The 124,225-nt window shown below is 48.5% G+C and overlaps 1 protein-coding gene across 13 annotated transcripts; it reads right to left on the bottom strand.

Moving 5' to 3' along the window:
- Window positions 1–3,862: 3,862 nt before the first annotated feature.
- On the bottom strand, window positions 3,863–121,372 carry SPECC1L (sperm antigen with calponin homology and coiled-coil domains 1 like). 13 transcript variants are annotated; one of them, XM_057744039.1, is made up of 17 exons: window positions 112,481–112,498; window positions 91,883–92,072; window positions 82,628–82,781; window positions 79,269–79,304; window positions 77,671–79,187; window positions 75,965–76,172; window positions 66,482–66,555; window positions 65,180–65,355; window positions 61,731–61,894; window positions 60,410–60,501; window positions 55,913–56,003; window positions 44,694–44,777; window positions 39,636–39,792; window positions 37,083–37,185; window positions 7,731–7,847; window positions 7,137–7,196; window positions 3,863–5,731 (listed from the first exon to the last, which is right to left on the bottom strand). In XM_057744039.1, exons 2-17 carry the CDS (start codon window positions 92,033–92,035, stop codon window positions 5,642–5,644), a joined length of 3,276 nt encoding a protein of 1,091 aa, XP_057600022.1. In that variant the 5' UTR covers window positions 92,036–92,072; window positions 112,481–112,498; the 3' UTR covers window positions 3,863–5,641. The 13 variants fall into 13 exon arrangements, 12 of the variants coding, with proteins under 12 accessions (XP_057600022.1, XP_057600027.1, XP_057600025.1 ...); XM_057744044.1 differs by lacking the exon at window positions 112,481–112,498 and adding an exon at window positions 121,237–121,372 and having other exon boundaries at window positions 77,671–79,304; XM_057744042.1 differs by lacking the exon at window positions 112,481–112,498 and adding an exon at window positions 120,367–120,386 and having other exon boundaries at window positions 77,671–79,304.
- Between the last annotated feature and the right edge of the window lie 2,853 nt (window positions 121,373–124,225).

A 124,225-nucleotide genomic window follows, 5' to 3' on the forward strand; every position in this document is an offset into this window, starting at 1 on the left:
GGTGGAGGTTCCAAATTGGAAACAACCTCACACTCATCCGGCCCAGCCCAGCCACACAAGGGGACCCGCTTCGAACCCTCAAATCCGGACAGACAGACGTGGAGTAGCCCCCGTTCTCTGCACAGCAGGACGAGCCGCTCGGAGGGCAGGGCGGTGGGGCGTGGGAGCCTGCACAGGCGCTCCGCCAGCGCCTGTCCCAGGAGCAGAGCCCGAGGTGCCAGCCTCCATCGCCTGGCAGCCTCTGCAGCTGGTTCCCGCCCCGTTCAGCCGTTTTAGGTCACCTGCTCCCCATTTCCCCTGATGTCCAGTGGGCCCCCCTTGCCAGGCACAGGGAGGCAGAGGAGGGCGGGCTGGGAGGGGCCAGGGGCCAGGACACGAGGAAAACCTGAGACCTCATGGGAAGAGGCACGTGAGAATTTCACATTGGGAACGTCCCCCTGTCCTGATGCCTTTCCAATCTCCCACCTGGCGTCCGCCCCCTCGCCCCCTGCCCCAGTCCTGGCTGTGGTCCAGCCCCAGCTGGCTCTGCCGCCCTCCCCCGCACTCACCTCCACTGACGGGGTTGCCCTGGTTGCCTCACTTGTAAACTGGGACTGTGGTCTTCCTGCCCTGCCTCCTCCTGAGCTGTGCCAGTCAGACCATGAGGGACCTGGGGAGGTGCTGCCCTGACAGGTGCGGCCCTGACAGGTGCTCCCCTGAGGCCCTTGGCTTCCCTGTGCTTCTGGCCATTACATGGGACGAACTCCTGCTCACCCCTGCAGGGCCCGTATTCACTCACATCCTCACGCGACAGACTTGCAGGGAACAGCTCGGGAGTCACCGGGGGCCCAGACGGGACTATGGGGGTTCAGAGGGCAGAGACCAACACGCAGCCAATCCCAGGGTCACTCTTGTCCCCTCGTCCCCAGCATGGGTCCCCATGAAGCTCTCCCCTGCCATGCCCATTCTGGGGCCCAGTGGCCTTCCTGCCCAGACCTCCACAGGTGTGGCCTGGCCATGCGCACACCTGCCCCGTCCTGGCCACACCCAGCGCCCAGGGGCTGAAGGCTTCACTTGTGCAGCCGGCCCTCAGGGCCAGAGTGCCAAAGCCCTCAGAGTCGCCCGTGGGGCCCCGTGGGAAGCACCTCTTGGTGTGGGTGCCCCAAGCCTGGGTAGCTGTGTCCTCAGGCCAGGGGTGGCCAGCAGGGGCTGGCTCCGCTCCAGCCCTAGGGCTGGCTTCCTAGACCCTGGAACTCACCTGGCCTCGAAGCAGGTCTTCAGCTTCGCCTAAGCAGCCCTTTAGAGGTGGCAGGGGTGGGGGGTTTGCTCCAATGGTCGCATGTCATTTGCCAGGTGCCTTTGTCCAGGTCCCCAGTGAAACCACTGCCCACAGAGCACATGACAGGAAGCAGGCACGTGGGAGGGCTGCTCAAGAACGGTGCCTCCCCCAGCAGCGAAGGGGACCCTCTGCTGTCCCGCCCAGCCAGCCAGGTGCCCTTGGCCTTGAGCGCTCTCCTCCGCTGGGGGCCCTGCAGGCCTGAGGCAGCAACGAGGCCCTGGCCGGCCCCATCGTCTACCCCCGGCCCGTGGTTTCCCTGCCCAGCCCCACGCCAGGCTGTGAGGGCTGCGGGCACCGACCCTTCCTCCATCCAGGCCTGGGCTCCAGACAGGGGGCCAGCTGCGCTCTCCTGCTCCAGAACTCCGTTCTCAGATCCCCAGCCCCGGCCGACTCCCACGGGCTCTCTGTTCCTGCCCAGGATGCACCTGGGTGGCCTCCCGCTGGGCCACGTCAGGGAGAGAGGCGGCCAGACCCTGGATGAAGCGCCCAGTGGGGTGCCGGGGCCAGCGTCCCCGGGAACCGCCAGGCCACCCCAACCGTACTCACCAACCTCTCCTCTGAAGGGGAAGGCCCTGCACGCTTCCTGGGGCTCTGGGTTGAGGAAGCGGGGGGGCCTCACAGGACTCCAGCTGATGCTCAGACTAAGGCCCCCAAAGCAGAGTCACACAAGGAAGCCAGGCAGCTGCAGAAGCACCCCATCCTCCAGCCCAGCCCCAGCAAGATGCTTCAGCCCAGGACGGCCTCTGCTGTCACGCGGCAGCCCTGCTGGGGACCCTGTGCCTCTGGGCCGATCTGGGAGCATCCCTGTGGATGCGGAAGCTGACGTCCAGGTGGGAGCAGGGCCTTGTCCTGGGCAACGGAGGCAGGGACAGCCCCTGGCAGGCGAGTCTTGTCACTCACCAGCCTAAGAATGGCCCTAAGCCGGGGCCACAGGCAGCCCCGCGGCAGCAGCCGCCACAACATGAAAGCTGCCCCTCCCCCCTCCCCCCAAACCCAGCCCCCGCCAGGCACCTCGCTGCCCCTCATCACAGACAGCAGGATGCCTGGGAGCAGGGGCCCAGGGAGACCCTTCCTGGGGTGACCATACTGAAGAGGTGAGAAGAGCCCCAGGCCCTCGGAGGTGTTGCTGGCAAACCTGGGGGCGGCCCGGGTGTCCCTGCTTCCTGCCTGATGGGTGCTGGTGACGGCCCACCCCAGTCTCCTCCTCAGCCCTTCTGGTTTTGCCACCTAAGACCCGCACCTCGCGGTGTCTCCCTCCTTGGAACCTGGACCCACCGCCCACCCCTGCCCTGATAACGCGGGCATCACCGTCTGTCCGTCCGGGGGGCCTGCCCCTGCCCCAGGCCTGGCACAGACCACAGGCCACGCCCAGTCACCCCACCCTCCCCACAAGCCCCCCAGCTCCTGGCCCTCCACACCCAGCCTGCTCCCCCAAGCGCTCCCAGCCAAGGGGCCAGGTCGAGCCCAGGGAGCGTGGAGCCCTGTGCTCCGTGTGCCCGCCCCGCCTCCTGCGGCGATGACCAGGGCGGCCCGGCCCAGTCCCAGCCTGCTGGGGCCGGCACTCCAGCCAGCGCTCTCCCAGCAACCTGGGGCCTGACAAGCAGCCACCCCTCACCCCTGACACAGCACGGGGCCCACAGGCACAAGAGCCCCGATGTCTGTCCCCGTCCCCCACTAAGGGACCCCCTCATACAGAACGCGGCCAACCCCCGGCGGCGGGAGTGCCATGCGCTGGGAGGGGAGCCAGGCCTCCCTGAGTCCGAGAGGACGTGCCCCAGTCTGTCCAGCTGCGCGGAGGAGGCTGTGCAGGTGAGGAGTCCGTGTGCCCCCAGGGCAGCTGGCACAGCAGGCAGGAGGGGTGTTCTGGGGAGGGACCCCACCCTGAGGAACCGTGGCTAAGACAGCAGTGCTGCCCCCACTGCCCGGGGTCCCCCCCCACCGCCACACGCAGGGCCCGCAGGCCCGTCTGGACAGCCTCCCTGCAGCAGCACAGCTGCTGAGCGGGGAGCGGCCGGAGCCACGCCCGGGCCTCGACCTCCCTGAAACCCCTGACCCTGGGGAGGGCGCCCGGGCCGCCCGGCGTGAACAGGAGGGGACGCCGCGGCCTCTGCATGCGACCTGTGACCTGTGTCGTGCAACGTGACGGGCCGCCCTGTGGAGTCACCATCGCTCCACACGAGATGCACAGGAAGGAAAGCCTCACTCGCTGGGTGCCTGTGAGTGGTATAATTATTGATTTTTTTTGTTTGTTTCTCTGTAATTTTATACATTCTCAAAATTATCTCCAAGAACACACCTCTAAAAAAAACCCCAGAAAACCTCCAGGCACCCTCCCCCACCCAGAGCCGCACATGTCTGGGCCACAGGTGGGGAAGCGGGGGCCCTGGCGCCCGACAGAACCTCGCGGTCCCAGGGCTGCGCAGGCCGCGTGGCCACCCGGCCCATCTCCACCCAGACGCAGGCAGGTGGCCCCGGCCTCCCCCGCCCCAGCCCGCGCGGGCCCCCCCACGCCGCCTCCTGGCCCGTGGGCTCCGGTCAGGCGCCCTCCCGGCCACAGCCAGTCCCCGAAGGCGGCGAGGGTCCTGTTCTCAGTGACCCAGAAAAGCCCAAGCCTGATGTGTTACAACAACTTTAATACATTCAAGAATATTTAATAGAGCAACATTGAAAAGTATCATCAGTCAGCAGAAGCCCGTGGCGGAGAGAAAACCAACACTGGTCCTTTCGCAGTAATGCCTGTGCTGGAAGGGGAGGCGGGTGTCTTCCTGGAGGCTTCGCACCAAGTGCCGCTGGACCCAAGCACCTCAGAGCATCACTTCTAGGAACACAGGACTGTCCAGAACCACCCCTTAGAGTCAACAGTGCCACAAGGGTCCTACCGGAAAGAGAAAGTCGTGCTTCTGGAACCTTCTCAGCTGTGGATCCTGTGCAAACCATGGGCAGCCTGGCCACACGGCCCGTTGTCAGAGGCGCCCCCTGCAGCCCTGGTGCCCCGTCACTGACCCTGGGGCCCGAGGCTGGGCAACGCCGGCCCGTCAGCAGTGCCCATCCTCCTCCAGAGGACGCCAGCGACCCCCCACCCCCAGGCCCCACAGCAGGACAGTGGTGTGAACCACAGACCCAGGAAAGTCTTCACTGGACAAAACAGCCCCCCAGCATAATAAATAAACAAAAACACGGCCACAGATCAGGCACACAGGCCACCACGAGGGCAGGCGCGAGAGAAACCAAGTGGAGAGGGACCGAAAAGCAATGACTCTCCCCGACAGTCACGCAGCTGACGGCACAGGTGCCCCGCAGGGCAGCGGGTGCAAGGACAGCACCGTCAGGGAGGAGGGCTCTCCCCGCCCCGGGGCCGCCGCACAGCCCGTCTCACAGCGTCCTCTGGTCCGACCCCTGGCCTAGAACCTCCCGCTCATGCGCGGAGCCGCTGCCTCGGGCCGGCGGGCAGCCTCCCCGAGCCCCCTCTTCGCATCCAGGGGGCGACGGCCGCTGCTCCTCCTCCTGCGGATGTGTGTTCTGGAAGCAACAGGTCGCCACGCCGTTCGAACCAGCAGCAGCTCCCTGCACCGAAGAAGGGCTAAGGGTCGTCCAGGGGACGGCCGCGGCCTCGCCCGCAGAGCTAAGGCACTTTCTTCCAGCCCCACCAGGAGGGTCACGTCCGAGCGACTCAGAGACTGAAATCACACCATCTGGGCCCCTCAACCTGTTCCGCTTTTCCTCCTGTTTCTCCCGACGTCGGTCCTGGCTTTCACCGCCTCACGCCAAGATTTTATCGCTACGCTTACTAAAACAATTTAACTTTGGTACTAAGAGAATAGGAGCCACTTCCCCTAAATATTGCTCATAAGAAACAAGACTTTTTAAACTAGAGAACTCTTTATGAAGATTCCTTTGCCGGAACCCTGAGGCTGGCCCTGGGTTTCCGAGACCCTGGAGCTGGAGGTCAGCAGAGCCTGAGGGCGGGGGCGGGAGGCGCGGGTCCGCATCGCTGGCGAGGACACCCCGACACGCGGGAGGCCAGCAGGGGCCTGTCAGGTACGCGCCCCCCCCGGTTCTCGGGGGCAAGCACAATTCCCCTTCCCCAGGTGGGGCCGTGCGCGAGCCTCTCCTCCCGCCACAGCGCTCACGGCTCCTGTTCTCTCAGGCAGGTCAGCATGTGCGCGGGGCCCTGGACGCACAGGCCTCCTGGAGGAGCCCGGCCCCCGAGGCCCCCACCCGCCAGGGGCGGGGCTCACACGCCGCAGGGCGGCCGGGGGCGCGGAACGCTGGCCGGGCACGGAGCGAAGGGCGCTGGGTCCTGGGTGACCACGGGCTCAGCGCTCAGGTCTCGAAGTACTTGTAGATGGCCGTCACGTAGAGCATCACGTTCTGCCAGTCCGGCCGCTCCGTCCGCACCATCTCGTTAATGTCCTGACAGAGGAGGAGAGGCTGGTGAGAGCCCTGGGTCGCCTCCCGGCCACAGCAGCGCGGGCTCTGGGGTGGGGGCCTCCCTCGGGACTTCTGTTCGAGTCTCAGTGCACAGGCCGGGGGCTAGGTCAGAGGCCAAGTGCCTGGGAAGCTCCTTGCCCTGGGCGTCGGCACCGCCGGAGCCGCGCGCGCCCCGCCCAGGGCCACCCCTTGGGCTGGAAGGGGCTCACCTCCTGGGGGGGCTGGTCCTCCCCACCTCCTCTCCTTGCTAACCCCACCTGTGTCACCTCTGAGCGCCCTTCCCACCAGGCAGCCCCTGCCCCACGGCAGGCAACCCCCTGCAGCCCCAGGAGCCCCGGTTCTCTGCGCCCCGCGCAGCTCCTGTGGTCCAGAGAATGTCTGCTGATGCTGCCGGGCGCACGGGCGGGGGACCCTGGGCTCTGAGATGCGCCTGGGAGGCCCCCACGAGACCCGCTGGCCTTGCAGGGCACGGCTCCCGGGGCCCCGCGGGTGCGGGACAGGAACGAGCACCAGAGCCGGAGGGACGGGGACAAAGAACGTGTGTGTCAGTGTGAGAACCTCAACAGAAAGGTCTCACGGTGGGGACATCACCCGCTTTTCATATATCAGAGTTTTGCATGTGGTGTGAAACAGCCAGGTATTGGGAAAGAGTTCAGTGACTGTAAGTAACTGCTCTCCCTACACACACAACGGAACAGAAGCCACTCAAGAACGTGCACTCTGAATTCAGAGGCGGTGTCGGACCCCTGCATGAACGCCCCTGCCGGGCGAGGTGAGCGCACACGGCCTCCCAGCGCGGGCCGCCACGGGCGGGGTGACACGCACCCTCGGGCGGGACGTGGCACTAGGGGCTCCCGACCTGGCCCGTGGGGTCCTTCAGTCTGGGGACCCCCGAGCTGGGCAACACCCCCTAATGTTTATTTCATCCGCGTCCCCAGGTGTGGCAAGGCTGGCTCTGCACTTGGATGGACGTCAGCCCTGGCGACGAGGCGGCAGCCACACAGACACACGCCTGTCCTGAGCCACGGCAGCCCCAGGCGCGGCCCCGACCCCGGGGCTCCTCCGCCTCCCCGACCGCAGGCCTCCCGGGCGGCGCCCTCAAGAAGCACTCCGGGGCCCTGCCTGCCCTCCCCGGGCGCTACGTGGACACTGCAGGTAAATCTGCTGGACTGCGCCTTTGACAGTGAAACCTGACCCCCACCCACTCAGGGCGCTTCCTTGGGATGCCTGACGCGAGGCGTGAAGAGCGCCGGCGAGGGCCCATCTGCGCCCCACCTGTGGGACATCCTCATGGCTGGCGCCGGCCCGCGTGACTGCCGGTCCCCACCCAGCAGCCTCCGGGTCACCAGGCCTCCCCGGGGTCTCCCCTTGGGGGACGGGAGCTCACCAGTGTGGACTTGATGCCAACGCTCTCGGCAGCCTGGAAGGCCAGCGTGAAGTTCCTCCGCTGGAAAAGAAACCGCGGGGCGGGTGCATGAGCAGGGCTGCGGGGGTGGGGGTGGGGGGCCCAACCAGCCCCGTCCACACGTGCCCGCCGCCCCGCACGTGGCCCCTCGGGTGACCAGACGCGGAGTGACCCCTACACACTTGTTCTGTCCTCCCCGCAGAGAAGGGCCACTTCTCACACATCAGCCCTGAACCGCCCGGACACCCCCAAAGCTGGTAAGAAACACCGAGAGACCGTTTCCTCCCCGTGGGGGTCTTCAAAGGTCTGAAGGGCAGAAGGGGCTCGTGGGGCGGCGGGGCACACCCAGGGCGTGGGCCTGGGTCCTCTCCCACGGCCCGTCTGCGCAGGGCTGCGCCGTGAGCCGGTCATGGCCGGGTGTGGGGGAGGCTGACCTCGCGTGGGCGGCGCTGCCCACACCACCCTCCTTGCAGGGCCCTGACCTACGGGAGCCACCAGGGTGTGCGAGGCCGGCCGCGCGGCCCCACCCAGTGGAGGGCGCTCTCCTCCGCACCTGCCCGCCCCCCACAGCCTCACCTTATCCTGGCTGTTGAGCTCCTGGTAGGGAATGTGGGCGGGCAGGTACGTGTGCAGGAGGGCACAGAAGGCCAGCCCATCGTTCCAGCTGCTGCTAAAGTTGGTGATGTCGATATTCTGCAGGGAAAGAAGGAAAACACATGAGTGACACCTACCACAGGCTTCTCGGGAGAAGGCCAAGGGGGGCGGAGGTCCCCAGGCCCGGGCCGGCCAAGCCTCCGCAGGAAGCACGGTGGGCTGGGGGCCGGGCCCAGGACCAGCTGGTGTCTCTGACGGGCCCCCACCCTGCCCACCAGATCGCTGCCACCACAGCAGCAGCAACTCGAGCCACCGAAACCCTGGCCTGGGAGGACGCGGCCCCGCGAGCTGGGGCTCCGCCTCTGAGCCTGCGGGAGCAGCAGCTCTGTGTCAGGAAGGCCGTGGTCCAGCCTCCTCCCATCCTTTACGGGCATCACAGCCCTGCACGGAGGACCTGCTGCCAGAAAGCCCAACAGGGGACCCGCGGTGCTGATGCTCTGGGGCGGGGGCTCCCGGAGCGCATCCCCGAGAACCACCTCGACCCTGTGAAGGGGCAGCCACTCCGCATTCAAATTAAACCGTTCACAGCGACAGAAGCAACAGGTCACTCAGAGGGTTTCATGACACGATGCAGCTAGAAAGTAGCCTTTACCTTTATTTGAAAGAATCTTTTTGAAACTAAAACTCCACAATTAAATTTGGAAATCCACACGCTTCATGAAAATGCCACAAACTGGAAAAAAGAGCACCCCACCCCCAGCACCTCCTGTCTCACAGCTGCCATTTCACGCAGCCCCCAGTGCAGGAGTCCGCCTCCTGGGGGACTGCGCTCCGGCCGCCAGTCCTCTCTCCCTGGGAGCAGCGGTCACAGGGCAATGCCACTCACGTCCGTAGGGGGTTCTACCCAGTCTGCCCGCCCAACCCCATTACAAACTATTAGGTCCTGACACCAAGTAGGACCCAGTGCCCAGGGACGAAGGGTGGGCGTCTCCTGACAAAAGCAGCAGGTGGTGTGGACACAGGCTCTGTCACCAAAAGGAAGCATCTGGCCCTGCCTGCAGGCGCCCTGGGTGCTGCGCTCTGGGCACTGGTCAAGCACGAGCCTCCGAAGCACAGCAGCTCTGGAGGCAGTGACCCCAGAGGTCACACCCTCAGTGGCCGCCAATCCGGTCTGGAGACCTCGTCCATAAACTGTGGTGAGAAAAGTGACCCGATGAAGGCGCAAGGGGTGCAAACCTGCCGCGCGCCCCAGGGAAAGGCCATGGTAAGACGCAGTGCCACGGCCGTCTGCCACGGCCCTAAGGGCAGCGCCACCTGCTCGGTGACACTGTCACCCCCCTAGAACGAGGCCCGGGCAGCCCCTGCCTCACTGGTCCCCGCACGTATGACCATGAAGACACAGTCTTGACAGGCCGGCCGCCCTCGCGGGGCCTCTGCTCTGGCAGTGACAGGTAACGGCCCCGGCAAACCCGTCCCTGTGATCGAATCGGAATCTCAGGAAGCCAGCAGGGGCGTGTCAGGAAGCTAGGACCAGGGAAGGAAGTCACCTGTCCAAGGTGTGGGGCGGAGGCTGGGAGGACAGACCAGGAACCCCGGTTCCTGGCATCCTCCGGGCCGTGTCTCACTTTAATTCTCACAAACACCAGTCGCATTTTTCCACGAGGAGGCTCAGGTCACACACGATTCCTGTGGGATTATTCCTCCCAGTCCTCGGGGCCAAACACCCTGACGAGAGAGCCAGGACCCCGGTCACCATCGCAGAGGCAGCCCCCAGGAGCCGAGGCCCCGTCCCCGCCCCCGGGGTCACATGCACGCCTGGAGGAAAACGCATCTCCACTTCCCACCGCCCAGCTCCTCTGGCAGAGCTGCCTACGTGCCCAGCCTCACCGGCCCGAGGCAGAGGCTCCCGCACCAGGTGAAGCGCTGTGACCCGGCTCCCGGCCGTGGGAACCCGGCGCCCAGCCTCCCCCAGACAGACCCCTGGCCTGGACCCCGCAGTCGGAGCGGCACCTCGTGGACGGAACACATGCCAGAGCATTTAAACCCCGAGGAGACAGCGGGCCTGGGGCCCCAGGGCACTGACGACCAACTTCCAAACCAAAACCACCAAAGCCCAGACCACCGACCCGCCCCCTGCGAACTGGAGAGCCCGGCGGGTGCGCCTAGCAGAGGACAGCGCGGCCCCGGCCTATTCAGAGACGCTGGGGAAGCAGCCAGGCCCCTACACGGGGCGGGGAGGCCGCGGCGTCTGCTCCCATCTCACCGTCTACTTAGTGTTTTTCACGTTCGGGGCTGAAAAGTCAAACTGTTGATACTATGAAACGACACGGACAGAGCACAGAAAAGCATGGGGACGACAACGCTGTCTCCAGGGCTGAAAAGCACAGCGACAGCAGGAAGCTCTGGCCTCCCGTCTGCGATCTGGGCCCCACAGCTGTCACAGCCCATTCATAAAAGGACAGGATTCACAGAAAGACACACGTGCACAGAAAGGTACAAAAACTGTATGGAATTGGCAGAGACGTGGCCGTTCCCTCGGGAGCCACCCCTCCCCCACTGGCTGTGCCCTAACCAGGACTGCAGGGGGCTCCAGGCCCCGGGGGAGCAGCTGTGGGGGGGGAGGGGGGGCGGTCCCCACCTGGTCTCCTGGAGAGGAGCTCAAATAACAGCCTCCCTCAAAATCATTCAAGACCGAAGGTGCAGCCTGAATGCCACGGGGATGTGCATGGACCATCTCCGCAGGCCTGTGAGGACACCAGGGCCACAGCCCTCCAGGGCAGCGCAGGAGACCGTGGCCTTGGAGGGAGCCAGGGTGCTGACCCCCAGTGAGACACCCTCAGGCCTGCAGCCGAGGCCTGGGAACGGGCTGTCTGGGGCTGAGCCGGGAGCAGGGGGTGTCAGGGGGTGGCGGGTGGGGAGGGGAAGTGAGGGCTACAGAGACGCTGGCAAAAAGCAAAGTGGACGTGGGGACCCACTGGCCGTGAGGCGGGAGAGAGCCCGCGGTCTCCGCCAGCAGACTTGGACTGCAGGGCCCTCCGGCGATGCAGAGCTCACTGTGGGGGTGCGGCACGCCCGACGATTACGTCCCTGGAGCCCAGGGAGCTGCCTGGCGCTGTCACGAGGGTCTGCAGCTGGGGACGGGGTGCAGGGGGTCGCTGGGGCAGCCAGCGTGGACACGGCGCAGGAGGGAGGCCTCAGACCAAGCCCCTCGGTGGGAGGGCCACGCAGGGGAGAGCCACCTTCAGCGGGACAACCAGAAGCCGGAGAAGAGGCGTCAGCACAGGGAGGGCCGACAGCACCCGTGCTGCCGGAAAAGGCCCTGGACGAGGCAGTGTTTGGGGCCACCGGCCACAGCGAGCAGGTGGCCAGGGGACAAGCTCCACGGACACGTCCGCGGGCGCGTCACCTGCACGGCCTCACAACTCCCACAGGGGCGCTTCTTCACACATTCCCTTCACAAGCCTGTCTGGAGATGCAATTTCTATTTTCAGAAAGCGGCACTTCAGTGCAGAGGGGATCCCTGGCTGTAAGACCCGTCTCCCAGCGCGCCCTCTCTGAGGCGGCTGCGGGCGGAGGGCCTCCCGCGCGACGGGCCCTGACACCGCAGCTCCGCGGGCGGCCGGCCGGGCCCCAACGGGAGGACTTGCCTCTGCTGTCTGCGCACAGGCCAGGCCAAGCTCCCCAAGAAGGAAACGGTTTTCTTTTAAAATAGATACACAGTCATTATAATACAAGTTGCTAATGAATGGACTCAGATTTCACATTCAGCTCTCATGTCTCTTCAAGGCTTTCCTACCGACAAGATGAGTCTAAGTTTGGACAAACGCAAAGGGTTACGGGATGAGCCGGAGGAAAGGTTCAGGAGAGCCTTGAGCACGGCTCAGAGGAGGCGCTGCGCCCCGTCTTCCTTCCACCCAGGAAGCGCCCGCGGTGGTCTGTGGGCAGACGGCCGGGGCCTGCGCCCAGGGCCCTCAGCGGCCCCCTCGTCTCACCGACGCTCAGCCTGCCCTCGGCGGGGGTGCCCTCCCCGCTCCTGCGCCCTTAGACGCGGCCTGTCCCCGCCTGTGGCAGCAGGTGGGTCCCACCCTGTGCACTGAGGGTTGAGGGCTGGAGTCTGAGAGCCACGAAGTGACACAAACCTCCACAAAAAAGGATTAAACATATGTCATAAAACATCTTAAAATGTTTTAATTTGTCTGAAGTTTCATGAAGGCCATAAAACGCACCCCCAAGTACCACATACTTATCAAGGTTCTGGTCTATTTCAGGAAATGCCACTTTTTTGGGCATGAGGCAAAGGGCCAGCACCCATGACTCATCTCTGTAACACGCACGGCACCGCTTCCTCCCGCCGTCCCAGCCGCTGCGGCGGGTCCCTCTGTGACCGTGACCAAGCACACCACCCGCCTTTCGGAGGCAGGACGGAGCCCCAGACAAATCCCTGCCTGCAGGGCCTGGAGGGCTCAGCCCCGGGCAGAGGGGCAGGGTTTGCAGGGTGTTAGGGAACCTGGGTGAGGAGGGTGGGGGGGTGCAATGCCTAGAAGAGAAGGAAAAACCACCAGGAGGCAGGTTCTAGTGCCCGCGGGGTGGCTGCCAGCGGAAGGCCCAGAGGCCCCGGAAGGCGCCCGCGCATCTGAGGGCCTGCCCTGGGCCTCCGCGCTGCCTCCCTCTCAGGTGGAGCCATGCTCTGCTCCAGGTCAGGGGAGGGGAGGGGAGGGGAGGGGTGGCGGCGGGCGTCCGGGGAGAGTCTGAGCCCGCTCCTCGTCACGTCCACGCGGGACTTGTGTGTAAAGCGGGAAGAAGGAAGGACGCCAGGGCAGGCAGCCCGGGGTGGGGGTGGGGGGGCAGCGACCCTGGAGACAGGCCTGCATCGTGTGCCCTGTGGGCAGGGGTTCCAGTAAGGACCCTCGACCCTCCCTGGGCCTCAGAATCACCTGCAAAGCCTTTTCAAGGCGCCACCTGCTCAGCCCTCCCCCGGAGCGGCTGATCTGGCCGGTCTGGGCACCATTCTCTGCAAAGGTCCCCAGACGCCCTGAGGGTGCAGCCAGGAGGCAGGGCCACCGACCTGAAGACCAAAGGCAGCTGGACGCGTGATGGACGGGACATCCCAGCACGAGGCCCAGGCAGCCCAGCTGGACCTCACTCTGGACCCCGCGTGTGGGGAACCGGGCCAGGATCGAGCACCGGACGCAACCTTCCCGACCAGACTGGACGTCAAGGCAACCAAACAGCTGACGGAGGAGCCAGTCTGAAAAGAGGAATTCCTGGACGGATGGACGGACGGACACAACTCCACAGCTGAGGGGCATCTGCCGGAAACCTGAGCCGGAATCGGAGCCACCCTCAAACCTACTACCAGTTTACACCAGGAACAGCACGGCAGGGCTGTCATCACCAAACCTAAAATGCAGACGCCCTGCAGGGCACAGGCCAGTTCCTTCCAAAGACAAATTGAAAGGAAAAAAAGGAGGGAGGGGAGTTTCAAGATGAAAACAGATGTAAAAGAGGCACGTTATCCACATGCAATGTGTGACTCTTACTTGGATCTTAATTCAAGCAAATCAACTGTAGAACTGACCGTGATTCAATTGGGACGTCTGAACTCTGTCCAAACACGTGGTGACATCACATGACTGGCACCCACTTCGGAATCACCAGGCGAGGTGGGAGGGCGAGGACCACCCGGGCCTGGGGTGTGTCCTTTTACTAGTCTCACTGCTTTAGTGTGTATTTGAAAACGTCTACAAAAAACAAACCAACCTACAACCCAACGGCCCAAGGGTGAAAACAGGCAGGGGACCCGAACAGACATTTCTCCAGCGTCGACGGACAATGGCCTGCAGCACGGGAGACGATGCGCGACGCCGCCGGCCACCAGAGGATCACGAACCAGAGCCAGGCTGAGCCACTGCCGCAGCCGCCAGCAGGCACAGTGCTCGGGACACTGGGACCAGCAGACGCTGGTGAGCGTGTGGAGACACCAGAGACCCCGTGCTTGCTCTGCGGATCAAGACGGCTCAGCTGCTGTGGGGCACTGTGACCAATCCTGCTCACTCACGTGCCCTGCGAGGCCACTCCTCGGGGACACGCCAAGAAGACCTGAAGACGGCGTGGACACAAACCTCCCACACGAGTGTCCGCAGCAGCACAGGAGCCCGAAGGTGGAAGCAACACAAACAGCCACGAACCGGAAAATGGATAAACAAACCGGGGAGTGTCCACACAACGGCGTGTTTCTGAGGCACAGAAAGGAACGACGCACGCTCCAACGTGGGTGTCTGGAAACATCACGCTGAGGCAAAGTGAGACACAGAGCCCACGTTATATGAAATACCCAAAACAGTGAAATCCAGAGACAGAAAGCAGAGGCGTGGTTGTCAGGAGCTGGGGCACAGCTCCAGATGGACGCACGACAATGCACACGTGCCTAACGCCACTCAATTGCAGACGTAACGATGGCTAAAATGGTACGTTTTATATTATGGCTATTTTACCACAATTCAGAAAACTGGCTGATGTTCGGAAGGAGCTTATGCTCAGCAAGTCTGCCCACCAGTCCTCACAAGCAGCTAGCTTACTTGTGAGCGTTTACTGAAGAAGTTACACGGCTCACACGCAATGACTCACGAGTGCATTTTACGGGAATTTACTACGGCCCTGCTTGAAAATTTTCTTTTATTTCTTAAAAACAAACCGTTAAAGGTAGAAGCAGGGTATCAATCTGCTTCCTTTACCACCCGGACACACCGAGCACTCTGCCCACTCAAAAGGGACCTGACCCACTGCCCGTCCTGCGGTCAGCCGTCCAGCGTCCCCAGAGGGGAACAGCGACACTGGCCTGCAGGGACGCTGCCTGACGCTCAGGGGGTGAACACCTGTCCAGGAAGCAGCTCCAACTACACTGAAGCTCCACAGAAACGGGCCACGGCAGCACCACGCAGCGCAGGCTTACTGTGCGGAGAGAGCGCTTTTTAATCAGATGAGCCGATCTTGAGGGGACCGTTCACGTTACCCTAAGGGAGCAGACTGATGTCCCCACATTTCCCATAAACCCCTCCCAAAGGAGACTTTTTGTGGAGGAGCACGCAGGACCCACGAGGCCCGCTTTCTGAAAATTCAGGCAACGGCCACCAGGCAGGGACGGCCGGCGAGAGCCCCTGGCGAGGTCCGTCGCGTCCCGAGCCCTGGGCCGTCTGAGCCGCTTCATGAGCCGCTCAGGAACCCGCTCTGCCTCTTCCAGATGGTGTCGCGCTCTGGCGGGGCTGCTGCTCCCTAGAACGCAGCGGCGGCCGAGGGGGACGCAGCGCTGCCAGCACGGGCGGCGGGGCAGAGGGCTGGCTGGCCTGCGCCGCTGCCTGCAGGAGAGGCGTCTGAGGAGGCCGGGGGCACGCCTGAGCCTCCCGGGACGGCCTCCTGCAGGGCGTTCTCGGGACGAAGGTCGCCCCTCTTGTATCAGGCTCTGGCACAGGGACACGGGGCACTCCAGGTGCCGCGGGAGCCGCTGTCCACACGCCTTCTCCGAGGAAGGGCCCTCAGTCCGGCTGGAGCCCCTGGGGCGGCTCTCAAGGCTCACTCTAGCCTGCCTTACGTCTCAATTCCTTCCTTCTACCGAGTCGAGGCCCCCTCTCTGCAGAGTGGGAGGCACCGTGGCTTCAGGGTCCCAGAGACCTGGGGCCACTCCTCACAAGCTGCGGGGCTGTGGGCACACCGTTTAACTTGGAGGAGTCTCACCTTTCTCATACAGAAAATGGTAAAAAGACCCAGCCCGTCGTCCCCCAGCACGCACCACCTCCCGCGACACAGACAGCGCGGGACGGGGAGGCCCCGCTGCACCCGAGCCCCTCCCCTCCAGTCAACCCCAGCCCCCCAGGACCCTCCCCTTGGGCTAGATGTGAAAACGGACGGCTCTGCGAGCAGCCCGTCTCTGCCGTGGGACCACCATGCCCACGGCCCAGAACAGCACCGAGGGACCGCTTCTCTGCTCCAGCTGCGGCTCCGCAGGTGGCTGTCCTCCACCAAGTGCCGACAGGAGTCCAGGCTGCACCGAGGCCCTCCGCGGAGGCTGCTCCAGAGGTGGCCTAAGAGCACCCTGAGGGAAGGCGAGAAAACCCAGGAGAGAAGGCCAGAGGACCCAAAAGCTTCAGTACAGCAACGGGCTTTTAAAAAAGTTTCAGCTTCTAGGGACTTGCCTGGTGGTCCAGTGGCTAAGACTGCGCTCCCAATGTCGGGGACCCAGGTTCCATCCCTGGTCAGGGAACTAGATCCCACATGCCCAGCTAACACCCGGTGAAGCCAAATAAATTTAAAAAAAGAAAGAAAGGAAGGAAAAAGTCTCAGCTTCTAAAGATGAGGGCTGCTGAAAATAAGACAACACATCATAAAGCATAAAGGACAGACACAGAGGATACCTGGACTCGTTCAAACACCTTACATTTGAAAAACATGCTTTACACAGAAAAGGACATTACCACACAGAGACCGCAGCACAGGATTACTCCATCAGAGCCGAGACGTGGACACAACACTGGTGGGACCCTGGCAGGGAGGGTGCCCGCAGGGACACACCGCCACCCTCCTGGCGCTCAGAACACCTTCGGAGGCACCGAGACAGAAGGGGAGCCTGGAAGAGCCACGGGTCTTTCCGTTTCTGAAACTGCAGGGAACACATCTGTCTGACCCCGGACGTGGGGGCCAGGCCGCCTGCACGCAAAGGGGCCACGAAGGGAGGAAGTGATCCCAGGACAGAGTGCTCAGCACAGCACGCGCACCGCGAGGCGAACGCGCTTCACGGCCTCCAGCACCAGCTCCTGCTCTTTCACATCTGTCAGTGGACTCACTTCTAACCTACCAGGTACTGTTCTGGCAGAGGGAAGATGGCAAAACATCTAAAACAGGGAACACAGCTGCGGCACCACCCTCTCGGCCATCTCTCCAGCGCTCAGCTGCCCTGAGGACAACACGCAGAGGGCAGCGGGGCAAAGCCTGTCCCTGGACCCCGCAGGGAGGCGCGTGACGTGCCCTGTCCGTCCCACGGGGGCCTTCTGTGTGGCGCTGGGCTGCTGAGCCCCGGCTCCTTACTCATCTGCTTTTACTTTGCATACAGGTTGGTTTCTTGGTGTAAAACAAGTCAGGATGCAGCCAGGGCCACGAGGAGGGATACGGTGCCGCGTGTGAAGGCTGCTCACGCCTGGGACCTTCAAGGCGTAGTAGTGAGCGCTTGTGATCACAAGTCTGGGTGACCGCAAAGGTGGTCTCATGCTCAGGAAAAGGCATAATTTTACAAGGCCTGGAAATATTATGTTTCAAAAATGATCTTGGAAGTTCCCTGAGGGCAAAGGTCACGCTCTAGATGGCGTTACATCCCTGCTCGTACTCAGCGACCTTGTGACAGACACTTCACCAAGAAGGTACAGGAATGTATCACAAATCACACGGAAAGACGCCTGCAAAACCAAAACCAAAACCAAAACCTTACACACCTACAAGAAGGCAGCGGCTGACCGCGCCCAGTCCTGGCCAGGACAGCAAGGAATGGGGACCCCCGCACGCCGCTGGGGGATGGGGGAGGGTGCGGCCACTTGGGAGACAGTCTGGCAGCTGCTGCTGCTTCTTTTTTTTTTTTTAATAAATTTATTTATTTATTTCATTGGCTGTGTTGGGTCTTTTTTGCTGCACACGGGCTTTCTTTAGTTGCGGTGAGCGGGGGCTACTCTTCGTTGTGGTGTGCGGGCTCCTCATTGCCGTGGCTTCTCTTGTTGCAGAGCACGGGCTCTAGGCACGTGGGCTTCAGTCGTTGCAGCACATGGGCTCAATAGTTGTGGCTCACGGGCTCTAAAGCACAGGCTCAATAGTTGTGGTGCATGGGCTTCGTTGCTCTGCGGGATGTGGGATCTTCCTGGGGCAGGGATCGAACCCGTGTCCCCTGCATTGGCAGACGGATCCTCAACCACTGGCAGCTTCTTAAGAGTTAAACCTACACTCACCACAGGAGCCAGCCAGCCCACTTTCAGACGCCCCTACCAACATCTGCAACGAACGTTCCCGGCAGCTTTTCTCACAACAAGCAGCAACTGGAACAGCCACAGGTCCACCAACAGCCAGACGGATAACAAACTGTGACACAGCCACAAAGGGGACTGCTCCTCAGCGTCCTGAGGAGATGAATTTTGATACACACAACAATATAAATGCATCTCAAAATAACTATGTTCAGTGAGAGAAGTCAGACCCCTCCCCAAACGACACACACTATGATTCCGTTTACACAAAATTATAAAAAATGCAAAGTGTGCAGTGACAGTAGACCGTTGCTGCCTAGGGACAGTGGCGGGGGTGGGGGGGACAGGACGAAGGGAGTGCAAAGGGGCATGCGGACGCTTTTGAGATCGAGAGGTTCATCTCACGTGGGGACAGTTCACAGGTGTGCATAGATATCGAAAGTCATCAAAGTGTAAAACTGAAATATGTGCAGCAGTAGTGATCACTGTGTATTGTACAGAAATGCCAAACCACTATGTTACACATCACAGCGTGTGGATCGACTATACGTCAAAAACAAACAAACAAACGCACGCACAGAAACAGAGATCAGATCTGTGGCCACCAGAGGTAGGGATGGGGGAGGGGAAGCGGAGGGTACAAACGTCCAGTTTCAAGATACATAAACACTGGGAACGGAACAGAAACATAGTAAACATGGCACACACTGCCGCATGACACACAGGAAGGGCGTGACGAGAGTAAACCCTGAGAGTTCTTGTCACAAGACCTTTCTCTTCTGTGGCCCCTATTTCCTGACGCATGCAAGTCCCGTCACCACGCTCTGTACACAGTGCCGATGTCAACTGTCTCACTAAAACTGGAAGAAAAAATACGTGTAGTAATAACATATGTCAATTCTACCTCAATACATTTGGTTTGTTTTGTTTTGTTTTGTTTTGTTTTTCAAAAAAAGGGCATCCCAGAGACACAAACACATTTTGATTTAGGTACTACACAGGCTCTCTGTTTTCAACCTTTTCCACTTATTCCTGGTGTTTCGGAGTTTTGGAACGGAACGCAGGCCGGGTTAAACACCAGCACCTCCCGCCCCAGGCCAGCCCAGCCCGGTGAGCGACGGCAGGCGCGCTCTGCTGGACCCCCCGGGGGGGCTCCGGCTCCCGCGAAGCCCCGGGCGCCTCTGCTTGCCCAGCGGGACTCCCCTCCGCTTCACTGACCGCCACCGCTCCGCCCAGCTCCCTCTCACCTGTGAGCCAGCGTGGTTTAAAGTTGTTCCCAGGTTCTGTCAGGTTCGCGTCGCAGCATTAGCTTTCTACTTCCTTACCTAACAGACAGCCCGGCGGCACTTCTGCCCACACCCTCCTCAGAGCCTCGCTGCCCATCAGGAGTGGGGTCGGCTGCCCTCCCCTGGAGCCGGGCAGGCCTCTGCCCCCAGGCCATGACAGGCGAGGGGCCGTCACCTGTCCCTCTCTCGGGACGCTTGCCCTTGGATCTCCGCCAGCACGCTGTGAGGAAGCCCTGACCACAGGGAGACGCTGCACGACGTCTCCGGTCACAGCCCCAGTCAACGTCTCCACCACCAGACGTGTGAGGCGGGCCCCTGCGACGGAGCAGGGGTGACTGAGCCCATCGTGCCCTGCCCGCCGCCCGTGTGTGAGCCAAGTCAAGGCCGTGGTTCCTTACGTCCCGCACTCCTGAGGTGGTGCTTGTCACGCAGCAGGAGACAACAGGCCAGCCTCCCTTCTCCTGGGTCTGAAGAGCCCCATCAGAAAGGAAACCAGGTTCTCCTTCCTCCTCCCTACAGAGTCTCACGGTTGACTACCCTTTCCAGAGTTATACGTGTGCCCTGAGGCAGCAATGCAGCATCTTTACAAATAACCTGCTTCTACAAATGTGGAGGTCACCCTAAATTTCCCAAGTGGCCTCAGGCTAAAAAACTCTTTTGTGAAAAGCCAGCGCATCATGTATGTAATGAAATTAACCCGTCAAATCCCAGCTCCTCCGTGGACTTTACATCCTAATGCTGGCACCCCACCCAAAGTCGATGACGCACAAGAAGAAAACACAGGCTTCTCACGACGTGAGGCGGTGAGGACCATGGTGCTGCCGGAGACGACAGCAGGGATCATGTGGCCCCAACAACGTAATGATTCTGCTTTTAGCAAAATAATCAAGCAGCTCTTGAAAACGTTATCTGATTTCTCTTCTATTTCTCAGCATCACTCATGTAACGCAAGGACCTACTTACTGGAAACTCACTGGAGCCTGGGCACTGCTGGGGACGCAGGACAGCTCGGCAGGAAGAGCCTGGGGCTGGGCGTCGGGAGACCCTACAGCAAGAGCTCAGGCCGCACGCACCCCGCTGGCTCGGAGTGGAAGCCCTATCCTCGCGATCTCTAGGGGCCGTCTCGTCTGACTTTCTCCAACTTCTGAGAATGGAATTTGGATGCTGATTCCAGTGAAGCGCTTTGAACTTTACCTAAACAAATGCACTCCTAAGACACGTATCTTAACGCTAACTAAGACTGCCGATGACCAAACCATCGCTCACACCCATCAGGCTCCTCTCTGTCCTGTGGGAGTAGCACGGGAAAGAAGGAAGGAGGAGAGCAGGACCCCGAGTCACAGAGCCTGTGACTCCGCAGAAACTGGGAACTCCGCAGACCCCTCCAGCTTCTGCAGGTGCACAAGCCCATCCTGCTGGTGAGGTCACAGCAGGCCTATCTGAGAGGCTGCTGTGTACAGACCACGGCTCTGCCCGGCAGCTGGAAGGTCACCTCTACTGAACATCTTCCCGAATGTACTGTCCCCGAACGCAGCTCTGAAAGACACTCCCAATCAGGAAGGCGAGAATCAGTGTTTAAGAACCAGCGCCATGTGTGACTCCACCCCGCTCTCACCTGCGTAGGAAAATCTAATTGGTGTCACAGCGGGAAACCTAACTGAGTAGTGCCACCTACCTCACACTAAAACAACGATCAAACTAATTTATCGCAGTGTTACTAAGCAATTAATTTAAAAATTATAGCCCTGACATTTCTGGAAACAGATGTTAACAGTTGCTGTCAAATCATGTTTAAACAGAACACAAGAAGTACATCACGAGTCTGGGAAAACTCTGTTTCCCAGCTGCTATGTTTGGCACTAAGAGGAATCCCTGAAAACAGGAAGCAGTCCTCTCACTCCACTGTGACCGCCGCGCGGAGCAGAGCCCGGGCCGCGCACACTGCTCCTGGTGGCGCCTGGTGGACACGTGAACTTCTTCCTGGCCCCTGTGAGCTCAGCTTGCTGGACGGAGACGGCGTCATCAGGTCAGAGGATTAGAGCAGCAGCTTTAATGGCTTCGCTGGAGAGAACTCGTGAGTGTGTGCAAGTCCACATAAAGACTGGATGGGACTGCAGATCTGGCCGCTCTTTCCCCTTTGTTCGAGTATTTTAAACCCCCGGAACACAGTGATATTTACAAACAATAAGACCTTTCGGTATGGGAACTTAGTTTCCAGGCAAATTGACAATGTAAAATAAAAAAATTTAGACTTCCAACCTAGATTTGATTCAGATCAAAACCCTTATCTACTGCCTGCACCTTTTTTATTTTTAAATCCTATGACTTGAGACTCCAGATACAGAAGAGGAAATTGAACCAACTCTAAGCTTTGCTCTGAGTTTCAGGAATCCTGAATGCATTCTTTCAACTGCACCCTATCTATGGGCAGACCTTTCCGTTCCAGCCCCCTGCACCCCCCAGCCCTAAGTGAGCCACAAGAGAGGCTGCTAGGAGGGTGGAAGGGGAGAAAGAAGGGAGAACGCGAGAAGCGGTGCCCTTGGGCAGACCGGGGGGGGGGGGGGGGGGGGGGGCAGGGGGTGGAGGAGGGGTCGGTGTGCAGACCAGCTTCTCTCTTCCCCACCCCCCCAGCGTGCACAACTGAGAAGCATCACAAGGAACCGGGGGCCCTGGGGCCCACCGCTCCCGGGGAGGAGGGCTGCCTTCACAGCTTCCAGGTGCGGGGAACGCGCGGCAGCCCCGGGAAGGCTGGCCAGCGCCAGCACCCGGGTCGTGCAGGCAACACCAGTAGGCTCCCCGTGGACACGACACACTGCCCATGAAGGGAAACTCCCTGCTCCTGCTTGTCTACAGACCGTCTACTATTTCAAAGGAAGCTGGGAAGGACCAAGCTATTTTTATCTGACCATTCATTCTCACTCTACCGACTCTCTTCAATCCACGGGGACACATGATTCTGGGAGAATTTCTTCTGCTTAGTGAAAAAGGGTTGGGAAATAAAGAAGAATCCCCAAAGGAAGCACGCTAGGAGGCTTCCGGCTGTGGGAGCAGAGGTCGGCAAATCCTCTCCTAAGCAACGTGAACCTGGACAAATAGGTCAAAAATAATCATTTCAGGACTCTGGAAATCAAAGGAAATAAATTACGAAGCATTATTCATGAAGAGGGTCAGAACAGAAAGTCTGTGGCTCTCTCACCAGAAGCTGCCTTCATTACTTTTCTTCTTTTAGGTTTTTTACAAAATAGCATTATATAAAAGAAATAATTATAACACTGTACTACTGGGTTTATAACACAAATCTAGTATATATGACAATCACAGCACAAAGGAAGAGGGCAGAAATGGGGCTACACTGCAGCAAATCTGCTATCTTTTACCAAATTAAGTTAGAAAAACCTTAAGTAAACGGTGGCAAGACGTATACTGTAATCCCTAGAGTAACTGTTAGGAAAATAACTTTAAAAAATAGTAATATGGTAATATTGAGCTATATGCTACCTACTAGAAACACAGTAGAAAAATATACACCATGCTAAGTGTCATCAAAAGAAAGCTGGGTTGGGGGGTATCAAGACAAAGCAGACTTCAGAGCAAAGAATGTCATTGGGGATAAAGAAGGTCATTGCATAATGACAGAAGTAAATTTCTCACCCTTAATATTTAGGTACCTAATAACAACAGCTTCAAAATACACAAAGCAAAAACTATTAGCACTGCAAGAAGATACAGAAACTCCACAACCTCAAGTCAAGAGATTCCAGTATCCCTCACTCAACAGCGGACAGAGCAAGGAGACGGAAAGCAGCGGAAGACACAGAAGGTGCTGACGGCACCCTCCATCGTGGGCTCTCACCAACATTCACACAACACTTCTTCCAACAAAAGCAGAACAGCATTTTAAAAAACTATATACCATGTTCCGGCCGCAAAATGAGTCTCAATAAATTTAAAAGAGAGTCAGGTTACAGAGAGTACGTTCTCTGACCACAATGGAGTTAAGTTAGAAATCCATAACAGGAAGGTCTCTGGAAAATTCTTCAGTGTTTGGAAACTGAAGAACACACTTCTATACAATCTATGGGTCAAAGAAGAAATCAAAAGGGAAATTAAATTAGTATTTTGAACTGAATGAAAATGAATAACAATGTATCGAGCTCTGTGGGGAGCCACTTAAAGCAGTCCTTTGGGGGAAATTTCTAGCAATAAGCATCTACAGCAGGAAAAAGCTTCAAATCAAGACAACGTCTACCTTACGAAACTAAGGAAGAGCAAATAAAACTCAACGTAAGCAAAAGAAAGAAAATAAAAAGACCAGAGTACAGATCAATGAAACAGAAAAACAAAAATAAAGAAAATAGATAAAATTAAAAACTGGTTCACTGAGAAGATAAATTTGATAAACTTTTAGCCAGATTAATCAGGAAAAAAGAGAATACACAAATTGCAATATCAAGGATCAGAGCAAACACTTCAGATTTTACAAATATCTAAAAGATAATGAACAACCTTATGGCAATAAACTCAACAACTCAGATGAAACGGACAGATTCCCTGAAAGACTCAGAGCACCAAAGCTCACTCAAGAAGAAACAGATAACCTGAATAGCCCTATAGATACCAAAGAAATTGGATTTGTAGTTAAGGACTTTCCCACAAAGAAAACCCCAGACCCAGGTGGCTTTACTGGAGAAATGTACCAAACATTTAAGTAAGAAATAATACCAACTGCACATAAACTTTTCCAGGAAAGTGAAGAAGAGAGTATTCTCACCCATTCCTTCTATGAGGTCAACCTTACCCTGATACCAAATCCTGCTAAAGACATAAAGAAAACTGCAGACCTGTATCTTCATAAACAAGATGCAAAAATTCTAAACAAAATTTTAGCAAATCAAAGTAACAATACAGAAAATGGATAAGACATCATAACCGAGGGCAGTCTGTCCCAGGATAACAAGGTTCGTTTACTACTAAAAAATAAATCACCTTAACTGTAAGATCAAAGAAGAAATCACAAGGAAAATCAGATAACTGAAAATTAAAACACAACATACTAAAACTAAAACTTAATGGGACATAGCAAAAGCAGTGCTGGGGGAAACTTTATAGCTATAAACTCTCAAACGTTCAGAAATAAGAAAGAACTCAAGTCAACAAACTAATTATGACCCACAGAGTCTAAAATATTCACTGTTAGGCCTTTTAAGCAAAACTCTACTGACCCCTGCCCTAAGACCAGTACCAAGACAGGGATGTGTGTGTCCATCGTTTCTATTCAATATTGTACTGTAGTTTCTAGCCAGTACAGTAAGGAAAGAAAAAGGAATAAAAGGTATCTAGATTATAAAGGAAGAATTAAAACTGTCTTTAGTCGCAGATGGCAAAATTGCCTATGTAGAAAATCTGATGGCATTCATATTTTTTCCATTTTTCATAAGTACTAGCTACCTAGTACTTAAAACCCAGAAAGCCTCCTGTGACCTCCATGAAGGCAACCGTTACTCTGGCACATATTAGACTAATGCTGCCAACCTCTGGGGCGTCCCCCTCACTGAACCACACAACCTGTGCTCCTTCCTATCCGGCTGCTTTTGCTCAGCACTGCATGCATGAGATTCAACCATGCTGCAGTAGCTCACTCTTCTTTGTTTCCATACCATATAGAACTACACCCCACAATTCATCCACTCGCTTCTTGATGAATGTGGGTTGCCTCATGTCCTGACTCTTAGCAAGACTGTGAACCACCGCACACAGGTCTTTCGCGGAACACGTGCACGCACTTCTGTTGAGATACCCCGGGGAGTGAAGCTGCTTGCTCACATGATATGCAAATATTCAGCTTCAGCAGACACTTCCAAACAGTTCTCCAAAACGGCTGGAACATTTTCCAGCCCCATCAGCAATGTCTGTGTCTTCCTGTTCTGCTTCCTGCCCGACACGAGGCATCGTCAGCCTTTTGAAACAGGCATTCTGTGTCTAATCTGCTGTCGTATCACCTCATTGTGGTTTTAATCTGTATTTCCCTGATGATTAACGACGTTGAGCACGTTCTCAGCTGTTTCTTGGCCATCGAGTATCCTTTTTATGAAGTGTGTGTGAAGTCCTCCTACTGGGTAGTGTAAGTCCTCCAGCTTTGTTTTCCAAGACAGCCCAGGCTATCCATCCAAGTGGATTTCCATATAAATATTAATCAGCTTGTCAATTTCCATTAAAAAATAAAGAAAACCCTGCTGATATTCTGATTGGGAGTACATTTACTTACAGGTTATCTGCTCTTCCAATCAATGAACTAATTATTAGCACATCATGCTGTTTGTGTAGGTCTTCTTTAATTTCTTACGTTTTATATTTTTCTGCTCTATACATCTTTCATCAGATTCATTCCCATGTACTTGATTTTTAAAATGCTAATAAAAATGAAATCTTAAAAAAATGTTTTGTTGGATGCTAATGTTTATATCTGCATCTGTGTTAAGTTTTCTACATCATAATCATGTCTGTGAACAAAGAGCCTTGTACTTTTCTTTCTAATCATTACACACTGTTCATTTCTTGTTCCGCCTTCCTGCCCTAGCTAGGACTTTCAATACAACGCTGAAGAGAAGTGAGAACAGTCTTGTCACTTTCCTCATTTCTGGAAGAAAGCTCTTGATGTCACAATTAAGACTGATGTCTACTATAGATTTTTTTTTCTAGATACCTTTTATCAGAGTAAGGAAAGCAGCTTCTATTCCTAATTTGTTAGAAATTTGTTTCTTTAAAAAAAAATTAAGCAGTGAAATGGTTGCCGCATTTTATCAAATGCTCTTTCTGCATCTATTGATCATATCTAGCCTTTCATTTTGAGAACTCCTCTGAAGGATTTTAATTCTTTGAGATTTTTTGAGACTTGCTACACAAGGCTCAGCACACGGCCCATTCTGATCAACGTTCTACGGCCAGCTGGAAGGAGTGGGCAATCTGAAGTGGTCTGTGCAGCATTTTACAGCTGTCAGCAGGACAAACTGCTTGACAGTGTCACTCACATCTTCCACAGCTTTACTAAATTTCTGTTTGCTTTTTCTACTAGTTACTGAGAGGTGTGTTAAAACCTCCAAATATGACTGAGGGGCTGTCTGTTCCTCCCTTCAGTCCTGTCAGCTTGGCTTTATGCTCTTTGGGGCGCTGTCATCAGGCGTGTTTGAGGTTTAGGGTACGTGGTAAGTGCTTGTGAAGTCTCCTTCCTGGGCAACGTAGCCTCCCGACGCTGTTTCCCAAGGCTGCCTTGACGGCTGCAGGTGTCGCTACTGTTGTTTTGATCCTTTTATCAATGAAGTGCCATCTTTAGTAACACTTCTTTCTGTGACAGGTACGTTGTCCGACAGTATAGCTCTCCCAACGTTTTCTTTCCTTTTCTTTTTTTTTTTTTTGGGTGGTGGGCTCCCAGCTTTTGATTAGTGCTTGCACAGTATCTTTTCCCAGTCTTTTACCTTCAGTCTTCCCAGTTAAAGCATGGTTCCTGTATGCAAAACAGCGCTGGGCTTGTTGTTTGTAACCTGAAAGTCTTGGTCTTCTGACTGTAACACTCGGTCCATGTATACACAATGCCACGCTAACATACCTGGGCTGAAGTCCACTTCTGAGCCCCTCGTGCCTTGCTCCTTTTCTCTCCTTTCCTGCCCTCTTTCAGATTAATCAGGTATTTATCGTTACTCCATTTCCCCATCTATTAGCCTCTTAATTTTCCATATTTTATTACTGTTTTAGTTGTTACCAATATATAATTAACTTCCAGCAGCCACATTAAAAAAGGAAAAAGACATATAATAATATATTTTATCCAATCTGATTTATTAAAATATGATGACTTCAATATGTATCGATATTTTTAAAGGGGGTGTTTTACATCCTTTTTCCCCATACTAAGTCTTTAAAATCTAATGTGTTTTCTTTTTTCTTTTTTTCTTTTTTTAAATTAAAACATGCTTTTTATTTTTATTTTTTTTAATTAATTTATTTTATTTATTTATTGGCTGCATTGGGTCTTCGTTGCTGCACACGGGCTTTCTCTGGCTGCTCTGAACGGGGACTACTCTTCATTGTGGTACACAGGCTCCTCATTTTAGTGGCTTCTCTTGTTGTGAAGCATGGGCCCTAGGCGCGTGGGCTTCAATAGTTGTGGCACATGGGCTCAGTAGTTGTGGCTCACGGGCTCTAGAGCACAGGCTCAATAGTTGTGGTGCATGGGCTTAGTTGCTCCGTGGCATGTGGAATCTTCCCAGGGCAGGGCTCGAACCCGTGTCCCCTGCATTGGCAGGAGGATTCTTCACCACTGCACCACCTAGGAAGTCCTGATGTGTGTTTTATAATCACAGCACATCTCTATTTGGACTGGCCACATTTTAAGTGCTCGATAATCACATGCAGCCAATGGCCATTGTATCAGACAGTGGCAGCCCTAGAGACTTACACAGTGTGTGACCCTTAACTCATTAATAGCTACCATAAATGAAGAACTTCACAACTTTCTGGACAACACAAGGACCTTATAACATGTTAATACATCTCCTGCTCTACCAACCTCTTGTGCCATTTTTGTTTTATATTTTAAGCCTAAATATATCGTTAAATAAGACATTTTTATTACACTGCAGAGACAACACCCATCTATCCTCACCCGCGTGCTCACTCCTCCCACTGCTCTTCACCCTTTCCTATGATTCTGTTTGCCTCTGGGGCTGTTTTCTTTCTGCTGAAAGCATTTCCCTTTCTTCTTTCAGAGGGGGCCTGTTGGTGACAAATTCTGTTTTTGTTGATCTATGGAGAAGTTGCCAGTCTTATCAGTGCTCTTCTGAAGCTAATACCTTTTTTCTCTATTTTATAATGTTTCTCACTGACTTTCATTTTTGGCAGTTTTACTAGGACAGTCCACTTCTGTCCTTCCCTCTCCTCCTAGGACTCCAATTACACACATGTTAAATTTTCTACACTGTCCCACGTCTATGACACCCTCTTACATATTTTTCAAACTTTCATCTCTCAGTGCTTCATTGTGGATATTTTTAACTGATCACTCCTACAATTCACAAATCTTTATTGTATCTAGCCTACTGTTAAATGCATACATTGGAGTTCCTAATTTCAGCTACTATAATTTTTAGTTCTAAAATTTCCACCTGATTCTATTTCACAGATTCCAATTCTCTGGTAAAATTTTCTCTGTCTTCATCATTTTCTTGAACACAATGACTGGTTACTTTAAAGGCCTATCTAAGTATCTGGATCCCCTGAAGGTTTTTCCTATTACTCATTATTTCCCTTGGTTTTCAGTCATGTGGTCACGTTCACCGGCATGACTGGTATTTCCGATGGACTGCCAGACACTAGGTATCAGAGGGTAAGGGGCAGGATGGTGCCACCCGCTGCAGAGAGGTTTTACGTTTCTTCTGGCAGCTGATCACCTCGATGCAGCAGGTGACGGTCCTGATGCTGAATTTCAAGCTGGCCTCTTCCAGTCAACCTTCACCTGTAAGGCACTGCTCTCCTGAGGGCTCTACTAACCCCCGGGGTGTTTGCCAGGGTCATTCCTCCTTGGCTGGCCCTGAACTCTTGACTGTGTCTTCCTGGCACCAGGAGAACAAAAGCTGTGCTGACGCTTCTGCGCTCTCGGCAGCAGCTCTCTGCTCAGTTTCTCCAGGTCCTCCTCTACGCACGTGACAGGTGCCGCGAGGACAAGAGCGAGGTCAAATGCTGAGCTCACTACTCTGAGCCTGTCTTCACCCAGGGATTTAGGACTCTCAGATCTCTGCTGCCTCAGTGGCTCCAAATTCAGACTTTAGTTTCCCGCCTCAGTGATCTGAAACAAGCTCTGGACCACTGCTTTCTGTTTGGTCTCCGCCCCAGGCCAGGAGCTGGCAAATGCCCCAAGGGTGGAAAAAGGCAGGGTAGGCAGGGGCTCAACTTAGTGTGATTTCTTTCTCCCTGCAATCTCAGCTCCTCTCAAATTTGTCCTAGCTGTCTTCATTAGTCCCCAGTGCTCCAAAGACATATACATCTATTTGTATTTTAAACAAAGTAGAAGTTCTCAGCAGAATTTGATCTAATAACCTATCATGACCATACAACAGAGGTCCATATTGAGTTGTAATTAGTGATTCGTATTTCACTGTCAAGTCCACAAGCTTCTAGAGATACGAACTACCTTTCTGTTTCCTGCTGTCTGCTTTAATGCCTAGCACATGACCTGGCACAGAGCTTAGTATGTGTTTGATAAGTGAATTTTTATATTAGGAAATATTGCTAGATAGGAAGTAAAGCATAGCACATAAAAACATCACTTTTAAACCACTCAAGTCCATCAATTCTTCTGATTCCACTAACCTCTACTAAGATATGTACAATCTTTCTTTCTTCAACCCAAGCACTAATGAGCAAATCCCTCAATAAAACTGTGCATTCTTAATGTTTATTTGAGATTACATTACCTCAGGCAGTACTAAAAGCTTTTGCCCATTTATTAAAACTGTTTTGTACTAGATTAAGTGATTTCATTATCCTTTGGATTAACTAATCCATCTCTAGCCCTGGCATTTTATCAGAAAACAATGAGATTTCAAAGTAAAGCTCTCTTAAATTAACCTTTAGAGGCTCCTTGATTGCATTCAATTAGGTTTTCCCAGAACTAGAAAACAACAGTACAACAGAAGCTGTTAAATACAAAATTTAGAACCAAAGAAAAGTATACGGAAAGGATGAGTTATTTTCCTTATTCCCTGGTTAGTCTCATACTATCACTCTTGTATGGCCAGTCCCTAAAGAAACAGTCAAAGGCCTGGAGCAGCTGCCTCTGGGAAGTGGAATTCACAGAGGTGACAGTTCAGGGCCACGGAGCATCGCTTCTCTTCATGAGACTAAGAATTATTAGAGTTAATTGTATATTTAAATTAACTTAAAAACACAACTGTATACAAGCTGAGGCACTGATCAAAAAAGAAAAATGACTCAGTCCTTAAAGCAATAGTTGTGTCATGCCACAGACTCACGGCACAGCCCTGAGGGAGTCACTGATCCTGGCGGGGGCTTCAGGCCCACGTTTGTAAACCTGACAGTAATTCAGAGCATCAGGTCCCCTTCAATGGTAAAATTTTAGTATTCTAAAACTTCAGTGAATAGTTGGTGGCAGGGCGCAATTTAAAAGAGAAAAATGTACTTGTTAGATAAAAGGCAAACTCACAAGGGCTTGTTTTGTAATGGATGGTTAATGAAATTACAGTGATTAGTACAATTATTTTAGGATGACTCTTAAGAGAGTTAGCGGAAGATGATATGAGTATTAGGGAATCTATCTCTGTTATTAGACAGCCCCTACGACATAAAGCATGCGTGGTCCCAGCACTAACGACGCACTTGGGCCCGAGAGTGCAGAATGTGCTAAGTGTCACGTAACAGCTCCCGCTTCAGCGAGCCAATGTCACGGCCTGCCCTCTCCTGCTGACTGCGGGAAGTCGGAGACCAAAGCCTGGTCCCACACTGCTGGCTTCACGGAGGGGTACGCGCATCTGTACTTCCAGCTAGATAAGAAAAGGGCTCTGGCACTTCTTACGTGGCTCTTGACAAATTAAGGGCTCTATCAGATATATCTTTGAGCTTAAAAAGATTATGCGTATAAAATTATGTCCAATTTTAACTCACAGACCTTGAAATAAAAGGACCAGCATCCTATTTACTTTTAAACAGCAAAACAGATATCAGTCTCACAGGAAACAAAAGCCAGACAAACAAAAAAGCCATATGTAGACATCATCACAGAAATGTCCACAGGAAGTAAGGCAGGGGGGAAACGGGCTTGCAGCACAAGACTGCACAACGTATAAGGTCTTCCTTTTTCCGCTTGTGTTTTAACTACCCAGTAAATGAAAAAAACTTAAAATTATTGAGAACCTTATTAATTGAGGATCTTAAGGAATTGATTTGGTTTTTGTTTTTTTTACCTAATACAATGTACTTTAGAATCACAGAATCAGAGAATTTAAGTGGGAAGGGACCTAGAGACATTAGTTAAATCATTGATTTAATGCTTGAATTATCTCAATCAACTTGGTTACTTAACTTTTTAATCAACTGACATGGCAAAGTTCCATAATCAAGGGGGAGGTACTTTCTAATTATCTAAAATTACTCAATTTAAGTGATGGTCTAGGAAAATTTAAAGCTTATGTTAAGGGCTTCCTAGGTGGCGCAGTGGTTAAGAATCTGCCTGCCAATGCAGGGGACATGGGTTCGATCCCTGCCCCAGGAAGATCCCACACGCCGCAGAGCAACTAAGCCCGTGCGCCACAACTACTGAGCCTGTGCTTTAGAGCCCGTGAGCCACAACTATTGAGCCCATGTGCTGCAACTACTGAAGCCCATGCGCCTAGAGCCTGTGCTCTGCAACAAGAGAAGCCACGGCAATGAGGAGCCCACGCACCACAACAAGGAGTAACCCTCACTCACCACAACTAAAAGAAAGCCTGTGCACAGCCAAAAAGACCCAACACAGCCAATTAAATAAATAAATAAATTTATTTAAAAAATAAAGCTTATGAAATCTATTAAATGCATAGCATATGCTAGAAATGTGCACGACTGCCTCACTTAAACCTCCACTTTACAGAGGAGGAAACTGAGGCCCAGAGTGGTGAAGTAATTTGCAAAAGGTCACACAGTAAGAGGCAGAGCTGACATTCAAATCTTACCTGACACTCAAGTCCAAGGTCTTAATCACCACTCTGTGATTCTCACAGCATGGCGTATGGATCAAGTGCAATGCCTGTAAAAATGCAGATTCCAGAGTCTCCCGACATCTCTCAAATTACACACCTTGAAGGGTTGGTTCTCAGGAATCTGCACTTTCCCCACAATCTTCACAGGCTTTTATACCAGCTTGAGAACCACTTTTCTAAAAATGACCCTCCAATGTATCCCACGACATTCAACAGAGAGGTTCAGACAGTCACGCAGCTCTGCCTTGTGCAGGGCCTTCTGCTGGAGGCTGGGAGGCAAAGACAGGCCCCTCTAAGGAGCTCGCGGTCTAGAAAGGCAGACAGGCACACAAACTGACAACGTCAGTACCCCTGGGATACATCCTGTGCGGTTCTGTAACACAGGGAAAATGAATTACAGATACAAAAACCTTCTCCCTCCAAGAAAACATGCCCTGAAATACAGAAAGCACTCTGTCCTGGACTGGGTTCAAGTCAAGGAAGAACCAGGCTCCTGGGGCTCTGGGAGGAGGGGTGCGCATGACGGATGAAGCCTTGTGGGAGGGGAGCAGGGCAAGGGCGACATTACACAGATGCCGACTTTGAAGCTGAAGGAGCAGACACTCCCCAGATGGAGGAGGGGTGCGTAGTGAGAGGACGGGGGCACATGGGGCTAAAGTGAGGTTGTGGAGGAGCCGGTAGGACTACACAGGAGCCAGATCAACTGTAAAGGGGCTTGTTTTCCACACCAAGGATTTGGGGCTTTAACCAAATGGCAAAGGAGAAGCAGCTTAAAGAGAAATACCCAGATCACAACTTTAAACCATTGTGGCAGCCAAGTGGAAGACGGACAGGATGCAAAGCCTCGCAAGCAGCGCCCACAGCAGCATCACACGTAACAGCCACAACAACCAGACGCTGTCAGCAGACGACGGGACGACGACAGGTGGTCCATACAGTGGACGACTGTTCCGTCATAAAAGGAGTGATGCGTGGAGAGCACGCTACAACACGGGCGAACCGTGAAAACATGACGCTCAATGGAAGAAGCGGCCGCAGAGGACCACATGCTACATAACTCCAGTGCCAGGAAACGTCCAGAACAGGCACGTCTGTGAAGATGGGAAGAAGATCCGTGGCTGCCTACAGCAAACGGGGAGTGACGGCTAACGGGTACAAGATCTCTTTTCAGACTGACGAAAATTCTCTAAAACTGACTGTGGTGATGGCGGCACAACTCTGTGAAGACACTAAAATGTGCATTTTTAAATGGGTGAACTGTTATCTTACGTGAAATACAGCTCAATAAAAGATGACATAAAGAAAAAAATGTAAGGGTTTGGGCAATACTGATTTATGCTAGAGATTTCGGTCCTCCATTGACCTGGGAGCCGCTGCACTGAAGTTCTTGCCACGGCAAAGCTGAGAGGATCAGTTTTACTCCCGCTTTCAGGTATGCAGGACTCAAGTCTTTTAAGATGGAGTTTCATGTCTGGCTTTGTTCACTTAGCATAATATTTTCAAGATTCATCCACATTGTAGCATGTATCAAAATTTTCAATCCATGAACAAAGAATCTTCCCATTTACTTGGATTTTAATTTCCTTCACAATGTTTTATAGTTTCCAGTGTACAAGCCTTGTGCCCCCTGGGTTAAATTTATTTCTAAGTATTTTACCCTTTTTTAAAAATTTTTTTATTTTTTGTTGGAGTATAGTTGATTAACAATGTTGTGTTAGTTTCAGGTGCACAGCAAAGTGACTCAGTTATACATATACACGTATGTATTCTTTTTCAAATTCTTTTCCCATTTAGGTTATTACAGAATATTGAACAGAGTTCCCTGTGCTATACAGTAGGCCCTTGTTGGTTACCTATTTTAAATATAGCAGTGTATACATGTCAATCCCAAACTCCCAGCCTATCCCTGCGCCCCCACCATTTCCCTCCCGGTAACCATAGCTTGTTCTCTAAGTCTGTGAGTCTGTTTCTGTTGTGTAATAAGTTCATTCGTATCTTGTTTTTAGAGTCTACATATAAGCGATACCATATGGTATTTGTCTTTCTCTGCCTTACTTCACTAACTGTGACAACCTCCAGGGCCATCCATGCTGCTGCACATGGCATTATTTCATTCCTTTTAATGGCTGACAATATATGCACCACATCTTTCTTACCCATCATCTGCTGATGGACACCCAGGTTGCCTCCCTGTCTCGGCTGCTGTAAACAGCGCTGCAGTGAACATGGGCACATATATCCTTTCAAACCATGTTTTTCTCCGGATATATTATTCTTCATGATGCTATTATAAATGGAAATGTTGTCTTAAGTTCATTTTGAGAGTTTTCATTGCTAGTATAGAGAAATGCAGGTGATGTTTATATTGACCTTATATCCTGTAACTCTGCTGGATTTGTTTATTAGCTTCAAAAGTTTTTATGTGAATTCTTGAAGATTTTCTAGACAGCAATCATGTCACCTGCAAATAGACATAGTTTTACTTCTTCCTTTTCAATGCCTTTTATTTCTTTCTCCTGCCCAGCTGCCCTAGCGAGAACTTCCAGTAAAATGCTGAATAGAAACGGTGAGAGTGGGCATCCTTTCCTGTTCCTGATCCTGGGAGGAAAGCACCTAGTCTTTTACCATTAAGTAAGTACGATGGTGGCTGTACGTTTTTATAGATACCCTTTATCAGGTTAAGAAAGTTCCCTTTTATTATGAATGGGTTTTGAATTTTGTCAAATACTTTTCCTGCATCCACTGAGATGACTTTGTGTTTTTTCCCCTTTATTCCACGACACGGTGTATTGCTTTGATTAATTTTCTTATGTTGAAAAACTTTGCATTCCTGGGATAAATCCAACTGGGTCATGGTGCACAATTCCTTTTATTTGCTCCTGGATTCTGTTTCTCAATATTTTATTGAGGATTTTTGCATAAGAAATATTGGTCTGTAGTTTTCACTTGTGATGTCTTTTTCTGGCTTTGTTATCAGGGTAATACTGGTCTTGCAGAACAAATTAGGAAATGTCCTCTATTCTATTTCTGGAAGAGCTTGAGAAAGACTGCTCTTTCTCAAGAGCAGTTAATTCTTGTTAATTCTTCTTTTAAACGTCTAGTAGAATTTACCAGTGAAGCCATCTGGCCCTGGGCTTTTCTTTGTTGAAAGTTTTAAAATTCTGTTTCTTTAGTTGCTATAGGTCTATTCAGATTTTCTTTCTTCTTGAGTCAATCTTTATAGTTTGTGTATTTTGAGGAAATTGTCAAATTCATTAGGTTAAACAATTTGTTGGTGTACTGTTCACAATTCCCTTTTAATCCTTTTCATTTCTATAAGGTCATTAGTAAAGTCTCCTCTTTTATTCCTGATTCTAGTAATTTTAGTCTCCTCTTCCCCCTCCTCCTTGGTCAATCTAGGTAAAGGTCTGTAGATTTCCTGATCTTTTCAAAGAATCAACTTCTGTGTCACTGATCTTCTCTACTGATTCTTCTATTTCCTTTATTTCTGCTCTAATCTTTATTATTTCCTTCCTCTGACTGCTTTAGGCTGAGTTTGTTCTTCTTTTTCTACTTTCTTCAGGTGGAAGGTTAGATCACTGATTTGAGATTTTTCTTCTTTTTAAAGGCAGTTGTTCACAGCTATAAAATTCCCTGAGAGCTATTTTTCAATGCCTCCCATAGTTATGTTGTGAATTTTCCTTCCTTTATTAATTTCTAATTTCATTCCACTGTGACCAGAAAAGATACTTTGTATAATTACAATTTTTAAAAATTTATCGAGATTGTTTAATTGCTCCACATATAGCCTATGCTGGATGTTGTACGTGCACCTGAGAAGAAGGTGTATTTTGCTGTGGTTGGATAGTGTTCAACAGATGTCTCACAGGTCTAATTAGTATATAGTTCATGTACACAGTATATGGTTCAAGTCTTGTACGTCCTTGCTAGGTTTTTCTATCTAGTTGTATCCCAATCATTTCCTTTTTTTTCTTTGCTAAGCAGTTACTTTATAAGTGTACAGCTCAGTGGCATTAAGTACATTCACACTGTTGTGCAACCATCACTGGCGTCCATTTCCAGAACTTTCTTCATTTTGCATAACTGAAACTCTGTACTCTTTATTTATTTTTAAAATTTTTATCTTCTTTTTTTTTTCACACTCTTTAAATAATAACTCCCCATTAGTAATTACGCCCTGCCCCCAGCCCCTGGCAATCACCATTCTACTTTTGGTCACTGCGAGTCTGACTACTCTAGTGACTTCACGTAAGTGGAATCATACAGTATCTATACTTCCACGTATGGCCTGTTTCATGTACCACAACGTCACGGACGCAACCTAAAGGACCATCGACAGAGGAACAGATAAAGAAGAAGTGGCACATACATGCAATGGGATACGACTCAGCCATAAAAAAGAATGAGATAATGCCAGGTGCAGCAACATGGATGGACACAGAGATGATCCTATGAAATGAAGTGAGCCAGACAAAGAAGTATCATATGATCCACTGATGTGTGGAATCAAAAATTAAAGTGATACAAATGAACTTATTTACAAAACAGAAACAGACTCACAGACAGAGAGAACAAACTTATTGTTACCAGAGGGTATAGTGGCGGGGGCGGGGGGGGGGGACAAATTAGGAGTTTGGGATTAGCAGATATATGCTAATATATACAGAACAGATAAACACCATGGTCCTGGTAATGCTGCATAGCAAGGGGAACCATATTCAATGTCTTGTAGTAACCTACAATGGAAAACAATCTGAAAAAGAATATATATATATATATATGTATAACTGAATCACTCTGCTGTGCACTTGAAACTAACACATCATAAATTAACTATACTTCAATTTTTTAAAAAAGGTTAATAATAATAAAAAGAGAGAGAGAGACAGGGCAAGAAAGGATAGGCTACAAAATAGGCCAGATGTGACATGACAAGGGCATGAAGACAGCACAGTGGGAAGGGAAAAATGCTAAGAGAAACAACTTAGCCACATGAAAACTTTAAACACGATAAGTAAAATGCTAATTTAAAGCAAAATGAATATATTTTCACTCTTAGTCCGGATGGCCTCCACAGAAGCATTCACCTGGGACTGAAATGAGAAAGCACGACCACAGCGGACCAAGAGCACCGTGGAGGTCGGCTGCTCCGGAAAGGTAAGACACTTACTTCACCAAGGGCCAGCCCGCGGCGTCCGGGGTCGCTGCAGAACCCGTGTGGGAGCCGTCACGGCTCGGGGGGGCCACACGGTCAGCGCCTGGCGCGGCAGCCGCTCCGCCGGGGCAGCAGCAGCACGGGCTTACCTGATAGCCTTCGGTCTTCTCCTGACACCACTTCAGCAAGGCGTTCCTCTTGGACCCTCCGTACTCTCTCGCCAGTGCCGAGAGAGGGTCCTTCCTTTCTTCCCTGATGAGTGAAAATAAGGAACCCACGTTGAAATATCTCCTATCTGAGGACGCCTCTAAACCAGAAACCCAACACACAGAACATCTGAAGAGAACAAACGCACCCTTGGAGGCATCCGGCGGCAAGACGGATCCTCACGTGCCGGCGTGTGCCTGTCAGTTTTTACGGGCCCCACAGACACACCACTGTCGGGGTTCTGCCACGTGCGGGGGGGGCGCTGCTCATCCCCCACAGGGCACGGGCAGAGATTCAGCACGGAGCGTGCTCACGCGTCGCAGGACGCTCGCGGGGCGCGACGGCACCGGCCAGCCTCCTGAAAGCCCACCCAGCTGCTTCCTCGTGCCTCATCCTTCCCGATCTTTAGCTGTTAGTTTTATCTGACTCATGTTTCCAAACATTTATGTCCTCAATCATTTCATCTTCTTTTTAAATCACTGGTTGTAATTACAGAGGACAAGGTTAGGCCAGGTGAGGGATGACAAGGCACATCTCCTGCCTTCAAGGTGCTTACAATTGGGGGAAGCAGATAAGACGAAAGATGGCAATAAACATTAAAACATCCATAAAACGTCTCAAATGTTTTTACTGCTAAGTTGGAGACTCTTTATGGACTATAAGTAATTAGCATTTTCCCTTGCATAGAAAATGGGATTTTTGGTAAACTCACTCCCTCATTCAACACTCCTTACGAAGCACTGCTGTCACAGGCGTGTGCACGTACTGGGCGCGGGCGGTGAGCAACGCAGGGTCCCTGCCCCGCAAGGAGCTTCAGGGTTTACGACGGGACAGACACACTACAGAAGCTTGGGGGAGGGGAATCAATGGCTATACATCACTCGTTTCTTAAAATTCTATGCAGGGTACTTTAGGGCACTGCCAACTGCCTTGGAGGCAGAATAAATATCCTGCCCCAGACCAGACACTGAATCAAGAAAGATTCTGTGATCACCCCGGCAAGGGAGCAGGGAAGCGTACAACCCTACCCCTCCAGTGCCCGATCCCTCCTCCCAGGAACTACTCTAGACGCAGAACAGAACACCAGGGAGCACTGGAGAGAGGGTGCTCTGTAACACGACTTGCTCCTCGACGAGCAGCAGACCCTTAAAAGCCGGGTCTAATTTTTAGCGATGACTGTACACGTGAAGTGGAGATTCTAGCCCCACGACCGGTACACTTAACAGCCCAGGGACCCTCCTAGAGTTACGATGTCACAACCGGATCGGTATGATTCTGTCCACATTCACCCTGCAAAGTATGGCAGGAAATCAAAGAGCACACAAAGCTTTTCCAACTGAGAGGTGGGAATAGCACCAATTTTAATTTACTCTTGAACCAAAAGTAAAATATGAGAATATGTCAACTTGCAGTCAGCCTGCTGTCGTGAAGGAATATCCGTTTATGTTCCCGTGCCAGCCCACCAGATTCCTACTCTGGTTTAAAGGGTTCAGAGGAGTTTGTTTTAACACCACTGCACCACTGAACACAGGAAACGAGAGTGAATATAAAGGTGACATGTGTGAATGAAAACAAAAGGGCAAGCCAAAAACCAAAGAACGAAAAGCCTCTATCACGCTCACACAGGCCGTATTGTTACAGAAACAGCTTAAAAAGCATCAAAGGCAAGTGAAGTCTATGGACACAATCAGAAGCTGCAGAAAAGGGCCTCCTAGAGCGGAGGGTGGTCTCCTGTAGCGTCTTCACTGTAAGATAAGGAAGCTAAGCGCGGGAGATGCCTTGTGGAGGCTCACAGCTTCTGCGTAGGGGGCCAGGAAGAGTGGAAACCTGCCCACCTGCATGGACAGTGTGAGCCACGCTCTTCACTGCGCCTGACCCGCCCAACCCCCACTGCACACGGGGCCCCTCTTCTAAGAGATCCGTCCCCAAGAGGCAGGGTTTTAAAAGTAAGTATATAATTTGAGTTTGAGAGACCAAATATTCCACTTTTACTCAAACCTGTAAGTCAATATACAGTAAAGTCCTGAAAGCCACTCCCATCCCTCCTTCAGTTTGTGTTCAGCCTTCCTGCACACTTACTGGAGTCACTGACCCTGCCAGTAACACCCACCACCCTCAAGGCTGCGCTGGAGTTCCCCTCTTCCAGCCTGCCCAACACTCCACCCACAGCCTGTATTCGAGTTTCACTAAACTTACTTTTGTACTCAGCTGTTCTCTACTTGAAAAAACCAAAACCAAAAAAACCGCACAAAAAACAAAAACAAAAACACCAGCTGCTTGGGGAAAATAATTATCTCTTTCACTTTGTTTTACTTTTTTACTTTTATATCATCTTTCCCGATTATGGGCATGAAAGACAATCAAGAAACACTTAATAACACACAAAGAAAGAAAATATATCAGTGCTCGAATGCCATTATTTTATAACCTGATCATTTACTTCAAAAGGCCAGGAACGGCAGGCATGAAATGCGCCAATACTAAGTGTCCTCTACCTTATCCGGCTTCGGGTGGTGGGGGTCACGGAGGCTGTGGGGGAGGAGGACAGGGACAGCTGTGGCGACGTGGCACCCATGGCCATGAGCGAGGCAGGGGACGCACCCTCGGGTGCGGAGACGTCTCGCTTCATCTCTTCGCTGCTTCGTCTGGACACTGAGTGTGAGAAACAGCCATTATGAATTTATAGCAAAACATTTTAAACTGAGTTCTTGAGACATCTTCAGCAGGTCCTCAAAAAGAGCAGAAATTACCATACGGGAGGAAAAACTAAACATTTTCTTTATCCAACCGACAACTTGAAAGTTTTTTTTTTTTTCATTTAAAAAAAACTATAAAAAGACACTGGAACTCACCAAAAAAGACACCCCACATCCAGAGACAAAGGAGAAGCCACAATGAGACGGTAGGAGGGGCGCAATTGGGTTAAAATCAAATCCCGTAAGTGCTGGGTGGGTGACTCACAAACTGGAGAACAGTTATACAGCAGAAGTCCACCCACTAAAGGGAGGATTCTGAGCCCCACGTCAGGCTTCCCAACCTGGGAGTCCAGCAACGGGAGGAGAAATCCCCAGAGAATCAGACTCTGAGAGCCAGTGGGATTTGATTGCAGGACCTCCACAGGACTGGGGGAAACAGAGACTCCACTCTCGGAGGGCACACAAAAAAGGGTGCTCACCAGGACCCAGAGGGAAGGAGCAGTGACCCCATAGCAGACTGAACCAGACCTACCTGCTAGTGTTGGGGGGTTGCCTGCAGAGGTGGGGGGTGGCTGTGGTTCACCGAGGAGACAGGGACACTGGCAGCAGCGGTCCTGGGAAGTGCTCATTGGCGTGAGCCCTCCCAGAGCCTATAAGCTCCAGTGCTGTGTCGCCTCAGGCCAAACAACCAACAAGGTGGGAACACAGCCCCATCCATTAGCAGACAAGCAGATTAAAGTTTTACTGAGCTCTGCCCAACCAGCCCTACCCACCATCAGTCCCTCCCATCAGGAAGCACCCACGAGCCTCCTAGATAGCTTCCTCCACAAGAGGGCAGACAGCACTATCAAGCAGTATCAGCAGTATTTCATCTTGTGGAACTGAAAACCACAGCCACAGAAAGATAGAGAAAATGAAAAAGCAGGACTTTGTACCAGATGAAGGGACAGGATAAAACGCCAGAAAAACAACTAAATGAAGAGGAGATAGGCAACCTTCCAGAAAAAGAATTCAGAATGATGATGGTGAAGATGATCCAGGACTTTGAAAAAAGACCGGATGCAAAGATCGAAAAGTTTACCTAGAAGAATTAAAGAACAAACAAACAAGAGATATGCAACACAATAACTGAAATGAAAAATACACTAGAAGGAACCAATAGCAGATTAACTGAGGCAGAAGGGCGAATAAGTGACCTGGAAGACAGAATGGTGATCATCACTGATGCGGAAAAGAATAAAGAAAAAAGAATGAAGACAGCCTAAGAGACCTCTGGGACAATGTTAAACGCACCAACATTCGCATTATAGGGGTCCCAGAAGGAGAAGAGAGAGAGAAAGGACCTGAGAAAATACTGGAAGAGATTATAGTTGAAAACTTCCCTAACATGGGAAAGGAAATAGCTACCCAGGTCCAGGAAGCGCAGAGAGTCCCAGGCAGGATAAACCCAAGGAGAAACACGCCAAGACATATAGTAGTCAAACTGACAAAAATTAAAGACAGAGAAAAGTTATTAAAAGCAACAAGGGAAAACAACAAATAACATACAAGGGAACTCCAATAAGGTTAACAGCTGATTTCTCAGCAGAAACTCTGCAAGCCAGAAGGGAGTGGCACGATGTATTTCAAGTGATGACAGGGAAGACCCTACAACCAAGAATACTCTACCCAGCAAGGATCTCATTCAGATTCGACGGAGAAATCAAAAGCTTTACAGACAAGCAACAGCTAAGAGAATTCAGCACCACCAAACAGCCCTACAACAAATGCTAAAGGAACTTCTCTAAGTGGGAAACATAAGAGAAGAAAAGGACCTACAAAAACAAAAACAAAACAATTAAGAAAATGGTAACAGGAACATACATATCGATAACTACCTTGAATGTAAATGGACTAAACGCACCAACCAAAAGACACAGACTGGCTGAATGGATACAAAAACAGGACGCATATATATGCTGTCTCCAAAAGACCCACTTCAGACCTAGGGACACATACAGACTGAAAGGGAGGCGATGGAAAAATGGAAATCAAAAGAAAGCTGGAGTAGCAATAGTTATATCAGATAAAATAGACTTTAAAATAAAAAATGTTACAAGAGACAAGAAAGGACATTACATAAAGATCAAGGGATCAATTCAAGAAGAGGAGATAATTATAAATATATATACACCCAATATAGGAGCTCTTCAATACACAAGGCAAATGCTAACAACTATGAAAGAGGAAATCGACAGTAACAGAATCATAGTGGGGGACTTTAACACCCCACTTACACCAGTGGACAGATCATCCACACAGAAAATTAATAGGGAAACACAAGCTTTAAATGACACAATAAATCAGCTTGATTTAATAGATATCTATAGGACATTACATCCAAAAACAGCAGATTACATGTTCTTCTCAAGTGCACATGGAACATTCTCCAGGATAGATCACATTTTGGGTCATAAATCAAGCCTTGGTAAATTCAAGAAAATTGAAATTGTATCAAGCATCTTTTCCGACCACAACGCTATGAGATTAGAAATCAATTACTGGAAAAAAAAACTGTAAAAAACACAAACACATGGAGGCTAAACAATACGCTACTAAATAACCAAGAGATCACTGAAGAAATCAAAGAGGAAATCAAAAAATACCTAGAGACAAATGACAATGAAAACACAACGATCCAAAACCTATGGGATGCAGCAAAGGCAGTTCTTAGAGGGAAGTTTACAGCGATACAATCCTACCTCAAGAAACAAGAAAAATCCCAAATAAACAATCTAACCTTACACCTAAAGAAACCAGAGAAAGAAAAGCAAACAAAACCCAAAGTTAGTAGACAAACTGGGACATTTGTAGAGACATGGATGGACCTAGAGACTGCCATACAGAGTGAAATGAGCCAGAATGAGAAAAACAAATATATTAACACATATATGTGGACTATAGAAAAACGGTACAAATCAACCAGTTTGCAAGGCATAAACAGAGACACAGATGTAGAGAACAAAACATATGGACACCAAGTGGGGAAAGCAGGGAGGGCTGGGGGAGAATGAACTGGGAGATTGGGATACCAAATTGTACACTCTAAATATATGCTGTTTATTATCTGTTAAAAAATAAATAAATAAATAAATAAATAAATAAATAAATAAATAAATAAATAAAAAAATTAAAATTAAAAAATAAAAAAAACTATAAAAACGGTACAGTTGTTGAAATATGCACAGAAGTCCACAATCCCTGAAGGCAAGGAGTATGTATCATCCACCCCTTAACACTCATGGCACCCACCTGGCCCACAGTGAGTTCCCCGCAAACCTGTGTTCAACCACAGACATAACCAAAACCAAAGGCTAACGAAAGTGACACTCACTCTCAACGAAAATCAACACAACCCTTCTGAACTTGGCCAAAAACACAGCTGCAGAGACAGAAAGGAAAGATACTTTGTTATAGGCCCACACTTAATTCTGGGTCAAGCCACGTTTTAAAAAACATGAATTGACAAAACAGAAAAGCAAAAGGTGCCGTGTCCAGCCAGCTACTGAGAGAGAACGATCAGGGAAGTCCTGCTCTGAAGGAGCCGGGCGCGGCGCCCTGCAGGAGTCCCGGAAGGGACCTGGGAGGCGGAAGCCCAGCAGGGGCTCACGCGCAGGGCTGGGCGCAGCGAGGTGGGAGGCGGGCGGTAAGGCTCCTGGCCTCAGACAGCTTCGCTCACCTCAGGAGGTGCTGGTCGTGTGGGAGGGCTGCCGCTCCACCCTGGGCTGGCTGCAGTGCCATCGTGCCCAACGCCAGCAACCTCCCCGGACGACTGCAACCGCCCCCTTTCACTGGCGGCCATTCTCCTGATGATTTCGGACAGCCGCAAGCCGACTGCAACTGCATCAGCGAAGCAGAGTCTTTAAAGACCCAGAGGAGACACGCTTTCTCCTTTTACAAGATCTTACTAGAACGATGCACTTGCAGATATGACCTAATTTTACAATTATTCTGCCTTTTTGTTTCAATGTCAGACCTCTGTATGCCTTAAATCAGTAGTTTCTTTTAAGTGGTGTGCTAGGTAATTGATGAGAACACCTTTCATAATTTTATATAAAACAGGAAACAGACTGAGAAAGAATCGGAAGAACTCTGTTACAGGAAAAGGCTCTGGATCTGAGCTTTGGGGGTAGTGACTTTGGCTGGACTTGCCACTGATTTGAAGACCAGCTAAGACATACAAAAACTGTACTACCTTAAATCTACAGCCAAGTGGGGTGTTAACCACAGGAGGCAGGGTTACAGGAATCTCTCCTTTCCTGGCCCAGTTTCTAGTTGAGCTATTAAGGGTTAAAAAAAAAAAAAAAAGGCCATAGGGGAAAATAATATGAACAGTGATAAACTGAAGAGTTAGCTCTAGGAGACCAACAAAGTAAGCCCACCAAATTCATCATTGCAAAATGGCTTTATCACACTGGAAAAATCTGGCTTCCAGAGAATTTTTGGTGTGCTATGAAATTATCCTTCAGAAATAGTCATGACACATCTTGGAATAAATATTGTAACCTTTCACAACTACAGACTTTGTATGAAGCTGTATTTTCAGTATACCTTCTAACCTAGTCTAGGTACTTAACGAACACATTAAGTGAATGGAACTATGTAGCTCTTATTTTTTATTTCTGAAATCAGTGCCAAGAAATGTGACTTCTATGAAATCTGTAAGATAGAACAGGGGAAATTCAGACTGAAAAACAATCAATCAAAGAGCAAAAGAGGCTAGTAAAGTTAAATAAGCCCAAAGAGAAAGTACCTAGTACCATCACTAAAACTTCTGGAAAAATCTTTTGAAAGGAAATTTCAGATAAAAAGTATTACCTGAGATGGTCTTGGCATTTTCCATGGCAGGTACTCTTGGCAGAGAAGCAGGTCGGCTGGTCGAAGATGTTCTTAGTAGATGCTCTGCACAGAGTGGAACATGTCATAGTAAAGAGACCTGACCCTGAACGTCAAGAGGCAAAAGTAGCAGGAAGGTGAATTTTCTCCCTTCACCCCGAGGCTCATCGCTCCTTCCCGTCCAGGGCACCTCAACAGCTCCCCACAGAGTCCCTTATACAAGACAACTCCCGTAGACAAGGAACAAGGGAAAACATCTCATTCAACTTTTATTTCTAGGGATGAGACATTCAACATAGATGAATGCTTCTAAACCACAGACTGCTACTTACCTCTGATACAATTCAACCAAAATTCCTAGACCCCCGCTGCATCTAGGTCTAAAAGTACAAACTAAATCAAAGCCTTGCCCTGTGTGCCTATGGTCAGTCGGGGAGCCATACGTGTCTACAACCAGAGGCAGGTCAGGATGGAAACTGGAATAAGAGATGATAAAGCATTATCGAGCCACAGCGGGAGAAGCCACTCGCTCCGCCTTTGGGCAGCAGGCAGCCCTCAGCAGCACACCAACATCACGCCGTCCGTCAGACGGCTGGCTCACTGGTGGAGAACAGGGCTGGCGACAGCATTCAGCCAGGTGCTACTCAGAGCAGAAATGTAAGGACATTCAAGTTAGAGGACAGTAAGTCCCAGCGTGGCTGAACCGCGGGGCAGGTGGAGAACGGAGAGGGTGACAGGGGGAGCCTCACTGCCCGGCGTGTGGACTTTACTCTAAGGGCAGTGAGGACTCTCGGGAGGGACACGGGCAGACCCTGCCTCCCCGTCGAGGGCACAGCCCGCCTTCTCCTGTCCTCCCCCGCACGCTGAACACAGGCTGGGTCGGAGTCTCTGGAGCTCCGGGAGCCCTGGCACAGCGGTTCCCTCGGCCCCGCAGACTGGCCACCTTCACCAGCCTCTGGGCCGAGTCCAACACCCCTTCCTTGGCCCCTGCTCCCTGCAGTGGGTGCCCCAGACACAGGCCAGCATGTCTTTGACCTTGGTGATGAGCCAGGCGAGACTGTCATCAGGCCAGGATGACAAGCATAGGAAGGCCGGATGTGTTCTGTCTGGTCAGGTGTGTCAGGGACATGTGACGGGGCTGGCCCAAGCCAAGACTGTTAGTCTCGTCCAAGAGCAAACACACCTCGATGGGGAAAGGTGGGATCGACTGGACACCAGTCAAACGGCCCCATCAGTGCTTCTTTTTAAGAACTGACAATTTAAAAAGTACTTCCTCTCAAAATATCGTGATGTCAAAAGTAACACCTATGACAATCTCTCAAGGACAGCACATCTTTCATCCAAAACATGTCTTCTAAGCTGCGAGGAAGGTATGGTTGTGACACACAGCACTCCGGAGGGAGGCAGTGGGAAGGGTGACCCCGCGTCCTCTATGAAGACAGGACCCGCACAGCCCAGAGCCACTGCGCCCTTCGCATCCTGAACCAGCACAGGCACCGTGCAGCGCCCACCAGCAAGCATCAGTGAGAACTCTGACCCCTGTGGCAGCTGTGCTCGTCTCCAAAGGGACAGCATGTTATGCACAAGGACTGGCAGACAAAGCAAAGTTCGCAGAACATGGGAAGAAGAGGAAACAGAAGTCAACACTTTAAGTTCAGTCCAAATGTCCACTTTACAGTTATGAGACTGGTCATGTTCCTGAAGCCTTCGTCCCCCAGGGAACACAGCACATGAGGAGCGTGGAAACAGGTTACAGAGACACATGGGTGGGTGCCAGCTGAGGGCAAGCAAGAGGCACCCCACCTCCGTCTCTGCCACCAGGCACCCCGAAGGCGCACGGCCAAGGCACGGTGGACGGACCTGCCACTCCTGCCCACCTGGTGCAGCCTGTTTCTCACTGCACGTCTAGGGATCCAAGTCTGTCTCAACTCGGCAGACAGTCCCTGGCACAGGCCAACGCTGCCCTTCCGAGAAGGTGCAAAAAGGCACTGCTCAGAGATGCCGCTGTGGGCAGCGTGCTCACTGCTGCCCGCGGCACCCGCCACGGCACAAGGACATGCCCCACTGCTGCTGCAGCAAAGGCTGGATAACAGCTTCATGTCAAACTGCCGGCGAATCCCTCTTTGGGAAATGAGATTAGGGTGTCACAGTCGAACGTGGCAGGCAGGAGACAGCTGACGGTAGAGTAATCGGGTCTACTCTACTGCCATATGGAGCTATTCTTGTCTCTAATCCATTCATTAAACAAAAACCACTTGGGTGGCCTCGACTTGCCAGGCACCGGTGTGACGCGAAGGTCAGAGAAAGGAGGAAAGGAGGCAGAAACTCGCCCACCTGGAACTGGGAGTCTATGGCGGAAGCCAGACATTTAAAAAATCACTGCGTGTGAGGCATGCAGGAAAGAAACGGTACAGGGGGCTCTGCGAACACAGCGGGGTATGTGACCTGCTCTTGAGGGCAGGTCTGGAAAGGCCTCCTCGGGAAACGACATCTCAGTTAAGACTAGGAGGATAATTAATAGCTTTCACACAGGCAGAGGAGAGTGTGTCCCCAGCAGAGTGTTCAGCAGACACCAGAGGAAGCCTAGTACAGCAGTGCTGCAAGGGCAGGGGAGGCTGGGAGGCCAAGAGTGCGGCCTCCACCTGCTTGGCAACGAGGAGCCAGTGACGGTATCTCAGATGGAGACATCCTTCCGGCTGCAGGGGGTGGGAGTGCGACAGTGCTGAAGGGTGATGAGTTATAGAGCAGAGAGCAGGACGGCCTGGACTCGGTACCAGGGGAGATGGGAGAAGTACATGGATTCAAGGGCTCTTTTTTTCTTTTTTTTAAATTTATTTATTTTTATTGGCTGCGTTGGTTCTTCCTTGGTGCACACGGGCTTTCTCTAATTGCAGCGAGCGGGGGCTACTCTTTGCTGTGGTGCACAGCTTCTCAGTGTGGTGGCCTCTCTTGTTGTGGAGCACGGGCTGTAGGTGTGCGGGCTTCAGTAGTTGTGGCTCGCAGGCTCTAGAGCACAGGCTCAGGCTCAGTAGTTGTGGCGCACGGCTTAGTTGCTCCATGGCATGTGGGATCTTCCCGGACCAGGTATCGAACCTGTGTCCCCTGCACTGGCAGGCGGATTCTTATCCAGGGAAGTCCCTCAGGGGCTCTTCAATAAGGCAGAATCAGCAGACTTGCTGACCACCTGGAAATGGAGGTGAGTGAAAGGAGGTTCCGTGTACAGAGATAAGAGAGGAAGAGGAGTCTGAGAGGGAGAGAGATGAGGACACATGGAATCTCAGGACCTGAGGAGATACCCAGGGAAAGGTGTGCACAGGCAGTCAGGGAACATACACAGTTTTGGAAAGTATCAGCACACAGCTGCTGAGACGAGAGTGAACTTGGTGACGTGGAAGTCATGGCGGCCCTGGTCGGAGCAATTTCACAAGAATGAGGTACAGGTGTGCTGAAGAGCAAGTGGGAGAGAGGAAGAAACGAGCTGTGCAAGGGAAGAGAAGGTGCAGCGCTGCAGGAGGTGGGGAGCCACGGAGATTTCTCCGCTTAACACAGGAGCGATGTGAGCTTTTCTAAGAGACGATGGTAGGGAGCCAGCAGAGAGGGCAAAGGTGAAGATACAGGAGATGGGACAACACGAGGCTAAGGCCACCCGTGACAGCCCAAGGGGGTGAGATCCGGCACTCAGATAAAGGCAGAAACCTACACAGAGACATTCTGTTCACTTCCGACAGAGAGGCAGCAATAATGTGACCAAACTGGGCCTGCAGCTTAGTTCTCTCACTTGAGAAATCATAAAAATAGACACAGGCAGGGACTTCCTAGGTGGCGCAGTGGTAAAGAATCCGCCTGCCAATGCAGGGGACACGGGTTCGAGCCCTGCCCTGAGAAGATTCCACATGCCATGGAGCAACTAAGCCTGTGTGCCACAACTATTGAGTCTGTCCTCTAGAGCCCATGAGCCACAACGACTGAGCCCATGCACCACAACGACTGAAGCCCACGCGCCTAGGGCCCGTGCTCCACAACAAGAGAAGCCACTACAATGAGGAGCCTGCGCACCACAACGAAGAGCAGCCCCCGCTCTCAGCAACTAGAGAAAGCCCGTATGCAGCAACGAAGACCCAGCACAGCCAATAAATTAAAAAAAAAAAAAAAAAGACACAGGCAGTTATCTCTTTATTCTTTCCCAAATCAAATTTATAGGCAAAATAGTGGGTTTAAAAATAGGAGCCTAGGGAATTCCCCAGCGGTCCAGTGGTCAGGGCTCTGTGTTTCTACCACAGGGGGCACGGGTTTGATCCCTGGTCGGGGAACTGAGATCCTGCAAGCCGTGTGGTGCAGCCAAAAGAAATAAAATAAAATAAAATAAAAAATAAAATAAATAAAATAAAATAAAATAAAATAAAATAAAATAAAATAAAATAAAATAAAATAAAATAAAAAAATAAAATAAATAAAATAAAATAAAATAAAATAAAATAAAATATTTTAAAAAGACTCTTAAAAAAATAAAAATAGGAACCTAAATACCCAACTTCTGTTCATAGAGTAGTTCCAAATGGAGCAAAGTTCCTGCTGAAAACAACAATAAATCTTGAAAAAATACAAACATCAACTACTTAAAGGCACTGAGGAGAAACTAAAAGCAGGCAGAACATGAAGGAAGTCTACACTTGGAAGGAACTAGCACTGGGTGAGTTTCCTAGTTTTATGGCTGTAGGTGTGAGTGCAGACCCCAGGTGAGACCATGTAGGGCAGCTAAAATTTGGTAGAAAACCCAGGGCCTCAGTGCCTCGAAGAAGCAGAGGAGATATCTCAGGACAACCAAAGCTACTGGAAAGCAAGGGAGTGGGGGTAATACCAGAAAGGAAAGAGTCCACATTCTGTATATAAACTCTGCCCAAATCCCACCGACCTCTGAAATCCACAAGCACTCAGATTCCAACCAGTGGAATTATGGAAAAATAACTGAACAGGTATTTCAACTGAAGGAAAGAGGTTAGAGTTTAAGGTGAGCCAAGTTAACTGCTTGCTAACAAAAACCAATTTTCTGCAGAGGAACAGGACAGAATTCAGAATCTCTACAATGTGCGGTTCACACTGCCCAGGATATAATCCAAAACTACTAGACCTACGAAGAAAAAGAAAAAAGTGAATCATACTCAAAAGAAATGGAACCCCACCTGAAGGTGACTTCTATGTTGGAAGTAGCAGAAAAGAATTTTAAAGCAGCTACTGCAAATTTGCTCAACATTATAAAGGAAAATATGTTCTCAACAAATGAACAAATAGGAAATCTCAGCTGAAACCGCTGAGAGAGTATAAGACACGCCCTCCCTGAGATGTAAAGAACAAGCCTAAAGCTGAAATCAAGGCAGAGACAGAATAATCCCCCGGAGCACCTGCTCCACTTTAAACACAAAGTATCACCAAAGCAACTGGAAGCCTGCTGTGCACTGAGGACATGACAGCAACAACAAAACTCAAACCCAAGGGCTTCTCTGGTGGTCCAGTGGTTAGGACTCTGTGCTCCCAATGCAGGCCGCATGGGTTTGATCCCTGGTCAAGGAACGAAGATCCTGCATGCCGCAGGGCATGGCTGAAAAACCACCACCACTACCAAAAAATCCCTCAAACCCAGCCCAACTCCTGAGTAGATTAACTCAAACTCCCACATTAAACACCTGGAAGGAAAGAGGTGCCCATGTCAAGGCATGAAACTAATCTACTGTCCTACACAAGATGCCCAGCTTGCAACAAGGAATTATAAAATATAATTTATCATTACAAAAAGCAAGAAAACACAATACATCCAGCTCACGACGTCACGACACATAATCAGTAAAGCAGACCCGGACACGGCACAGATGCGGCAACTCTCTGACAGGTCACTGACAGTAACTACGACTGATACGTTAAAGCCTCTGGTGGAAAGAGCAGACAACGTGCAACAGCTACCACTTCCTATTTGATGTTCACATACAGTTTCCACCTCTCTGCTGAAATCAGACAAATAAAACTGTGAGAACCGAACCTCTGATTCTCACCTGGGGCAGTTTTGCCAACACACCACCATCTTGAGGCAGTTTTGGTTGTCACGACTGGGGTGGGTGCTACGAGCGCCCTAGAGGGTGCTCACCAGCGCGTGGGTAGAGGCCAGACGTGCTGCTGCACGTTCCACAATGCAGAGAACAGAGAATGGATGTTACTGTATATAACTTTTTTTAAAAATCAGCCTCAACTGGGGGTGGGGGGAATGGAATGCAGACTGATATAACTAATTTAATCGTATTACAAAAGCATGACATGACCACACTGAGAGAGTGGTGACTTAAGTAACCATGAGAAGAACAGTGTTTGGAGTGGATACTCTCAGGCTAAACACAAAACAACGGCACACAAACACTGCCCTCTGGTACATTTGCTTCTCACAGTTTAGCACGTTTGAAACTACTGTACACATGTACTAGGGATGAACAAATAAGTAAATACACTGTAGATAATAATAAGAACCAGGTTTCTTGCTGCCAAGAGAAAGAAGTTACAAATAAGGGAAGGGGTGCTGGCCTGGAGTCAGAGGATCAGTATACATGCACGATTTTTGACAGAGAGACAGAGAAATAATCACCACGTGTGTACATGTAGTTCGTGCACATACATACAGTCTTCCTGACTCTGTCTAGAGAAGAGCGGGAGGTGGTGAAACCTCAGTGACAATGGACACACCTCGCACCCAGATCTCATTTTCCAAATACTATTGATTCCAGAGCTGGAGCGGGGAAAAAACAAGCCTAGATCATTTGTGGCGCCCCCCAGTAAGAAAGTGCTTTGGCACATTGGGTGAGGTGGGGGGATGAAAAGAGCTCCCAATGGCCAAAGCTGGAATAACATGAGCAACAAGACAAATAACAGTGACAGGCTAACACAAAGAATAAAATAAATACCCACGGGTCCGCACGAACACAAATGAATGCTATAAACATAACAGTAAGTATCATGATACGATACAAATAATTCCTTACAGGAAACAGGAGGAAACAGAACATCGCCGCTAGAGCACGGCACTAACTGCTGCAGGCAAAATGCACAAACAGAAGCTAAAGTCAGTGAGAGGAAGTCTGAGCAGGAATAGGATATTTCCTGTTCACTGGCAGACGCCAACTCAACCAAGTGATCCAGGTCCCATCACCAGTAACAGGACACGTCGCCACCACACGCCCCTGACGTGATGCACGCAGAAGGGCACACCCCCTCGTGCTGCTCTTCCCAGCAGGACATAAGCTCAGCCCAAGCGGGAGAAAACATCAGACAAGCCCATCCTGAGAGACATCCTAAAAAATAACTGACCGGTACTCTTCGACGTGTCAAGGTTCTAAAAGACAGGGAGAGTGACAGACCGCTGCAGAAGGGTGGAGACTCAAGGAGGCAGGACAACTCAGTGCAGACGGGGGCCCTGTGTCTGATCCTGGAGCAGAGAAGGGACAGCAGTGGAACAACCACTGAGACCCAGAGTCTGCAGTTCCGTTAATAACGTTTCCACGGTACTGCTTTCCCGCTTTTGATAACTGTTCTATAGTTATGTAGGTTGTCCACGTAAGAGAAGTTGAGTGAAGAATTTCTCTATTTCTCTCTCTCTCTCTCTCTCTCTCTCTCTCTCCTTCTTTTTGGCCTCACAGCTTACAGGATCTTAGTTCCCCAACCAGGGAATGAACCGCGCCCCCTGCAGTGGAAGTGCGGAGGCTTAACCACTGGACCGCCAGGGACGTCCCTGGATGAAGGATTTAAGAGAAGTCTCGCTAATGTAGTCTGTAACTCTTCTCTAAATCTAAACTTATCTCAAGAGAAAGAGCTGAGAGACAGCGAGGACACAAACAGTGAGATGCACGCTCACTGCAACAACGTACTGACTGCAACTTGCCTTGAAACGCATTTATAAAAAGGTGAACTGAAGGAAGGATGGAGGGACAGATAAGTATGTGAATACAGCAAAGTGCCACAGAATTGAGGTAGTGAGATGTGGATATGTGACTTCTTCCCACTTTTCTGTACACTTGAAATTTTTCATAATAATATGGACAAAACATGGGAGCCTAGACAGTTTGGTTTATCAAGACAAATGCCAAGAACCAGAGGGAAGAGAAGGACCTTCGGAAGTGAACAGATACCCATTAGACTGTAAATACAGAAGGGTAGGATTTCTACCTGAATCTCTCCTTGGAATTCCCCAAGTAGGCTGGATCTAGGGCTGGGCCAGAATCTGGCTAGATCTACCCTTTGGGGAATGCAAACTGCTGCGAAATTTTTAAATAAGAGGTTCTTTTTCTTTTAATTTAAAACAAAGATGTGGCTTTCTCGTAAAACCTCCTAACTTTGTATCACATTTATTATATGTACCTTAACCATAAATCAATTTTCTCAAAATACCGAATTTTCAAAAAGGTTTACACCTCCATCCTCAAGTGACACAGTCCAGCCAGATGATCACAGCAGGAATCTCTTTACAGCACGACTGCCACGGGACTAACCCGCTTTCTCGGACACCTGCACGTCTGAGCTGATGACACCAGCACGACACTCGGGTCACGCTGAGGCTGGGCAACCCCAGGCCCTCCAATCACCTGCACTGCCCAGCCGGGGCCTCTGCTCACCCTGGGCCTTCCAAGGTCACTGTGCAAGGGGACCGTGAAGCCCTGCCAACTACCTGTACCCATGCACCTGCTTAGGCTACAAACACTAACTCACATCCTATCTATAAAGATTCACCTATCATGACCCAGACCTTTGAATTCAACTGCCAACAATACCAACAAAAGAGCATTTGATTAGTCCATTTACAATAAGATCTCTGGGCTAAAACGTTTTCCTGCAACTGACATATAAGCACGGTGAAAAATAGAACACAAAACCCACATCTTTTATAAAATACTTAACTGAAAAACCAATAAATTATTCAATTTGAGTAATCTGAGTATAGCAGAACAAGAGGCAGCACTGTTCAAGTCTTCAGGAATGAAGCCACTGAAATTTTCAACCTGAAGATTACGGACTGTGCTGGGTGACTCAGGCCCAGAAAGAAGAGACGTCGGAAGGAAAGCAGCTCCCGCAGAGCTCAGACCGACTCTCTCAATCGGCCTGGAGGACACAGTGGCTTTTTATGACCTAGAATCATCTGGCTGTTCTTAGTTTTTTAAGAGGTTTCTTTCCCTAGTGACTGTTTAAGATAGAAGGGTATACCATCAACAAATTCTCGGATAAAAATTCACCCAAGGCTGTTTCCCTCTCTCTCGTATTTGCAGTTTCAATGAAGCCCGGTCGCGGCACCAGAACAGACAGCAGTGGAGGACGAGGCCGGCACTGGCAGGCGCACTGCACACACCCCGGGCCCAGCAGCGTGACCATTTGCCCGCTGCCTGGTAATAAAGAGAAGGGAGCCAGAAAGAGGTTTAGTTCAGCGGACCCCCGGAGACACCTGACACTTCTAGTCTGTGTCTTCAATAACCTTGGCCCGCAGACTTTCCACACGCATTTCCCACCCACAAAGCCAGGGTAAGAGGAAAACTAAGTAGTAATCTTTGCCCAGTTTCCCAAACGCGTCCCTTCCTAAGAATCACCTGGGTTGCTTGTGAGAATGCAGTTTCCGAGCTCCCTTCCTGGAGAGGCCATGTCAGCACATCTGAGGTGAGGGCCACGGTTTCACGTGTTACCAAGTGATACAGGTAAGTCTTTTCAACAGAGAAGTTTGAGAGACACTGCTGGTGCTGGCGAGGCTTCCCCAGTAAACCTTGCGCTGCTGTGGGCCAATCGAGATGAGCTGGGAAGGTAGCCTTGCAAGGGGAGGGGCCCCTTCAGACACAATGATCGAGTGAGTATGGACAGGAGAGAGAGGCCCCGGCACAGCACCCTCACAGGCCAGGAAGGAGGACCGAGCACAGCAGATGGAGGAGACGCAGAGTGGGCATGAAGGACACCGAAAAGAACACCCGGGGGAAGCCGTGCTCAACAGGGCCAGATGCCGCCCACAGCCACGACACCGTGGACCACAGCCGCTTGGGTGGACAGGAGAGGCTGACCGTAGGGGTAAGAGAGTCTGGGGAGAGGAAACCAAGGCCCAGAGCTAGGTGTTCACGATGACGCCCGATTCACACAAGGAAACAGCATCCAAGAGGTCAAGAGCCAGGACCCGTGCCTACACACACAGTCGCAGGGTCCATCTGCAGGGCCAGGGCGGGAACTCCGCACAGATGTAAAGGGAGACGGTAAATGGTCCACACGCGATCCCTCAGCAGAAGGACCTTCCAGGGGAGAAGAGACTTTAGACTGCAGGTAAGGGTGGAACTGGAAGGCGAGTCTGCGGGGTGGTGGAAGAGGCACCGTCCTGCGCTCCACGGACCCCCACGCCCACGAACGGCCCACTGAACCCCCGCCTGGTGCCCCTGGAGCCCACGGAGCCGGTCCTCTGCTCCCCCTCCCCCTCACCCATCCAAACTGTGCAGTCTCAGCCCCAGAGCACGACCCCCCCCCCCCCACCCCCGGAGCGCAGGATGGGCCCAGTCTGCGCAGCTAAGAAGGGCCTGGCTCCGGGCGCCACGCCTGCCAGGCGTCCCCACACCCACCTGAACCAAGTGCGCCTCTCCTGGCACCCGGCCCAATGCCCAAAACCGTTCTTCCAAAGCACATCAGCGCCACACACAGGGAGGCAGCGGGGGAGGAGAAGGACCCCCAACCTCCAAAGGTAGGAGCCTCGGGCTGGGGAGCTCGGCCACCATAAAGAGCTGCGTGGAGACGGCCCTCCCTAGACCCGGCTTTCAGGGGGTCCCTTTCCTCTTCCCAGTGACACAGAGCACGGAGACCAAAGGAGGGGGCTCTGGAGCCAGGCTGCCAGCGTCTACTGTGCATTGATTAGGTGACCCTGTGTTTATGAGTTATTTAACTGTTGGTATCTATAAAATGGGGATAACGACACACGCCCCACAAAGAACAGTGAAAACAGGTCACCCGTCACGACACTACGAGGGTCGTCTTCCAAGATGCATCTATTAGCAAGTAAACTCCCCATCTGTGATGAAGACCTGTTATTACTAAGCCTGTGATGAGGATGCACACCAGACTGGAAGAAATCACGTCAAGAACAGAAAACAAGTTAGCTCAAAAAGTCAGATGAATAAAAAAATTAACAAAAGTGAAATACCGCACACAAGACGTACCTTGAACAGGAATTTCCCCGTAGTTTGGTCTCTTATCTGACAGGGTCGTCAGAGGTTTGGATGCAGAGATTGGTCCACTTATGGAATGTCTCTGAAATGATAAGACAAACAGTGTCCAAGTTAGGTTAAATGACAGCTGGGTCTCACAGTGGAAATGGGCAGAGCAAATACTTAGTTACGAATCTGCACAATTCCTTCCCCACTGTTAGCAGTAAGGCTGAAACACACACACACACCCCCAGAAGCTATAATGTGATCAGTATACTATGTTAAAATGAACACAGAATCAGCCGAACCCGGAGGTGTTCCCCTAGTATCTGGATTGGCCACCTGTGCCCTGGTATCAGATGGATCTCACTCTGTCACCTACTCACTAAGCCTCCAACGCTGCTGCCTGGCACCTGAACTCAGCACTGGCTCGGTGGCCATCTCAGATATACAGGTACCCACCAAACCCTCTCAGCTCTCCTGCGCCACCTCCGCGTGATGCCCCAACACCACCAACCACTCACTCCCACCGACCAAGACACACCGTTCACCAGCTCTGGGCTTGTTCTCATGCTTCGTTTCTCAGCTCTCCCAGCCCTCTTCTATCCAGCCAACTTCCGTCTACTCACTTCACTGTCCCAGCAGAAATGTGTGAGAGGGTCAGCTTCCCTACATCCTCCAACACCTCATACTGGCCATCTTGGTTTTACCACCCGAAGGTGTGTACTGGGATCTCACTGCGGACTTAACTTGCATTTCCCCAATAACTATGATGTTGAACAACTTCTCGTGTGTTTACTGGGCATTTGTGTATCTTCTCCTGGGAAGGGACTTTTCAGCGCTTTCGTCCATTATTTATTGGGTTGTCTTGAAGCAAGATGACAGACAAGTCTTCTTTGAATACAAGATTTTGATAGATAAATGAATTGCAAATATATTCTCCCCAGTCCTGTCTTTCATTTTCTCAATGTTTTTCAGAGAAGTTTTAAATTCTGATGCCCATTATTAATTTTCTTTTATAGTTGATTCTTTTTTGGGTCCTAAGTAAGAAATCTTTGCCTTGTCACAGGTCATGAAGACTTCCTCTAATGTTTTCACGTAGAAGTTCTGTAGTTATAGCTTTTACACTTAAGTCTAAAGTTACTTTCAATTTTCATGAATGCCATGAGGTAAATGTTGTTTGTTTGGTTTTTTTTTCCATGTGGATATCTAGTTGTTCCGGAATCCTGTGGAAAAGATTATCCCTCTCCCCCTGAATTACCTTGGCACCTTTTTTGAAAATCAACTGCCCTATCTCTGGATTCTCCACCTACTCTGTGGATCTAATGTCTACATGTAAACTTACGTCAGAACCACACTGTCTCGATTACTCTAAGGGCTAACATCAAGCAGCGGCAGCGCTCCAGATCTGTTTCCGCCCCCTCCCTCCCCCAAATGCTTTGGATATTCAGGGTCTTTTAAATTTCCACATAAATTTTAAAATATATTGTCAATTTCTACAAAACAGCGTGCTCGGATTACAAGTGGGATGAGCTGACCCTACAGCTCGATGTGAGGGAGAACGGCAAGATCCTACCAACACTGAGTACTCCAACCCATGAACACGAGGTATCTTCCCACCTACTACTCCTTGGACCTCTCTCAGCATTATTTTATAGTTCTCGTTGTAAGGTCTTGCACAATATTTTATCCAGTGTGTCGCGAAGTATCTCAATTTCCAACTGGTCACTGGACTAGGAGACAGCAAGAGGAGTCCTCCAGACAGAAGCGAGCCTTCTCACAATCTTATCTCGTAAGGGACAACGCATCACTTCCTCCACATTCTGTTCATCAGAAGCGAGTCACAAAGCCCAGCCAACCCTCAGGCGGAGCAGAGGACACGAGCACGGCAGCAGGAGGCGTGGATCCCTGGGAAGCAGTTCAGAAACCGCCTGTCCCGTTACTAACAGATCTCCACGGCCCTTCTGAGGTCGTTTTCACGGTCATCTAGGGCAGGTCTAGAACAGTGCTTACTCTAAGGCTGTTTAGCTCTGCTTCACAGAGTGGCCCTTGAGGGTCTCTAATGAAGCCTCCAGGTATTCAAAGAGGTTTTTTCCACGGTGGCCAGTGGCAACTCAAACAATCCTTGCCCTGTGTAAACTGTGGGAAGCGTCTGCCTGTCAGATCCCCGGGAGCTGCTCTTTCCTTCAAAATCATTCTTGCCCAGCCTGGTAGGGGTCACCCTATGTCTACCGTGTGCAGCCTGGCACTCAGCAAGGACCCAAAGGGAGGCCTTTTCTGAGTAGCTCTCTCCCCCAGGCACCCTGTCCCCAGACCCCGGCCCTCATTCTCCCTAGACACTGGTCTGTGTCTCCTCGGACCCGGCCGGCGTTCCCCTCCCTATTCACCATCTGGAAAAGCGTGGGCCACAGCAGGACGCGGCTCATTTCTGAACTCTTCTCCACAGATCTCGGGCCTGCACCACCTGTCCTACCGTGTCTGAATGTCACTGCTTCCTACATTTTGTCCAGCCTTCTAGCTACCTATGGCGACGGAATCATCCAGCCCGTGACCCCCTCACAGCCAGAAGTGGAATTCCCACACAGGGACTGCTGAAAAACTAACAATCCTAATCTTGGACCCTGTTCCCCAGGGGTTCTTATTCCCTGGGGTGAGCCCTGGGAATCCACGTGCTTAAAAATTCCACAATTAGGTTTGAGAAGAATTATGGTAACTAATCAAGTACTAAAAAGCTACTGAATGGGGCTTGTAATTACTAGTTCTTTTCCCAAGTTAGAGAGGAGATTTTTTACCCCTTTACAAAAGTTTACAAAGTGATGTCATGAACATTAAATTTCAACTGACAAACACTATTTAGAGAAACTTCACCTTATATCTTATACCTTCATTTGCTTTCATTTATATTTTCATGTCTTTAGAAAGTCTGATTAATAGAGCATATGAAAAGCTCCTTATAGATAAAACATGGAATTTTGCCTTCCTTTCAAATTAAGAGTATAACACCTTCTACATAAACGTAAACGCAAAGCCACAATTTACAACGTTACAAACGCAGAGGGAGGGCGCTTCTCAACTTCCCAAGGGAAAAGGTTAAAACGTTCACTCACAAAATACACAGCCGGTAGTTAACACCTCACAAAAGTCTCCACTCAGAGAAAATGTTCTCAAACCCGATCTTTTAGGGAAGAGTTGCAGCCAAGGCGACCCTAGGTCACAGGGTCCTGGGTTTTAGGCTACGCTCACCTACGTGGAGAAACTCCACCTCAGCTCCTGTCCTCAAAACGGCTCACAGCAAGGGCACAGTGAGAGGGCCTCCTGAGCCCGACAGGTGCACCAGCTGCCCTGCTCTGGTCTGCACTCCCACGGCGGTAAGGAGGGCGCCTGTGACCCCTGTTGAGGATGCGTCGACAGTGCCCTCGGGCCACGCTGCTCTGGAGTCACGTCTGTGCAGAGCCCTCGCGCTCTGCATCTGAATCCAGGCTGGCCTACAGCTTGCTTAGACCAAAGTAACGGGATGGAAGCCACACAGCCCAGGCTCCCAGCCAGGTCTTCAGGGCTTTGCTAACTCCTGCTTCTAGTCTCTGAGACACCAGGCTGTGAAGGCGCCTGAGAGGAAGACCAAACGGAGAGAGCAGCCTGGCCACCCTGCTGAACCCAGGTCCAGCCCACCCTCTGGCTGAAGGCAGCTGCAGGGGGGAGCCGCGGCAAAGCCAGAGAAATGAGAAAAATAGTAAAAGCGCTGTTCTAAGCCACTAAGTGTTGGGTGATCTGCAGTGCAGCAGGGGCTGAGACATGCCAATTACACAGCTGACCTTGAACAACATGGGTCTGAACGGTGCGGGTCAGCCTACACGGGTGTTTTTTCAACAGTGACCCCTGCAGTACTGCACAACCTGCAGCTGGGGATCTGCAGATGCGGGAGCACAGACACGGAGGGCTGACCATACGTGATATGTGGGTTTTCCACCTATGCAGAGGGTCGGGGACCCTAACCCCTCATTGTTCAAGGGCTGACTGTACACGCTACTTAGAGAGGTATCTCAGGGTAGGGGTTAAAACCAGGGTCTCTGAAGCCGCACCACCCGGGCTCAAACCTCAGCTCCACCACCTCTTCATCACACGACCCTCGGCAAGTTGCTTACCCCTTCCGGGCCTCGGTTTCCAGGTGTGAAGACTAGGGATGAGGATGATACCTCCTACCCAGTAGAGGTGTCACGAGGATTAAGTGAATGAACATCATAAAGCATTTGGAACAGTGCAGAACACACAAGAAGTGTTCAATAGTTGTTAGCTATCACTATTATTAGAGGTTTTCAGAAGAATAACATCACGGACATTAACATAATTTACCTTCACAAGGGAATTTCACAGCATCTTAGGAAAACAATCACAACTGTATCCCTCAAGAGACAGCCATCCGCCTCCCGGACCATCGTGTCAGGTGACTTTGAAGAGGACGCGCTTTCAGAAGCTGAGGCCCCCAGAGCCTCCGCGGTCACAGGCACTTACCTGCATGGGGGAGACGGCTGCCGCAGGGGGCGTTTTCATGGGACTTGGACTCAGCGGTGTGCGAGGAATTGCAGCTGCAGCCGGGCTGGGGACTAGAAAAACAACACGCACACAAGCAAATAACAAACGTGTCGAGGCGCAGGGCAAGCTTTCACAGCTGCTCTCCCCTCAAGGGCTCACCCTACGAGCCGGCGCTCCCGGCTCCCGCAGGGACGGTGCGGCTCACCTCCTCAGCGCTCACGGCCGCGCTGGCCGCCGCCCTGGACTAGTCCCCTGGACTCGCTGTGTTCCTTTCCAACCCTGGCTATGCTGGCCACTTCACTTCTGCTACTAAATCACGTGGTGAAGTGCTCCATGAACCAAGGAAACCCAAGCAGCAGAGCCCAGGAAGAGTGCTCCCATAACTGCACCAGATGGGAAGCCTGGCACGCAGTTCACGGCATTTGTAAAGGAAGGAAAGCCGGCCTCCGGTCATCTTTCCTCACCTCCTCCTACGGAGCTCATCACTTCACTCCACACGGGTCTGCACGTGTACTTCATTTAACCCACGGTGTGTAATCCGCTCACACATCAGTCTCCCTCTGTAGACTGAAATGCTCAAAAGGAGGATCCCGGGAATTCCCTGGAGGTCCACTGGTTAGGACTTGGCACTTTTGCTGCCAGGGCCTGGGTTCAATCCCTGGTTGGGGAACTAAGATCCCGCAACAATCATTCAATCAACCGGAGGCCACCGAATGAGCAGGGAATGGTGGCCTGAACTAGTAGCTGCGTGCACCACCGGTGACAGAGAGCAGAGCAGGTGTGGGTGCGGGAGGCTGGATCAAGAGGACCCGCTAACGGACTAATGTCAAGGCAAGGAAGGGGATTGAAGGCAGAAGAAAGACGCCGAGGCTTCTGGGTAGGTAACTGGGTGGACCGGTGCTGCCACTCACACAGGGAAAGAGAATTTGAGGCACAAGGCCTGGTTTTGGATGTGAGAAGACATCTGGAGACACCTGGGTGTCCGTGTCAAGTAGCCACATACACTGGGCCCGAGGAGTTCAGAGCAAGAGAGAGGGCTGGAGTCCCACACCTGGAGGTTCTCAGGCACGGAGAAGACACACGTCTGCGTGGGTAAGGCCCAAGCCTGACACTGAGATCTCTGAGGCTGAACAGATCCCAAATCTCCTGTTAAAATCCACCTTGCAGGAAGACTAACTCTCTAACGTGATATGAAACGTGATGAGACTCAGAGTAAGGTATGAAAGAATATCAACCAGACCAGAGAACACGTAGTACGTGAACACGACCGCCCACCTGGGCACGACGGATAACGAGCTACCTTGAGACGCACTGTCGAAGGACTTGATGAGAGTTTTCACTGTAGGGGTCGGCTCGGAGGAAGTCGAGGACCTTCTACTCAGCCCCATCCCCTGCCTCAGGGCTGCCAGGTCTCTCTCAACAGCATTCATGTAGTTATACACCCGGCCACGCTCCTCCTCCTGCCTGCAAACAATACTGAAATCAGGGCATTTTCGTATATATACTAGAGAATACACATTTCCCCTTCCCAGCTGAGAAGCATTAAAAAGTATCCATTAAAAAAAAAATAGCATCATCTGAGCTGAATAAACTACCTGGTCTAACATTCTTATTTGCTTGGTGAATTCCAGGAAATGAGGGTAAAATTTTTATATCAGGTTATCTTAACTAGGTTAAGCAGCCATCAGTTTCCATTTTCATCTGCGGAAGTGTAAGGTGAGAACATCAATCAGCAGTAAAATGGGAGGTGAATTCAGAAATGGGAACCGTGAGGTTCTGTGCTGCGGAGAAGGCCTGGCCCCTCCCAGGGGAGTGAGTCTGGGAATTCACAGCGCATACAGATAATTGATACCGGCTCTATCTAACATGCCATGCATATGTGTGGAAATACAAAGAAATGAGATCAAAGCCCATACTCTTAAATTAAAAAAAAAAAAATGGTGTAGTCTTCAAACAGAATTTCTACAAAGGGGGAGAGGAGGAAGCCTGGACCCATAGTGGTAACACGAGTCTCCTAGATGCTCAGTTCACTTGTGGAAAGCGCTCTGTCACCGAGCTGATGAGAAAGTTCACACCTGGAAAGAGGTCTCAGCTGCAGAGTCTGCGTGTGTCATGTGACTACAAGCAAGTTGACAGTGAACAAAGATTAGGCCAGTCCTGAGAAAGGGGTGTCTTTGGCGGCCATTTGGCTCTTCTGACATTTTTTTTTTTTTTTTTTTTGCCAGAATGCCTTATGCGCAGAAGTTTTAATAAAGAAGGTACAAGAGCCACTATCCAACTTTTTGGTCTTAGAGCCCTCTTCCACGCTTCAACATGATGGAGGGCCCCAAAGAGGATTAACATTTACCGTGCTAAGAAACTAAGAAATATTTTAAATATTTAACTCATCTAAAAATAAAAATAAACTCAGGGCTTGTTAACGTAATTAACAGTTTTATGAAAAACAACTATGTTTTCCAAAACAAAAGAAGTTAATTTTTTTTAAACATTTTTGCACATCTCTTTAACGCCTGGCTTAATAGAAGACTGTCGGATTCTCATTTCTTCTGTATTCAATCTACTGTGATATAAAAAAAAAGCAGGCCTCATACAGATATGTACCTGGGAAAAGGAAGAATATTTTTATAATATTAGAACTGATAGTTGTGGCTTTTTAGATAACTGTGCTCATTCTTCCTTGATGTGCACTAAAACACAAGTGGTGGTTACTTACAAGTTAGTTACAGTGTGGAACCTGAAACCGTATGAATGAAACGTTCCTACTCTGTTCATCTTGCACTTTCAATGCACACGGATCCTTCACCCACAGGATCGGGTGACCCCATGCACTGCTCACACGGAAAACACTGGTTCACGGAGTCACATGGATTTTCCAAATACTGAGGCCTGTCATTAAACAACTTACTTTTTAAAAGTCTCTTGTTAATATTACTAGTGATCTCATCAGGAAACTCTTTATGGGAAGCTGCTGAGTTTGCAATGGCAGATACAAGTTTTCCAAAATCCTAACATTCACTTAGCCCACGTTTTATCACTGGTACCAAATACTGTCAGTTGTTTTCCTTGAAGTGACAGGCTCCCTTAATTATTTTCAAGAAATATCCACCAAACACCAAAGTCTGAATACCAACAGCTTGTGTCAGTCATTCTCAAGTAAAACTTTTCACTCCATGAAAAAACAGCACAAACTACAGCAACACACAGCGCTCTCCTCCAGAGTGCTGCACGCCTGGGAGCAGGGCAGACGCGGCAGCAGCACCTCACGCGACGTCGTCCCCCCCCCCCGTCTCACAGGACCTTAAAAAGAACACACTCAAGGACCGAGACAGGTGACGTGAATAACCTCCGGCCTCACCAGCACGTCCGCAGGGAAAGCCGCAATCTGAACCCACGAATGGCTGGTGGGGAAGAGCACACGGCCACGGGTCTGACCTGCAGCCGAGGCCCTGACCGGTTCACATCTGCTTTCCACTATCCGTGCAAGAGCGCAAGCAGCGGTCAGTATTGTTATGAAAACGTTTGACCTCGAAGAGCCCCTGACAGGGCCCTGGGGACCCTGGGGTCTGCAGACCTCACTCTGAGAACCGCTGCTTTACACAATGCTACTTCTCTCGGGGGCACGTCCTTTACGTATGTGTCCCAAAGACTGACAGGCTCTCGGGAGCCAGCAGACAAGTCTCTCAGAGTAGAATCTCAGTCACTCGGGTTGCCTTTCGACTGGAGCATTTCTGACACACGATTCATTCAATGGTACAAAAGAGGCAGGGTAATGTACTAGTGGAGAAAGAACAATCTTCCAACTCATTCCACGTTCTGCTTATTAAAGAAGCCAAAGAAAAATGGTTTAACAATACTTCCCACTGGACCACCCACTAGGCCTAGGCCACAATAAAATAAGATAGCGTTTCCAAGTTGGCCTGTTAAATGTTTTTCTAAATTTTTTTACCTAGGGCTCCTTAAGAATTGTTCAAAGCAATGAATAATCGAATTCTTCATAATAACCTCAAACTCTGATACTCAATAAAAAATCTCAAAAACCACTCTCCCCCACTCACAGACACAGTCTCACCAGGAACTCAGGGCACGTCATCTAAGATTTTTTTCCAGGTTTCCAAAGATCTCTATGTTAAATGGGAAAAAATTCATCAGCTACAGGCATAAAACAACTCAGTGAGCGCTGGAGAGGAATCGGCCAGCATTCTTCGCGCAGGTCTCTAAGATACCCACTAACGGACACTGGCCGTGGTCCCGAGCGCCACCCAGGGGCAGCTCACTTCAGCCCTACAACAACTCTGTGACACAAGCAGCACTGCATCCACTGCAGAGACGTGCAAACTGAGGCCTGGCCGAGCCCTCAGAGCCCGCAGAGGCAGAGCTGCACGGGGCTGAGCCTGCCCGCCCTCGCGGTCCTCGTCCTCACTGAGGACTAGGACCCAAGGGAGGGCGATGGGCCGGGGAGGGGACAGGAGGCAGGTGGGAAGCACAGCGGGCCGCGGGCTGGTGGCGCCTCCGGGCCCTCCAGAGTTGCTGGGTGAGGACACTGACCGCAGCTCTGAAAGGCCACAGAGACAGCACTACTTTACAGGGCTCACAAAGTGAGGCCGGAAAAGGTGAGTAACGTCCACTGGACCCAAACGCAGTCACACCAGTGTCATGCCCCGTGTTCTTTCCATCAAACCACATCACAGCACTGGTACTGAAGTGCTCCCTACTGAAACATAAGTACACAGCTGGCTTTTCGAAACATACTTGCGTGACTTGATTTCCTCCAATTCTTTTGTGAGTTTCTCATTTTTTTCTTGAGCCTCATGTAACCGGCGCTTCAGATCACCAATCTCCTCTTGGGCTTCAGATTTAATGTCATTTGCAATGACCACCGCGGTCTGGAGATCAGCCTGAAACTGCCGCCATTCTGCTGATTCTTCCTACATTAAAAAACTAAATTTTTATTTCCAAAAGAGAGCAATAAAGACTTATTTTAAAACAATAAAATATGTTTATGATTAGATTGCTGTAATGCACTATCTCAAGTGACGACTAATTTCTTTTAAATCCCAGAGAATTGCTATTACCTATGTCTAACAGATACCATAATTATTTTTAGCGAATGTGTTCTTAGGAAAAGAGCTTCCAGCTGATCTGCCGACTGAGGCATCAAGCACTCAGGGTCAGGGTCAGGGTCAGGGTTAGGGGTTAGGGTTTGCTCAACAAGTATCAACGATGATAATGTCAAGCCTCCGTTCCTCATGGCGGGTTTCAAAGTTAGTCTTACGGAAATAAACGCAGCATCCAAAATGTACCTCTGGAAAGCTCAAGAAGGTAGATAAATGGTGTGTGAACCATACTGAAAGATATTACAGTGAACAACTATAAATATCCTGACATCAAAAACTAACAAGAAAAAAAAATCAAAAGTAAAGGAAAAGGAAGAGGAAGCCAGAAGCAAAACACTGAATTTAATCTAGGCAGACAAAAAAATGACACAAAGAGAGGAGCTGAGGAGCTCGGGACCTGTACAGTCCGCTGCTTCCCACAGCCTCCATGGCCGGGTGTGCTCCCAGGGCAGCCCCTCTCCCACAGCCACAGCTGCCGACCCGGCCCAGCGCCCACCACCCCGAGGCAGCCTGAGCAACCGTGGCACAACCCGAACTACGAGAGCAGCTTCCCCTACCCTCTGCATCAGAGCATCGCTGCGGTCGGCAGACGGATGCAATCCACAGAAGACAGAAAACGCACAAGAAAGCAGTTGAGTTTGGGACACTTCACGACCAAGAGCTAATAAACTTTCCTTCCAAAATATAACACTTGTTCCCTAAATCCCTCTTTCTACAGTTACCACTCATCAATCACTGGTACAACCTTCCATCAGAACCTAGCACCAGTCCCACTTTGGAGTGAGAGCAGCAGCTTTCTGCCCAAAGCCCAGTGCGCTCCATACTGAAACAGTGTCTGAGGCTTCAGATGAAGGAGACAGGGGACAATGACTCCAAAGTGCTTAATTTTCAGAAAACTACGCTCTCTAATGAGACAGTACGTGAAGATTTACCCTACCCGAAGTCGCCTGTGGAGGGTCTTGATTTCTCTTTCCATGTCATGTTTTTGGTCCTGGAGTTTCTTAACTGTATCTGGAAAGACCACAAAAGTTTAAATATTCATTCTCACAACTGCGTTTGAAAGGAATGATATGGAGGGAGGAGGCACCTAAACATGGCATTCGAAAAGTCACCCACAAAGACGTTTGTTCTTAATCCAAAACCTTAAAAGGAAAAAGGAACGTCCAATCCAGGTACAAACTACTGTTACTTTTTAAGGAAAATATTAAACTTAAATCACAACTGTCCGATGACTTCCTTCCGCAGCGTCTTAATTCTGAAACAAAAAGTTACGTAAAATCAATGGTTAGAAACACACACACGTTGTTGGCTCATAACCAGTCAAAACAGCACGGACTGCAATTAAGATGGGAGCTATTCATCAAAAGGGTTATTAATCTGAAGTGTTTTTGCAAGCATAACTTACTTTATACACTGGAATAAATGCCAGAAACGTGGTAAAGTAGTAAAATTTTTACAAACTTAATTATTGAGTAACCTGGGGAGCTGCTATTTAATTCCATGGAAAGTCTTTTCACAAAATAAAAGATTAAGTAAATCAATACTCCTCAAATTATTTCTTGCATTTGTGAATTTCCTTCAAACTACGCCATGCGCCACGAACACTGATGAGTGCCACTAATACCAAAGGCCGCTCTAGACAGAGTGGGGCTGCAAAGCTGAAAGCACAGCCAAGGCCAGTCCCCTGGGACCCAGAGATGCACAGGGACGTCACCTCCTAACCGGAGGCTCTGCTCAAAAATCCCGCGTCAGGGGAAACGCCGGGGGAGGGTGCCGGGCTGGCAGCTGCCGCCACAGCAGGTCACTCCCACAGCTCAGGAACCTGCCGCCGTCTCTCTGGTCACGGACACCTGGGGCACAGGCAGAGGTCCCGCAGCAGAGCCTGTCCCTCCTGCACCCCGACTCTGCTACACAGCCTCGTGGCTGTCCTGCCAGCACGGGGGCGCTTGTCTCCTGGGAGGCCGCGCGCAGCCCCAGCACCTGGCTCGGGTGTGCCTGCAGACTGAGCGGTGCGTAAACACAAGCTAATGGAGCAGGAGAGAGCGCAGCCCTAACGCCGTGCCCTAGCACGCGGTGTGCCAGTGTTCCACGGACAGAACCTCACTGTCCCCTGCCAGGGACGTCAACCCAGGCACACTGGTGTCTCTGAGTAAACATTCCCCCGACTCCTTGCACGCGGCAGCGGGAACCCAGGCACAGCCAACGCCTGCGTGCAACGAACGACACGGAACCCAAAAGCTTCTCTTAGGCTAACAGACTACCAGCTTCCCACCAAGAGCCTAAAGGGCGAGCACGCGGACGCTTTTTCTGGGACTGCTTCGCGTCCTCCTACTCCCAGTTCCAGGAGGAACCTGCTCTGCTGAAACCTCTGAAACCTTAACTCAGTGTTGATACATTTGTGTTCTGATGTTTTTACACGGCATGAATTCACTTCAGTAACAATATAAAGTCTAGAATACTTACAACAATTATATGTGTAACGATTATTATAAATACATAATAATATGCTTTCTAAAGCTGGATATTAAATGAGATAAAACGTGGGTGAAAAAAATGGCCATTTTTAGTAGCCAGTAGTCAATTTTCTCCCACTCATCACCCCAAAACTATTCCAAAAAGTTAGGGCCTATGAAATAAAAAGTTAATTAATAACTTTTACTCAGTAATTCAATAAACTGCTCATAAATACTTACTTTGTATCAGACTTTTTTAAAAGGTGCTTGAAATATAAGCGAAAGGAAAAAAAGGTATAGTTCCTACCCTTTTAGAGACAGAAGAGGTTTTCATATGCAAAGGATTAAACTTTAAAAGTCTGTCTCTATACAAGCTGCTTCAGAACTCATTTAACCTGGAACTTTAAGGCTCACGTGGGCCATCCAACTTGGCGGAGGGCAAAATGGACACGCAGGTGAGTGGGTGAGTCCAGTACCCTGACCTGACTCTGCAGAGGCAAGGATGGCTCTGGAGCCAGCACGGAGCTGGGCTCCCTGTGACCCTCATGTAGACGAAATTGGGGTCTTGGTGATATTTCCAGACACAGACAAGGTATAAGGACAGAAGCCGAAGTATTTCTCCACTAGGGGTTACATCTTTCATTTACATTATATTTATGAGCAAAAAATATTTTATAATTAAAAGAAGTAAACAAAAACAATGTGTAATTTCTCCTCTGCTGAAAATCATTTTCCTTTTCTTCTGGTCACAAAGGACCTACCTAGGTAACATACATGAGACAAACGACAGTAAATCTTACTGCAGCCCATTTTTAACATCTGGTGCCTTGATTCTCAGGTGACATTCTAAGCCACATGGCCATCTTAGACTGATCATAAAATCCCACATTTCATTCATTTCTTTTGTCCTTATCCTTTTCTCTTCACCAACCTTTACATTCATGGCCACAGAATTCATGTGATCACTACTTGTAAAGGACATCCCCTTACCCTCAGCACTACGTATTTATTGTCGGCATGTCTGCTTTTCAACAGAAGGGAAGCTGGCAGCCAGGACATATTCAGGCTGAATAAAGTGCATTACAAGTGTCTCCAGGGAACCGGACTTAAACTTTACAAAAGCGCTAAAAGTGACAACAGGCTTCTCCTCCCTGGAAACAAAGGCATCTCTGCTCCAATTCTCGCTGTGAGGCTCAGCAAACGCCACCTCTCCCGGTGACCAGTCGGTCACACAGGGCAGCTTGGCCGGCAGCTCCAGGGCGTCTAAACGCAGTTTCCCTCCTCAAAGCCTTAGGTGTGAGAGACACTGCCATCTACTGTCCTCAACTCAAATGCAACATTAAACTCTATCAAAGAACAGAACTATGACCTCATTTTTAAATTATACGCTATAACTCAATTTTTTCCAGAAATCAGGTAAATTTCTGTTCTCATTGTTATTAGTCCAACTTTGCTCTGAACACTTCTGGGCACTGCCCTGCCCATTTAATAATGGGGTTCATAATCTTTTCACCACCAAGACCTACCATCGCCAACAAAACCAGAATCATCAACCAGGCCTCCATGCTGGCTCCGGTTACAGGCCCATCACTCCTGCAGGTGTCACTGGGCAGCTACAGGATCTACCTACAACCCTTGGGGTGTAAAGTAATGAAAGTTCCCCCTCAGATCCCAGAAAATCCTTAGGGTACAGATACCCCAGTACTCAGACTCCTGCATCTGGTCAAGCACATCCAACTGCCATCAGGTGCAAATTTTAGAGGAAGGGAAAGGACGAGAGGAACCTGTCAGTTAAAGCTCCACGCCTCAGGGGCAGCGGAGCAGGGCAGGCGCTGTATTCAGGCACCAAACCAGAACTCCTGATGCACGAAGAGGACACACAGGAGTTTCAAATAAACCATTTACTACTTTTATTTGTATTGTATTTATTTATTCATTTATTTTTATTTACTCTTTAACTTTTTGGCCACACCATGCAGCATGCAGGATCTCAGTTCCCCGACCAGGGATGGAGCCCACGCTCCCCCACAGTGGAGGGGCGGAGCCTTAATCACTGGACCACCAGGGAAGTCCACCCTTATTTTTTAACTTTTATTTTACTCATTTTTGTCCCCCTCCAAAAAACTGAGTATAACGTTTACTCCTTGATTCTGAAAGTAATGCACGCTCAGAATAAAAAGTCTGGAAAACAGAACACGATGACAAAATAAGATCACCCAGCATGTGCATTTGACAGATATTCTTCCAGATTTCATATGTGTACTTTTTTTTTTTAAAGAAAAATGAAACTATACTATTTACACTGCTTCACAAGCCCTCCCAGTAAGCAGCAGATACTGGACACCTTTATCAATAAACACAGACCTGCAGCACCACGCTGATGGCTGACGGCCACGCTGGTACTCCATCAGCTGGACACACCATTCGTCTCAGCCCCTCCTGTTACCCAACAGCCAGAACGCTTCCAGTGTTTGTTACCAACACTGTGAGTGTCTTCACAGTTGTTCAGATGATATTTGAAGACACATTTCTAGAGGTAGAAGAAGTGATGAAGGACCATCTGAAACTATCAGCAGGATCCAAGCCAATCCATTAGAAGGTTCTAGCTCAAGAATGCAGAAATTTGGGACTTCCCTGGTGGCGCAGTGGTTAAGAATCCACCTGCCAATGCAGGGGACGTGGGTTCCATCCCTGGTCCAGGAAGATCCCACGTGCCACGGAGCAACTAAGCCCGTGCGCCACAACTACTGAGCCTGCGCTCTAGAGCCCACGAGCCGCAACTACTGAAGCCCGCACACCTAGAACCTATGCTCTGCAACGAGAAGCCACCACAATGAGAAGCACCGTGCACCCCAACGAAGACCCGATGCAGCCAAAAAATTAAAATAAAATTTAAAAATGTAGAATTTTTTGAGACGTCACCAAGTTAGAGAATTTATGGTATAGAATACACTGAAATTTGCATTTCTTAAGGAACACCATTATGCCTGGCTACAATTTCAATGCAATGTTCTATTTAAAATTTGTACGGTGTCAAGTGCAGAAGCACTACACCCAGCTCGTCCGCGGTGTGACTCGCCCTGCTTCACGCACACTTGCCTCTGTGCCTCGTTCACTTGGCAGGTGGAGGGGCGGCCACCGTGGGGATGCACTGTGCACACAGGCTATTAACTAGATCTCAGATGTTGAAAATAGAGGTGGTTTCCAAGTTTCTGTGGTAACCAGCAACTCTGCAGCAAGCAACCACATCTATGTACACACGTGCAAACTTATAAGAATGTTTCTGAAGAGCAGATTTCTGGAAGTAGCTTGCTAAATCACTGTTGTAAAAATTCTGATCAATATTCCAGAAAGGCTGCAGTATATAAGAGAACCTTTTTCTCCTCTCTTACACGTTAGCAATCTTTTTAATTTTTCACACCTGAATCTTGTTTCAAGTTTCTTTGCTTCTTTTAGAAGTCAAGCATGTTTTTGTGTCTTTTTCTGACTTATCCATTCATACGCTTGCTTTAATGAGTTATTCTAGTCTTACTGATGTACAGAATCTCTTTTCGTATTCGATACGCATTACAAATATTTCTTCCAATGTCATTTATTCCTGGTACTTTGCTGAGTTGAAAATTTCAATTTTACACAGTCAAATATGAAACTTTTTTCCATTAAGGCTTCCCAGTATCTTGCCTTCCAGGCTTCTCTCATCACAGAACTGCACAGCTTTCCTCCTTCTCTAAACTCAAGCCACCCTTGCTCACCACGGTCGCTTCCATGTACCAGGATGCCAAGCCCTAGCCCCGGTTTCAGGAACTACAGAGGGCAGGGCGGGGCAGAGCACACATGGCACGTTACCACGCAAACACGAAGTGGTCGGTAAGGTCGTAACCGAGCCAGACCTGAGGTCTTGCTGGTGCCACTACTCTCGAGACCAGTCAGCCTTGGTTTGCTGGGCAAGGTATTCCCTTTATTTGGGGGGCTCAGTTGAGCTGCTTCTTTCTGCTGTTTCTCCTTTAAGCTTTTCTAAGGTGTTAAAATGTCCAGTAAGTCCTGGCTGGTCTTTCTTACTTGCAAAGAATGATTAGCATCAGTGATTCCTGCATGCTTCTCAACAGAACAAACAGCTGAAGGCTTTGCTGATGACGTGAGCTTGCAGGGGGTGGGGGTGCGGCTTCTGGTGAGGCGACAGGTGTGCATGTGTGTGTGTGTTTCACTGCTGGGACAAGCTGCCCTTCCCTGTGCGGTCTTCTCTTTAAGACAACATGGCAGCCTGCAGTTACTGCTGGCACAGTACGAAGGTCGTGCTGGGAGCCCCTGGCACCATATTTCCACCTCACTTAGAGGCGAGCCCAGCAGTAATCTGGGGGCAAATACCAAAGCCATCACCCGACAGAGGAGGGGGTGCCACACGGCCCAGCAATCCCGTACACCGCAGCCTGAGCCAGCTGCTGGCCCCGGGCCCTGTGATCCCTGACGTGGAGGTTCTAGTGCCCCATCCCCAGGGCTCTGCCGGGAGCATCACTGCTCAGAGCGTCAGTGTTCTCCTAACTGCAGATTGTTCTGTTCTGATTGGTTTCTCCACAGCCAATCCCACCTGCTTTATATAAAGTATTCCAGAAATTACTCAAAACTGATGACCTCCTGATAGGACCCTTCCCCTATTTTCCATCTTTGCTCAAGCTCATTTTATATCTATCCCGCCATGTCTCTAGACTCTGGGAGGGAAAGGATGTATGTATGACCTCAGGCCATCATCTTGAACTGGAAGACTTGACAGTATTTACTGAGCGAGTTTTTACATCAGATCTTTCTAGCTTAGATGCGAAGTCCAAGCACTGGTGAGAAGTACCACAGGCCAGGTCTACACAGTACTGCAGTGATGTTCTCTGAGAGGCCGCCTGGACTCCAAATTGCACGATACACTTTGTGATACTGTTCCACAGGTATTACTGATAACGCTACTCATTTTTTTCCAATCTTTTTTCTCTCTGGATAATGTCTATTGATTGATTTTCAAGTTCACTGGCTCTTCTACATCTCTAATTTGTTGCTTATATGACTAACTTTTTATATTAGCTGTTTAATTTTTTAGTTCCAGGATACCTACTCGGTTCTCCTTTTTTTGCAGTTTTTATTTCTCTGAGGAGATCTGCTATTTGTTCACCACAATGAGCATATTTTCCTCTATGTCCTCAGTACAGTTAGAATAGCTGCTCTAACACCCTGTGCACTAATACCAGAGTCAGAATCACTGTGGGGTAACGGAGGAGAGACCGCTAATGGGTGCAGGATTTCTTTTGGGGGTGACGAAAAAAAGTTCTAAAACGGACTATGGCGGTGGTTTCACTCCATGGAAGAAAATCCCAATTTCCCAATACCACGTGCTGACTTAGCATCAACCCCAAATGCTAGAATTCTCTAGGAAAAAAGTTAACTCCTACCAGACTACAGAGATACAATAACAAATTACAATGCATGAAACCTGTCTGGATCCCAATTCCTATAAAAAAATATAAAGGACATTCTGGGGACAGCTGGGAAAATCTGCACATAGTGTATTAGGTGATGCTAAGAAATTATGACTAATTTTACTAGATGTGATAACGGCATCGTGGTTACGAGGAGAATGTTTAGGAGGTGTGCGCTGAAATATTTAGGAGTTAAGTGTCATGAAGTCCACAGCTTACTGCCAACTGGTTCAGTTAAACACACACACACAGAAGGCGAACACTGCAGAACGCCGCCCACTGTCACATCTGGGGCGTGCTAACCACCACACGACCCTCACAGTATTTCTGCATATTTCAACTTCTCATTTCAAAAAATTGGGGAGAGAAAGCACATGGCTAAAAAAAAATGTATTAAGGAATTTCAGCCATTTTATATGTAAAATCCACACAATATGAATTAATTTTTATTCTGGCAATGATATGGAAAATATTGCCCCAGGAATCCTTCTCATCTAATGTTTTTCTAGCTATTACCCCAATGACCACAAGGTGTCACTCTTTCCACATTCAAATTAAAAGGTGTGCAAGGGAAAGGCTCTTATTATCAGTATTAAATGGAAATCACACTGAACTCCCAAGTTAATCTGAAAAACTTTAGAACCTCTTCTATTTAGGAAGTAAAATTAGATAACTTGTTCAGTTCAGAGACAATGAAATACAAACCAGATATCAATGTTAAACTAAAAGTTTTTTAAAACTTTAGATGAAAAAGTTCATCACTATGTCTGTAAGAAATACAGTCCCACGATCCACTACTTCAGTATCCAGATACCTTGGAATATTCCAAATAACCCTGAGGTCAATCTACAGATGCCAGGTCAACTAGCCAGAGCTCAGAACTGCCACCAGACATGTTTAGGGCTCCTGCAAATGACCCTCTCCTGGAAATATCAGTAGTTCAAACCTCCCCTCCATCCCACCTCTCCACCCCCAGCACAGGGGGCTCTGGCACCATGCTGTATCCGCCTGCCAATCCTCTATCGAGGAATAAACCGTCAGGGCTCAAACGGGCAGTGTCATGAACTGGAAATTTAAGAGCTTTAACCAAGGCACCCAAAGACGTTACTACCTCCACTCTCCCTGTCCCACCAGGCCATCATTAAAGTGCATTACAACTTAAAATTTGTTAACATTTGAGGAATCTAGGTGAAGAATACATAAGAATTTTTAAAATGTATTATTTGCAAATAATTTCAAACTCACAAAAGGGTGCAAGAAGTAACACAAGGAGGCGAACAGCCACGTGCCTCTGACTGAGATGGGCCTATCGTTAACAGGTTACCACTTGTGACATTTGCTACCCCCATCCCCGTCCGTCTGCCTCTACTTGTCCCTAACTTCTCCCCGAACCTTAAGGACGTACATCACGGTCCTTCACCCCTGAACATCCCACGTGTGGTTCCTAAGAACACAAGACACAGGTGGGTTACCTACTGCATAGATTTTACTGACGCACACGTGCATCTCATCTCCCACCCACACTCCAGTTCCCACAGCGCCCGACAGCACTGCAGCCAGTGTAGGCCCAGGCGGTGCCCCAGCTGCCCTTCTCCACAGCCTCCTTCAGCCCGGAACTTTCCTTCAGCCTTTGTCTCTCACGACACTGGCATTTTTTAGGATACAGCACAATTCGATCCTGGGCTTTCAGTACAACAGTCCTCATTTTTTGTCTGTTTAATGTTTCCTTACGATCCAGTAAAGTTATGCCTCAGCCAGCGGGTGGCCTAGCAAGACGCATGTGTCTCTGCCACTTCCACGGTCACCCGGCCACCCGTGCGCAGGGTCACACTGCCGCCCAGCTGGCCCACTGCAGGCTTTCTGGCTGCTGCTTTCCGTCATTTGCAGCGTGGTGAACAGCCAGTGAGAAGACACTTCAAGGTCCTGCCAACTTCCGCTCTTCACCAAATCCCCCACACAGAAATGCCCTGTGCTGTTTTTGCAACTTTTTTTTTAAGTCTGAAATAGTTACAAAAAAGTTTTTAAACATCTTTTAAAAAGCAAACAAAGCAACTCAAAATCTGGGTTTCAAGTCTACCTGATCACAAATCTCCGTGAAAGAGAGGAATATTAAACAAGTACACAAATGAAAACTTGTGCTTCAGGCATAAGATTCTTTATAAAGGATCAACATTTGTTGGCCTCAGCACACCTGCAACCACTAGACACGGATGATAAAGGGCTTTCCATAAGATCTAGAGAGTGAACAGCCCCAGCGGTCTCTCACTTAAATGACTTCCCATCGTTACACGGTTTCAACGTGCTGCTTTCACCTAACTGTCCTCTGGAGCACACAGCACCCAGGAGACCGCCGGCGGCTGTGGGAAGCTCTTCTCTTGCCCACACACGTGTCTACGGCCCCTGCGCTCCCGCCTCTGAGCCCCTGCCCCAGGCAGAGCCGCCCCCGTTACTCTGCTGCTCAGAACGCAGACTCCTCCCGCACATGAAGACAGGTGGGACCTCACTTACTCTCTAAGTCAGAGATGATGAGGTTGTCGTGAAGCTTCACCGCCCGGTGCTGTTCCACTTCGTCTTCAAGTTCAAAGATCGTTTCTTTCATGTCACTCCTTTCTGTCTCTTTTTCTTCCAGCTCTGATCTTAATTTTTCTAATGTCATATTTAGATCTTCTATTTGCTTCTTAGCTTCCTCTTGGAAGGCTCGGTATTCCTCTTCTACCTGTAAAATGGATGGTGCAGGTCAGACAAGCGAGAGCTGTTCTCAGACAAGTCCTAGGACGGAGGCACAGGCTGCCGCAGCAGGGAGCCGAGCGTGAGCTGCTCTGCACGAGCAGGGACGGCCTGTGGGCCCGGGCGCAGGCGCTCTCCTGTGGCAGGGGTCCACACAGAGTGCTGAGCAGGGCCTGCTGCCACACCACTGGTGGAAGCGAACTTCACTACGTTATTATTAGGAGATTCTGGAAATTTTCCTTTCAATGTTTGGACTGAAGGCATGCCTCTGATTAATGATTAACATGCTTTCCCACAAAAATGATGTCTGATTTGTGATAATTTCAATATCAAGTTAAAAATGGAAACAGGGCTTCCTTGGTGGCCCAGTGGTTAAGCATCCGCCTGCCAATGCAGGGGACATGGGTTCAAGCCCTGGTATGGGAAGATCCCACATGCTGTGGAGCACCTAAGCCTGTGCGCCACAACTACTAGGCCTGTGCTCTAGAGCCCTCGGGCCACAACGACGGAGCCCACGCGCCGCAACAAGAGAGGCCCCTGCTCTCTGCAACTAGAGAAAGCCCGTGTGCAGCAACGGAGACCCAACGCAGCCAATAAATTAATTAATAATTTTTTTAAAAATGGAAACAAAAAAATTCTCAAGTATTGTCAACATGTTAGTTCACAGCAGCCCCCCAAAAATATGCTCCAACAAATACCGCATCTCCCAAACTGTATCTCTAAACGTCATCACTTGGAAAATGAAGGCTTATATCATTCAAATTTTGCCTAAAGATACTACTTTAAAAATTGTTGCATTGAAACAGGAAATAAAATGTAAGCTGGGATAATTAGATAACTCATGCAAATAAACACTGCATCAGCAACCACGTGGGGCACAGAGCCCTGGCCAGACTGCCAGCCGCCCTGGGCTGCACTTCTGGCTGAGTCCTCATTAATACGTTGCGTGTAAAACAAAGGGTCTGAAACGGTGATGGCTAAGGTCCCTGCCAGCCACGAACCATGGGCCTCTAAGAAATAGGAGACTTCACACTCCAAAAGTATTTTTAAATCACAACAGAACTCTGTTTGAAAAACTACAACCACAAAAGGATAAGAAGAGGCAGATGTCGCTGGTCCCACAGACTGGAATACTGGGTCTTTGTTTTTCTTATGCCAAACTATACTACAGAGGAGGATGTAAAACTGCGTGACACGCTCCCCCAGGCATACCCAGAACTAGGGACAACTTCTGTTAGTTGTAATGTCAGCCCCATCCTCTCACGTGCAGGAAAACAGTAATGAAACGCAAGTGAGTGGAAGTGACATTATTATAAGAATACTTTTCACTCCATCCCAATACAAGAAAACCATTCTGGAGCTTAAAAGAAAAATCAGCCTAACAAAAGCTAACGACACAGCACCAGGGCTGCAGGCTCTCAGGGAGCACGCCATGCACCGCAGCCGCGGAACGCTGGTCCAGAACGTTCCATCTACTTAAACAGTACCTTTGCGATGGTGTCCTGCAAACGATTGGCATCATTCCGGGTGTGAGCCAGATCTTCCTGCAGGCTACTGGCCAGAGTCTCTGCTTTCTCTTTGTCCAGCCTGACACTCTCCAGTAGATCCTGAATGTCAGACTTGTCTCCAGAGTTATGGATGGAGTACAGCTCCGCCACTTTCTGCTTCTCATTCTCCAGCTGGGCCTTCAGGCGATTCATCTCGATCTGGTCACTGGCCACTGTGGCTTTGAACTCCTCCAGCGTGGCCGCCAAGGCTGCCTTGCCCTTCTGCTCAGACTCAACGATGCGCTCCATGTGGTGGTTGCGCTCCTTGAGGGCCCCGATCATCTCCTGAGCCTCCTTGTTGTCTTGCTCAGCCATCTTCAAAGTATTGCTCAAATGCTGCTGGACGCCAAGGAGCTGCTCTCGCTCAAAACGGGTGTTCTCAGCGAGATCCATGTAGCGCTGCTCCAGTTCCATGTAGCGTCCACTTTTTACATCTTCGTCTATGACGTAGGAAATGTGATGCTCGTCGAGAAGGGAGCGGAAATATTCAATCTGTCGGCTAAAGTGTTCCAACTTATCGCTCTGCTGACATAACGACTCCATGAGGATCACCTTCTCCTCCCCGAGCCTTTCGTTTTCGCTGTTCAGCTCCTGGGTGATCTGCTGTAAGTCGGCAAGCTCTTGCAGAGTTGCCTGAAGTTCCTCACTCGTACTGTGCTGGTTCTCCTCCATCTGGTGTATCCGTTCCGTCAAGCAAGCCACGGACACTTCGCTGGCGTTCCCGCTGCTCCCCTTCCGAGAGCGCTCTATGCTCGGAACGCCTTCTGACTCGGAGGATGACGGTGCGTCCAGGGCGTCGTCGCTGGACGTGAGGGGCTGGTACACCTCGCTGCACTCGCTGTCCAGGTTGTCCATAGAATTGCTGTGCTGATGGTCCATGAGGGTGTTCTCATCCTGGCTCAGGAGGTCCTCCACTGACCCAGGGGCAGAGCCCTCCACCGAGGAGGTCAGAGTCCCCCCTCCGTCGCTCTGGTTACCAGGGGTGATCTCGGGGCTCAGGGACTGATAGCCAAACAGTTTTTCAGAATGGTCCAGCCTCTGCTCCAGGGAGAAGCCCAGTGCGTTCAACCTGTCCTTTAGCATTCTGTTTTCATTTTTCAGCTGGTTGAGTTCCTCGCGGATGGCAGTATTCTGTTCCTGTAACTGCAATAAAGTGGACTCGACGTCAGTGGGCTGGTGAGCAACGATGGCTTCCTTCTCCTCGGACTTCTCATCCCCCTCGGGAGGGTCCTCGTTAATGCCCAGCTGAGCACGCATGTCTCGGAGTTCATTCCTCAAATGCAAAATCTCCACGTCTTTGGTTTTTGCCAATGTGAGAAGATCCTTCACTTTGGCTTCCAGAGCAGCTTTGTCACTGATCTGATTGTCCGATTTGGACTTGCTCATGCGGACGTCGCATTCTACAGCCGCACGACTGCGGGAGCGTTTAGCCAACGCCACGTCATGAGCCCCCTGACCTGCAGAAGGCAGTTTTTTGCTCTGGTTTAGTCGGGTGCGTTCACGTAATCTTTCTCTAGTAGAAGTGGACTCTTTATTACCTGTGGAAGTGCTCCGCTTGGTTGAAGAGCTCATGCCTACATGTTTAAGACAAAGAATTTAACGCAAAAAATGAGCAATAAAAGGCACGCAGTTATGCCCCAGGTCGAATGAGATATAATCTAAGGATCCACAGTGACTCTGACCTACACTAATCCTGCCTGAGAGTCTGGTTACTGTAAACTTCACGTCCTCCAAACCGTAAGACCAATCATCTTTTAATTATCAATGAAAAAAGAAGTTATATACTGAGCTATATACTGTAATGGGGTAAGTTTTATGGAATGTTAATTATATCTCAATAAAGCTGTCACATTAAAAAAGAAGTTATACACATGAACTTGAATCCTAAACCATGGCTTTCAACAGGTGGCCATGGGCATAGCATCTAGGGCAAGCCAGATGAAGGTGACTCTAGGGACAGTCAGTCAGGTAGCAAACTAACTGCAGAAACAGATAGTGAAGGAAGATCACAGATGACCAGAAGGGAGAGGCAGCCTGTGGACAAACAAAAAACCTAAATTACCTACAATAAACACAAAAACTACGATCAAAGTAAATGCAAAAAATTTTTCACACCATAAAACACCACATAAATAGTACCAATAATAAGAATTATTATAATAGACAACATGCAGTTATACTGACTACACACACACATTAACACTTCATACACACTAATCTGCACAAGCCTCGTTACTACCATCCTGTTTTACAGAAGAAGAAACCCAAAAAGAGACGCTAAATAATCTGCTAGCATCCCACAGGTAATACATGGATAAGCCAAGATTCAAACGCAGTCAGGCAGTCTGTCAAGATCTGCAGCTGAACCGGCAGGCCCCTCTGCCTCTCTGAGTGTTAGAGGACGACGACGCGTGACCGCTAAGTTACAACGGCACGCTGATCAAATATGCTGCACGAGTCACACGATTACTTAACTGCTAAAATTTTAAACCTGTGCAAACCATTGACATGATCATGTATTTAATATAAAATGAACAGAAGTACGTTTGAATACCCAGAAACACTTACAGAAATCATTAGACTATCTTTTACTTTGAAAAATTAGCCCTAGACCTGACCAATAAATATTTTTAAAGAACCAACTGGCTCTTTATGTGGCAGACACCAGGCTAACCAGGTGATGGAAAGCGAAAAGTCTACATGATGGAGATGATGTGGGCAGAGAGTCCCTAATTCTGCCAGGGATCAGGTGCAGAGCAGGGGAGGGAATGCTGGTGGCCACACGACAGACAAGGACGAGGTGGCAGAAGCAGCATCGTACACAGGAAGGAAAAGTAAGGTCACACAGTCGATGGGGGCAACAGGGGAAGGTTTCTACAGGGCCCTGAATGCCAGCGAGAATTCAGTGAGTCGTGGCAACAAACATTCAATAAATTTTCTTGAGCAGGGAAGAAACACAGAGAAAGAGCACTCGGATGGAAATTAAGCTAGAGGATCTAAGTGAAACACGAGGAAGAAGGAAGAGCAGTAAAACTCAAGGAAGGCCTGCATTTGGAGAGCAAGAGCTAGATCTCAGTGACAGCAGAGAAGGGAAAATAAATCTGTAATAGATCTCAAAGGCAGAAGTAACAGGATTAGGAGGAACAACTGCAAATGGAGGCCAAAAGAGGGAAAAAATGGGGCAAATGATCCAGGGAGGTGATGACCGAGTTCAGCCTTGTGAGGGCAGGAGGCATGGGTCAGCAGGAGCCACAGGAAATTCTAAAGGCTAGAAATGGGAGGAGATACCTACGGGATTAGAGTATTGAATTTCCTTCTTACCACACAAGCTAGAGTGTCAAACGTGGTGACGACTCCAGGCTTGAGGGTAGAAGACCTGACGTCCAATCTCTGCTCCATCACCAGCTTTGAGGCCTGGTACAAAATGCGCACCCGGTAAGCATTCACTGAGCCAATGAATGCACGGCTGTGGGCAAGATACTCAAGCTTTCTAAGTGTAGCTCTCGCTTCTCTAAAATGAGGCTAATCACAGCCTGTACTTCACAAGGCCGTGTGAGGATAAAATGGAATAATGCCTGTCAAGGGCTTGCACGTTTTCTTCTGGTGATCACACCGCACTGCTATTACAATTAACAGTGGGGGGTGACCTGGGGTGGAGGGAGGACTCCACAGAGGGTCACAGCAGGAGAGAGGACGGGAGGCAAACCTGAGCTAGGAGAAAATCCAATACACACAAGAGGGACAAGAGCCTAAACAATGACAGCAAAAGAATGTCTGCTACACTTTCTGCCAATTTGCTCTCATACACTTTATTACAAACATATAATCTCAAGTTTACTGGAAGTTTCAAAGTTTTTTTTCTGTAAGTGTAAGAAATAAGATATGATATAGCATTACTCCTTGGACTACAGAATAAGATCTGAAAACAAACTGCTGCTAATAAAGGAAGAAAGAACGTAGGGCTGGAATGAACGGACCTAGACAATGAGCACCGGGGGCTGCTGACAGCACGGAGCGGGAGACGGCCAGCAGTGATGCGCCTCCTGACGGACGGACAGCTGCCACCTATGAGGCAGGCAGCTGGCGGCAGTGGGGAGAAGGAACTTGAATCTGTCCCGTCAAGGCTCTAAACCCAATAACACTTATAGGAAGACAGAGAGAATAAAGGAACACAACCAAGGACATCACAGGAACGTGACATCAAAATTCAGATCATGGGAGGGGCCTCCCCGGCGGCCCAATGATGAGGACTTTCACTGCGGCGGCCTGGGTTCAGTCCCTGGTTGGGAAACTAAGATCCCGCAAGCCATATGGTTCGACCAAAGAAGGGGAAAAAATCCAGATCACGGGAAACGCTACAGCTCAAAGAGACAATTTCTACAAAAACCAGACTGCAAGAAAAAAGGGGGTGAGCGCACAGATGTGAAAATGAAGCCCCCAAGAGGCGCGTCGCCAACCGCGGTACGCGGCCCGAGCGAGCCGTGGTGAACGCTGAGCCAGACAAGCACGCACGTGTACATACGTGATGTTCACGAGACAGCTGGAAATTTAAGTCCTTACTGGATAATTTATGATTTGAGAAGTGATTATCAATTATTTTAAGGACTGACCGTGGTACTGTGAATATATTTTTAAAAGAATCCTTATCTTTCAAAGATAATTAAATATTTGTGGACGACATCTGGAATTTGCTTCAAAATAATAAGGGGGGGAAGGTGGGTGTTGGAGCTACGAGAGCCATCAGGCGGTAAGGGTGATGAGGACACAGAGATGACACACCAGATACTTTTGTGCATGTCTGACATTTTCCACGGTTAGGTGGAATTCCCTGAACACCACTGCACTCCGCCTACTCCACCGCAAAGGCATGTGCCCCTCACACCGAGTGTGCGCGTACCTGTGCTAGCCTTGGGTCTGCTCTCCACGGTGCTCACAGCAGGGGCAGGTGCTGATGCTGCTGCGGAAGGGCAGGTGCTTTTCTTCCCTTTGACACCATTAGTCACGGTCACCCCTCCAGCCATCCCAGCTAAAAGGTCATCACTGCTCTTGGTCTAGAAGCAACAGAAGATTAAAAACAAATTGATTAGATGAAGCCAGACTAAATAACATTTTGACATTAAACAAAGCTCTTGATGTTTATATTGAGTTCAAGAACTCTACAAAGACTTCCCGACAGTTACGAAGCAGCACATCACTCTGTGCTAGAGACAGAACCTCTTCACTGCTTCACAAATGATCACACACCTCTCTTTTTCTAATTATTAATTTCATTAAATCTTCACCCTAGCATGCACCTCTTTTATTTTTCTCTTATAAAGCCATTTTAAAAAAAATTTTATTTAGTTATGTATTTTGGCCTCAGTGTGCAGCATGGAGGATCTTAGTTCCCCGACCAGGGATCGAACCTGCACCCCCTGCATTGGAAGTGCAGAGTCTTAAATTCAGTGAGGTAGGAAAAGCGGACATCCTCCTTGCTGTCACTCCCCTAGGACGTAGCCCTAGGAGGGTGATGTTACACACGCTGTGTCAGGAAAGTTCTGTAAGGAAATGCCACCTTGCAGTCTCTAGAGAGAAGCAGCACTGACGGTCAGAAGGAATCTTTACTGCTCTAAAGTGATGCATTGATGGAGCTAACCTCTCAAAATGTTATTCTGAAATATATTTTTCTTACTTTATTTTTTTTGGTAGTCTAACATAAGTCAGAATTAAAAGGAGGGTTTGTTTTTTTAAAGCCTAAGTAATATACAAATAAAAAAACAGAGATTTTATGGTTAGAGTGAAAATTAAATGATCATACTACTTGAGAAAGACTATTTGGAATATTTATGTTTTATGAAGATGATTTTTTAAAATGTGAGCTTTTTAAAAAGAAAACAAGCACTCTGGATAACTGGATTGGGCATAAAATTATTACTTAAGAAAAACAGTGAAGAAATCTGATTTTACTTCTCCTAAAAATGAGAAAGAACATAGGGGAGTTAAAGATCTGTGGGGAAAAAAACCCCAACAATCCTGCTTTCAAATAAAAGAACCAGGGACTTCCCTGGTGGCACAGTGATTAAGAATCTGCCTGCCAATGCAGGGGACACGAGTTCAAGCCCTGGTCCGGGAAGATCCCATATGCCTCGCAGCAACTTGCCTATGTGCCCCAACTACTGAAGCCCAAGCTCTAGAACCCGAGAGCCACAACTATTAAGCCCGCGTGCCACAACTATTAAGCCTGTGTACTACAACTACTGAAGCCCATGTGCCTAGAGCCTGTGCTCCACAAGGGGAGCAATTGCACTGAGAAGCCCACGCACCACAATGAAGAGTAGCCCCCGCTCACCACAACTAGAAAGCCTCGTGCAGCAAGGCCCCATGCAGCCAAAAAAAATTAAATTAAATTTTTTAAAAAAACTTAAAAAAATAGACTTTATTTTTTAAAAAATTGTCTAAAGTTACTCATCACAGCATTGTTTTTAGTTGCAAAATACTGGAAACACCTTAAATGCCTAGGTATGGGTAAGTAGCTGAATAAACTCATACATCCTACAAAGAAAATGAGCAAAGTGAGATGACTGCTCAAGCAAAATGAGAAAGACTGCTCAAAAACAGTGTGAAGAGATTTCTAGAACACATTAAGTGAAAAAAAGCCAAGTGCAAAAGTGTATCTAATCATATCTACTTTTACCTAAGAAAGAGGAAATAAAAAGTAATCATCTGCTCATTTATGTAAAAAGAAACACAGTGGGTGGGGGCCGAGTAAGAAGGATGGGGGGGCACTTCTCTGACTGCACCTCATACAGTTGTGAGGCACAGAAACACAGGAGTGCTTCACATGTTCACGAGAATAATTACGTAAACGAGGGTGGGGGAAACTTGAAGTGGAGCACAGCAGCAGCAAAGGGATACAAGTCCATCTCAAATGAATCATACGAACACACCGGCCAGGGCAGAACAATCCAGACATCTTTTGAACACAGTACTTTGACCACAAACCCTCAAACTCTCAAGCTAAAATCAAAAAAGCATAAATTCTGAATTCTAACTGCTAGTTCTGTGTTTTTTTTGCAGTGGTATGAGAAAGCAAACCTGTATTTTCTGTACATTCTAGCATTGAGAAAATAAACAAATCTATTATAGTGCAAGCCACTGTCAGAGGAAGGGATTACAATTATGGAAAGTGAAAAGGCTACTAGCAACCTTGTGTATCAGCTGGAACTGGAAATACCAGTATGAACTCTGAGGTTTTAATGTGTACGGAGAGAAGCGGACACAGAAATCAGTACAGATATGTATGTACGCACGCATGCACTTGCGCCGTCCTACCTGTCTGCTGACAGGGCCGAGAAACAATACGTGCGAAGGCCCTGGGCACACCTACCTTCCATATGGTTTATGTTCTATCCTCCACTGAAAAGACCAAGGCCTCCTTGAAGAAAAGGCTAATTCTAGGGCTGGGGCTGGAAAAGCAGGAAATTTACGTGCCAGGAATTAAAAAATTGCTCGAAGAAAACGAGGAACATGTCAGAAGGACAGAGGAGTCAGCTTGAAGGGACTCCCACCGGCCAAATCAGGGACAATCTGAGCATCAAAATAAACTATGCTAGCAGTTTACAGCCCACGGAAGAAGAAACCATGAATCCACACTAATACAGACGAATATACAAATGGGAGAGAAGTAAAAACTCTTCCTTATGGTAGAATGCCAACTAATAAATGTAGAAAGAATGACAGAATTAGAAAATCTCAAATTTTGCCAAATTAGAATTTGGCAAAAATCATAGTAATAATAATAATTGATTCTGGAAAGAATTACCAAAAATTGCTAAAACTCGGGTTTTATGAGAAACGTTTGATGAGACAGAGGATATTTACAGTGTCAAAGTATTTTCGACAAGACACGTATGTTCGTAAAAGGAAACACAGTGACCTAACAGTGGAAGAACCCAGCAAACACCTTCCTCACCAAGTTGTTATCAGCAGGAACTGAACAGATCGACAGCACACACCATGTGCTTCTGCAGATGCTGCATGGAGGATGCCCGGCTCCTGCAGGACTCCTGCCAAAACCCCGCAGCCCCACCTAATCACAGGAAACACCGACAAACATAAACATGGAGGGCAGTCGCCCAGACAAACGGCCTACATGCTTTAGCAAATGTCAAGGTCATAAAAGACAAAAACTGAGGAACTATTCCAAATTTAAGGAGAATGAAGAACAACTAAATGGAATTCATGACCCTGGACTGAATCCTGGACCAAAAAAAAATTTTTTCTTCTTTTTGCTAAAATAGACATTAGCACAATTGGTGAAATTTACTTAAAGCCTATAGATTAGATACTAGCATTTTATCAATGTTCATTTCCAGATGTTACCATTGTACTACAGCTATAAAAGAGAATGGCCTTTTTTTTTTTTTTTTTTTTTTTTTTTTTTATGGCGCACGGGCTTAGTTGCTCCGTGGCATGTGGAATCTTCCCAGAGCAGGGCTCGAACCCATGTCTCCTGCCTTGGCAGGCAGATTCTTTACCATTGCGCCACCTAGGAAGTCCGAGAATGGCCTTTTTTTAAGGAAATACACACTGAAATATTCAGCAGTAAAGGAGCATTATCTCTATAATTTATACTTAAACAGATCAAGAAAAAAATTATATTTTATTATATATACATATATAGGAAATGACTATGATAAAAGTTACCATGTAGGGAATCTTAGCAAACCACATACTATAATTCTTTATATTGGTCCTTCCACTTTTAAGTTTTAAATTATTTCAGAATAAAAAGCTTTTAAAAAATTAATTACAGACAGATTGAGGACCTAAACATAAAATGTAAAATAATAAAACTCCTAAAAAAAAGTATAAGAGACTATCTTCTTGACCTTGGATGGGTAAAGATCTTATACATAAAACACACACAAAAACTAACCATAAAGATTAACAAAGTGGACTACATCAAAATTAAGAACTTCCATTCATGAAAAGATACCATTAAAGAAGTAGAAAGAGAAGGCACAGAGTGGGAGACTACATGTGCAACACGTATAAATGACAAAGGGTTCACATCCAGAATAGGTGAAGAATGATTCGACAGTACGAAGAGACACTGCACCCCTCACACCCACTAGGATGGGGACTATCGAAACAGAAAACCGTGCTGGCGAGGACTAGAGACGGGGGAACCTTTGTGCTCTATTGGCGGGAATATAAAATGGTGCAGCTGCTGTGAAAAACAGTATGGCTGTTCCTTGAAAACTAAAATCAAACTACCACGTGACCCCACAATTCCACTCCTGGGTATATAAGCAAAAGAACTGAAAACAGGGTCTCTAAGAGATACCTGCACACCCACATTCCCACCTATTATTCACAACAGCCAAAAAGTAGAAGCAGCCCAAGTGTTCGCTGATGGAAGCATGGATAAACAAAATGTGGTCTACACATAAAATGGAGTATTATTCAGCCTTGAAGAGGAAGGAAATTCTGCAATATGCTACAATGTAGATGAACTCTGAGGATATTTTGCTAAGGTAAACAGGCCAGCCACAAAAAGACAAATACTGTATAATTCTACTCATATGAAGTACTCAGAGTAGTCAGACTCACAGAGACAGAGCATAGAATGGTGGCTGCCAGCGACCGCGAGGAGGAGAATAGGGAGTTAGTGTTTAATGGGGACAGAGTTTCAGTTTGGGAAAATGAAAAAGTTTTGAAGATGGATAGTGGTGATGGTTACTCAGCAATGTGAATGTACTTAATGCCACTGAACTGTACATTTCACAATGGTTAAGATGGTTAATGTTATGTGTATTTTACCACACACACACACACACACACACACACACACACACAAAGGTGAGGGAAAAAAAGACACCACAGTAAAAAGATGGGCAAGTGATCTGAACAGGCACTCCACATAAGAGAATATCCAAATGTCCACTAAACACATAAAAGTAAGACAGGAAAAATGCTTCATCTCATTGACAAGGACGCAAATGCACATGAAGCCCACTCTAGAATGCCCCACGCACACCTGCACGCTTACAAGGGGAAGAGAAAGGCCAGTGCAGGTGAGGGTGTAGGGCATCCCAGAGGAACCCATTTGGGAAATGGCCGGCTGCCCACCTATGAGAGGCGAAGGCCGTGCACCCTACAGCGCAGCCATTTCACTCCTGGTTGTGGAGTCAACAGGTGCACCTGTGTATAAAAGACGTGCGGGGTGTTCACCGCAGTACTATGCCGAACAGCCCCAAAGGAAACCCCAGACAGATGTCCATCAAGGGCACCAGAGGTGGATGGCCTGTGGACATTCCAGAGTCACCCCTCCTCAGCAAGGAGGAGCTGCCTACATATCAATCTATATGCAAAACAGACTCCCAGACACAGAAAGCAAACTCAGGGTTACCAACGGGGAGGGCTGGGGTGGTAAGTTAGGCATGTGGGATTAACAGCCACACACACTACACACAAATGTGAGGAGCAACAGGATGTCCTGTACAGCACAGCGAGCGACGGTCAACACCTTGTCATGACCTATAAGTGGAAAATAATCTAAGCTATATATACACAAAATAATATAACTGAATCACTTGGTTGTAAACCTGAAACTAACACAACATTGTAAATCACTTATACTTCAATTTAAAAGGGAAACAAGGAGGCGCTGCAGCTCGAGGCGGCCACAGAGGTGAGCACCATGGCCAAACCAGGGCCAAGGAAACCAGACACAAAAAGCACCTCGTGTCTGCCTACATCCACATAAAGACCCAAAACTGGCAAAACCCACCTCTGGGGTCTAGGAGTCAGGGTGGTAGTGACTTCTGGAAAGGGCGGCAAGGGCAGTGACGAGGGAGCGGGGTGGGGGCTCGAGGGGCGGGCAGCCTCTGCTTCCTGACCTGGCTGGTGGCCCAGGGCGCGTCCGCCCTGTCCAACTCACTAAGCCCAGCGCGGAGGCTCTGTGAAGGTCTCTGGGTGTAAGTTCTACGTCACCAAAAAAGCAAAAGCAAAACAAAAAACAACTCTGCACTTTCCCACGTGCCTTCTACGTGAAGGCACTTGCAGGCTCTGATAATCCTCCCTATTTCTTTTCATTTCTGTGACACAATTCAATAAACACATGTGCATTCCCGCATGTAAACATCCCCCATTAGCAACAGCCAAAAAACACGAAATTCATGAAGGAATAGATTTTTAGCCTACTTTTTAATAACAGGTGCAAAATACAAATCATTTGGTAAAAACATACAGATACAAATAACAAAATACTACAACCAAAGAATACACGCTTCTCCAGGTAAAGCCCAAGTTTCACAGTCTGCGTCTCCACCTCAAAATTTAAGATTAGTTTAAAATGTTTTCCTTCCAGGTTTCAGAGGTGGACTGCTCAATCACACTGTGAACTTGTACACTGAAAAGGTATGACCACAAACCATCACTGAGAGTCATCAGTTATTTAGATAAACTCTAACTTATTAATCCTCATCTATCCATTTTTAGAAAAAAGTATCCCTAGGACAATGACAAAGTGTAGTACCTCTAAAGGATTAACTGTGGACCCCTGGAAAGTGCAGGCATGTAGGAGACCATAGAAACAGCCCTCTCTGCTGGCTGTGACAAAGAAGAATGACCCACACAAAGGACCAGGCCAGATGTCACAGCTACTCACAGGAATGGGACTGATTTCCTCCAAATGTGCTGTGAACAGCAGTAATGCTTCTCATGTTTACAGAAGCTCCATTCAGACTCAAACGGGCCTTCCCTACATCTCACTAGATGTAGCCTCAAAATGAAATGAGAGGTATAGAAATGCACATCCTCGGGGATTCCCGGAGGTCCAGTGGTTAGGGCTTGGCACTTTCAATGCCGGGACTGGGTTCAATCCTTGGCTGCAGTAAACGCATATTCCCGTACCCCGGCAATGGTGAGAAAAGTGCTCTGTGTTATGCGACTTCTGCACAGTGACAGATACCATGTGGGTGTCCACGGAAGCGGATGTGTGGACACAGTGTCTAAATGATTAAAAGCCAAATGCTTCATTCTCCTGGTTAATCATCAAGGCTCCAACAGTTATAGGAATCCAAGTTGCAGGAAGTGACCATATGCTAGAGAAGCACAATGAAATATGGAAACTTAGAAAAATAAAATAACACAAGTTGTGGGCTCTCCAAGCCCTTTCGCTTTTCCAATTTTTCTATCATTTTCACTATTTTCTTCTTTCCTTCTCATCTTCTTACTACAATTTCTATTCAATGACTTTTTTTCCTTCTTTCTTAAGTAAAAGCACTTGCTCCAGTCCAGGTAAAGTGTTCCCAAATAGTTTCACCTCTACTATGACCCTCCCCACTCCATGCACACACACACGGAGCTACTTAAATCAGCCCACTCAGCAGAGCCAAAGCCATGGACAGTGGGCACACGTGGGCACACATCAGGGATATGGCCCTGCCTTTCAATGAAGACATACTCACTGCTCACGACGAGGCTGCCATCAACTCAGGATACATGCCTCAGGAGACCTGACACGCTGCCCAGGGCACACTCGGAGAGAACCTCAGAGGCACCACCGGCCAGCGAGGGGGAGGCAGCGAGGCGGGCAGTGGTGCCCACCTCGTGCCAACGCTTCAGCCTGCGCCTCCAGCCCTGTAAGTCACAGGTCACCCAGGCACACAGGCACTCCACTCCGAAGACAGCCCAGCCACGGAGTGACCAGCCGGGGCAGGAAATGCCAGCTCTCTTACATGAGAGAGAGGCAGTGCTGCCACCAGGGAGGTCACTCAGCGTGCTGATTCAGACTAACGAAAGCAGGGCAAAGGTCTACTCCTGGTATCACCCTGCAGGCCACAGGATGACACCCGGCCGCTCATGAGGGCTGCAGCCAGAAGAAACTCTGGTGGCATCTCCAAGCCCATGGAGTAAGTCTGCGTTCAGTTTCAACAACCCTGGAATAGAAAAACCAGCATTTCCTGCTAGATCTTTCAACACATATAAGGAAGTCCCTCATCGGCTGTTCCTGTGAGGTGCTTCTTAAAATAATTAAGTTACAATCTGTAAAGCCCTTCCTGGACAAAAGGCTTGTGAACAGACCGTGTTTCAGGTACTGCTTGGTCTCTCCCCATCAGGCGAGCAAAAACTCCCTCCAGGTTTTCTCCACAGAGTCACAGTTTCTACCCCAAAACACCAAACCTCAAAACAAGCAAGCAAAGAACAAATAAATGAATTCTGGACTGAGAAAGACTGGAAGAAGAGCGTGTGGATCTCTGTCCAGTGAATCTCAGGCCTGACCCGCAGAAAGATGGCCTGGAGTCACCTCAACACACACTGAGAACACCCATGAGAAGACGGCTACTGTCGGGAGTCAGTCCTGAGCTGCAGGACGTTTCCAGAGTAAAAACCCTACTGCCTGTCCCTACAAAGCCCCTGCTGGGAGCCAGGCCCCGTGCCGTCCACTTTTCTACACCCTCACTTCATCGTGACTGCAAGCCCTAGGACACACGCCCAGCCTGGGTCTGTCTCCTGACGCCTGGGATCTAACACATAATACCTTTTACTAACAAGAACTAAACTAGCCTCTAAAGGAAGGGGTGTAACAAGAAAAGTATTTATGCTCTGACTAAATTAAAATCATCCAGTTTTACCTGGCATTAAGCCTGGATCAGCTGTCAGAAAACAAGTAACAGATTACAGTAAGAATGTAAAGGGGTGTGGTGGAAATAAAAACCCCCATCCAAGGGTTTCAGGACTGTCTTATTGGCCATCCTCTAGGACCTCGCACACATGCTCTTTTCATTAAGCCTTCTGGGCAGAAACAACGCTTTCCCGCTTGACGCTGCCTGTGCGGCTCTCCCTCCCTCCCGGGCATCGGACTCCCTCATGCGTATCTTGGCTGTCCGTGCGAGCGCCTCGCCTCACCTCTTCCTCCGCAAGCCCCCAGAGGCAGGCCCTGCCACACAGGCACAGCCACTTGCTCACAAGTAAGCGGGCGACCTGGTTTCGTTTGTAAGGATGGACCAAACACCCATTCAGTCCACCACACTGCGAACTCTCTTCAAAGAGGTCACCAACAGTGGGTGAATTCTAAATACCGTTCATGTAATACATCAACCATCACATGAAGACTCACGCCTCCTACAGCCCAGCACACATTTAAGCACGGCCACGTGAATACCTTCGACAGCGACGCCGCGGTTCCGGGCTTTGGGAGTCTGCCTCCTGCAGATGCGGCAGCGCTGCTTTCGGGTTTCGTTTTGTCTGCTGCTTGTGCTTTGCTTGTCCCAGACACTTTAGGCACGGAGCCAACACTCCTGCTTGTTTTCTTCATTCTGGGCTGCCTCTTCGTGATGCATTGACAAGCAAATCTGCGGAGAGAAATGGCATTATACCGGGAACAAAACTGTGAGAAAGCGCTTTAGACATCTGTTTTGAAGGATCTTACCATGAACTAAATAAAAATGTTTGAGGGACGTCCCTGGTGGTGCAGCGGTTAAGACTCCGTGCTCCTGATGCAGGGGGCCCGGGTTAGATCCCTGGTCAGGGAACGAGATCCCACATGCTCCAACTAAGGAGCCCACGTGCCGCAACTAAGACTCAGCACAACCAAGTAAATAAATAAATAAAATTTTTAAAAAATGTTTGAAAGCTAGATGTCACTACAGAAAATAAAGGGTGAAAAATTCTTAGCCTTGTTCCTCAGAATGCACCCTGTTTTCAAGGCGTCCTTCTTGAATACTACTAATTTGAAATGACTTTGTCCATTCTAGCTCTCTCAGTCAAAAGAATACCCTACATCTCTAACGGAACTGGCTAACACACCGTACATTCACTGAAGCGATAACCATCCCGGCACTTGAGAATGAGCCACTCTGCAGGTCTCTAAGGGTGACCACACGGTCCAAATTATCCAGCACAGTCCTCATTTCAAGTATCTGTTGTGATATTTCCACACAAACCAGCAGAACAGCCCTGAAACTCCAACATGCAGTACCTAAAAATATTTCTCAGTTTATCTCTTTTATCAAGGGGAAGCATCAAAATGCCTATGAGAACATAAGCCTCAGTTTTTGGTTCAGAAAGTAAAGACATTCTATACACCTGCAAGGACCATGACAGCAAACCTTCCGCCCAAGTGGAACAGACTCGATGTCACAGCTTAGAGGACCTGGAATAACACGGACCGCACACAGAACTGTGGCCAGAAAAACCCTTCAACATACCTCCATTAGCTGAGCTAGAAAAGCAGTAAGACATGTTGGCCTCGTCTGGGTAAAGTAAGTAATACAACTAACAAAAATGAAAGCCTACTGTGAACATAAGGAAGGTTACGTACGAGGACGATGAGAAACTACACCACGTGAAAAAAAAGAGGTTGGTCTGTTTTAGGAAGATTTCCACACACGGATGAAAATAAAGAGAAACTTACAGAATAATCTTTTGGAAAAGAAAAGGCTCATTCCAATAGCCTCAATGAACACTTCACCTAGACTGTGCTCAAATGCTCCAGATTTATCTTGCCTGACGTAACACAAACTGTACCAACTGGTTTGGTGGCAGGAACAGGGAGACAGGGTGAAGGGGGCTCCGCTCCACCCTCACCGCGATAAGGCCTCAGAGCAAAAAGCACACTGCTATCAACACCAAGCAAAACAAAGCAAGACCTCCACCTCCTCCCCAGCTTCCCCAGCCTCCTGGTCCTTCCCTCCAGAAACCGCTGTACTTGGTGATGACCAAATCACCCATCTGCTTGCTCAGAAGCCTCTGCTTTCTGCTTCCTGGTACCACTGGAGCCCAGAGTCGGCACTCCCTCTAGTTCAGCTCTACCAGCTGCTCCCTGCAGGTCCCCAGAGGGCACTGAAAAGGACCACGACAGACAAACAGCTTCCCAAAACCGGCAATTCTGCGCTTCTCTACCCGTAAAGTGAAGGAATTAGATCGTACCCACCACTAAGTTGATTTTGTAGGAAAATCAGGTTCCTAAGAACCTTTCCTTCAAGGTCTCACTTTCCCTTTGTATTTAGCTTCTCTTTTCTAAGTCTCATATCTTGTAAATGGCTCCCCAGAGTTTCTTTCTTCTCTGCTCCAAATTCCATGCCTGCACGGGATCCCTCCTACACCACTCAGACCCCCTCCCATTCTCTGCCCACTCCTCCCGCTGCTGTCAAATTAACTTTTTCTAGACCAGCACAATCCAACAGAACTTACTGCAATGATGAAAATGTTCTGCATCCATCTGTACTGTCTGAAATACAGTAGCCACTAGCCACGTGTGGCTCCTGAGTGCTTGAAATGTGGGTAGTGTGACTGAGGAACTAAAATTTAAATTTCATTTAATTTTAATCTATTTAAATTTAAAGTTACATGGTCTACACCATACTGGACAACGTAATAGACTGTCCCTTTCCTGCTGCTGTCTCTGTCCCAGAGTTAAAACCTAATGAACTACCACTTCCCACCCATGAGAATGGCTATAATCAAAAAGATAGATGGTAATAAATGTTCGAGAGGATGTGGAGTAAGCAGAACCCGCACACGCTGCTGGCAGAAACACAAAATGGTGCTGCCACTTTGGAAGACAGTCTGGCAGTTCCTCAAGTGGTTAAACACAGAGTTACTATATGATCTAGCAATTCCAGTCCTGGACATATACCCAAGGGAAATGAAAACATCTGTCCACATCGCAGAAATAAAAAGCACCATAGGAGACTACTACAAGCAACTATATGCCAATAAAATGGACAACCTGGATGAAATGGACAGATTCTCAGAAAGCTATAACCTTCCAAAACTGAATCAGGAAGACACAGAAAATATGAACAGATCAATCACAAGTAATGAAATTGAAACTGTGATTAAAAATCTCCCAACAAACAAAAGTCCAGGACCAGAGGGATTCACAGGTGAATTTTATCAAACATTTAGAGAAGAGCTAACACCCATTCTTCTCAAGCTCTTCCAAAACACTGCAGAGGAAGGAACACTCCCAAACTCATTTTATGAGGCCCCCATCACCCTGATACCAAAACCAGACAAAGATACCTCAAAAAAAAAAAAAAAACTACAGACCAATATCACTGATGAATTTAGATGCAAAAATCCTCAACAAAATACTAGCCAACAGAATCCAGCAACACATTAAAAGGATCATACACCATGATCAAGTGGGGTTTATCCCTGGAATGCAAGGATTCTTCAATATATGCAAATCAATCAATGTGATACATCATATTAACAAACTGAAGGATAAAAGCCACATGATCATCTCAATAGATGCAGAAAAAGCTTTTGACAAAATTCAACACCATTTATGATAAAAACTCTCCAGAAGGTGGGCATCGAGGGAACCTACCTCAACATAATAAAGGCCATATATGACAAACCCACAGCAAACACCATTCTCAATGGTGAAACACTGCAAGCATTCCCTCTAAGATCAGGAATAAGACAAGGATGTCCACTCTCGCCACTACTATTCAACATAGTTTTGGAAGTCCTTGCCGCAGCAATCAGAGAAGAAAAAGAAATAAAAGGGATCCAAATTGGAAAAGAAGAAGTAAAACTGTCACTGTTCACAGATGACATGATACTATACATAGAAAATCCTAAAGATGCCACCAGAAAACTACTTGAGCTAATCAGTGAATTTGGTAAAGTTGCAGGATACAAAATTAACACACAGAAATCTCTCGCATTTCTATACACTAACAACGAAAGATCAGAAAGAGAAATTAAGGAAACAATCCCATTCACCATTGCAACAAAAAGAATAAAACACCTAGGAATAAACCTAACCAAGGAGGTAAAAGACCTGTACTCGGAAAACTAAAAGACACTAATGAAAGAAATCAAAGACGACACAAACAGATGGAGAGACATACCATGTCCTTGGATTGGAAGGATCAACATTGTGAAAGTGACTATATTACCGAAAGCAATTTACAGATTCAATGCAATCCCGATCAAATTACCAATGGCATTTTTCACAGAACTAGAACAAGAAATTTTACGATTTGTACGGAAATGCAAAAGACCCCGAATAGCCAAAGCAATCTTGAGAAGGAAAGACAGAGTTGGTGGAATCAGGCTTCCTGACTTCAGGCTATATTACAAGGCTACAGTGATCAAGACAGTATGGTACTGGCACAAAAACAGAAATATAGATCAATGGAACAGGATAGAAAGCCCAGAGATAAACGATGGTCAACTAATCTATGACAAAGGAGGCAAGGGTATACATTGGGAAAAAGGCAGCCTCTTCACTAAGTGGTGCTGGGAAAACTGGACAGCTACATGTAAAAGAATGAGATTAGAACACTTCCTAACACCATACACAAAAATAAACTCAAAATGGATTAAAGACCTAAATGTAAGGCCAGTCACTATAAAACTCCTAGAGGAAAACATAGGAATAACACTCCTTGAGGTAAATAACAGCAAGATCTTTTTTGATCCACCACCTAGAGTAATGGAAGTAAAATCAAGAATAAACAAGTGGGACCTAATGAAACTTCAAAGCTTCTGCACAGCAAAGGAAACTATAAGCAAGACGAAAAGACAACCCTCAGAATGGGAGAAAATATTTGCAAACGAATCAAAAGACAAAGGATTAATCTCCAAAACATATAAACAGTTCATCCAGCTCAATATCAAAAAAACAAACAACCCAATCAAAAAATGGGCAGAAGACCTAAATAGGCATTTCTCCAAAGAAGACATACAGATGGCCAAGAGGCACATGAAAAGCTACTCAACATCACTAATTATTAGAGAAATGCAAGTCAAAACTACAATGAGGTATCACCTCACACCGGTGAGAATGGGCATCATCAGAAAATCTACAAACAGTAAATGCTGGAGAGGGTGTGGAGAAAAGGGAACGCTCTTGCACTGCTGGTGGGAATGTAAATTGATACAGCCACTATGGAGAACAGTATGGAGGTTCCTTGCAAAACTAAAAATAGAGTTACCATATGACCCAGCAATCCCACTGCTGGGCATATACCCAGAGAACACCATCATTCAAAAAGACACATGCACTCCAATGTTCATTGCAGCACTATTTACAATATCCAGGACATGGAAGCAACCTAAATGTCCATCGACAGATGAATGGATAAAGAAGATGTGGTACATACATACAATGGAATATTACTCAGCTGTAAAAAGCAATGAAACTGGGACATGTTTAGAGACATGGATGGACCTAGAGACTGTCATACAGAGTGAAGTGAGCCAGAAAGAGAAAAACAAACATCGTATATTAACACTTACATGTGGACTATAGAAAAATGGTACAAATCAACCGGTTTGCAAGGCAGAAATAGAGACACAGGTGTACAAACATATGGACACCAAGTGGGGAAAGCGGGGAGGGTTGGAGGGAATGAATTGGGAGATTGGAATACCAAATTGTACACTCTAAATATATGCGGTTTATTGTCTGTTAACTGTATGTCAATAAAAGTTCTTAGAAAAAAAAAAGAAAGAAAACATTTGTCCACACAAAAACGTACGCACAAACGTCCACAGCAACATTACTCACAACAGCCAAAAACCTTGACTGAGCCGCAGGGCGCCCACACGTTTCATCAAACAGTGCTCTGGGTGTGAGGGTGTTTCTGACTGAGATCAATAACTGAATTCACAGGCTGGGTGAAGCAGATGTTCCCCTAACATGGGTGGCCCTCATCCAATGAAGTGAAGACGTGAATAGAACAAAAAGGCTGGAGTCCGATGGAACTCTTCCTGACTGACTTCTTGAGTTGGGATGTTAGTCTTTTCCCGGCCTTGGACTCCAACTCTCCAGCTGGAACTTATGCTAGCTACCGGCTCTCCGGGGGCCCTAGCCTACCGATTACAGATCTTGGGACCCCTCTGCCCCCATAACCGTGTACGCCAACTCCTTATAATAAGGTTGGTCCCATCCTATGGCTCTGTCTCTCTGGAGAACCCTAATATATAATAATTCATCGCTGAGAACAAAACAATTTCCCCTCAGTGTCTAAAGTAACTGCAAGCCTAGAGAATCCCATATATACCAAAAAGTACGTTAAAAAATGTGTAAGATGGAATAAGATTTTAGACTCAGTCATAAACAGGTTTTTTCTGTCCACATAAATTATTCAGCAAGATACTCCAAAGTTTTGCATATCTCAGAATAAGTTTTCATCCTGCAGAACTGTCACTTCATTGAGTCTAGAATTCCAGAGCACCTACCTATTACGTGTCAACAGTATCCACAGTATCCAATCATTGAGACAGTCAAAAAAAGCTTTCATAATTTTCTAAAATAACCCTATTACAAGGATCCTCCAAAACAGGTGGTCATTCACCAGAGACCGTGTCCCCCTGCACAGGGTTAAGAAGCAGGAATTGTTGGCCCAGACACTCCCTGGCCCCCAGCCTGGGGGAGGTACAGAGTGGAGGGAGAGGAACGCACCACACGCAGCACTTCCAGGGTCTGAAAGCTGCAAAAAGGAGTGTGGTGGAAGTTACTACTGCACCCCCGGCCTGCACGAAGGTGCCACCCACCGCCACCCCCAGTGCAGTGAAATCCAGGTGTGAGGGATAAAGAGTAGCTCTCCTCACAGAAGCAGGACGGACACCGTCTCTCTATGTTAAGGATAGCCTCAGGTGGTAATCCATGCAGGCTGTCGCACGCGTTTCTCAAATAATATTTCTTAAAATAACAAACATTTCTTAAAAATAACATCAAAATATACGCGCTGCTCCCCAAGTAGGGAATGACACAGACGGCCCCAGCCCTCCCACGGGCAGGCATGGTGCCCCAGCTGTGCCATGCCCAGCAAAGCTCCCCAGATCCCCACGGGGGCGCTGACGATGTAACCCTCCCTAGGCCGACCACTCTTAAGTTACAGTGGTCTCAACCCAAACCCCACACCCTGCCCGCCAATCCGCCGATCCGCACGACCTCCGATGCAACCATACACAAGCGCTTCCTGAGAAATGAGCATTTTTATCTCAGTGAAGACTTCACAAGAGATCAACAGAATGTGACGACACTAAAGTCACATGGCTCACTCTGCCCCTTCTAGACTTATCTACGTGTCATATGGGTCAGTGCTGGTCCTCCTGACCAATATTTTTCATTTTGAAGGTGCTAATTACCATGTTATTTAATATAAAATCTACCTTTTGGATAGATTTTAGAAACCTTGTTACCAGGTATAAATCAGTATGTATTATGTTACAGCTGTAAAAGTAAAAACGCTAGCAATAATCATATTCATTTATAGAGACCTGCTATTTTTTTATTTAAAATAACTGTTAGGCAAGCGCAGAGACACACTGCTCTCTTCTATAGAAACAAGCCTGCATTCGGGGAGCAGGCCGTAGTCTGGGCGGCCGGACCTCTCACCAGGATGTCTCAGTACAGGACTTACAGCTCCAGGAGCCCTGCCTACAGCTAACTGCACAGCCACAGCCACACAGGAAGCTTGAGTTTCCTTTACAAGTACGAGGAGATCATATGAGGAAAACAGAAGGCCATCTCTTACCTTCCACATATGGCAGATAAAATGCTCTTTAAAAATCAAACCACAGGCACCTAAAAACGGAAACTATCTCGGAGGCACTTATAGGGAACCCCACCTGTAGCACCACCGACAGAAAATGGAAGGTGCTGACTCCTAACCTAGGAAGCAAGTCATCACTGAATGAGCAGTCACTGAACACTTATTTTGTGCCAAGACGAGCCAAACACCAGTTCTCTGGGAGGCCAGTGAAACAAGGATAAATACATGGACGTCCCATGCTGATTAAGACAAAAAACCTACTTTCCAGGGGCTCGCAGGCTAGGGGAAGAATGAGGTGCATACGTGAACAGGTCCCCATCCTTTATGAATCTGCTGGAAACAGGAGGGACAAACACGTACAAGGTGTGGTGGGAGCAGGGGAACCTTGTCCCTGGTTCTGCCCTTGGGGAACAGGGAGGGGGTAAAGGTCAGAGGAGCAAGGAAGCACGGGTCCCCTGAAGACCTGGGCCTGGTCGGGACAGAGAAACGTCACAGTGATGACACACAGCACAGAGGACCCAAGGCAGCGGCGCCCTGATTGGACGTGTCCTTCCTAAACAGAAACCTGGTGTTGCGGAGGACAGACTGAAGGGCGCGATACAGGGGGTGCGGGGAGAGGGGCTAGAAATGGCGTCTCCTTCCCTGTAACTCCTTTCCTCTGACTTGAATCTGAGCGCCACACTCAAAACAAAAGCACCCTCAGCCCACAGCTCTCCCAGGATCTGAGGACCAGCAGTGCTTCCCTAAGTCCCTGAGAGTCCTCAGCCCCGCTCTAGGCTCCGCACTCCTGTGCCACTGGCTCCGACGCTAGCAGGGCCTGGACTGCAAGCACAGAGTCCAGATAATCATTACTTCCTCCCTCTAGACACTGAGCTTCTCCTAACTTAATCTAAGAGAAAACCCTGCTTGGTCAGGAGCTGCCGGAGGCTCATCCTGAGTTCATGGTTACCTCATACTACAAAGCCTCTTTCACACAAACTGCTGCTAAGCTGCTTTTCTCTTTTTTTCTGATAACATTTTATTATGAAAATTTTCAAACACACAGAAATGCTGAAGAAACTGACCAGTAAATACTCCACTTTTCTCCTTTTCATAGCTGTGTAACTTATATTCTGAAAAAATTTACGCCTGTATCTGTTAAAATTATCATTTGGTCAAATTCAGCTTAAGGTCCAGCCTTTGAGATATTTTAAAATTCTGACTTTGACTTGAAACCCATTAGTTCTCCCCCTAAAAAGCACTGTCTTCAATCTAAGCCACGTGTCCAGCCAGGATCCTCACCTATGATAAAAGGAGGCTGAATTCTAAGGAATCTCAAAGGCACCTCCTGACTCCAAAATCCTTTCAATTTAAGACAACTCACGCAGTTGATGGCGGTGTTACAGGTAGAAAACAAAGCGGTGATAAGGCTCTGGGATGTGTCACAGACCCCCGCCTGATGCGGGGCCTCAGAACGCGGCACAGCACTGGACTTCCAGTCCGGAGCACGGGCTTCACACTGCAGCTGTGCCACACAAGCTGTGACTGCACGGCACATCACTTCATCCCTTCGTACGCTTGCAAATGTTTCCTCTCCTATAAAGAGGAGCTGATAAAACCTAATGTATAGAGTTATTGTAAAAAATAACATGTGCAGACCAAGAAAGAGAACAAAAATCCCAACACAGTCATTCCAGAAGTTATTTCACCAGGGCTCAAAGGTCAGAAAAATGATGCAACAACCCCAGACCAGGGACTGCCATCTCTTTCAGTGATTCAGAAACTCCACCCTCCGCAACCATCCACCCATGAAAAACACACCAATCAAGCTTCAGAACTAATGCCAAAAGAACCTTAAGAATTTATCTTAATTGTCATTACATTGCATCAAGAAGGCTCCTCCCTGAACACAGGCGAACACAGACGGTCCTGGAAACCACGAGGGAGCTCTGAGGCCATGCCTTGCGGAGAAGCACCTTCAGCTCCCGCGCAGTGCGGGACAGGAGCCCTTGGTGGTAACTACAGGAGTGGCCCTTAACCCTCCCACCTGTAGTCACACCAGGACCCTGATCGCTCACCACTTTCTCCTTTGAACTCCTCTATGCACCTCCTATTCACCTCCAAGTAGAATCATTTTTCCCCTGTTACACTAAATATACTGCTATTTAAAACTATTTAAATAGAATTGTGGGGACGTCCCTGGCGGTTCAGTGGTTAAGACTCCGGGCTTCCACTGCAGGGGGCATGGGCTGGATCCCTGGTTGGGGAATTAAGATCTGGCATGCCGTGTGGAGTGGCCAAAAAAACAAAAAAAAAAGGAATTGTTATTTACTTGATAATTTTTAAATCCACTGTGCTTATTTAAAAAACCAGTATCCGGAGATCAGACCATGTCTGATCAAATCTGTATCACTCAGCAAGTCACTTAACCTCTCTGAAATCTCAGTTTCCTCATATGTAAAATGGGCTGGTAATAATACTACCTACCTTATAAGGACTTGGGGAGGATTAAATGAAATAATGAAGCTAAAGTGCTTAGCAGGGTGGCCCACAGTAAGGATGGCATAAATGTGGGCGACGGTAATTTTTAACAACACGCTGCATGCCCCAAGGATGACTAATGCCTTATTAAAATAAAAGCTGCAACTCAAAAGCCACTCTGTCAGAGAAGCCCTTCCTAAGGAATGACTAAACATTATTCTTACTCACTACTTCATTAAATTATACACTGTGGCACATAGATGTCAACAAACAACACTTGCTTCTGGTTCTTTCCCACTGAAAATTACATGTCAGGAAACACTGAAAATATATGGTAGCGAGTTCCCTGCAATGGTCATCAGGAGCCCTGGACTGTGGTCTCAGGCCTGGCAAGCCTTCATGACCCTGAGCAAGTCATGCTAACTCTGTGAGCCTTGCTAACAAGGTGAGGAGGACAGATCAGGATCGCTCAGAAATTCAAATACTCTATTTCACAATTCATACCCTCAGAACCAGGAATCAAAACTTTTTAGAAATAAATTAAAAAAAAAAAAAAAAAAAAAGGACTTCCCTGGTGGTGCAGTGGTTAAGAATCTGCCTGCCAGATGGGGGGACACGGATTCGATCCCTGGTCCGGGAAGGTCCCACGTGCCACAGAGCAACTAAGCCCACACACCTAGAGCCCGTGCTCCACAACAAGAGAAGCCATCGCAAGCAGGCAACGAAGACCCAATGCAGCCAATAAATAAATAAATTTTTTTAAAAAAAGAAAAACTTTTTAAAAAAGGAAATTGCTTATTAACTATGATGTTTTTATGTTATATACTGATAATATCCCACTAAAATTCAAAAAAAGGTTTCAACCCAAGCAACCTAAATACATTTATCTCTTATTCCACAAACTGCATTTTCAAAATGTTGGGATCATATTAAAATTTTAAGAAGAGACTTAAAACACTGAGAAGGAATCACAGTCAAGGGAAAACTGAAATTTAGCAAACTAAGTTAGAGCCCGTAAGTAAATGCTGCTACAAATGGATCAAAACTAATGACCAACTGATAAAATCATGAGTACTACAAAACCAAACATCGAAAAGAAATTCAATGAGAAATGTTTTAATTACATAAATCATAACGCAACAGACTTCTTATACTGAATTCCTCAACATATACATTTTTTTAACCTTTCTTATTGTGAACTGTAACACACAACCATAAAGTGCATTTAAAGGTGTACATTTTAAAGACAGACTTGGAGTAGACGCCACTGAAAAAGCCACGGCTTACTCAGAGGAAAATGAAAATGAAAATTCCACTGCACATGGGATTTTCCTGGTGGCACAGTGATTAAGACTCCGCGCTCCCAATGCAGGGGGCCTGGGTTCACTCCCTGGTCAGGGAATTAGATCCCACACACATGCTGCAACTAAGAGTCTGCATGCCACAACGAAGGAGGCTGCAAACTGCAATGAAGGAGCCCGCCTGCCGCAACTAAGACCCAGTGTGACCAAATAAATAAGTAAATACTAAAAACAAAAGCAAACAAACAAAAAAACACTGCATCTGTGCAAGTGAGGGTGTATCCAAGGTACGAGGGGCAGAGGCAGGAAGGAGAGGGGCCGGGGAGATGCCTTTGGGCCTGTGATGACCTGCTTAGTCTGAATCCAAATACAGAAGTCCATCACTGTTCAAAATACTCCCATGTGTACTGCCTAAAGGCTCACTAGCAATTTCTAAAAGCTTATTTCTTATGTCCATTTTTTACTGTAGTATAGTTGCTATACAGCATTATATAAGTTGCAGGTGTACAATACAGTGATTCACAATTTTTAAAGGTTATCCTCCATTTACACTTACAAAATAGTGGCTGTACTTCCCATGCTGTACAATATATCCTTGCAGCGTATTTTATACCTAATAGTTTGTACGTCTTTCCCCTCTTCCCTCTCCCCACTGCTAATCACTGGTTAGTTCTCTATATCTGTGAATTTTTTTAATGCTTATTTTTATTGTAACCTGATGTTTTCTCATTTTTAAGACTGATTTTATTTCATGCCTAAAATTAGGGTGTGATTATCAACTAATGTGCACATTTAATATGGTGGTTCTACCTGCTCCCAGAAACCAATGATGCAAACTCCGGCACGGAGGAAAGGTGGCCTTCAGACAGACCTCTCCTCACTTCCACCTCCAGCCCCAGGTGTGCACTCCCCTCCAAACACGCTTGTGGCCACAGAAGAAGGAAAACGAAAAAGCAGCTCCTCTCCGACTTCTACCCTCTTCCCCTCATAGCTACCTCCTCACTGCCTGGCCACAAGACGCTGGGGAGAATCTACAGGAGAAAGTGCCCAAGCAGACGCTGAAGTCGGCCAGAAGGAGGCGATGGTGAGCAGGGCCGACACAGCTCCCAGCGGAAGGATGGGCGGTCAGATCTAACTGGACCGGGATAAAATGTTGAGTGGGAGATGAAGCACGATGAACATTTCAAAAGGCTGGCTTTGTGAAGGGCAGAGAGTCAGAGGGTAAGCAACGAGGAGGGTGAGACACTTTGCTGATGCTGTTGTCATGTAAATGCCCAGGGGAGGGCCATGCTGCCCAGCCCCAGCACATCTGATTCAAAACCACCCTACCTGCCTGGGAAGGAGGAGGAAACTGAGGCTACAGAGGTAAGCAGCTGGCCCAAAGTCTCAGCTCTTTGCACGAAGCCACAACTACTGATAGACAGGATGCTAGAAAAAAGGAGTTAATTATCAGCAACAAAAATCCCAAAGTGCAACTCTGTTTCCCTTTCTTTGGGCCACAGAAAATCTCACTCACACTAATTTATGATTTCTATTACTCTGCAAGATTGAACCCAAGGAGATTTAGAAACAAATAAAAGCTCCCTGCATTTTTCAAACTTAGAACCATAAGTCTTCTCCTTCTTACTGCTTTGCAAAGAATAACAACAACAACGAACCCTAACCTTACACTAAGACACCTTCAGATCCATCTCTGGAGATCTTCTCTCTCTAATATTTTTCTCTCTTTTTAAGCCGCTGAAAGACCGTTAAACTACTGCCGATACTTAACACTCCAGACAAGTGGCCAGGCTGGAAAAGGACGGCCTAAAAAAATGTCTGGCTATGCTCCACAAATGATTTTTCCAGATTTAGTCCAAAACAAATTGGTTCCCAAAGTTCAAACTCCCAGAATGCAAGAAATTTTGAGTCTCCTCTCCCTCTTCAAGCCAATTTTTGAATATTTACAAAAAGAAAATGTTTATTCATGACCCCTTCAAACCATGGCTTTGTGCTCAGATTTTCTGGCAGGCAGCTACGAAATTGCACAATACTGGATTCATGAAATTAACTGTCGGCCATATTTTTAATTAAAAACATCGATTGGGTATATTTGTACATTTATAACAAACTCTGATCTGAAATACAAAATGAAACATTTTCTTCTGTATTTCACTAATCATTCAAATGCAACAATGCAATAAACCTTTTAAAAATAAGCTAAAAATTTTAGATTTGAGAAATGTGTTGCCAATGACACAAAGTCTTCCCAAACTAAACAAGTTAAAATAGATTAGAATTTGAGTTCAGTTTAATAAAAGTTGAAATGTTTTTCAATAAGCATTTCACGAACCAGACTAAATGAAAATTGATGAAAAATACTAAGAAGTACTTTTTTCTTGTATCTACTGAGTATAGCTAGTAGTGGTCTCAGCAGTGGGCAGTTCTGCCCTCTTGGGGACATTTGGCACGGTCACTAGACATTTCTGGTTGTCACAATTGGGTGAGAGGCCAGGAATGGTGCTAAACATCCTACAATGCAGAGCACACCCCTCACAACAAGGCACCACAGGGCCCCCAGATCAACAGTGTCAAGGCTGAAAACCTCGGGCGTGAAAAGACGGCTTTACCCCGGGAGGGAAGGGGGACGCTCATCTCTCTGCACAGACCCCAGACGTGGGCTCATCTGCACAGACACTCTGCTGGGCTGACAGAGCCAACTCGACAGAACTGGCTGAAAGAGCCGGGACCGTGGATGACATGGGGCCCGCTACACCCGTGATTTCCACCCACACTTTCTGGGAAGAGACAGACACCTCAAAGCAGGCTCTCTCTGGTCTCCCAGGATGAAATGTAAGGGACTCACTGCTGACTGAGCTGCCTGGGCGACCGACAACCCCAAGCGGATGGTGAAAACCCACTGTCCTCCCGTCCCTCCGAAACTGGCAAGTGGGAAAGCAGGTAAGCAAAGCCCGAGGGCCTGGCGCAGGCCGAGAGCTGTGAGGGGATTCCACACACGCAGCGCCTCCTTCCATCCTCCTCCACCTTGGGAGGTGAGGAGGACCTCAGGGCAACCATGAAAAGGCTCACCTGAGCCTTCCACAGCCGGCCAACGCAAGGGCAGGCGTCTGAACAGGTCTGACTCCACAGGCCCCACGAAGCACCACAGCGGGGTAGCTCCCCGGGTCACCTTCCTCAATCTCAGGCGCGGCTCGCACAGCGTGACACCGAGCCCCAGTGGAGACACGACCCGGCCCCGAAGGCAGGTCCCGGCCGACAGCATCCCTCGTCTCCGTGCCCACCACCCCTGCCATCCCTGCGCCAGCTCCTCTGTGTCAGGGAAGAAGCACAACCTGGCGACCCCCTCCCGGCACCCTCCCTGCGGCGCCCTCCACACCGCACCGCACCGCACCACAGCCCCCTCTCCACGAGGGAGCACCCCCTCGGGTCATGCCCACCGGCCCGCCTCAGGTCAAACGCCCCGCTCCCGCCCCTCCCCACCCCGCGTCCCACACGGCCACGCTCTTTCCAACACCCGCACTTCCGCTCCGGCCGCCCCTGCCCCAGAGCCCCTGCCCATCTTCTCCCACATCACGCGGTCTCCGGCACTGTGACCACAGCACCCGCCTCACCATGTTTCATCCCAACAACATCTGAGACGTACTTAGACTAAAAAATATTGGCTCTTTACCCAAAATTCAAATGTCGCTGGGCGACCTGTAGGTTACCTGGCAGCCCTAGGCTGGGCACACGGACCGCCCACAGGGAGGAAAGGGCAGCGCCGGGAGAGGAGGGAGCAGAACACGGGACACGAGGGGAAGCAGGACCAGAACGACGGGCAGAAGCTGTGCAAGAACATGAAGCCCGAACCGCAGAGCTCGACAGTCAGTCCTCTGCAAAATGGCCCGACCCAGAGCTCCACAGCTGCGTGCAGCAGCCGGGTCTAGAGCAGCAGCTTCTCTCGGGAACCCAGACCCCTGTGCAGGGCCCTCGTCCGCGTCTCAGCTCCACCCCCCCACCCCGTCAGTACGTTATTCCCCCCAAGTGCAGTGCCCACTGCTTGAAAACTCCCTCCTCCTTCAAAGCACTCTCAGAGGACAAGCACAGCTCAAGTCCCTCGAAGCGCAGCTCAGAGGACCTGGGTCTCAAGCACCACGCCGACCTGGGTCGCACGGAGCCCCGCCCCGACTCTCCCTCCAGCCGCGTCAACACGCCCTCCGAGGGCGGGCGCCTAGGCTCCTCCTGGACCGCAAGGCGCAGAGATGAGGTGAGGCAGGGCCAGTGCCAAAGGCACCATTTAAGAACTGCACAGAGAAGAGAATCAAACACCCGACAGACAGACAGACAAAATCGAAGGTAGGATGTGAAGAGCCCAAGCCACTGCTGAAAGGACACGTGTCAGAAGGAAATCCTGGAAGCGCCCTGAGACACCTATTACCCAGTTCACAGCCTGTCACACCACATGCTACAACTGGGTGTAGAACTTGGACTCACTTATCAGTGGCAGGATGAGGATGTAAGAGGGAAAACAAGGAAAACTGTGGCAAGCACTTCCTTCCGAGTTCCAGATGTCACGGTGCACCCTTCCCTGTGAAAATGCTGAGAGGCACCACACAGCTCAGTCGCCCTGGCCCTGCTGCTGCCGATGCAGGCTCTGGCTGTTTGTCTTTACAGGAAATGTATTACACGTCCGAACTCAATTACGTGTCAGAATTTCAATACAACACAGCCCACAGGGTATTGAGAAAATAGAACGTGTAAAATAAACGTTTCTTCCTAATGCTTCATTCTAATTTTTAACAAGTAAAATTTCAGAACAATGTTACCTGATTTAGCAAACTCTGAGCTTCAGTAACAGGTTACTAGTAACAGATATTAATAATAGACTCCCATACAAACAGCACAGCAGCTCACCCCAAACTCAGAAGATGGGGGTCTTCAGGTTCTAATCTTTCAAAACTATCTCTTAGGTTCAAAACATTATCCCCCAAATTACCAAATCCTCTCTCTGAGAACGTTGCCTACCTAATCTGATTTATTGTAAATGAGGAATTTAACTATTTCAGCTTTAAAAACAACCATCCCTTCTAAGGACTTCAAAACACAAAATAAACAGATTTTTATAAGAGAGGAGAGCAGCACTGTTCTGGCCACAACACTAGAGCACAGTGCCAGAAGGCAGATCTCCGACGAGCAGCCTGGGACACTGCGGCCGTGCACTCAGGAACGCACAGTCTAGTGGAAAGAACTCGGATCACTCAGGTAGAATCTGGGTTCAAGTGCCAGCTCCACCATTACTAGTTATGTGGCTCTGGATACGTCACTCATGTCCAAAGGTGTGTGCCACCCTACTTGAGCATTCCAGATGTGTGCCACCCCTCCCAGGCCTAACCACTGCTGCTGTCACCCTGCTGTCACCCTAACTCAGTTCAGCCCTCCTTTGCCTTGCTCATTCAGTTGGTCATTAACTTGGACTTGCTCTTCCTCTTTCCCTGGTGTCCAGTCCTCTCCTCACTAGCTCCCTCGCCTGGCGTAAGTGACCCCACTGGCCTGTCATCATACCTCTTGACTGACACATATCTCTCTCTGAACCCTTCTGCGTGCTTTCAATCCCTTCCATCTTTCCAACTTTCTTCCTTTTGAACTGTTGCTTTTTTAAGATGAGATAACAGTATTGTGGGGTTTTGTAAAAGATTATTTATTAAATTAGAAAATAACAGAAAAAACTGGGAAATTCTCAAATACTTGGAAACTAACATACTCCTAGATAATCCACGAATCAAAGAAGAAATCAAAAGGGAAATTAGAATGTATTTTGAATTGAATGAAAATGAAAACATGACATATCAAAATCCATGGGAAGTCCCTAAAGCAATACTTAAAAAAAAATGTAACACTAAACACCTATATTAGAAACGACAAAATTCTCAGATCAATACCTTAGCTTCTACCTAAAGAAACAAGAAAAAAAAAAAAAAGCAAATGAAACTCAAAGCAAGCAGAAAAAAAGGAACTAATAATGGTCTGAGCAAAAATCAATGAAACAGAAAAGGGAAAGATAGAGATCAGTGAAACCAAAAGTAAGTTCTTTGAGAGTATCAATAACACTGATAAACATGGGGAAAATACATATGAAAATTCTAAGCAAAATTCATCAAATGAATTCAACAATCTAGAAAAAGGATAAGACATCATGAGCAAGTAGAGTTTATCCCAAGAATACAAGATTGGTTTAACATTCAAAAATCAATGTAACTCACCATATTAACAAACTAAAAAAGAAAAAAACATAATCTCAGTAGATACAGAAAAAGGACTACACAAAATCCAACATTCATTCCTGATTTAAAAAACAAAAACAAAAAAACTCTAAAATAAGAGTGGAAGGAAACCTCCTCAATCTGATAAAAACTTACAGCTAATATACACTAGCAATGAACAATTGGAAATTGAAATATTTTAATATTATTTGTAATAATATTAAAATACATGAAATACTCAGTGGATAAATCTGACAAAAAAAAAGGTGAAAGATCTGTACTCTGAAGACTACAAAAATACTGCTAAAAGAAATTAAAGATTTAAATAAGTTGAGAGATATACCATGTTCATGGATCAGAAGACTCAACACCTTTAGAAAGTCATTTCTCCCAAATTTATCTATAGATTCAACACAACCCAAATCCAATTTCAGCAGGCTGTTTTGTACAAAGTGACAGTTGACTCTAAAATTCATATAGAAATACAAAGAGCCTAGACTTGATAACTGCTGAAGTTGAGTGATGACATCACCACCACAGGGTTTCATTATATTATCTTCTCTATTTGTAAATGTTTGAAATTTTCCACAGTGAAGTGTTTTGTTTTAATACAGACCGAGATGCTTTCAGGCACACATGCAAACACAAAATGTCCTTTAAATGTTTCATTATATCATAAAAATGGTTTCCTTTTCACACCACCTTAAGTCTAACCCCAGCCTGGCTTCCCAGGCCCTCTAACCAGTCCTCTCTGCTTCCTGTTTCCCTGTGACAGAGGACACACAGCAAATTACAGTCCATGGGCCAAATCTGGTTCATCACTTGTTTTTGTACAGTCCACAAACTAAGAATATTTCTTGCATGTTTAAATGGTTGGGGGAAAAAAATCAAGAGTATCTGGTGACATCAAAAACTATATAAAATTCAAGTTTTCAAGTCCACGAAGAAAATTTTCTTGAAACACAGGTACACGCACTCATTCATTCACGTATTTCTATGGCTACTTGTGTGCTACAATGACATAAGTGATCAGCTGCAACAGAGACTATATGGCCTGCAAAGCCAAAAACATTTACTACCTGGCACTTTACAGAAAAAGTCTGTCAGTCTGTCAGTCTCTACTCAATGATATGCCTTCCCCTTCTCTCAGGTGACTCTGACTTTTTTTTTTTTGCCACACCGTAGAGCCTTAACCACTGGACTGCCAGGGAAGTCCCTTTTTTCTTCTCCTCCCAGCTGACTTTCATATAGAATTACAAGTGACTAAATTCCTCCCCTCAGGAATGCTCATGACTGCCTCTCCTTTGTTCAAACCCCAGCTACTCCTAAAAATCCAATTCCCTTTTCCCCTTTTCCAAAACCTAACCATTACCGGCAGCTTATGTGGAAGCAGGGAAGCAAAATGTGCCTTGTGACGACCCTGACTGAGACGTTGGAGGCTGTCCCGGCGTGCACAAGGGATGGCTGATGACCCCCATCCACCGCCGATCTCTCGCCGCAGGCTGGAAGGCTAGCAGCTAAGAAAGAGCGCGTGCAACATAGGGTACTGAGAAAAACGCTCAGGGAAGCCCTGGGAACAGTGTGTCTGTCCCGTACCCAGAGTGTCATCATTCATGTATGTTACCAGTAACGGTGAAAGTCAGAAAGATACCAAATCAAAACAGCATAATTTCAAAAAGAAATGAGGAAGAAAACGCTGATGGGACAGAAGGGAACGAGGAGAAAACAGTTTAGAGACATTCACAACCTGTGCTTAGTGGAAAACTGTGGAGACCCTAGCGAGTAAAGGGGCAAGCCCCCTTCCCCCCCGAGGCCGAAGCAGCCTAAGGAAGGCCCCTACGAGGCTAGAACTTCGGCTCATCGGGCGTCCTGACCCCCTGAGATGCCACACTACAGAAGGTGGCCTAGCCCCGGGGATCACTACCATCCTTGCACACATCTGCGAACAAATGAGAAAGTAAGAAACCTGGAACGCATCTCTGTGACGAGTCTCAGATGGGAAACCCTGACCTTTCGAAGGCAAGATGTTTTCACCTCCAATTTTTTTTTCAGCTTTACCAAGATATTAATTGACAAATAAACCTGTAAGACATTTAAAATGTACATCTTGGTGACTGATATACATATACATTGTGAAAGGATTCCCACCACCGAGTTAATTAATACATCACCTCACATATTTATCTGTGTGTGTGTGTGAAGATTTCAGAAGGGCGCAGGTGCTGTCAGAGGTCAGGATCTGATGTTATCATCCACAAGTTCCCAGGAAGAGGAAAACCCTGACAGACAGACTCTGGAAGACCTGCTTCGTAGCAGAGGAGGGACTTTTGGCTTAATGTGTAGGCACAGCACAGCAGGGCTGCTCCGAGGGCAACAATACAGGTCTGAGCCGAAATAAGTCACCTGACTCACACTGTCTGGATCCACAAAGACAGGGCCCCAGGTGCACTGTCCTCCTCAGAGGAGCTGGCAGGGTACTGTGTGCAGGTCCAGAAGCAGGCTGTGAGGAGAGAGTCTAATAACCAGGCTCTCTCCAGTCCAGAGAGCTCAGGAAACAACTCGAGTGAGATTTTCAACTCATAAGTGAAAATACTCGTTTTCAAACTTGAAAAGGTCCAGAAGGCAGGAAGAGGACTAGTGAGTGAAGTTATCAAGCGACAGATTCCAAGGCAGCTAGTATTCAGCGATGCCCCTACCCCAACCAAGTGGCCTTAAAAGTGGTTGGGTTCCCCCTCACCGAAGGCCCTCGAGCGAGTGGGGCCGGGAGGGCTGCTCATCGTCACACTGCAGCTGAGTGTGAGGACCTGCGCTAACCTCACGGGATTAGCTAGATCCTCAGAGAGCAGAGCGCTTCAGCTCGCAGGGCTCCAGGTAACAGTGGTGCAACGTCACCTGTTCTAAGGAGCGTAGGGGAATTTGCTGAGCTCACGTTCTCATTCTCAGTGCAGCCGCCAACCACCCCCATCACCTGAAATGTTCCAAGCTCATTTCTGACACAGCACAGTACACACATCTACGCTCCAGGCTCCTGACAATTAAAAAAAAAAAAGTATGTAGACAAAAGAAAAAGAAACCAGTAACTGCTATGCAAAAATTAAACAGCTGTTTGAGAGATAACAGGTCTTTTTCCTCTTGATCTCACTATGCTCTGAAGCTTCACCTGCAAAGATGTTCAGGGCCTGAGAACCCTTCTCAGAAGTCACTCTCTGACGTCAGTGCAGACCCTGCCACTGCTGACCTCCTCCTCCCCACCTGCAGGACTCCTTGGCCGGACAAGTGCAGCTCCAATGCAATCACAGGCGACAAGGAATGAAACAGCATAGGAACCTTGGGTGGTGATATATATAAACCTTGGGTGAGAAAGTAGACACTGTGTTAGCCTTTCAGCAGACACTCACACTTATACAATAAATGCCTCCCTTAGCCTACCATCACAGGATACACTCTTCAATGTCTATTTCCCGCTTAAAAAAAAAATCCCTACAGAAATAGTACTGGAAAAAATTATAAAGTCCAAATTCATACTTTACTGTCACTTTATTTAAAATAATATAGAATGAATGAGGATATGATGCATATGTGAGAAAAACGAACCAATCAAACAAAATCATCATTAACTACTATCGAGCAACCATCCCATATTTAAAACGTGCCTCTGAGTGGCGTAAGGGAGAAGAGGCATGAAGTTAGGAAGAGAAGACGGGGCTCCAGCCAAGTGCTCAGCCAAGAAAGGGTGTAGAGGAAGGGGGCAAAGAAGAGGACTTCAGTAAGACCGGGCAGGCGTCAAGGGCGGTCCCCCCACCCACCGTCTTATGACACCCCCACAGCCTTTGTCACTGGTTGCCTTTTCAACTCTCGGGCAATTTTTCACATGTGGAGCCAAATGTCAGTGCAACTCTAACTACCATTTACTAGGGAGCCTGCCAAAGCAGCACAAAATAAATCCAGCCCTCTTTCCATGTGAAAGCTCTTCAACTATTTCAATTACAAGAGAAACAATGCCCTAGCTCATCTTCTATTCTCCAGGCTAAATGGCACTGTGGTTCCTTCAACCATATGACGAATGCATTCCAGTTGAAAGGCAACATATTACAGTGACTTCAGTCAGAAAACTGGGCTCAAATCCAAGCCTGGCCCCTGGTTAACTGTGTATTCTTAACCTGTTTCCTCATTTATAAAATCAAGGAAAATAACTACCTGAAGCTGTATTGTGAGAGGACCATATGTAATGAAAGGTACATGTGAAATGTATGCTTTTTCAACCACGCTGCCACGGATGCCCATGAGATTCCACAGCACTAACAACCTAAACCTCATAAACCTTATGAATTAAATTAGCTTTATAAATAAAGTTTTGGAACGCAACCCAACTAAGCACATGTGCGGTGGGGGAGGAGAGCCAGACGCGAAGGCAAGAGAGGCGGTGACTAAGATTCCTGCACAGCTAGACAGTAACCCGGTCTACACTGGACCTTCAGAAAAAATACTTCAACATAAACTGAAAGGAACAACAGCAACTGAGTTGCACCCAAAATTTTTCTGCAAAATAACGTTTTATTCATTAGGGTGACATTCTGATTATCAACAGAAGACCAGCATTCCATCATGATGGAGAGGGTCTGGCTGAGCAAGACTGTGGCCTGGATGGGTAACACGAAGGGTGAATAACTCTGTGTCTAAAATGTGCACTTCTGACTTCGTTTCAAAGTCAAATATAAAAAAACAAAATCAGAACTGAAATGTTTATTTTAACTGCATTTTCTCTAGGGCCAAAAAAGAGGGGTTAGTGCAGGCCCAACTAGGCTGCGTATCAATATAAATCTGCCCTTATTAGGGGGAATTCCCTCCAGGCCTAACCACTCGAGATGACCCAGATTAGTTCCCCCAAGCATCACCATGAATAATTTAAAAAAGGCTTTACTGGAGGGGCAATCTCAATAATTCATAGGGTAATACAATAAACATAGAAAAGTTCAGGAAGCAAACAAGACTCCTGACTGGGCCCAGAAGTTCTGCAACATCCCCCAAAAGTACCCCCAGCTGCATCCATCAGAAACCTCCAACATATGCCTCCCCTGGCTTTTGGGGAAGGGTGTCTATTACTTGTCACCAGAGTAAGAGGATTTGGATACAATTTATAAACGTGCAAACTGTGCTGCCAAGGACTCGCACACTCTCCAGCTCATCAGCGGATCTCCCAGAACTCTGCAACCACAGTAACCAACGGAGTCTCTTTTTTTTTCCTTTTTGAAAATGTTTCTACTTTCTCCTGCAGGATTATTAATACTAATACTGACTTAAAGTAACTTGTAACAACATTTAGGGCAATCTAGCCTTTGGTACTTCGCATACACTACTCAGAAAGCCCCACAGACTGAAACCTCACTGGTAAAACCCTCTGCTATGCTACCTGTTTAGTTCCTGACTTTCCACCCCAGGCCCTACTAGAAAGTAAACTCTAAGAGTGAAGGGCATTTTGTTTGTTTGGTTCATGCTGTTGCCTTAGAGCCTAGAACAGTGTCTGATACATAAGAGCCTCTTGTTACCTGCTGGATTGAATGAATAAATAGTATATTTATACTATGGAATATTACTATGAAGCCATTAATCACAATGAGTCAGAATGATACCAGCTGATTCAATGGAATTTCCAGAAGTATTAAGTGAGGAAAACAAAAAGATGAAGTGCCAAAAATACCCCACGTTTTACAAAGTATGCCCTGAAAGCCCACACACTGATTAGGAAGTAGAGAACTTGGAACCTGACACACTCCTGGAGGGAATGTAAACTGGAGCAGCTTTGAAAAGCAGTTGGTGTTTCCTCAAAAAAGCTTAATCTTGCTCCCACAGGATCCCACTCCTAGGCACACACCTAAGAGAACAGAAGACACGTACCCACACAAGAACGTGCACACGAATGTGCACAGCAGCATTATCCGTAACAGCCAAAAGTGCAGGAAACCAAGGGGCTTCCCGGGCGCTCCAGTGCTTGAAGCTCTGCACTTCCACTGCAGGGGGCACGGGTTCTATCCCTGGCTGGGGGACCACGACCCCGCATGCTGTGCAGCCAAAAAAATGTAAAAAAAAATAAAAAGAAGAAGAAGAAAGAGAGAGAGAGAGAAAAGGAAACGAAATGAAAGAAAAGAAAAGGAAGGGGAGGGGAGGGGAGGGGAGGGGAGGGAAGGGAAGGGAGGGAAGGGAAGGAGGAATAAACCAAATGTCCATCAACTAATGAACAGACAGTACAGTAAGGACTATTATTTAGCCACAAAAGGAATGAAGCACTAATGAGTGCTACAACATGGATAACCTTTGAAAATGTTATATTGAATAAAAGAAGCCAAACTAAAAGCCACACATTGTCTGATTCTATTTTATGAAATATCCAGAACAGGCAAATCCAGAGAGAGAAAGCAGGTTAGTGACTGCCAGGGGCTCGGGGGAGTGAGAATGGGGAGTGACTGCTGATGGGTGCAGGTTTCCCCCGGAGGCGATGAAGATGCTCTGGAGTTGGACAGCGCACGACTCCGTGAATGTGCTAAAAACCACTGAAGCCACAATTCAGAAAGGACGGCAGCCTAAATGTCGATGGACAGAGGAACAGATAAAGATGTGGTACATATACACGATGGAATACTACTCAGCCATAAAAAAAGGACAAAATCATGCCATCTGCAGCAACATGGACGGGCCTACAGACTGTCATACTGAGTGAAGTAAGTCAGACAGTGAAAGATAAATATCATGTGATGTTGCTTTATATGTGGAATCTAAAAAAAAGGGTACAAATGAACTTATCTACAAAACAGAAACAGAGTGACAGATGTAGAAAACAAACTTATGGTTACCAGTGGGGAAGGTGGAGAGGGACAAATTGGAAGGCTGGGATTAAGATATACACACTACTATGTATAAAATATTGATAGATAACTAATACAGAGCTACTGTGTAGCACAGGGAACGCTACTCAATACTCTGTAATAGCCTGTGCGGAAGGGGAATCTGAAAAGAAGTGGATATATGTGTGTATATAGCTGATTCACTTTGCTGTATACCTGAAACATAGCATTGCCTATCAACTATATTCTAGGGACTTCCCTGGAGGCCCAATGGTTAAGAATCTGCCTTCCAAAAAAAAAAAAAAAAAAGAATCTGCCTTCCAATGCCGGGGACACAGGTTCAATCCCTGGTCGGGGAACTAAGATCCCACAAGCTGTGCGACACAGCCAAAAAAAAAAAAAAAGAATAAAAACGAGGGAACTAGGATTGAAAAATCCCAGCAGGTAGTTTGTAACAGGGGAGAGAAAGCACACCTGAGTAAGTGTAAGGCAGTGATGGCATGTGCAGAAAATGTAGAGGCCAGAAAGGGAGAAGAACAAGAACATGGGACAGAAGATTTAAGACGGACCCAAACCAGGGACTTCCCTCGTGGTCCAGTGGTTCCGGCTCTGTGCTTTCAGTGCCAGGGCCTGGGTTCGATCCCTGGTGGGGGAACTAAGATCCAGCAAGCTACCAGGCCAGGGTCGGGGGGGGTGCCCAAGGGGAGACTGACCTGAACCCACCAAGGTTTTAAAAAAAACAGTATGCAAGGAGAAAACGCGCTAGCTCCTGCTCAAGAACGCCTGGGCCTGGTGGGGCAGAACAAACCACGACCAGAAGACACTTCCAGGGAAAGAAGGGGGTGGGACTCAGGACACTGGTGTCTCCCACGTGGGAGGAAAGGGGCATCTCTCGGGAAAAAGTGTCCAGTTGCGACTGTTCTGGGGAAAAGCAGCCCCAACAAACTGCCTCAGGACTTCCCAGGGGACGAGGTGCCCCTGGAAAATGGATGAGTTGGGACTTTCCCCAAGAACAGGAGAAGGGAGAGAGAGAGAAAGAGACAACTTTCATTTTTAACAAGTATTTCTTGACAAATCCTAACACTGCCGTCAGTTTCTTTGCCTCTTTCCCAAGCTTAACCAGGGTCTTTGTTTTTTTCGTTTGTATAAACTCAGTTCTTTTGAAAAGAAGTGTAATACAGGGCTTTTTTTTTTAAGAGACAAAGTATTTTTCCCCTTCAACATATTTGTTTTTCCTGGGTTATGTGCATAAGAGACAAACTTGAAATTTAATATCTTCATCTCTTAAATCTTTACCATCCAAAAACATCAAATTAAAACAAACCAACCAACAAAACCCCCCAAGGTGGAAGGTATACAAGGAGAGAAAGGGAGATGACATGCACCGAATGCATATCCCTTCCAGAACCTGGAACAAAGACGGTGCCCGCCTGGCTTCCAGTGATAAAACAGACATCACAGACACAGTCTCCTCCATCAAGAAGTCGGATGTGCGTTAGACATTAAGATACAGTGAAATGGACTCTGCAAGCTGGTGTGCACGGCTGGGAGGCGTCTCAGGGCTGGCGAGGCCGAGCGGACCTGGAGTGAAAGCTCCTCAGGGGCAGGGACTGAGTGATCCCATCCCTCAGGAGCCATGAGCCATGCCGGAGACACCATGCGCCGGCAGCTGCTAACGGCTGGCACCCGCTCTGCCCGCGGTGTCCTGGCTGGTGGTGAGAGCAGACAAAACACAGGGAGCCAAATCCTAACTGGACAGGGTGCTGGACGAGCCTGCCGGAGACAAGGATAAGCGGTGCCTTCCAGGCAAGGTACTATCTGAGCTGAGTTTTGAAAGACGAAGTGAGAGAAGAGCATTCCAGCAGAGGAGACCGGAGAGCGCTCCAGAGAACGAGACCTCAACAAAGCTCAAAGAAACACCTAAAAAGAGGTGGGGGCAGCACGAGAGTGGAGGCCAGAGCCCAGTGACACCAAGCTAAGGATTGGTAGCTCTGATGGTGAAGACAGTGGGAGCCTTGAAGGATTTTAAATGGGGCAGGGGCAGGGGTAGTAACCATGAACAGATTCGCATTTTGGAAAGACAGGCGGAGCAAACCTCAGGATTTAACCAAAAAATAAAGACAAGAAGTACAATGAAGATGTGGGAAAAGGTCAGGAAAAACATTTAACAGATCTGCATTCTTTTCTCTTGGACAAATGTCCTTTACAAAGTTACCGCATTATCCTTTGAAAATGGAGAACTCAGGTGAGTGAGAGCAGTCAGTCCTCCTGACGTGAAAATGATATTTGAAGAATTACACACTGCGTCACTAACTCAAGACACTTTTCAAATGTATACCCGATACACATTATATATTGTAGTTTTGTGAGTAGAAAAAATTCTTACAATAACTCTAAATCTAAATCTATTAAGATTTTTTAAGTCTCTAAATATATGCAGTTTATTGTAAAAAATTAAAAAAAAAAGAAAAAAGATTTCACAGACACAATGGTCATTTGTTACATTCACTTTGGAACAGACATAGCCAGCCAGCTCTCCCCTCAGCATATCTGAAATATAATCTGTAAGCCTAATTTCTTGATGGTCATGGTGTTTCACAGCAAAAGACTGGGGCCACAGCACTAAAAGATTTCCCAGCTGACAGAGAATCCCCACAGGGGTTCTTTACCTCGGCAGCCAGCCTATTCCATACTAACAATTCCAACCACCAGGAGAAATTTCCCTGCCTAGGCTGATACACACAAAAAAAATATTCCGACATTTTATATCTGACAGGAAAAGATGCTCAGGAGTATCTTTAATACCAAGAAAATTCAACAGAGCCTTCTGAGTTGCCAGTGGATTGGGACAAATGACCACAAAGTAAACTCGTATTTCCTCTTAAAAAGTGATCTATATTTTAATCTTCTCAGCAGCAAAAGCCCCAGGAACTTTTTCCTAAACTCCCTTACAACAACAGCAAAACAGCAGACTCAGAGTTCTCTTCAGTTCTAAAAACACCTCACTGTGATAAGACAGTCCACCTTGCAGGCCACTCGCCACCATCCCATTTACAATCACCACCACGTCACAGAAGATGCTTCACTGTTAACATCGAGAAAATGACATGTTTTAGAAAGGGCAGTCCTTTAGTTGAATCAACTTAGTTTTATGAGAAACTCCCTATATCGTCCTCATTTTTCTTAACGCACTGAAGCCCACTCAACACTCCTTTCCAGGGGCCTGACCGAGAGTCTCGGAGATGTGTTCTCACCAGCTTCACGGCACCACCTCTCTGGTCTTTGAGGAGGGACCACGATGTCACAGCACTGGTGAGAAGGCCCAATTCTACCCCTGGCTGAAGAGGACTGGGCAGGCAAGGATCCACTAAACATTAAAACTGGCACCTCAAGCTCCTTCCATCTCCACCCCAACCCCACACTTCACAGACGGGGCAAATGAAGCCCAGAAAGCAAGACCGACTTGCCCAAGGCCATGAAGCCAAGAGAATTCATCTCGCCCACTGACACTCTGTCACTGCTCCTCTCCTGAGCTGGAGAGCAGGCGTTATTAACTATGTGCACGTTAGCCATGTGATTTAAGCACGTATATGGTTATACAGGAAGTCCTCATGTACTATGAAAACCCATCCCTGATAACAATTTTGAACCAAAGCAATACTATCATCTGAGTCATCCGAAATACAAGATGTACCGTCTGGAATCAGTTATAAAGAGAACTTCTGCCTCAGAAAAATTTCATCTCAAGAGGACACACTGCAGATACACACCCCCAAAAGTTCCATCTCAGTGAGAAGCCCATGCACCACAACAAACTGTAGCCCCCACTCGCTGCAACTAGAAAAAGCCTGTGCGCAGCAATGAAGACCCAACGCAGCCAATAAATAAATATTAAACAAAACACACACACAAAAAAAAAATTCTCATACAAACCTCACCTTAACCACAACTGCTATAATCACTTTCCACTCACTACGATGCTGAACTGATGCCAAGGTGCACAGTGATACAGCTTTTCTAAGCACAACACGCACTTTCTTGCTGAAAATGAAGTCAAGAAAACCCCTACGTACCTAGAGTGTGCACAGGCAACTGAAAAGCATTCTCCAACCATCTTAAGATGCTTCGAGCACACTCACTCAAAGGAGGAAAGGAGACATCTTCCAAGAGAAAAAAAATTATTGGATCAACTGTCTCTTTGTAGGAAAATCTTACCCAGGTCAGTATCCTACTTCTCCTTCCACCATACACCCTTCTGCATCGATGTGTCTATTTGATAACCTACCCATATTATAGTGATGTCTGCTGGTACCCGCCAAGCCCCAGGCTCTGATTTCATCTCAAGATGCAGCCCCCGGCGTGACAGCAAACATTTTTCAGTTTCTTGCATCGGTTGCAAACTTACAAAACATTATCAAACGGCTGAAGATGCCCCCCGTTTTTTTTTTTTTTTTTTAAACACAACACAGACATTTTCCCCTGTAGTCAATACAGGACGGCGAATTTACGGGAATGTTTCCCGGGTCCTCGCGTACTTGCCGGGCGAGTTACCAAGGGCAGCAACAAACCAAGATCCTCTGCGTTTGAGTGATGACAGGAATCCTTCCTTGGTTTTGAAAATGGGCCGAAACTGAGTGGAAATTGGTGTCTTTCCCAGCCGTCTCCGGAGGAGCGGCCCAGAGACGACCTCTGAGGTCTTAAACGTAACCACTGAGGCCATACCGTGACCAGATTGCGGGAAATGCAAAACGTCCTGGGCACCGCACAGCACTATTCACCTCCAACCTGATGCGGCCAAGCGGGTCTGGAGGGAAAAGGACCCCCCCGCCCGCTCCAGGCTGGCGCGCCGGCGGAGCGGAGCCCCTGGGAGGCCCGGCTCGGCCGCCCGCCGCGCCCCCGGGCCCGGGGCCGGGGATGGGGGCCGGCGGATGCTGGCCGGGGACCCGGGGTCCGCGGTGCAGGGGCTACGGGGCGGCCCCTCCGGGGGCCCGCGAGCGTCGGCGCAGGCGCGCGAAGCCCGGGGGCCCGCGAGGGGCCGGCGCAGGCGCGCGAAGCCCGGGGTCTGCGGGGCCGCCGGGGCCTGGCCGCGCAGGCGGCGCTGAGGCGCGGGGCGCGCTCGCCGCGCACCCTGAGGGGACCCGGCCCCGGCTCTTACCGCGCGGCGCCGCCTCCGCTGGCTCGCTGGCTCCGGGCTGGGGCCGGGCGGCGAGCTCGCCCGGTGGCGCGGCCCGAATCCGTTGAGTCCGGCCTGAGGGCGGCAGCCAACCCCGCGGCGCCGTCCGCCCCGCCCGCCCGGCCTCCCTCGCGGCCCCCGCCCCCGGCCCGCCCCTTGCCCGTCCCACACGGCCGCCGAAGACTGCGCAGGCGCGGCGCGGGCCCCGCCTACATCCGCCGCCGCGCAGGCGCCTGCCCCGCCTCCCACTCCGCTCGGGTCCCTCCCGGCTCCGGGTCGCGCAGGCGCGCTACGCCCGGGCCGGCCCCAGAAGGTCCTCAGGCAGGCAGTGCGCATGCGGCAGGCTGCCCGCTGGCACTCCGGGCGGCGGGTGGTACCGGGGGCTGCGCTGGGCGCCGCCGAGGGATGTGTCGCAGCCCCCTCGTCCCGGGGGCTCGGCTCAGCGTGGAGGGCCACCGCTCCTGCGGCGCGCATCTGCAGCGTGCAGGACGGTGCTGGGCCTGAGGTGTGGGAAAACGCAGAAGCCCTGCCCTCCCGGTACTCCCCGGAGATGGTGGAGGAGATGGGATGCAGGTTTTTAAAAAAGCACATTTCTTTCATGGTTCTGAGTCTAGACAGAATTTCTTTTTGCTTCCTGTGTCATTTTTACTGAGGTATATTTTTTCAGGAAAGTGTCTTCAAAATCATTGGCATAAAGTTGTTCACGTGACTCTGATGGTTTTTGTTATAACCATTGTTCCTTTTTGTTTCCGAATCAATTTCTAACACATTTACATATTTCAAAATTCAGAAGGCACCTTCTCAGCCCCGTCTCCATGGCTGCAGTTCCTCTTCCCAGCTGCAACTAAACGTATTCAGTTTCTTGATATCCTTCTAAAAATATTTTTTGAATATAAACAAATATCCAGAATAAACAGATTGGTTCTTTTGCTTCTCCATTTTTTTTAACACAAATAGTAGTCTACTACACATAATGATCTGTACCTTTCTTTTTAAAACTGGAATAGCAATGATGCTTTAATAGTCTGGAGATAATCAGTCATTCGATGTTTGTGTAGGACTTAGGCCATGGTCCTCATCACCAGACAGCCTGGGTTTGAATCCTGGCTTCATCACTCACCAACCATCCGTCTTTGCATTTCGGTTTCTTCATCTACAACATGGGAGCTGTTCTGGGTTGGGGGGATTAAGTGGGATAATGCGGGAAGGGAGCTCAGCATGACACCCAATAGCCAGCAAATGCCTGGTGACGGGGAACGGCCCTCTCGTTGCATCTGTTTTGGCATTTACAGTTCAAACAGGACTCAACATCATTAGATCCTCACGCCAGCCCTGTAAGAACTGCATGGAGGACAAGAGATACTTTTTTATATTAAAGTGCACAAAATAAAAATATGACTCAATGAAATACGAAAAAGTGAAGGTCAAGAAAAAAGAACTTGAGCAGTGTGCCAAGTCCTTCCTCTCCCCTGCCACCACTACACCCTCCCTGAAGGTAACCACATTCTTTTTTTTTTTTTTTTTGGCACATGGGCTTAGTTGCTCCGCGGCGTGTGGAATCTTCCTCGAGCTGGGCTCGAACCCATGACCTCTGTGTTGGCAGGCGGATTCTTAACCACTGCGCCACCTAGGAAGCCCTGGTAGCCACATTCTGACATCTAACTCAGGGTGAATACGGGCTGATTTTGAACTTCAAATAAATGGAATCATATTGTACTGATTTCCTAGGGCTGCTGTAACAAATTACCACAACCTTGGTAGCTTAAAACAACAGAAATGTACCATCTCACAGTTCTGGAGGCTGCAATTCCAACATCCAGGTGCCAGCAGCTCTGAGGCTGCTCAGAAGGCCCTGGGGGAGGACGCGTCCCTTGCCTCTCGTAACTTCTGGCAGCTGCCTGCCTGTCCTGATGCTTCTTTGCTTGTGACCGCATTGTTTCGATCTCTGCCTTGGTCTATGGACTTCTCTGTGTTTACGTGAAATCTCCCTTTGATTATTTTTTTGGGAGGAGGGGGGTCTTCGTTGCCACACGCGGGCTTTCTCTAGTTGTGGCAAGCGGGCTTCTCAGTGCAGTCGTTTCTCTTGTTTTGGAGCACGGGCTCTAGGCACGTGGGCTTCAGTAGTTGCAGCACGCAGCCTCAGTAGTTGTGGCTCGTGGGCTTAGTTGCTCTGAGGCATGTGGGATCTTCCCGGACCAGGGACTGAACCTGTGTCCCCTGCATTGGCAGGCGGATGCTTAACCACTGTGCACCAGGGAAGTCCCCTCCCTTTGATTCTTATATAAGGACGCTCAGGAGGGCGTTTAGGGCCCGGCCAGATAATCCAGGATAACCCCCATCTCATGATCCTTAATTTATCATATCTGCAAAGATCTTTTTTCCAAATAAGGTAACATTTATAGCTCCCAGGGAAAGACGATATCTTCAGGGGACATTTTTCAGCCTACAGCAAGTATCCTTTGCTGTCTGCCCTCTTTCACTCAACATGAAGTCTGTGAGATTCACCCATCTTGTTGCCTGTGTCTGTGGCTTGCAAAATGAATACCATTTTGGTTGCTGTGTGGTATTGCACTGCAGGAACTTACCGTACCATGGTTTGTCCGTTCTATCAATGGACATTTGGGTTCTCTCCAGCTGTGAGCTATTTGTGGAATGAAAATTGGAATAAGCAGGAAAAAAAAATGTTTGGTGTCTCCAATAGAAAGCTGTATGCATCCTTGGTGCACACCCTTCTCAGTTATCTGATTCTGATCCTGTGGGAGCTCAGGGCCTTATATTGTCTTTGAGCTCTTTTGCAATATTGTAGAAAATTGATAGCAATGCGAATAATTCTTATCCAGGGACAACCCTCCCCGGTAGTGGAAGAACCAGTTTTGCCTCCAACTTCATTTCCATATTTGAATTCTAGCCAGACAGCCAGAGTGCAGATAATTTTTGACTCACCCGCATATAAATGTGTCTGACCTTGGAG

This window comes from Hippopotamus amphibius, chromosome 8 (genome assembly GCF_030028045.1).
Source record: "Hippopotamus amphibius kiboko isolate mHipAmp2 chromosome 8, mHipAmp2.hap2, whole genome shotgun sequence".
Taxonomy (NCBI): Eukaryota; Metazoa; Chordata; class Mammalia; order Artiodactyla; family Hippopotamidae; genus Hippopotamus; species Hippopotamus amphibius.

What these genes read in the sequence shown, in the direction of transcription:
- SPECC1L (XM_057744044.1), bottom strand. Translation starts at nt 92,035, where the DNA reads ATGAAGAAAACAAGCAGGAGTGTTGGCTCCGTGCCTAAAGTGTCTGGG. An exon ending in TGCAGGACACCATCGCAAAG is followed by an intron (nt 76,173 to 77,670) that starts GTACTGTTTAAG and finishes TCCATTTTACAG; the next exon opens with GTAGAAGAGGAATACCGAGC. An exon ending in CGGGGAAATTCCTGTTCAAG is followed by an intron (nt 44,778 to 55,912) that starts GTACGTCTTGTG and finishes CACTCTGTGCAG; the next exon opens with AGCATCTACTAAGAACATCT.